This window comes from Frieseomelitta varia, unplaced genomic scaffold (genome assembly GCF_011392965.1).
Source record: "Frieseomelitta varia isolate USP_RPSP 00005682 unplaced genomic scaffold, Fvar_1.2 scaffold_636, whole genome shotgun sequence".
In the NCBI taxonomy this organism is placed as follows: Eukaryota; Metazoa; Arthropoda; class Insecta; order Hymenoptera; family Apidae; genus Frieseomelitta; species Frieseomelitta varia.
Window position 1 is genome coordinate 133,324 of NW_025110408.1, and position 144,179 is coordinate 277,502.

At 38.4% G+C, this 144,179-nt stretch overlaps 8 protein-coding genes and 1 long non-coding RNA gene across 27 annotated transcripts in view; 7 read left to right on the forward strand and 2 right to left on the reverse strand.

Annotated features, from left to right (window-relative positions):
* The first annotated feature begins 11,898 nt into the window (after window positions 1-11,898).
* Window positions 11,899-19,254, forward strand: LOC122534753 (fibroin heavy chain-like). Of its 13 annotated transcripts, none has more exons than XM_043665694.1 (6): window positions 11,899-12,094; window positions 12,498-12,752; window positions 13,016-14,050; window positions 15,262-17,146; window positions 17,228-17,307; window positions 17,990-19,254. In XM_043665694.1, exons 1-6 carry the CDS (start codon window positions 12,025-12,027, stop codon window positions 18,199-18,201), a joined length of 3,537 nt encoding a protein of 1,178 aa, XP_043521629.1. In that variant the 5' UTR covers window positions 11,899-12,024; the 3' UTR covers window positions 18,202-19,254. The 13 variants fall into 13 exon arrangements, with proteins under 13 accessions (XP_043521629.1, XP_043521626.1, XP_043521628.1 ...); XM_043665691.1 differs by having other exon boundaries at window positions 15,262-17,089; window positions 17,132-17,307; XM_043665693.1 differs by having other exon boundaries at window positions 15,262-16,635; window positions 16,708-17,307.
* A 457-nt stretch (window positions 19,255-19,711) lies between these two features.
* Window positions 19,712-25,436, reverse strand: LOC122534757. The gene is made up of 3 exons (XR_006307983.1): window positions 25,189-25,436; window positions 22,833-22,997; window positions 19,712-20,476 (listed from the first exon to the last, which is right to left on the reverse strand). It is a non-coding gene; the product is annotated as an uncharacterized LOC122534757 (long non-coding RNA).
* A 40-nt stretch (window positions 25,437-25,476) lies between these two features.
* On the forward strand, window positions 25,477-32,205 carry LOC122534755. Of its 4 annotated transcripts, XM_043665702.1 has the most exons (4): window positions 25,477-25,679; window positions 25,925-26,061; window positions 26,299-26,584; window positions 31,765-32,205. In XM_043665702.1, the coding sequence occupies exons 1-3, from the start codon at window positions 25,544-25,546 to the stop codon at window positions 26,578-26,580; spliced, it is 555 nt and encodes a 184-aa protein (XP_043521637.1). In that variant the 5' UTR covers window positions 25,477-25,543; the 3' UTR covers window positions 26,581-26,584; window positions 31,765-32,205. The 4 variants fall into 4 exon arrangements, with proteins under 4 accessions (XP_043521637.1, XP_043521639.1, XP_043521636.1 ...); XM_043665704.1 differs by lacking the exon at window positions 31,765-32,205 and having other exon boundaries at window positions 25,925-26,066; window positions 26,340-27,195; XM_043665701.1 differs by lacking the exon at window positions 31,765-32,205 and having other exon boundaries at window positions 26,299-27,195.
* Window positions 32,206-34,699: 2,494 nt separating this feature from the next.
* Window positions 34,700-36,310, forward strand: LOC122534756. Its single transcript, XM_043665705.1, has 4 exons — window positions 34,700-34,844; window positions 35,442-35,583; window positions 35,818-36,046; window positions 36,135-36,310. Exons 2-4 carry the CDS (start codon window positions 35,505-35,507, stop codon window positions 36,181-36,183), a joined length of 357 nt encoding a protein of 118 aa, XP_043521640.1. The 5' UTR covers window positions 34,700-34,844; window positions 35,442-35,504; the 3' UTR covers window positions 36,184-36,310.
* A 12,884-nt stretch (window positions 36,311-49,194) lies between these two features.
* Window positions 49,195-52,788, forward strand: LOC122534743. Its single transcript, XM_043665675.1, has 4 exons — window positions 49,195-49,448; window positions 49,706-50,166; window positions 50,626-51,050; window positions 51,528-52,788. Exons 1-4 carry the CDS (start codon window positions 49,361-49,363, stop codon window positions 51,559-51,561), a joined length of 1,008 nt encoding a protein of 335 aa, XP_043521610.1. The 5' UTR covers window positions 49,195-49,360; the 3' UTR covers window positions 51,562-52,788.
* Window positions 52,789-56,361: 3,573 nt separating this feature from the next.
* LOC122534749 (keratin-associated protein 19-2-like) lies at window positions 56,362-58,979 on the forward strand. Its single transcript, XM_043665681.1, has 3 exons — window positions 56,362-56,532; window positions 58,148-58,370; window positions 58,791-58,979. The coding sequence occupies exons 1-3, from the start codon at window positions 56,442-56,444 to the stop codon at window positions 58,810-58,812; spliced, it is 336 nt and encodes a 111-aa protein (XP_043521616.1). The 5' UTR covers window positions 56,362-56,441; the 3' UTR covers window positions 58,813-58,979.
* Window positions 58,980-59,186: 207 nt separating this feature from the next.
* Window positions 59,187-61,705, forward strand: LOC122534744. 2 transcript variants are annotated; one of them, XM_043665677.1, is made up of 6 exons: window positions 59,187-59,489; window positions 59,554-59,590; window positions 60,094-60,293; window positions 60,849-61,077; window positions 61,162-61,297; window positions 61,489-61,705. In XM_043665677.1, the coding sequence occupies exons 1-6, from the start codon at window positions 59,448-59,450 to the stop codon at window positions 61,580-61,582; spliced, it is 738 nt and encodes a 245-aa protein (XP_043521612.1). In that variant the 5' UTR covers window positions 59,187-59,447; the 3' UTR covers window positions 61,583-61,705. The 2 variants fall into 2 exon arrangements, with proteins under 2 accessions (XP_043521612.1, XP_043521611.1); XM_043665676.1 differs by having other exon boundaries at window positions 60,849-61,297.
* A 3,028-nt stretch (window positions 61,706-64,733) lies between these two features.
* On the forward strand, window positions 64,734-66,970 carry LOC122534752 (EF-hand calcium-binding domain-containing protein 1-like). Its single transcript, XM_043665686.1, has 4 exons — window positions 64,734-65,059; window positions 65,548-65,662; window positions 66,042-66,295; window positions 66,572-66,970. Exons 1-4 carry the CDS (start codon window positions 64,734-64,736, stop codon window positions 66,792-66,794), a joined length of 918 nt encoding a protein of 305 aa, XP_043521621.1. The 3' UTR covers window positions 66,795-66,970.
* Window positions 66,971-71,135: 4,165 nt separating this feature from the next.
* Window positions 71,136-144,179, reverse strand: part of LOC122534740 (solute carrier organic anion transporter family member 74D) — a 121,712-nt gene continuing 48,668 nt past the window's right edge. For 2 of the 3 annotated variants that reach the window (XM_043665667.1, XM_043665666.1), the window contains 11 exons: window positions 92,320-92,789; window positions 90,943-91,292; window positions 88,216-88,436; window positions 87,083-87,223; window positions 86,626-86,748; window positions 80,672-80,836; window positions 79,708-79,903; window positions 79,327-79,477; window positions 77,941-78,181; window positions 77,367-77,495; window positions 71,136-76,739 (listed from right to left, as the gene is read on the reverse strand). In XM_043665667.1, coding sequence (XP_043521602.1) covers window positions 76,570-76,739; window positions 77,367-77,495; window positions 77,941-78,181; window positions 79,327-79,477; window positions 79,708-79,903; window positions 80,672-80,836; window positions 86,626-86,748; window positions 87,083-87,223; window positions 88,216-88,436; window positions 90,943-91,292; window positions 92,320-92,637 — 2,205 coding nt within the window. In that variant the 5' untranslated portion in view covers window positions 92,638-92,789 and the 3' untranslated portion in view covers window positions 71,136-76,569. The remainder of the gene's footprint in view (window positions 76,740-77,366; window positions 77,496-77,940; window positions 78,182-79,326; window positions 79,478-79,707; window positions 79,904-80,671; window positions 80,837-86,625; window positions 86,749-87,082; window positions 87,224-88,215; window positions 88,437-90,942; window positions 91,293-92,319; window positions 92,790-144,179) is intronic. The other variant, XM_043665668.1, reaches the window with a different exon arrangement.

The window sequence follows — 144,179 nt, forward strand, 5'->3', positions numbered from 1 at the left end:
GTGCCACCTCCCACAACATCATATACTCCTGATACACAATACGATATTTCTGCGTGAAATTAATTCTTGTTCTCGAGATATTCCCGTTTTAGTATTTCTAGGAAGAGACTTGTATCAGGAGCATCGCTGCATGACGAGTCTCATCGTGCCACTTCCTGCAACAGCATATACTCCTGATACAGAATACTAAATTTCACTGTGGAATTAATTCTGGTTCTCGGGATATTCCCACTTTAACTTTCCAAGAGAAAGGCGAGTATCAGGAGCACCGCTGTGCAGTGAGCGTTACCGTGCCACCTCCCACAACATCATATACTCCTGATACAGAATACGATATTTCTGCATGTAATTAATTCTTGTTCTCGAGACATTCACAAGTTTTCTAGAAAAAGTCTTGTATCAGGAGCAGCGATGCATAGTGAGCCTCATCGTGCCATCTCCGACAATGGCATATACTCCTGAAAACTAATACTAAATTTCAGCGCGATATTATTTCTGGTTCTCGAGATATTCCCTCTTTAACTTTCCCAGAAAAAGGCGTGTATCAAGAACACCGCTGTGCAGTTAGCGTTACCGTTCCACCTCCTACAACATCATTTACTCCTGATAGAGAATACGATATTTCTGCGTGAAATTAATTCTTGTTCTCGAGATATTCCCGCTTTAATATTGCTAGAAAGAGTCTTGTATCAGGAGCATCGCTTAATGACAAGCCTCATCGTTCCAGCTCCTGCAATAGCATATACTCGTGATACCGAACACTAAATTTCAGGGCGCCATTAATTCTGGTGCTCGAGATATTCCCACTTTAACTTTCCAAGGAAAAGGCGAGTATCAGGAGCACCGCTCTGCAGTGAGCGTTACCGTGCCACCTCCCACAACATCATATATTCCTGATACTTCATACGATATTTCTGCGTGAAACTAATTCTTGTTCTGGAGATATTCCCACTTTAATTCTTCTAGAAAGGGTCTTGTATCAGTAGCACCGCTGCATAGCGAGCCTCATCGTGCCACCTCCTGCAACAGCATATACTCCTGGTACAGAATACTAAATTTCACTGTTAGAATTAATTCTGATTCTCGAGGTATTCCTATTTCAACTTTTCTAGAAAAAGTCATGTATCAGGTGCATCGATGCATAGTGAGCCTCATCGTGCCATCTCCGACAATGCCATATACTCCTGAAAACTAATAATAAATTTCAGCGCGATATTATTTCTGGTTCTCGGGATATTCCCACTTCAACTTTCCAAGAGAAAGGCCAGTATCTGGAGCACCGCTGCGCAGTGTGCGTTACCGTGCCACCTCCCACAAAATCATGTACTCCTGATACCTCGTACGATATTTCTGCGTGAAATTAATTCTGGTTCTCGAGATATTCACATTATAACTTTTCCTGAAAAAGTATTGTATCAGGAGCATCGCAGCATGACGAGCCTCTTCGTGCCACCTCCTGCAATGGCATATACTCCTGATACCGAATACTAAATTTCAGCGCGACATTAATTCTGGTTCTCGAGATATTCCCACTTTAACTTTCCAAGAAAAAGGCGAGTATCATGAGCACCGCTGTGCAGTTAGCGTTACCGTGCCACCTCCCACAACATCATATACTCCTGATACAGAATAAGATATTTCTGCGTGAAATTAATTGTTGTCCTCGAGATATTCCCGCATTAATGTTTCTAGAAAGAATCTTGTATCAGGAGCACCGCTGCATAGGGAGCCTCATCGTCCCACCTCCTGCAATAGCATATACTCCTGATACGGAATACTAAATTTCTGCGCGATATTATTTCTGGTTCTCGAGATATTCCCACTTCAAGTTTCCAAGAAAAAGGCGAGTATAAGGAGCACCGCTGTGCAGTTAGCGTTACCGTGCCCACTCCCACAACATCATATACTCCTGATACCTCATACGATATTTCTGCGAGAAATTAATTCTGGTTCTCGAGTTATTCGCACTTCAAATTTCCTAGAAAAAGTCTTGTATCAGGAGCATCGCTGCATGACGAGCCTCATCGTGCCATCTGCTACAATGGTATACACTCCTGATACCGAATACTAAATTTCAGCGCGATATTAGTTCTGGTTCTCGAGATATTCCCACTTCAACATTCCAAGAAAGAGGCGAGTATCAGGAGCACCGCTGTGCAGTTAGAGTTATCGTGCCACCTCCCACAACATCATATAATCCTGATACAGAATACGATATGTCTGCGTGAAATTAATTCTTGTACTCGAGATATTCCAACCTTAATTCTTCTAGAAAGAGTCTTGTATCAGGAGCATCGCAGCATGAGGAGCCTCATCGTGCCACTTCCTGCAATGGCATATACTCCTGATACCGAATACTAAATTTCAGCGCGATATTAATTCTGGTACACGAGATACTCCCACTTTAACTTTCGAAGAAAAAGGCGAGTATCAGGAGCACCGCTGTGCAGTGTGCGTTACCGTGCCACCTCCATAACATCATATATTCCTGATACTTCATACGATATTTCTGCGTGAAATTAATTCTGGTTCTCGAAATATTTCCGCTTTAATTTTTCTAGAAAGAGTCTTGTAACAGGAGCATCGCTTAACGACGAGCCTCATCGTGCCAGCTCCTGCAATAGCATATACTCCTGATACAGAACAAGAAATTTCAGCGTGAAATTAATTCTGGTTCTCGAGATATACCCACTTTAACTTTCCAAGAAAAATGCGAGTATCAGGAGCACCGCTGTGCAGTTAGCGTTACAGTGCCACCTCCCACAACATCATATACTCCTGATACAGAATACGATATTTCTGCATGAAATTATTTCTTGTTCTCGAGATATTCACATTTTGAGTTTTCTAGAAAAAGTCTTGTATCAGGAGCACCGATGCATAGCGAGCCTCATCGTGCCACCTCCCACAATAGCATATACTCCTGATACCGAATACTAAATTTCTGCGTGAAATTCATTCTTGTTCTCGAGATATTCCTACTTTAATTTTTCTAGAAAGAGTCTTGTATCAGGAGCATCGCTGCATAGCGAGCCTCATCGTGCCACCTCCTGCAATAGCACATACTTCTGATTCGGAATACTAAATTTCAGCGTGAAATTAATTCTTTTTTTCGAGATATTCCCACTTCGGCTTTTCTAGAAAAAGTCTTGTATCAGGAGCACCGTTGCAGTGAGCCTCATCGTGCCACCTCCTGCAATAGCATATACTCCTGATACAGAATACTAAATTTCTCTATGATGTTATTTCTTGTTCTCGAGGTATACCCACTTTAACTTTCCAAGAAAAAGGCGAGTATCAGGAGCACCGCTGTGCTGTGAGCGTTACCGTGCCACCTCCTACAACATGATATACTCCTGATACCTAATACGATATTTCTGCGTGAAATTAATTCTTGTTCTCGAGATATTCCCACTTATTTCTTCTAGAAAGCGTCTCGTATCAGGAGCTCCACTGCATAGCGTGTCTCATCGTGCCACCTCCTACAATGGCATATACTCCTGATACCGAATACTAAATTTCAGCGCGATATTCATTCCGGTTCTCGAGATATTCCCACTTTAACTTTCCAAGAAAAAGGCGAGTATCAGGAGCACCGCTGTGCAGTGAGCGTTACCGTGCCACCTCCCACAACATCATATACTCCTGATACAGAATACGGTATTTCTGCGTGAAATTAATTCTTATTCTCGAGATATTCCTACTTAAGTTTTTCTAGAATACTTCTTGTATCACGTGCACCGCTGTGCCCTGGTTCTCATCGTGCCTCCTCCGTGTATGTCGTATGCTCCTGACACCCATTGCGATATTTCAGCGTGGAACTACTTCTGGTTCTCGTAATATTCCCGCTCGTATTTTTCTAGAAATAGCTTTGTATATGGAGCACCGCTGTTGAATTGTCCTATTCCTGCAACCTTCTACAGTTTCATATGTTCCTGATACCGAATACGAGATTTTAGCGTGAAACTACTTGTTGTTCTTGAGATATTCACGTTTGAATTTTTCTCGAAAAAGATTTGTTTCAGGGGCACCGCTGTTCAAGTGGTTCTCGTCGTGCCACCTCGACGTTTGTCTTTATCTCCTGGTACTAAATACGTAATTCGGTCTCGTGATATTGCCTCTTGAATTTTCGTTTCGTGATAGTTACTCTCTGTAATTTCCTTTTTGCTGTCAGGAGCATATGGCATACTAAGATGTGGCACGATGAAGCCCACTGCGCAGCGGTGCTTCTGATACAAGTCTTTTTTATGAAAAATTCGTGCGGAATATCTTGAGTACCAGAAGTTCTTTATTGCTGAAATTTCGTATTTGGTGTCAGAAGCATCCGGGGAGGTGCCACAATAAGGCCCATTGCACCGTGGTGATCCTGATACAAATGTTTTTCGAGAGAGATTCTAGCGGGTATGCGAACCAAATGTAGTCACTCGCTGAAATTTCGTATTTGGTATCAGAAGCATATGATGTAGCAGGTGGCACGATGCGGCTCACTATGCCGCGGTGCACCTGATACAAGACTTTTTCTAGAAAAATTTGAGTGAGAATATCTCGCGGGAGAATTATTTGTTATGTAAACTATTAGACTCCCGAACGTGGAATCATGGGATGACTAGGTATTTCGCATGAACATCGTGGGATTCGTGCGTCTTTACTTTAACTTGCCTGGATTTAGTTTTAGTTAATCATAACATAGTTAGTATCTGTAAATTCATTTTGAGCACATTCTATAGAGTAATACGCTTATTGCCATAATATATGTGAATTTTTGTTTTTCCTTTAAATATGTAAAATATTTTAAACCAATTATTACTTAGCTATAATTATTTTCAATTTAAACTTTGATTTGTATTTTAATATATTGTGCTTTGGTTTGCTCTTCATCGGTTCTTAAAATTCCTTTTGTTCGTTTGCATAATGATAAGATAAGATATTGTGAACAGTTATCAAAAGCAATTTCTTTTTTTTGTTGTATAAATTTGTTTTAAAGTGAAAGAAGGATGGATGGGACAAAAATGGGTTTCGATACGTAACAACTTGACCAGGGCAATCATTATTATTTGTGATACAATTACCAATTGCATTACTGCAATACAATTATAAATTCTATAACAAATAAATATGACTTAGTCGACTGCGAACACGATTTAGTTTTTATATAATTAAAGATGAATTCGTTAAACTGGAATAGAGCTTTTTCTGACACACATGCATAATAAAATTCATAATAAAATGTGCAACAATTTTAAATACTAATTTCGTGTTTTGTAATCTGGAGATACAATTAAACGTTTTGCTTGTATCATTTCACTTGGTATAATTATAGACGAACCTCACATTTCAGTATTGGAAGTTTGACAACACTGTAATGAGTCTCAAAAATCATATTGTTGGCGCGTTCATTTGTTCCCCAACTCACCGTTGTTTAAACATAGAGTACGCTAAAGAAAGTGGTTACAGTGGTTTTAAAGTTCTTTTTAGTATTTCGGTATTTCAGGTCACGGGCCACGATAGTTCGTAAGATGCAATGTCTATTCACATACCTCGTCTGTGGTCCACGGACAAAAAAGAACACGCATGCAAAATTATTATCTTGTTCGATCTCCATGTAAGAACAACGCGTGCGTGATCGTCACGTAAGCGTGGCATTGGGTTTTTCTCGGCAGCCATCAAATTTCGACGCGTGTTTAGTACGACTCGCTCGCTCATCGAATGAGTCACCAAGGCGAAATGAGTGAATGAAATGTCTCGCGAGCTGGTTTCGTAAGAACGCGAGCTCCACGAGTATGCTATGTGCTCGTTTCACACGTTTGATTGTGACGCTTGACCCAAGGAACTTGCATTGCACGCCAACGAATCTCTCCTACTTGCTCGAATTCTCACGTCACGTGTAATCATAATCGACTGATTCGGTCGAAGCTGTTCATTTTTATAAATAAGGATTACTTATTAAATTTTTTTAAATTTATTTTAATCATTTCTTTCTTGTTTTAAATTAATTCTGTTATGTTATATTTATGTTGAAACTCTATCTTGTTTTCTCGTTCTTTATAATTTCTTTTCTATCATTTTTATAAATAGTGAATATGTAGATACATTTAATTTAAAAAATTATAATAATTTAGAATGAAATTTATTACTAAATAGAATAAAATAAACTGAAATTTCCTAAATTTTAGTAAATTGTTGTAATGTTCTATTATAAGATATTATTATAATACGTAATATAAACTCAATATAAATTTAATATCGATTATTATAATCATCTGTGACCATACTATTTGTGTGTTAATAAAAAGGAAAAAATAAGAATTATCGAATGATGTTACGATTTATACCAGATTTGGGCATTATTCAAGTAAAATATCTCAAAATTAATGAATTGAATAATGTATTATCTTATTTTAGTTTATTTCAACATGGAAATGAACTTTCTCCAGATTATTTAGTTATCTTATTTTAGTACTACTCTAGTACTTTCTAATGCTTGCATATCAACACCAATTGCATCATGAATGTAAATTTCAAATAATTTTACAGTAAATTATTTGTCATTTTATTTGAGCAATCGAGTTAATTCAAATAAGAAATTACATGGAAGTATCGTACTAAATGAAATTACTTTCCCTATTTTGTGTCTAGTACAGTCATACAATATTATTAACATTAATATCAATACTGTGATAAATTACTTGAAAAAAATTCGTCATTTCAATTTGCCACTTTTTATTTCATTCCAAATGAAATGTGCTCAAGCCTGATTTTATAACGGTATAACGGTATGATTTTACAGAAATAGTATCGACTGATTCACAGACACTTCACAGACAGTGTTTATAAAAGTCAAAGGATGAAGCTAATTATAAAATAACGTGTAATTAAACGTTTGCAGCTCGTAGTTATGTTAAATAGATCGTAAACATGGATAAGATCGAAATATTTTTTACATATTTGTCCAGCGTGATTCAGAGAATGGGATTTCCAGCTCGAATCTAATTGGAAGTCCCCTCATGAGATTCTGGAATTCTAACTAGTGGTTCAAGGCATATGATCGGAACGGTGATCGTTGGGAATTGTTTATTAAATCACGCTGCTTCCGGTACGTGTCTGTCTCAGGTCGTCATTAACATGACGTAGGTGGAAACCTCGGAATGTCCAATGGAAAATCTCGAAACGATCGTTCTAGATCCAATGAAAATGATCAAGCTTTTAACATGCCACAAGTTATAGAATATTTTTCAAAGCAACGTAACTTGCTAATCGCAATTTTTTCTGCACAGTTGTTGGTTATGGCGTCATAAATGCGCAATTCAAACGCAGCACTCTTCGACTTATCATTACGTTCGATTTTTAGCTTGGTGTCAATGTTGAATAACAGGATTGCTACAGATACACTTTCGCTTCAAACTCTTGGTTAAAACTCTTAGCATTTATTATGGCGATAAATTGAAAATATAAGTATAATATAACATAATAGAACATAATATAAATATACATATAAAAACAAATGAAATTATTAAATAATAATAAATAAATAAAACTGTTCAATTGCATGCACATTTTACGACACAATATCGACACTTTACAGAGTCTCCGTTGTTCAAAGTATTATTCAATTCTTTCAGTTTTGAAACAAGTACAGCCCCGAAAGTTATGAGCGGAAATGTAAATAAAAATCGCAAACACGAATCGTGAAATTGTTAATCTCGCTTTTAATATCGCTTCTTTCATTTCACGGCGGAAATGTGAATAAAAATCGCATTTATTGTACGCAAGTTATTGAGTTTTTAATAAAAGATTTAATGAAAGATTCTCCAGAAAACAAACTGAAACCGCAATTGTTCTTTCATAGAAATAAATCACTCGGAGGAGCTTCGTACCTCTGTATTTACCTGTTAGGCGTCAATGGATATATGTAATTGCAGATAATAGCACGGATGACAATCATCAAAAAGAATTATTTATCACGGCAAGATAATCTGTCGTTCGTTCCTCGAGATATTATGATGATGAAAATTATTGTTTTCACAGTTCATCTAACAATAGAAATAGTTGTCGCATTAATTTTTCTCATGGGAAAACGAGATATACCATAATCATCAGCATATTTCGTGCAGTTTGAATTACATGAAGTGATAAAGTGGACCAGTCATTCTGAAGGTTTATTTCTCGCCCCTGGATTCAATCATATCAACCGGTTTGTATTTCTGGTTTGCATGATCACGGAAACACGTTTGTCAGAGCGAAAGACAGGGTCTACGTGTTTCTTTTTTATATATATGTATACTTCTTACAATCGCTATTTCTGTTTCTTCCAAGTATCGAGACGATTTCAGAGAGATAAGATGATTGTTTGTTATTTTTAAAAATATCTTTAGAATTTTTCACGTATCTTTATTATACCTTTAAGATTCAAAATGAACGATTAGATCAATTTAAGAATGTATTTGGATTTTAATATGGATGTTAACATTTGGATTTAGATATAATGGTGACTCTCCATAAATATTCGTATTATATTTCACGTTCGCTATAACAAAAAAGGAGATCTATATGTTTCTTATACCTTATAATTTTTTCTAATTATAATTTTTATATTTTATATATAATTTATATATTTTTTATATTTATAATTATGATTTTATTATAATTTTTGTAATTTCTATTTCTGTTTCTTCCAAGTCATCTTCTAATCGAGACGATTTCAAAGATTTAAGATGATCGTTTGTCAATTTTCAAAACCTCGATATATTTTTGAAATTCAAAGTAAATTAAACAAATCCTTCTTTTCTTTGATTTGAAGATGAATTTGGATTTCAACTGGAGATAACTGCGACCAATGTCTTTCTTATCCATAAATATTCGTATTATATCTTCGATAGGTTAGTAATTGTTAAACTTGTCCTTGGAGATACGAGTTTGCAGATTCAAATGGAATCTGTAAAGCTACTTCATCTCTCGTAAAGTTTCAACAATATGCATCGACGTATTGATTTATCAATAGATTTTTATGCATTCATGAAACATTTGGAAAAGTATATAAAATATTTAAAATACAATACTCCTTATAATATTTAATAGGTAATTTAATTTTCTATGTAGATTCTATTTTTCAATTACATTTTCATAAAAATACAAAATCGTACAAATGTACAAGCGGTCGATAAAATTAAAAAAATTACGTATCAGAAACTCACGAAGGATAATGATAAATTGTTTAAATGAGAATGATAAACCTTTATGTGAGTGAATTCGAGTTTTGCAAGCTTGACTCCGACGTTCTTACGCAAAAGAATTTTGATGTCCGATAGCTCTCACCCACATATATCCTTGTCTTTAAAACTAGTGCTTACGTCAATAGCATTTCGGATTCTGAGAAAGAAAGAGAAAGAGGAGCGAGGAAGAAGACCTAGTTTGACGGAAGAAAAGAACAATCTTCCTACATATTGCAGCTCAAAAACAATTTTTAGAAAAGGAATTTGTGATATATAATGTGTCTTATTACTGTTAAATTATTTTACGATTATACGCAACAGATATATATATTTATTTATTTAAATTATTTGAATAATTAAACTGTTATATGTATCCATATTTAATACAGTGTATTATATGTACCCACATAATGCATATTATTATACATTTACAAAATATTCTAATAGTATTAAATAAAACATTACCGAAGAACTAACAGAAAATTAAATGGTAATTGTTAAATGTTAAATGACAAATTTATTGAAATGTTTAGTGTTTCAAGGAAATGAAAAACGTCTTGTAAATGTGATGAATATAAAGACGAGAAGAAAATCCAATAATTATTGGTAAAACATGTTCTCTACGACACAGAACGTAATTAAATTTATGAAAGATTTTATTTTTCAAATGGATATGAGAATTAAGAAACTGTCAACAGCAGTGTACGTATTATATTAAAATTTCGTCGCAATTGCAAATTAATTCAATTGAAGAGTTTTTAAATAATTTGTTGCTGATACTGCGCGAGCAGATACTGTCCTTGACCGAATATCGAGAGCCATTGGGCCATGATCATAAGATCACCTCGCGATTATTCGCGCGTTCGACAAACAACAGAAAATGGGAATTTCAAATCGGTGGGAATCCGTTTCTACATATCACAGTGGATTTTCCTCCGTGATTTTACAACGTTCCAATCTTTATTTTAACATCGGCTACTATAAATCTTTTCATCTAATATTTGCACAAAGAAACATTTATCGTCGTGAGAAGAAGATGTCATATTATTTTCAAATATTTTCTCATCGTCTCCTACAAAGAGATACCGCTATCAGAATTTTCCTGTATGCTAATGCTGTTACGTCAGCCATTATTTACATATAAAATTCCAATTATCGGCTATCGATAGACGTAGGAAGACACAAACAAGTTTCGCCGAACGTCACGAGATTTTATCGATCACTTCGACGAACTTTCCATGTCTTCGATCGATCAATTCTCGAGAGATATCAACGCACTTCTTCACAGCAATTCCGAAAATCAAAATTTCGACGGTAGCAACTGTCGAACAGATGTTATATGTGTTGTACTCGTTAATGACATACTTAAATACCGGATCTTTACGATTTTTTTCTAACTCTGCGACAATTTTATTACCTTCTCCCACGCACGACGCGTTACTCATAGTTATTAATTGTTTCGTTAATTCATCGACGAGACTATTGAGATTCCCAACAGTGAATTATTAAACACTGTTTCTTCAGCCAGTGTCTATAATTTTTTTTAATTTTAAATCTATCACCAGTTATATAACGATGATATAATGTCGAAGAATCTTCAATCGTATTCCTTCAGAATATTATGACATTTATGCTGAATTTTTAAAAATAATCAGCAGAAATTATCAAAATTTCATTGGCCAGATAATATTTTGCAAAATGTTTGTAGATTGTCTCTTAAAATTACTACTTTTCAGCTTAAGTTGTCGCATTAAAATTTCCTGACATGCAAAATTATTTTCAAAAAACTAAATTTAAGTACTTGTTTCAGAATATAATATCTCATTCTTCCATCAAATACACTCTTTTTTTCAAAGAAATTACTATCAATTTATGTATTTTCGAGGAATTGCCTCTTACAACATTTATTTTTGATTAGCTAGTCATATTCTGCAAAATATTTGAAGATCGTTGCCTAAAATTATCATTCTTTTTGCCCAATTTTCCGGTATCCAGAATTATTCTCAATAATTAAACACTTATTTCAGGACATAATGCCTCGTCCTTTCATCTTCTATCAAATACTTCTCAAAAAGTTATTATTGCTATACCATTTATAATACTATTGATAAGTTATTCCTTTATCTTTGACTAACTCTAGCCATACATTCTGACTAAGATTATTAATACATTTTCAGTCCGAGCCATTAAAATTTTCCAATGTTTCAAATTATTTTTATATTCGTATATTAAGACGTTCGTTCATTCACCTTTTCGAGAAAATCGTCCGAGGACCACACGTGTTAAAGGCGTCGTGTCTCCCAAATTACCAGGATTTTCCCCGCTTTCTTCGATTGTAGTAAATCTTAGTAAATCGATAAATGCACCAGCGTGAAAAAATGGGAACCGGTTCGACGAAGCGATTAGACCTCGACAGTGTCAGCCGTAGCCAGCCGGCGTAAGTTTTGTCCTCAGCCTACGAAATTATTGTCTGTCAGTGTTTTCCGACGATCGATCGATGGAATATTTGGACGATTTTCGAAAGATCCGCAGGTATCACCGACGACGTTTCGATCGAAAATTTCGATCTTATATCGTTTCGAAATAAGAAAGGAAAGAGAATGGGAAAAAGTAACGGTCAGCAGGGAATAACGATCATTTATTGACCGACGTAAAATCCCCCGGTTCATCGTATATAAGTTGTTGTCTCGTTCAACAGTTTCAGTCGTACTTGACTCTTCGACCACGGCGATTATCAATATAAAGCAGCGGCGACGGTCAGCAAGACAAGGTTTCTGTGGATTTCGTGTATTTTCTTCGCACAGTGCAGAGGAACATGCGATCTCTTAAGTGTTTTGTGCCAGTGTTGGTACTCTTGTACCTGGGAAGCTCGTCAGCAGAACCTGGTGAGTTTTTGTCGAGTATATTTGGACCTCGTGTACTTCCGGTTCTTAAAATGAAGATTAAAGGTGATGAAACAGAATCGGTCCGAGAATTAATTATCCAAAGAGTGTCTTAGAAAATACGCTCTAACGTTCTTGAACGCAATTATTCTCGTCCTTTAAGTGTCTTAATTTTGTAGTCTCTTTTCTTTCTTTCATATTTTCGCAAGGAACTTAATTGTTTATCGTACATTTAGAAAATGAATAAAAGTACACTCTAATTTTCGTTCTCTGAGTGTTACAATTTTATTTGTAATTTTTCTCGGAATGTTTTTCAAGAAAAAGGAAAGAAACTATGTTAGCATCTAATTTAATCCTTTCCTATTGGTTACTTTATTAAAACTTAGGCGTTAATTTTATTTCACAGGCGTGCTCCTAGATTTAATAAAGAATCGCAAACACGGTGTGTTGGATCCATTGGGTCTGTTATCTAAGGAACCACAGAGCTCGAGCAATTCACGTTCGTTCGGGTCCAATCTGCAATTAGGAGGACTCTCGATTTCGAGCAGCATAGCCACCTCCTCAGCAACGGCTCAAGGCAACGGTGTTGCAACTTCCAACGCGAATTCCCAGTCCACCGGGGGAGCCTCTGCGAAGGCTGACGCCAGTGCATCTGCCCAAGGTAGTTTTTAATATAAAAGAATACTATAATAATCGTTTAACAGTATTTTAAAGAACATTTCGCGGAACGAAATATTCTGTGCAGGCAGATATTTTAAATTTGACATCCTTTTATTACAAGCGAATGTCTACGTCGAGCATCTTTCTCGTAGTCGTAGGAATTCTCTTATGTCAGAAGCGAGATTCTTCAACAAGAATCGTTGTTTTGATCGCCCGAGCGTTGTCTCGATCGCGTAAAAAGCGTTGAATTTTCTTTGGGCGTAGGTTACGCCGGTTCTACAGGGCCAGATTATAATTCTAACATCGGTGGCGGCGACTACGGTCCGACGAGCTTCCAAGAATACGATAACGCCGACGACGGTTTTCAGCCGATCACGAACGCGAATCACGGTAGTAATTCTGGCGCGAACGCCGTCGCAGGCGCCGGTGCAAATGCTAATGCGTACATCAACGCAAACTCGAACGCCAACGCGAATTCGAATGCCAATGCCATCTCTAATAGCGGTGCATCACCGACCGGTTATTATTCCCCTCAATACGCTCCGGCCGACATAGTTGCCAATACGAACGCGGATGGTAAAACTGCGTTGAACAATGGCGGAGGTGGCTATTACACCCCTGGAAGTCTTCAGACTAATGCGAACGCAGACGCGAAGGCAAATTCAATCAGCGGATCGAGATCTCCCGGCGACTACTATTCTCCTCCCGGACGAATTCAGATCACTCTCCGCCCGACTGTCGATGCAAATGCGAAATCGAATAATATCGGCGGTGCAAGATCACCGAGCAGTTACTACTCTCCGGGAATCATCCCGAGCAATACAGGTGTACAGGGCAATTTGAAAACGGACAGTGGCGCGGGATTGCCGATTGGCTATTATTCTCCAGGAGGTGTTCAAAGCAACGCGGTCGCCGGCGGTAGTGTCGTTCTCGTTCCTCAAATGCAACCACCTAAACCAGTAATCGGTTCTCCATATCCTTTCGAAGGGCACGATCGTGAGATACAAGTGATCTCTCTGCCTGACATGTCACCTGTACGTCCTTATCCTCCTCCTCCTCCTCCTCCTCCTCCTCCTATGGAGCATCATCACAGACGTCCCCAAATAATCGTCCATCCGAAGCCTCCAGTTCGACAACCCCCGCAGATCCCTCGTCATCCTCCCAACAACGGAGAGGTAATACCAGTGATTGTCGCGGACGAACCACCGCGCGGTAGGCCGAGGTATCCACGACCTGGTCGTGGTCCAGAACCCGACGTCATCGTGATCGTGGTCGAGGAGTCGCCGCAGCATGGTCAAGGTGAGCTCGCTCGAACGAAAGTTGGATGGTGTACAGTTGACTCGCATCTGTTGTACCGTGTACATGTGGTTAAGGAGCACACGGTTTCACGCTGGAGAGGAGTGTCGATCGTGATCACCGTCGATTTAATTGCACTGTTGATTTAATTGTCGCCTGTAGTTTCACTGAGTGTGAAAGTGATCGATAGATCGCGATGTGTAAATGGGCGCGATGACGCATCGATGCACTGACACATCTTGTAAAAGAATATCCCTGCTTGGAAGATCGAGGAGATTGTTGTCCCTGTTTTGTACCTCGAATCCATACTAATGTCCTCGAGACACCCGTAGAGTTTGTATGAATTGTTAATAATCCAGAGGAGATGAGGTTCCGTTTTACTTGTGTCTTACGTTGATTAACATGTAGCGTTAGTATTTGTTGCAGCCTGATATGACAGTAACCTTGGAAAATTAATTACTTTTGGTGAAACTTACGTTCAAGAGAGGCAGCTCCGATGATCTTGACTTTCACAAATGTTGCCAAGAACACTTTCCTGAATAACAACAGGTCGCATGTTTATTCTCTAACAAGTTATTAATTATTAAAAAGAAATCCCAAGAGGAGATTGACTTTGCAATAAGGTTGATATTCGTCGTAATATTTAGTTATTACTAAATGAAATTTTTTTATTAAACTGATAGACATACTACCCCCCTCAACTAGGAATAATTAAAACAAACCTAATTTAATATATCTCCGGGATAATTCAGACTACTTTAATTGTTCTGAATTTAATTGATAAGTTACACGATAAGTTAGGTGAGGTTTGGATTGGTTTAATTGGGGCTAGGGTTGCAGTGGAGATTTTATATTTGAGATTTCATACAAATATTTCATATTACATATATCATTACATAATATTTCAAATATACATATATCAATCTTATAGTAAAATATTTTGTATATAGTTTATATTCTGTAAATATTGTTTGTTGATAATTTCTTAATATAAAACTAACCTCCTGAAAAATTACCTCAGGAGTATGTCTTTGACAATATACATACATACGTGAAGGTCATCGTCATCCCCTAGACGTGAGTTTTACCTTACTTTTAAATGTTGAAGCACAATAGTAACATTTATGTGTCACTTTTGCACGTATTATAAATTGTTTTCACGATTGATTCATGATAAAATCATTTTCGTTTAACTTATCGATATCTTTCTCCAGCAGGTGGGTCTGGAAAGGGTGGCTACTATCAACCAAACGGCTATCAGCCCAACTATCCGACTGGCCAGGCAGGATCCAACGCAAACGCGAATGCTAATGCCATTGCAACTGCAAACGCCAATGCCAACGCCAATGGTGGCCTCAGTGGCGGTTATTCCGGACCTTCAGCTCCTGCTCAAGGATCAGGATACTATCCAGGAAGTGCTCCGACCTCTATCGGAGCAAGCAATCCCTTCTTAAGTGGATCTTCTCAGGGAAACGCCAACGCAGCCGCTAATGCTAATGCGAATGCTAATGCAGGAGCCATTGCCAATGGAAATGCGTATCCAGGAACATCAGGGCCAGCTCATAATGGAAACTATTACCCAGGCAGTTCCCAAGCTCCCATTGGAACGTCCAATCCATTCCTGTCTGGTCACCAAACTCAAGGATCGCCAAATGCAGGCTCCATTGGCAATGCAAACGCTGGTGCGAACGCCGTTGCAAGTGCTGGCGCTAACGCTGGAGCAGTTGGAGGCTCTCAAGGACAAATCGGTGCGAATAATCCCTTCCTCAGCGGTGGAGCCCAAGACGGAGTTTCTCACGGACTTGGACATTTCGTGACACATGTAAACCCGACAAATGGCAATAGCGGAGCGACAACTGGAGTTAAAGACGTTCCTGCAACATATCCTAGTCAGGGTAGCGGGCTAGGAAATTATGGACCGGTTGCAGGATCAGCGGGTGCTGGATCTGCAGCAAATGCTGGGGCAATTGGAATTGGCGGAGGATACAATCTACCGATTGACAAAACTCCTGTAATCGGTACTCCCTCAAAGGGTGCCCCAATCTACGGACCTTCTGGACCAACTTATGGTCCTGGTGTCAGTGGAGTAAGCAAAGCTGGTGCTGGAGCTAATGCCGGCGCTAGTGCTAATGCTGGCGCTAGTGCTGGAAGTGTTGGAGGAGCTGGTGCTACTGGAAGTGGCATTGGAGGTACTGGACCTGCTCTTACTGGATACGGCAGTGGACAAGGTGGAGCTGGTGTTGGTGCTGGAAGCACTGGCGGTAACTACGGTGTTCCAATAAAAGGTGTTCCCATTTATGGAACCCCTGGACCAGCTTACGGTCCTGGAGCTAGTGGAATAAACAAAGCTAGTGCTGGAGCTAACGCTGGTGCTGGAGCTAACGCTGGTGCTGGAGCTAACGCCGGCGCTGGCGCTGGAAACACTGGATTTGGTTCTGGAAGTGCTGGAAGTGGCATCGGAGGTACTGGACCTGCTCTCACTGGATACGGTAGTGGACAAGGTGGAGCTGGTGCTGGTGCTGGTGCTGGTGCTGGAAGCTCTGGCAGTAACTACGGTGTACCAACAAAGGGTGCTCCCATTTATGGAACTTACAGTCCTGGAGCCAGTGGAGTAAGCAAAACTGGCGCTGGTACCAATGCTGGAGGTGTTGGTTTCGGAGGTTCTGGACCAGCTCTTACTGGATACGGTGGTGGACAAGGTGGTGCTTCCGCTGGAGCTAATGCCAAAGCTACCGCATCAGCCAACGCAGGAGGCACTGGTGGTTATGGACCAGCTTTTGGCAACGGTGCTACCGGAAACTCTGGAGGAAACGTTGGAGCTACTGGAACTGGAAATATTTATGGCGGTCCAAGCAACGTTGCTCCTATCTACGGAACGTCTGGACCAACTGGAGCAGGTTCGACAAGCAAATCTGATGCTTCGGCAAACGCTGGAAGTAGTGGATCGGCTGGAATCGGTGGATCTGGTGGCTTTGGAACTGGAGCTAGTGGATATGGAGGATCTGGATCTGGTGGATTTGGAGGATCTGGATCCGGTGGATTTGGAGGATCTGGATCAGGTGGATTTGGAGGATCTGGATCCGGTGGATTTGGAGGATCTGGATCTGGTGGATTTGGAGGATCTGGATCTGGTGGATTTGGAGGATCTGGATCCGGTGGATTTGGAGGATCCGGATCTGGTGGATTTGGGGGAGCTTCCGCTGGTGCCAATGCAAAAGCTGAAGCTTCCGCTACTGCTGGATCAGGAGCTGGATCCGGAGGTACATACATTTAGTTATATATTTTTTACATTCTCGCTTTATTAGATTCGAATTGCAATAGATGCTTGTACTTATTTTCATACTTAACACTAGATTTACAGACATTTCTAGTTTTACAAACATTCATCGACCTATAAAATACACATTTTCTTTTAAAAAAAATTGATTCATTCAACTTAAAAAGATCCTAATTATACAATACGTATTTATTTATTTAATGGGATAAGGATAAAAATATCATGTCACATTTGCTTTACACATTTCGTGTTTCATTCGTGATTGAGAGTCATTAGAAGGATGAAGATTAAAGTTTTCAACAATCTTGTTAGCTACATTAGAAATCCTTATATATTAACAAACACTATATTCATTCAGCAGGCACGTTCAATTTTATGCATTCAACTTTACCAGGAAATAATCTAGTGTTAATTGACATCTTCAATAATAACTTTTAACAAGGAAACAATTGCAATTCAGAAATAATCGTTGTTCCATCCTAGAGAATGATAAGCTTCCAAACTTCTTTAACCACGCATTCATAGCTTTACATGCCTAACTTGTTTATTATTTGCTATTGCTTTCATAGGCACGTCCGCCAGTGCCGAAACGACAGCATCGATTATGGTCAAGGCAGTTGAATCAGGCTTGGTCCTAATTAAATGATTACGTCTCCCTTCCTCAGGCTCCAGCGCTGTTTCGAACGCCAAGTCCAACTCGTACACCAATGGAGGCTTTGCTAGTAGCAGCTCGTCCGCTAAATCGTCCGCCTCCGGAAGCGGAAGAGCCAGCGCGAATGCACAAGCGTCTAGCCAAGCATCGGGATCCGGTGACAGTTCTGCTTCCAGCAACGCCGCCGCCAACATAGACACGAGAAGCATGCTCGTCTTCAATTAATCGTCCGATTCCACTTATTCGAACCATTTAACCATGGAAAAGACAAAAGAAAAAAAAGAAAAAAAAAGAAAAAAGTCGAACATCATGGATTGTGCCATCACTCTGAAGGTTTTAGAACATTTCTGATGCGCGAGCACGTGACTCGTACACGTGGCACAGCTTGCAAGATCTGAAACACACCAACAAGTCAAGAGTTAATGATACATCGATCAACGATGATCGACTCATCGATCGCCGATGCAAGACGATTAGAATCACGACGAGAATCGTGATATTGTAAGAGAGATTGAATATAAATTGTAATTGTAATTGTGTGTTTCGCGGTTTTGCTCGTTACGCAACGAGTTTTATTGCGCCTCGTTCTTCCTCACAAAACAAACGTGTATACCATCGGAGGTTGTCGAATCGAGCTGTTTTATTTTGTAAAAAAGGCGAATTTATTGTCACTTGTGATATCCTTCTTGCCAATATATGAAGGCGAACGTTCTCCGTTTGAACCGAACTCTTGATGTCTCTCTCGGTTTCTGTTAATGTTAATATCGCGTATTACGCTTGTGTTCATTGACATAATTGTCTCGCCGAACCTTGTAATATCAGTAGGTTTAGAAACTTTTCAGAGTGTCTTCCTCGCTTTTGTTTTAATCTTCTCGCGCAGGTGAATAATACTCTAATCATTACGTCGATGTAAAATTAGCTAGACCCGTTTTAATGTTACTATAAGTATATCCAGAGCAGATAGAACGTTATCTTTTGTGGCATTATACGCATAGTTTAGAAGATGTTTTATTTTAATTGTAAATTATGGTAGCACTGAAGTTCGAGATAACGTTTTATCTGTACTTGAACGACATTGAATTATGTTGCAGCGCTCTAATTATTATCGTTGATAATAAGAGACAATTTTTATATTAGTTCATAAGCAAATGAATGGCATTGTGACCTCCTGTGAACTCCATCGGACAAGAGTATAGTTCATTTATCGATTATTTGAAATGATACATATAACACTGTGTTTCATAGACAAAATACATATAGATCATTGGCAACGAGTAATAACTTCTGTTTATTCTTTTCTTTGCGATCGGCGAATTTTAACGAAACTCGAATTTTTTAGATTTTCTGAATCTGAATACCATGTTACTAAAAATTATGAGTCTAAAGACAACAAATGTAGAAAATCTTTCCTGTATTTCTCTAGTAAAATTTTTAAATATCTTGTCATCTGGATTCGAATATTTAAGTTCAAATTTCAGCTTGAATATGAATTTAAATATAATCGAATTGAATTTGAATTTGAATTTAATCCCTTATGTCCAAAATTAAGTTACCAGTAGTATTTTTATTAAATTTTGTAATAATAGGTGATTTTTAACATACTATAAACAAGGAAGAGGAAAATAAATTTTCTAATAAGTAGCAGATGATCTCCCAGTTACTAGCAGATACTCTGTTCGAATAGTCTAACATTCTAATATTAAGACATTGAAAAAATAGAAATTCATATAGGAGAGGCTGTATTACGTTTAAGATGATAAACTGAGAAAATCTAAAATATAGTACTATGCAAAACAACAAAATATAAACATTCTATCCCGTACCATCTTCTTTTCACTAATGTTCATTTTAAATGTCTTTTTGAGTATCACAAGGTATTGTCACATTTACATGTATAAAGCAGCATTTTCAACTATCGCCAGAATGTTAAGGGTTAAATCTGAATTTGAATACAGCTTCTATTATCTTAAATATCAGAATTTTATGATACGAAATACTTTATATTTAAATTATTATACATAAGCGATTTAAGAAGTGTTAGAAGAACGGATAGAGACGTACAAAAACGCTGAAGCAACAAACTGAGATATATCAGGATATGTCGGTGTACTTGCCTCCTCTTATTGATATCCATGAATACGAATGTTGTAATTTACGTATAATTACCGACAATCGTTTTTGCATCGGGTATCATTTACTTCGCATCTTCACGGAGTTTCCAGCTATTATCATATCTTATAATGATGCGACGTTCCCGTGGTGAGGTTGTAAATTTCAACCTCATATATCATTGGCGAATTGTCCAAGGACAATTGATTCATAAAAATAGACTAATTTCGAAGCAGTAAACTGTAAGAGTGTGGAATTGTTACTCAACCAATGAAGCTAAAGACTTTGAACAATTCTGTCAATTCTTTCAATTTTTCTTTAAACATTTTTTAATTGTTTGATGATTCTACACTTGTGAGATTTGCGCGGCGCGTACAAGCACGTTCAAATTCTGTAACAATATAGAAAAAATTAATTATTTCTAAAATGGTCAGCATCTATTATTATTTTACCTATTAACTATATATTTCATCTATCTGTATATAAGAAAATAATGAGAAAATGATAGTGTTCAATGGCTTTGTGAATTTATATTATTGCTATGGATAGAAATTTTGAGGGAATAGTAGAGAGAAAGAGATGAGACCTCAAATATAAAATTTTTAATTCGGATATTTATTAGTTCCCGAGAGATATTAATAAAAACACTTCCAATGCAATACGTTGAATTCTTCTCAGATAGAATTATTGCTTTATATAATCTTTCCTTTATCATATCTCTCAATAATCATATCTATTACTGGCATTCCAATGAAATCATTAATGCATAAATCTATTAGCATCGATCATATCTAGTTATTTTAATTTCTTTTTAATGACACTCGTGTAACAGCAATCAAAGAGGAGAAAATTTCTTATCTAGTCGCACCTTTGTACGATGTCAAATCATTATGATATCAAGAATTTATGATGTCAGAATTTATGATATCAAGAATTTCATTATCTATGTCATTTATGTCATTTAAAAAGATATTTTATCTTACCTTACATTTAACTAAATCCTTTTTAATTATATTTCTACATCGTTAAAAATTCTTCAGGGAAACTTTTTCTATCGTTAAGAGACAAATTTTTCAGAAATATTAATAAAAAATTCTCTAGAGACATTTCCAATTGAAAGAAAAGCAAGATTAAATAAATAAATCAAAGATTGTATTAGAGAAGTGTTCCCCAAACATTTTACAATCTTCTTTGTATAATATAGGTATAATTAAAAGTGAAAAGTAATGTGAGAGGATTCTTAAGAAACGTGGAGTCTAAAGTCTAACTACTGTTTTCAAAATGTAGTTTCAAATATATTCCTTAAAGGTCGGACGCTAACTGCTCGTCGGATTCTAACGTTGAGCGATACACTTTTCTTTTATTGTCAGGGCGATACACAGTGTTTGTTTCGCGCTGACGGTTGGTGACCTGACAAACACGTTAGATTCCTAATTCAACGTGTTTTCGCTTACAGTAACTACATTATTTATAACGTAGTTTCGACGTATATGTATTTTCTATAAGTAAAACACTTTCAAATACTACCATTTTCAATTTTGAAATTTTTCACTATCAAAAATTAACCACGCCTCGGGAATTATACTAGAGTCTCCTTACGATTGTCTTTTTCAAATCTCACTGTCAATAAGGAAAGATTTCTCAAGGAAATACCGTTCCCATTATTTTATTACTTCCAAACGCTGTACTTGGGTTTTAGGTACGGCTAAAAATTTCGGAAAATTTCAGGAAGGGATGAGTATTGTGTCCAGGTCAGAGGATCCAATTTAGAAGGGTCAAAACCTTCCATCTTTTGGAAACGGACAACTTTTATAAAAAGAAGCTTAGAAATCCTGATGTACTCAGTTCTGCGTTAGAATTTCGAGGATGAAGGTCCTAATATTCCTGTTATTTTTCGCTGCTGCGCGAAGTATACGACAAATGAAATTCAATACAAGTAGGTGTCTTTTATTTATAATTTACTACGACTTTTGTTAGTAACAGTGTTCAACAAATTTTAATAAGTTTAATGCAAGTGAGTGCGTGTATTTAGAACGTGTGTAAGTTTGTGTATATTTTGCGTAATATCTTCTTTCTTTTCTTTGAAACCGAAATATTTAAATATAGATAACATTTAATTATTATATCACTATACATAGTAATTGAAACGAATTTTCAATATTTATTACCTTAATTCTTAAGAATTCGAATACTTTTTAAAATATTAAGTTTCCTCATCATTTAATTTATCGCTTATGAGACGAAAACTGTATATTAATATTAAATTAGTAAAATTTATTGAGAAATTAATTTAATATTAAAAGTAATTAACAATTATATTTAGTATATAGTTATAATAACATTAATATATTATTATAATTAAATTGTATAATTACTATAATTTATATTTAATTATTTACATATTAATTATAAATAAAATTAATTAAATTTTATTGATCTGATGCATATAACTTTTTTCATAATAAATTTTATTGATCTGATGCATATAACTTTTTTCATAATAAGTGATAAATTAAATAATGGTGCAATTTAACTAAAAATAGTCTAATTGCTTCATGTTAAAATATATTTAAATTTAATAAATTTCCAGATAAAGATAAAAGAGCTGAAACGGTGGAGAGTGACAATGAGTGTGAAAAAAAGAAGATTTTACCATTTGCACACCAGGTTAAAAAAAGGCAAGTAAATTTTAACTTGCACCTCTTTTTGAACAATACTTTATTGATTTTAATTTCCTAATGACTTACCATGAATTCTTTCTCAGTGTACGTGTCAATGAATTATGCAAATTTAAATGCCATTAAATTATGTTGCGGTCAAATCCCAAACTTCTAATCATATCAATCATCGTTCACATAAATCCGTAGCTGAATATCGACACACCACAATAGATGGGCATATCAAATTATTATCTGTAAAAACAGCAAATCTTATTTACATAAATTAAATTATGTGTGCGTGTGTGTATGATTGATAATAAAAATCTACTAGAAATTTAATATCTTTAATATAAATTTTCAATTCAAATTTTTATATAATTTGTAATCAGATTAGGAAAATGAAATAATTATATAGATAAGACGAAAATTATATAAAATTGAGAAGTAAAACAAGTTGATGAACTGAAAATTTTAATTCTAACTTTTCAATTTTAACTAGTCTATACTATTATAGATTTGACTTTTATTTCTTTCATATTTACGAAGTAAGTTATATGAATAATGATTTGATGATAATATAACTATTTAAATAGAAAATATATAATGTACACATACACAGCACTGATCAAAATTTTGGTTTCAATTTTAGTACATTTGGATGTTATACTTACTTTAATAGTTACATGTTAATATTATTCGCATATTTTTTGGATCTACTATACGATAATAAATATATTCATTTCTTTATGAATATTTCTTAATATTCTAGATGAAGAAATGATATTTATTTAGAATCATAAATATAATTTGACTTTGAAATATGTTGTCGAAGGTATGATTTAGGTTCTTAATTAATTTTAGTTTAGTTTCTTAATTAATTTAGCTTCTAAGAAAACTAACTCCAATTATCAATGTAATCACTGATTTTGATGATTTTCGGAATATGTTTTCAAGACAACCAATTGTAACACATTCGTGAATTTCCTTATTACAAAAACTAAACAACCAACGTAAGATTAGGTTGAGTTGGAGTTACATTAGATTTCACGCATGAAACATGTATTTAAATATTCGACTGATAATGTACATGTATACATAAACATTCCTATTATTATTATTATTATTATTATTATCTATAATTGTCAATAATTATAATTATTATTATAGATATAGGTAAAATTTTGTACAAAGGCTTTTATTAATAATTTTGGAGAGATACAAGACTGATGTTAATGTACGACTGATTATTTTTAACTCTACTATATTTCGCTATAAACTTTGGATAAATATGTATAATATTTTAACGTAATTTTTATTTTCAATTGTCTCTACTTGTAAACAAAATTTCTATATGTATAATTTTAAGTTATTGTATATTTTATATAAGTTGTGTATAAACTCTATTGTAAGATTAATTTCGATCTTCGATTTCATCTCAATCATACACGGTTAATAAATATTGATGAAAATAATAATTGATATTAATTGACTAAAATTATTTCCGCGCAGAGAAACCTGAATCAAATTAAGTGTGCTTGTTTAATCTTGAAGTTATTGAATAACATTTCTAAAAACTACATTCTAAAAATTCATGTTGATTTTATAAAGCGTCGAACATTTAGTATAGGAACTTGAATGATGCAAATATATTTCTTAGTTTAGTAAATTGAGTAAAGAATTATGACAAAAGATAAAGAACAAACAATACAGAATACATACATACTTATTTTTAGCGCATCCATCAATTTTACATTTAAAAAATGAGCAGGTACATAAATCCTACATTATTTTAATCATAAATTTAATTTAAATAGTAAACACTTTATAAATAAATATCAGTATCTTTAATAAAATAATTTTATCTGACAAAAAAACAGGATTTTCCACAGAGATCTGTAAATTTTTAGACAGTAAGATAATCTCCTTATTACTATGATTTATGACTCGTTCGGTATATTTGTTATTATTCATTATTTTTACGGGAAAATTCGTACTATAGGGTTACAGGATTACACAAATAATATAAAGCAATATAATTATAAGACTTCAGTAATGCCAATATATTGTTTAAATTTAAATTTAGCAGAGAATTTTTAACAACAAATACTAAAGAAACATTCTTCAACGATAATTTTAGAAATACAATAAAAATATCATCTTTCTGATCTTATATCTAGTATCTGAATATTTCTAAATGGTAATTACGTTCATTAAAATAACATCATTAAAATAACATTAACGCATCAAAAATATTTTTTATTCCATCGATTTTCACTATCAGGTCGAGATGTTTACGAGCGAGAGAAATCTCGTACGAGCAAGGCAAATCATTAATTATCTAAGCGACAGATTTAACGTCGAAAATCCCCAAAGAACGCTGAATAAAACATGATCCTAAGAATCATTGACTTACACCATCCACTCTTCCAATAATAATACTTACTTCTTTATATCGTTCTCTCTTTCTCTCGTTTACTTTTTTGTTTTTTTATTCTTCTCTCTTTCCTGCTACGTATTGGTAATTCCCCGAAGCGGTTAGTTTAGGCTAATTAGCATCCCCAGAGGCGGCTAGCACTCTTTTGTAATCCACTTCTGATCGTCCTTGAATCATAAGGCCGTCAACTTGTTTAGGAAGCCAATGACAAGCGTGTCGGTGATCTCCGGGAATTACAGAACTACGAGTGTCATCTTTGAATAACGACGGTGAAGGGATTCACGTATAAAAGCACCGTGCACCAACCATTTTCTACAATTCGATTCTTCTCGCATCAGTCGACTTTTGGTCAGACCTCGCCGAAATGACGACGCGTGTTCTCTTGCTGTTCATGCTGTGCGCGGTGATGTACCAGATGTGTCTCGCGAAACCAGCGAAAGTGCTCCAAAATCCAGAATCTCTGAGTCCTGTAAAACACGAAGAAGTGATATCAATTACTGGTGAGTTATTTATTTTTTCAAAACGAGATATCTACTTTCTTAAATGCAGTCTTTCTTGATCATGAACTTCTGTTTCTCGTATATTGTGAATATCATCAGAATAGAATTTCTGCTGGTAATTAGATGATCATGTGCTACTGGTAGACATTCTATTCCAGCGGTACAACATTCGAAATTAATTAAAATACTCGAAACAACCCGACGTTCTTTGATGATTTAGCTCGTGCGATTTTACTTTGTTATAGACAAGAGAGAACAACGATCACCGCAGTTCGGACTTCTCGGCGGAGATTATGGCGAATCGGACTTAGATGTGGAGCGTACTTTCAAACAGAGGCGTTATCGCAGACCACAAGAGTGTTTAGAGTTCCCTTGCGGTCCAATAGAGTATGTGTTATATTAACGATCACACAGATTAATTTCATTTTTTTCCCTCAGATATATTTACAATTAGACGTACTAATTTTGCACTTGGATTAGCATTAATTGTACAAAATGTTTCTATGATATTATATATATATATATATATATATATATTCTGATATTAAAGACAACGAAGAATTATTTACGTGAAGTCTGTAATTATTGAAAGTTATTAGAAATATTAATTTCTCTGTTTTATTTTAGACCTGTACCACTTGGACCACTTGGACCACTTAGACCACCTGTACCATTTGGACCACCTGTGCCACCTGTATATCCACCACCACCTCTCTATCCAGAGCAGGCTGGTGGGTCTTTCGCCACAGCTTCCGCAGGATCCAACGTAGATGGATTACCAATTGGATTACCAATTGGCGAACAAAGTGAAGCGAATGCACAGAGTGCTAATTTCAACCTCGGACCATTCTCTGCGTCCTTTAGTAATGCTGGCTCCTCTTCGGATAGTGAGATATTTTAAGAGAGGTAATTATTTCTCTCCTGCGTGAAGATTTATTAATGCATTTTCATCAACAATGCGCATTAAGCAGAATTTCAATTATGTTTGTTTTAACTTGAACCTCTGGCCGAGCATCCTTCTCGGAGATTCTTTTAAAGATATCAATATTTGATGTTTACATTGAACATTGAATGTTCAATACTTCAAGACTCAATGCTCAATCATGATTAAATACGTAATATTCAGTACTCGACACTCTACTCAATGTTCTATAATTAATCAAAGCAATAGAAATTATTGTTAGATTGCGAATTTTTATACATTAAAATTGTAAGTTCAGGGCTGCAAAAAAAAGTACATATATAGTTAATATAAAAGTATATAGAAGATATGTTCGAAATTATGGTACAGCAGCTTGATGATTATGCTATGTATAGGCAAAAAATATTTTGCTTGTAGAATCACACAGTCCTTTGTGCCTGTATAAACTATATTAAATATTAAAGTATAGTTCTTCGTTCTTTTTTTTTTTTAAATTCTGTATTCTCAGAAATATGAATTCGTATAAAAGTCCATGATCTGAATGTTGTTAGAATGTATTATATATACACTAGAATCTAATTACAAAACAGTGTACTCAGCTAAGGTACAAAATGCTATCGTTTGCTTCAATTTTAAATGAATATTGAGTTTAATTCTGCTGCACCCGAGAATCACTTGTCTATTGTTATAATCTTTTAAATTAATTAAATTTTAAAATTTATCAATTTGTTTGTTAAGCTGAAAATTTTTTATATCCTTAACACATACGAGTGCATAAATAATTGAACACCAATTGTAATTTCATTAAAAGTTTAACGTTACGAACGTTACGAACGTCTCTACTGTTAATTTTATATTCTGCCAGAATTCAGATTAGATGCCTTGCTTTAACATTCACGCATCATTCAAGTTTCATAATTATCTTTGTTAAACAAAATACTTAATAAAATCTGTACAAACTTTTTCAACGTCTCTAGAAACACATTTCTAATCTTAACGATAGACACATTTAAAGTTACTCTATAGACAGTCTAATAACCTAATTATGATAATACTAACTGTTAATATTAATATTTTATATATATGTTGAGATAAAATTAAAGAGACTCGTTTGAATTGTAATTTAGAAATGTCCAAATACTCATGGTCAACGACAGTGTATGTTGTTGATTCTGAACTCTTCAACATATTCTTTTCTTTTCTTTTTTAACGCTATACTTCTGTGAACTCTTATAGAAATCAATTTTTTCTGAGTTCCTCCCACGTACTAGCGATGATCGTAACACGTGTAACCACCATGCCAGTCGACACGGCTTCCTCCCGTGTCCCATGCTCATAACCAAGAATATTAATTGACTTCACGCGCGCGCGTGTAACCGCAGCACGCGCGATGCAACTCAACGAGCATCATTATCACCAGCCGAGACGAATCAGTTTAACGTGAATCGGTTCTTCCTGTAATTCCTTCAGGCGCAGATGCCTGGGCGTACGCTTCTGTTTACGAGCGTTGAATCCTCGCCGTCGACTAATCGCCCGGTACTCGCTTTTCTCTCCTTCGATCGCGTGCTTAAATGCACCTAATCACGAACCCGAGCCATTTTTATTGCACGGAGTCAATTGATGCGTCCGGGAAGATAAATCGCGGTACTATTTCCGTGATGCAAGAGACATTAGATCGGCGCGATGAATGTTGAGTGTGGTTAGCGAGAAATCGTGATACAATCGAGCAGAAGATAATTTTGGCAGTGAGGACTCGTTTCTTTTTTAATCTTTTGGTAATTATTTGTTCTGGAACGTTTCTCATTGAGTTCATTTATTTTGAAATATATATCGTCAAGATCATTGTTTTGAACACTTACAGTACTGTGCACAAATATTTGTATACTTAATTATTGCGACATAAATTCAACTTGAATCTTTCCAATTTAATTTTGGTATATACGTTTAATAGACATTGTTCAGAAAAAGAATAATTAATATCGAAGACTCTGCACAGTGACTTTAAGTGCAGAGTATTTCTTTTATTATTCAAATTTTAAGACAATTGAGAAAAGCTCTCAATGAAATTGAAAAATGGACTGGATTTTGACAGGTGCCCAATTATTATTAGTGTATGTTATCGTCGTTTGATCTTAGATTTCAAGATTTTTAGAAAAAAATATTTTTGTCACTTTGCATCGTATCTTTAACGTTTGAAATATATTTATGATACAAACTATTGTTACCAGCCATAGACGAAAAAACAATGAAAATTTCGTCTTAGCCGAATTTAACTCAGATTTAAAATCAAAATAATGAATTTGAGAAATATTGAAAATGATTATTATTGAAAATTACTCGGCTTTTTCTCAAGTTGGACATCGATATTGATTTGACATAAATAAGTCCCAGCCAGCGAAAGCAAGTCAGAAATATTGTCATAATCAGTACAATTAATTCGACGAAAGATTGAGAGGTTTCACGTTATAAAAATAATAAAAATATGAAATTGTTTAAAAAAAAAGCGAACTAAAAGAGGAAAGAACGGGGAAAGTTTCGTTGGAGGGCATCCCGAATGATTATAACTTGTTTACGTGCAATGATAAAAAGCCGTGAAACGTACGCGCGACATACGTTTCATTGGTCAGAAGAATCTCAAGGCTCTTCTGTTCCCTTGAGAACCGGCCGTACATTCACGCGTGTCGGGTTAATGAACTTCGCCCATTAGAGATTTACATGATTTCACGAGACAGTTCCCTCCGTCTACGTAAAACGTTCTTGAACATCTGTCGATCGTAGTGAGGGAATATCGATTTCACATCTCTCGAATCACTGTTTCTATACTCCATTGAAAGGATCGCGCGAACATTACAAAGGACTATTACAAAGGATTCACGCAGGATTCTGGTAATACCCGTCCAAACATTTCGTCGAGTCTGTCCGAAACAAAAAAAAAAAAAAGAAGAAAAGGAAAAATGGAGAAACGATTCTTCTGCGTGCAATGTGAAAGAGTTACTTTCTCTCGAAGATTCGTCGACCGTTCACCCTTGGTAAAAAAAAAAAAAAGAAGGAAAAAGAAAAGAGAAAAAAGAGAAAAAGCAAGGGCCAGGTTCGCGATACAACGTTTGAAAGGGACGTACGGGCAAAGAGAAGGCCACGAAGGGCTCCCTCCGAGAAGCGAGACCGAGAGGAAGAGTTCACGAGTCGAAGGTTAACGAACTCGCGCGAATTAAAAGGAGGAAAGGAAGCCTGACGTAATCGCGACGCGTAGTCTTTTCACCTCCCGGTGGTTGTGGCGAGCGCGTGACAAAACAAACGATCTCGAGAAGAACTAAACGAGACGAACTGCGAGAGGGAAACATCTGTTCAGGTTTCGGGGTCCAGCCGGTGAAGATGCAACCAACAATCATTTCGTATCGTACGTGTGTCACTTTTGTCGTGGCTGCCTTCGAGACGTTTCTCTTTCCTTTCTTTCCATTCTCTTCTTCCCTTTCTCCCTCGCGTGCACGGCCGCCGGTTCGACAAAAGCGGGCTTGGCCTACGCGTTGATTATTCAAATGTGTGTGGGACCTGTGCGAGAAAGGAACGTCGTAAAATGCGCGACGCTGGCTGCATTGTCCCATTGAGCCGCAGCTCCTTTTGGTACGTGTGAAAAAGAATGAACAAAGGGAAAATGAATCTTCGTGGTTCTCAGGCGATCGGCAGACGGCCAGACAGACGGATTAACTCGTTTTAAAGGGATCCAATGGACGCCATGTTGCTGGAGCCCGTGGCCGGAGTGTTTGCGCCTCTCTGCTCCTGACGAACCGGTCTGTTTTCGTTCCGAAACGCGCCTACACTCGCGAAGCTTCGTAAATCCGCTCTGGCTGAACGCTCCATGCGTTCGAGCAGATACAAACAGGAGGGGGAAGTGGTTTTCGAGTTGCCTCGAACGGACGCGTCGATCCTTCTCTCTCGCGTTCGATCTTTTCGAAACTACCTGCAAATCGTTGAAAATTTCCCGCGATAAATAGGAATTCTAGATTGCTTTTCTTTGTCGCAAGAAAAGAGGAGAAGATCCAACGAGGGAAAATTGACACGACACCGAGATTCGGTAAATTCAAACGGATTACCTACGAGATGCGAATAAACGATTGTCATACGAAACGAATCGTGGCAACGAGGATTGATTACACGGCCGACAACTGCGTCATGAATTGTTAAAATCGTATCAATCACACGGACACGTACATTATCATCAGTGGTCCGACGGAGCCAATAAATCCTCGGTATGTAAATCGCCTCGGATCTCCCTTTCAAGGGTCATTCTGCAAGGGTTAAAGGTCGCAAGTGCCTCACACGCTTGTTCATGCGTACACTAACTCAAGAGCGGAGAATGCAGATCTCAGATTGCGTATCGTGAAAGTCCTGTTATTCCACATGGTAAACGTTGAGACTCGAGAAGTCGAAAATCTCGAGAAATCTTTCCCTCTCGTTCATACTCCCTCATCTATAAACGAAATCTCCGAATTTAACGAATCTTCAAGTATCCTAAAGTATTAGGATTATAATTAATTTTACGCTTAATTGATTTAACACCACAAGAAATAATTTATCGCAACGTTATAAATATTTAAACTAGAAACTTTCACGAAATTATAAAATGAAAGAATATTAACACATCGATTGTCTGGCAAAATTTATGCATCTTACTTATATTTGATTTTTATAAGACATTATGTTCATTTTTTGATGCCACTTTATTAACAACGAAAATGATCATAACACTGTGTGATTTCATAACCACAAGGAAAAATAGAATATTTGATAACTTGTGTCAATTTAAATAATTCGTGATTATTAAAAATGAGAGAACGTATACTTCTCAATCTGTCAATATTCCAAATTTAAAATCAACGATTAAAAAACGAAATTACAGCAATTCCTGATAAAATGAAAATAACAGAGCATCTACGAAATAGATTGAATCAATCTCTAATAATAATGAGACATCTTACATGCCTCTTTCAGAAAAATAAACCGTAAGGCAGGACATAAAACGAATTTACAAGAAGATTAAAAATCATTAGATCAATATGCCCAATTCCGTGTATGAACTCTAAACTGTTGGACTAAAAGTTAAAAATCGTTAACCTTGACAGAAACGTTCCACAGCGACTGGAAACGACAATCTTCATTTACTCTTCCCAGATATCCAGTTCACCGTTAAGTAGTTCAGGCATCCACCCCCAATGGACAGATCGTCGGGCAGCCTAATCCACGTCGATGGCGTCGATCCACGGTCACATCCCGACCATTGTTTACAAACATTCTACGTCACTAGGTATAAGTAAATAGAGCCGGCCAACCTAACGAAAAGGGACGAACCACCCTCCGTTCCTCCGAGATTTCCTGAGGGCCAGGTTCCCTTTGTCCGAGCGCCAGATGTTCTCGCGAATAAAACCGATAAAATATCGCAATGTGGCCTCGTCGGCGGCGAAGCGACGGAGGGACGAGGACAGCCGGTGCAAGGAACAGCGGGACGGAGGGTCGGGGATTAAACAGCACAAAGGGAGGCGAAAAAAGAGGAAGAGGGCCCCCGGTACAAAAAAAAAAAAAGAAAAAGAAAAAAAGAAAACAACGAAAACCGAAAAATCAGGATCCGTAGGGAGGCGTGCAATGACCGGGACCGGGACCGCGCGAGCATGAGCGCGTGCACACGTGATCTCGAACGCTATCTATCCGCCTCGAACTTTCTCCGTCGAAAGCCTGTTTCGTCGAAAATAAAAAGCCCTGAGAAACGATCGAAAGCGAATGGTGGCTTTTCGCTTCTCCTTTGCTTCTTCTCTCACTTCGCTTGCTTCGATACGTTTTCCATTTTATTCGTTTTATTCGTTTGAATTAGGTAATGATCAGGTCGCTCGGTCAACAGTAGACGAACAAGTTACTTTCGATCGAACGGATTGGGAGTCGTTTTCACTCGGTTTACGTGGCGTGCTTGGATAACTTTTGGTTGGATGATCGAATGGTTGGATTTTACAGATGAAAAACAATGTATTTGTAGAAGTTTCAATGATTTCTCGAAATGATTTAAAATATATAAATAAACGTTTGTGTATCTTTTACTCTAATATCTCTGATGGAAATTTTAGGCCTTGGTCGCCGTTAGTTCTAATATTAAGTCGTTCAATTAAATTATCTTGTCAACACGGTTTTCGGATTTTCATGTTCTCAGAAGAGTGATATTTATAATATGCCACTTCTTTTGTAATTTATCGTGATACGTTATTGAGTGTAACGATTCATGAAAACAATGGGTTGATTTTTGTAATATAAGTCGTCCCTTAAGGAATTAGTCGCAATCGCTAACGACATCTCGACAGAATCTCTTTGAGCGTTAATTATGATTGAGAAATAAAATACCATGCGACGTGGTGATGACATAAACTTTTTAATTAAACGATTTCAGGTCCGCCCGAAAGTTGCTGCGCCAGTTGAAAGCAAACCTTCAAGTAGTTCGAGTACAGAAACTCGAAGGGAACTTTACTTATTGTATTTTCAATTGTTGATTTTTGGATACTTTGATTGCAAGATACTCTTCTGCTTGATTGCTCTCTGTCTGGATCTTGCTAACGTATAGCGAGATGTTACCTGATGGATGGGGGCATCTAGCACAGAGATGTTCAAAAAGAGAGAGTTATATATTCTGGTCGGTTTGCTCCATAAAAAGCCACGGGCAATAAAACATTGGTACTTGTTCATTTGGAATTCGCGTAGCAAATCTCGTTGCTTTTATTCTGAGAACCCGTAACCGTTTGCGATTGGCTCGTAACACCCGGTGCAATGCAGCAGCTTCCTTTGCTTTGTGATTTCTTGATCATTCTCTCGAAGCTTCCATCGAAGTATGCGACTTCTTCAACGTACTCTAATCTTGTAATAGTTACAGTAAGAATGTCCTGTTCGAAGGATCTTAGAAACTTGATCGAAATGGGATAAAATCAATCTCTACTGAAAAAAAATCAACAATTGCAAGAATTCAATAATTACAAGAAATTTTACCAATTAATATATGGGTGAAAATAATATAAATATCAAAAATTATTATTACTATTATTGTTATTGTATTTAGTAAAATTATTATTCACATTACGAACGATACTATTCTGTATTTTTGCTGCTATTATAACTACGTATCATATATTCTATTACTGCGTTTTACCATTATTTCTTTACTATATATTTGTATCATTTGTTACAGCTTACAAAAATAATGTCAAAACATTCATGAAAATATCGTTTAATAAATTTGCAGATAAACTATAGATAGATTATATATTCTAGACTTAATAGATTGTTTGGACCATTTAATTTGTTTGTAGATGAATTATTTATTATTGTTCGGCAAGTTTACAGACAGACTGCTTCGACCATTGTACCATAACCGCGTTAATCAAACGCGTGTATTTCCAAAATTCCCTAAAAATACATGATGTTAGTGCAACCTCCCCGATAAAAATATAATCATCTCTTTACTATCTACCTTTCACAAAGCAAGGAATCTTCGAGCGAGAGTACACGCGCGTATAAAAGTATAAAAGTGTAAAAACTCACCCTTTTGCTGAAGGTAACCCGAAGAAATCGCAAAATCGACTAACCTCGTTTCCAAAAAAGTATCCAAAAACTGGCCGGGGGCTGATCGGACACACGCGACAGCCAATTTTCGGCTTCTCCGAAAATCCCCCAATTTTGCCATACGAAATCCAGGAAACGAAAAGCACCGAGGAAGATTATGGCAATTGGCGGACAGGCGGGTACCGCTTCCACCACGACGAAGCTAGAAACACGCGTGTGTTTCTGCGCAGTAGCCGAATGCAGCAAAGGTTCGTGACACCCGATGTGGATGCATTAAAGGGGCTCGTTAAAGGTCCGTCTCTCTGGTCGTTAAGCATTGTTTAGTCCGCTGCTGGACACGCAGAGGCCCGGTTCCTGAGACCAGTCCACCCGGTCGATCGGGCGGGAAGGCCGGATCCTTAGGCGAGCGAGACGGACGCACGAAAAAGGGGGGAAAAAATGAAATAGAAAGTGGTCTGTCCGGTGCATACGATGTACAGTGTGTGAACAGTCCGCGAGGCGCCTCCTTCTGGACCCTTCCTACCCCCGGCCTGTTCCTATTCACCACGTACTATAGCAAATTCGCGATGCTCTCTTCAAGCCTTCCACAGCATTGTGCTCGCATTTCTCGTGCGGTTGTCGGCTCGGAAAGTATCTTCTGGCTTAAGCTGTCGGTAAGTCGGCTGAGAAGTTCGCGTGCAATATTCCTGTTCCCTTCCTCGCTGCTTCTCGCTGTCGTCTCTCGCTGACAAATCGTAGTGCCATACGTTGCAAGTTTCTTCTGTTGAAGTTGTTCCATTTCACTTGGCATTTTTCTTTTCTTTTTTTTTTTTTTTTTTCTTTTTACACAGATGATTCTTGATTGGACGTATTATTGGGATGATATGTGTTTCCATTTTTCGATCAATTACGTAGAAGTTTGGTCCGTTGCAAAAGAGAATGTGCGTTGATAACGCCGAGAGAACGCCAAGACTTTCATATTCGTCGCTATCGACGCGCAATGGGTAACTAGTTGCTCGCAGCTCGAGAGACATTGAGCGACGTATTGTAGACGTTTCTTGTGCTCGCCGTTTCTTAGAAATTTTCCTTACTCTCGCGATCTAGTGGGAATTTATAAACATCGCGAGGCACGTACACGTGTACATATCGGCAGATTAGAAGCAGCAAATATCAGTCTGACATTTCCTAAGAAATATTCCGTAGTTATAAATTCCGTTTGATTGTAGTTTTAGTGATTCGGCAGTATCTCTTTCATTTTTATTTTCCGTAAGGTTTTAAACAAAATTTCGGATCTCGCAAAAAATTGAAGCAAACCATCTTCGGTCTTGGTAACAATGACAAATTTCCTGTCCCTTCTGGTGCTCACTCTGGCTTGCGTAATTGTCCACGCCCAACAAACATCTGATCAAAAACGTAAGTAAACGTTCCAATAGAAACATTTCCAAGAAACGAATATGACTGGCCGATAATGTATTTGCACATCGTGATTGCGCCGTGTAATCGTTAGTCACCGATGGCTAAGTTTCCATTCATTTTCCAAGAACGCCATGGAGTGTCACAATAATCAATTACAATCACTGTCCTTGATGTCATTCGCGATGTTTTATCATACGTAATTCGTCCGATTAATTTAGACTTTCTGTTTAGCTGTTTTCGGGCAAACGTTCGACGAAATTGTAGTCTCGTCGGATCTAAACGTTCGAAGGAAATCGAAAGAAAGCCGTCAGGGTAAAAGATTGACGAACATACCATCAGGAACCACCGGCCCACCAGAAAAATCCACCGTACTTGCGTCCAGATTCGTTTCCAATGACGGCAGTCGAATCACCTCGGAGAAAACCAAATCGAAACGCGACATTTCAAATTTACAGAAAAGGTAAGTGGGCATCGTGGTATTTCTTCCCTTTTTTTTTTTTTTTAACAAATCAATCGTCGAGTGTAAATGAACTTGCGCTTGTTTTCAGGTATCTGGACATGGGCGTTACAGGATACTTGCTGAACTCTCGGAAATGATGAAATTTCTATTCCGGGGACAACCGCACGATCCTCACACACCCATTCCGACCATACTTTTCGGACCACTTTCGGACCATGGCTCATGTAACAAAAAGGATAATAAAAATTTTCTGTGTCACAGCAATACTCGACGTTCTTATTCCCACCTATTTCGCTCTGTTCCTCATTTCAATTTAAACAACATTATTTAGTCTCTCCAATTAATTAAATAACAGTCTAATTAATTTAAATCAGTTGGACAGAACTAAAGGTTTGTTGGTTAATTGAAAGTCAATCGTAGAAATCAAGCTTCCGAGAAAATTCAACGACTCGATTTGAGAGAAGAGCAAGGAGAGCGCACGATCGAAAGAATGTGGTCTCGTGTCGCAACTCCCGCAACTTGCAAACGAAATCGGAAACGTAATCACTGAAAGGCGGTCAACTGCTAGCGTTCCTACGATCGGAAAGAACGAAAGGCGAAAAGCGAAAGTCGCTGAAAGATCGTACGGACGATTTCCTTGACGCGCGAGCTGGAAAAGGTGGCGGTGCGCCGGTCGTTTAAACTTTCAAATCGGCGTTGGACGTGTCGCGTCGTTTCGAATGCACCTTGCCGCGCGACTTCATGTTCGCAATACGTCCGCCGAGACGTTGCGGCGAATTGTCAAGCATTCCGTGTACGTACCGCGGGCTGGAAAAATCGGCTGGGACTGAAATATGGCAGGCCGTGCTCAAAAGGCAGCCGCCATCGCGATCTTCATGCGATGATGCGCCGCGCGGATCTACCGCGCCGCGAGTCACGTGACACGGCCCGTGGCACGTGACACGCACTTCCAAAATCTTTAGGGACTCGCTATCGGCTCTCTCCTTTATTCCTCTTTCTCCCTCTCTCCCCCCTTTCTCTCTTTTTTTGTACGTTTCTCCTTGTACTTTCTCGAGCGAAATCGTGGAATATCTCACGATTCTTTGTTTTTTCAACCCTCAACCCTTTTATCCACTTGGTGTTTCCGTTGCAAGACAAGCGCCATTTTGTCTTGAATTTCTGGAGACTATAGTGCGAGGGATTCGAATTATGCAAGTTTATATTTTTAAAAATGTAATTGAAAATACAGAACTTTGATAGAAAATTGGAGAATTATATGAAGGAGAGTAGTTTTATGCTTTCTTTCTGAAAAAGCAAATATTGTAATATTTCTTTAATCTTCTCCTTCTCGTTCTAGTAATAAAACAAATATGTGTTCTAATTCTTTTGAAATAATTTCTTCTTTTGACAGCATACAGACTCTTCTATCACTGGACTCAGCTTTATCAGCTTTATCGATTTTTCATACTGAAAATTTTGTCACTTATGTTATTGAATCCCATAATTATTAATATCTTTTAAATTTACTCAATCTCTTGTTTAATGTTCAGTCTATACTAGAGTACTGTATAATAATCTTATACCAGAGTACTCAAAAAATATAATATATTGAACAAATGGATCAAAAGACATACGGTGTACGAAACTATTAAATCTCAGTATTAAACTTTTAAATTTCTGGTAATTTCGAGCACCAAAAGAGTTGAACAATGTAGAAAAGATTGAAGCTTCGTTAGAAATACTATCATTAAGAATTACCTACACAATTATTCAAATGATAAGAAATCTTTGAAACGATAACCAATGGATATTCGCTTGGCAGTTCATAAAAAATAACCAGACCGGTGCGGCGTCGTCAAATAAGAAATTTTACTCATGCAAGGGGAAGAATCTTGTATTCTATGCGTTATGCACGCCTAGTACTATATATCTTATGGTGAATCCGTGGATGGACTTATAGGTAAGCTGACGTAACTAAGTGTTCATCATACTTTTGATTTGATGTTGTTGCCATTATCAACGTCCTGGCAGACGTTGATTTAATGCCTGAAGTTCAAACGATCGCCTGGCTGGCGCCTCCAGCAAGCTGGTAAACAAGCACTTCGTCCTAGAAACTTAATATATAACGTTATTATTAACTTCGTTGACATCGTAAATATCCGTCAAATTACTATTCATTAGATCTTTAAATAAATCTTTGTTTCCAACATCGAGAAACGTCCAATTGTAAATTCAAAATTAACTTTGGCGCCAGAACTATAGTATTGATGGCTGAGATATAGAATTTAAATACCAGGCGAAAACGAATATAAAAAATGTTTTAATTTCTCGAATTTTCTAAGCCTAAGAATATTCGAAATTTAATAAAACATTAAGGTCTTCAGGGATCAGTATGAAGTATCCTAAAACTTTTTCATGGAAAATATACATGTTATTATAAATCTATAAAATTTCTGTGATGAACTACAAGTATTAGTTCTGACTACTAATTAGTTAGTCTCCAAAATATAAATAATATTGTTCTCAAAAAATGATACTGAATTAAATAATACGAAACTAATTAAAGGTACTAAAGCTTCAGATATGGCATAAATATGGAAAATGAAACATAGGGAAAGTTAAATTGGTTTGGTATGAAAAATACAAAAAAAAAAAAAGAAAAAAATATCAAATTTTTCATTTACTGCCAAAAAAGAATTGAACAAGTTCTCTATTTAAAACTGATGTTCTTATTTTCAAAAAGTCTTCTTTATCTCTCTTCAGTGGAATCTATAATAATATAAAAACGTTTTCTAAAAAAAAGTCTTAAACTTCCATTTTACAACTTTCCCTCATTTAAAATTCATTTGTTTATAATTTTTCCACTGTTTTCCATTTTACCAATAATGTTACTGACTAATGATTAGCTTTAGCATCACTGGACTTAGTATCTCTTCGCACGATTGTGTTCGGTCGTAAACTTACTGTCAAGAGTGGCAGTTTCACGAGCAACTTTTAACATTTTATCTGCGATCAGAGGACGGAAGTGTCGTTTGCATCGAGTGAACACCGATTCCACTGATCGATTTTCATTGAATAATATCAACGTTTGAGAACAAACAGGTGCGACCGAGACAGATCTTGTTTCCCATCGGGATGCAGAATCCGTATTCGTCGTTGTGAATACTCGTGGGCGTTTATATCGACTATACACCTGCGACTATTTTATGTCTTCCCTGAAAAGGCTGGACGATAAATTCTGTCCGGTCCGTCGATCCTCTGACTGCTGATCAGAAAGATCAGTGGCCAAGCGGTAAGGTAGGGGGAAGCTTGATTATTCATCTTTCTATACCTGTGTTCGTACGAAAAGTGACGAAGTAACCGATCATTTCGAAAAACTCCCTCTTCGAGCGATATATTTTGAATTTCTAGGCTTCGTGATAGTGAAGCTGTATTTATTCGTACTCATCGCTCGTATAATTGAAGTTCTTACAATAGAAGATCATCGACTGTTTAACGACAGATAAAGGTCGATTAGAAATGAAATAAATTTGATTTCTGAAAAATAAAAAGGGGCGTGTTTGAATTTGATGCTGATATACAGGGTATTTATTTAATAAGAATTGGTATCTTTGATTTGTCTTTTGAAATGTATAAAAAGAAAAAATATTGTTAACGAAAGTTATTCAGGGGAAATTGTAATTTCACGTATATTTTTCTTCAATGGAGCAAAAGAATATTCGAGCATTACAGGTGTATTTGTTATATCATAGAAGAACTAATTAAATCACGAAGAAATTCATTCGAAAGTAAATGATCATGTTTGTGAGTCTAGCTTCTGACCGCTAGAACGTGTTACTATTGACATAAAATTTCAATATATAATTTCGAGAAGATGAAATAAATTAATTTAACAAACTCGACACTCTTCATTCGTAGGAACTTTAAAACACGAAGTCACGTGAAACGAGCGTACTATGAAAAAGTATCTCATCTTAACATTCAATTTTCTATCAAAATTCGCATTCTTTGCGTGAAAATTTCAAAACTAGTTTACACAACAGGTCTACAATCTATTTCTCTATTTACCCTATATCGGCATTCGTTCAGTAGACATCAGATCAGTTAACCAGACCCTAAACTGCCATTTAACTTCAAGAAACGTAGTGCCGCTGTAATCAGAGTCAAAGACTCTGCAACGGAGGTCCAGAAATAGCTCGTCCCTTGCGAGAATTAGAACTCGAAGACAGACGTTCGTCCTTTCTATGGAGCAGCCAAGTAAACCGTGCGTCGTTCATTATTCATTCAACGGATCGGTGATCGCATCCACGCCACGTCGACGAACAGGATACGCGGTGCGCACCACGCTCGGTGACGCGATGGCAAAACACCTGTCGCGGCCGTTTTATTCTGGAGAACTTGCAAAATGAACGCGATCCATTGGCTGAGATGTAACGCGGGTCTCTCGAACCGCCGTCCAGCCACTTGGCTGCTTGCTCTCCGTGATTCGTGTTCAAATGGGAGTTGTCGCACGCGCGCGCGGATCTATCGGGAGTCGTTGTACCTTCGCGCGAACGGTTCGACAAAAGGAAAACGGGAAGAGAAGTTTACGACGAAAAAAAGGGAAAACGAGGAAAAAGAAGCGATACCGCACCGGAAGTGGCAGGCGCAAAGTGTACATGCTGAAATCGATGGAGAACGAGCAGCCGATCGGCAGATATTTCCGTCGCGTTGCGTTTTTTTGCGCGGTTTCGCCATTTTTACGGTGAACGCCGCATCCGTCGGGCGCAGCCGTGAGGTGTAAAATTATCTGCTCGGTCTCGGAATCATTCCGAGAAGGCATCTTGAATTAAACATCGCTATCCACGTGCCTCACTGTCTCTCACCCCCTCCAGCGACGATCTCTATTGAATCGTAGATCATCCGCCGGACCCGGCCGCGAATTAGAGAATCAGTAAAGAAGCTCGTACGTGCCACCGATGGCAAGCGACCATCTAATTTCTTCCTGGTAACCGTTCGCGTGTTCGAGGCGCGCCGTTTCTTCGAACGAGAAATCAGATTTGTCGAATACTTGGCTTCCTTTCTTCCCTTTCCTGTCCATGAAGTTCCACCTGGTTTTTGTCGCAAGTTTCGACGTTCGAAACTTTAGAAATGTTAAAAATGCTGGAAAGTTTTCCGAAAGGTGTGAAAGAGTTTCAGTCGCAGTGCAAATGCAGCAAGCTCTCCGTTTTGGAGAATTTTTTCATCAATTTTTTGAAGTGAATTTTATATCGTACATAGCGATTTATCTATCGTTTCTCGTACAGTGACACTTTGCTTGAAATTTCCCGTTCCTAATCATAGAAAATGTTGCACTTATGCTTGGCAGAGTTTAAAGTTTCATCCATGTATTCAGAACTTACATTCGCAAATTCGTCAATTCAAATTCACATCATCAAATTCAAATTCAAACTGGCATTCAAATTGGAGTTTTCCTTTGGCTCTGTTCGTGTATTCAGAACTCACGTTCACTTGAAATTTCGTCAATTGAAATTCACGTCGTCAAATTCAAAGCCAAAAATCACATTTACATTGTTGTATCCTCCCCTTGATTATTTCTCATTTTTCATATTTTTCACATGTGGTGTTTTCTATTTTCTACTTTTTATTTTGTACTTGCTGTTGCATATGTGAAATATTTCCACACATAGATAAATAAATAAATATTCTTTGTCAATATAATAAGTAAATAAATATTTCCCAAAATACTATAAACATAATAATAAATAAATAGATATTTCCCAAATAAATACTATAAAAATGATCGAAAATCCTAACGTCCTTACGCCTTCTTATCCATAAAATAAATAAAATAAATATTTCCCAAAAAATTTAAAATTCTGTCCTCCTTGCTCTTCTCTGTCCACAATCTTCGTTTAAATTTCGTTCGAACCTTTCGTCGATTCCATTTCTCCCGCCGCTTCCAATTCGATGACGTTCCTTTCAAATTTCGAACGTCCACGCGAAACGAACGACGCAAATTTTTTTTTTTACTCTTACAGTCGTATGTCTTTCGCGCGTCGTTTTGCTGGCTGCGAGATAGTCAAACGCGATCGGGACGGAAAACCCACCGCAGAAACGATACGATTGTCTCACGTTTCGGCAGTTGCCGCACGTGAGCAGACGAGACGTGCTCGATTCAGTATGCCACTGCGCAGCACGTGTAATGCCCGTACGCCGCGGGTTCATCTTGATTCCGTGCGTGCGAGCTGTTCACGAAAACAGGAGTCATAGACAGGCTACGCCTCCTGAGAACCGAGAGTGCCATCGTCTGGCACGATCATTTTGCGACAAATAAGTAAACGACGGCCGGCATACTCGATTGAAAATCGGCGGCTCGCCCTGATCAATTTCGAATTAATTGGAAAGATACGGCACGTCCATCGGACCTTTCGCGGTTTTCTTTTCTTCTTTCTTTTCTTTTCTTTTTTTTTTTTTTTTGGTTTCGTTTCGTAACTTTCCTTTCTGTTCTCTTGCGCTTCTTTTTTCTTCCTGCTTGGCCGACGATGGAAGTTTTACATTCAGTTTTCATCATCTTCTTGAGAGCTTCATGCGAATGTCGTCCAGGTCCCCTTTATGCATTATTCGTCCTCGGGGACGGGTTAGCGTGATATTTTTCGTGAAAAAAGGATTAGGTATGTTGAAGGAGTTTCGGGTGGAGATAAGATTTACGGAATTAGAAAATACGATGCGTTTTAACCTATACCTACAATGAGTATAATCGTGAAAGAATGGCAACTACTTGTTACGGCGAGCATACGAAAAATGTAATTACAGCACTGAGTGCCGTTTGAATTTTTGTAAAGGTTGAAACGACTGTTTGTATGTTTCAGATGTTTTAGAATAATTTGAAGTAACAACGAGAAAGGATTCGCTCGAAATTCAGAGAAATTCACTCGGAAAAGAAACCGTAAACATAGTAAATTGGTGCATTGCGTAATACCGCAGTGCGTAACGTGTTTTAACATAGAATATTTAGAACATAAATATGCTTTTTTATTATGTATTTATATTATAATTTGTAGAAAGTGTACGAATATTTATGCCTAGTAATTGTGCAATAATTTCTTGGCAATTTTTATTATTATCAGAACAAAACAAGAACCGATTAAATTTCTGATATTTGTTTCAGTAAGAAAATTATGAACTTTTAAATTTTGTTAATAACGTCAATAATCTTGAGCAATAAGATTATTGATTTTTCGAAAAAAAAGACGCCCTTACTACTTCGTTGTAATTTAATTCAATTTTACAGCAGCTGCGTATATGCATACTATGTTTGATAAATGCGTCGTTTTATTTTTGTGACACATGTAGCGTAATGTATCATTTTTGCGATGTATCTATGTAGACGATATGAATAAAAGATAGATAGAAATCTCTTAAAATGATAGCCATCCTATTGAAGAAGAAAAGAAAATTTAAAAAGCAAATAATACGAGGCAATCTATAATTTTTTAAAATATAATTATGTTTGACAAGATCAATGAACGTCCCAGAATAAATGATATAACTGTTAATAAAAGTTAGTCATTCTTACATAGAATTTTTAATTTTATTAATTCTTAGCCTTTTGGCTGTCATTGTACGATTTATTAAACAGTCGGCGATTCATCAAGTATGAATGTTCTAATAATAATCGTCCTTCCCATTGATTTCAATGCTTCCGAGCTTCCTGCCATTGCCACTTTTTCCGCTTCGTCATCTCTGATACCAATAACCGAATATTCATACTGCGGGCTTACGTCGAAACCTACCGTCGTGTTCATTGCCATTTTGACCCAAATTGAGGCTCCTGACCAATTCTTAATTAGCCGAACGAAAAACGGTATCGTCCGGTTCCGCCCGAGAATCATTCGGAATTATTATAAGCTCGAAAGTTTACATATTTTTGTGCCATTGCGACGAATAATAAATATTATTATAAATAAAATATAAATAATAATTATTAAAAATATTTATAATAAATATTATTATAAATGAAATATAATATAATAAATAAATATTATAAATAAAATATAAATAAAAACTATTAAAAATATTTATAATAAATATTATTATAAATAAAATATAATATAACATGAATTTATCGTTATTAAAATAAAAAAATTTTAGACTATGGACATCACTAGGAAATGTTTCGTTTTCATGAGTCAGTAAAAAGATATATTTTTCATTATTTTTAGGTGTTAGTTATTAAGAACTGCATAATTCAAGAATGATTGGTAATTTTATTGAAAAAATACTGGTTAATTTTCTTGGTTTTCTTGACAATAAGAGCTCTTTCGAAAATTTTTCCTCGCTTCAGATTTTGTCATTTTAATATTTTAATATTTGTTTTAGATACAAGATCAGAACAAAAGAGATAAGAACATAAAATTGCAGAACAATTTTTCCTCAGTGTTCTCGTTTTACACTCCCTTCCCCTATACGTTTTATATTTAATCAGCGATTTTGTTTACTGAAGCAGTTTTAAAAAATTCATATCAAGAGCACCAAGTTTCTCTACAAAATTTTGAACCAAGACAAAGCTACACATGTGACAAAATTATACACTGTAAAAAATTCTAGATATACGTTTCTATCGTGTGAAGATATTTCTTAAAAATATGCATAGCTGATATTGTTCGATCATTGTCGTACCGTGATGCCACAATGATCACAGTACCATGTATCACTGCCATGAAAGTGAAATCTAATTGCAAATCTAATCTTCTTCCAATATCGAAATCTAAGTTCCTTAAGAAACGTTTCCCAACGAAAGCAATAGACTTATTTACGAGAGAAATACAATTATTTGCAATCCCAGGCTTGGAGATGCGGCGCAGTTGAAGTGCAGGCGGAAAACGATGGAAAACAATGGAAAACAGCTAAACAAAGGGAATCCTGAAGACGAATGGCTCTAAAGACTGACGCAGTAAACGGACGGACGTTGAATTTCATTATTATGGGACTTGCATATCATCGGTTTACATGCGATTTACTCGCGAGCAGATCTTCGCAATCCGAGTGACGTACAGCGATTCGACGATTGTTTACGAGTTCCACTTGATAATCTCGTCGATGCGGGATCTTGGCCAATACAATATCGATACTCGTGTTTGCTGATTTGCTGGTGCCAATCTCGGACCATCAGCCATACTTCACCAGTTTGAGCATATCCTAAAATATACGAACGAAAGCGAAACTTGAATCCCCATCAGAGAGCGATTCAAGATTTAATTTGTGAGAAAATGAAGGGAATACGTCGATGAAGAATCACAGATTCGATTTTGTAATTGGGTAACTGAAGTAATAAATAATACAGCTGCTCACGGAAGTACTTGAACACCTGTCGTAAAAAAATCCTTTACGTGTTTATTATGCAAGTATGTTGTATAAATCATTTTGATGTTTTTTTTTTTTTTTCTTAATATTACAGGGCAATTTAACTATCAAGGTTACGTTGGCCACGTTTGAAATAAATCTAAAAATATATATATAGAAATTGCAAGATATTCGATGCAAGTGTATCTATAGTTTAGAGATGTTCTGAAATTGTTTAAACAAACGTAATCCAATATATCATAAACGTCGATATTTAGTAGGACCATTATTAACAATTATTATATATTATACTTGAGATCGATTTGTGTTGTACACTAATAAATATCGTCACTTCTACATATTCATTCAATCAGTCAATTTTCACAAATTGATTTCAAATTCTGTCAATACAATCACGACTCACTGCAACGTAACGAAATTTCAAAATGTTTTATACAATATACCTACACACAATACCTATTTATTACAGAGTAATTATATTATTTTTGATGTAATTATCATATATCATTTGAATCCGATAATTGGTTGCTATATTCCACGAAATTCGAACGTTGTTGGACACTGTCGGTATCCAAACCTAACCCAAACATGGATCGACAGACACGCGTGACCATTCTGTTCAATTACAGGTAACTATCTAGGTAACCTATAGGTCTGAGACTTCAGACACGCGTCGTGAATATTAACGCGGAATAATGGACTGATTTCTGAGTTCAAGCCGTGGAAGACGATTGTACGCGAAATAGTTCCACGAGGTCGTTGAACCAAGCTTCTTTATCCTCGAAGTTGGACAAGACCGTTGCATTTTGAGAGCTCTTCAATGCGAACGATTACCATACCGAGTGATGCTCTTAACATACGTTCTGCTCACGATGTTCCCTTTCGTTTCCCATTAAAGGAAAAATAATTTAAAAGTTTATTCGTGGAAGACGAAGCGATTTGAAGCGAGCGACGAGAAGAAGATCCATTACCTTCGCGAGGAAGCTTATGTTGATGCAAGTCCGTGAGAAACGGGCGAGCTTGGTGAAAAGGCCGGAGTTTAAGACCGATGTAAATTTTTGCGGAACGAACGAATCGCGAATCCAGCTGCATCCGAGCGGAACGGTCGTTCGTTTTATCAGAAGTGGACGTGCCGCTTTGCGTCGCCTGGTCACGCTCGAAAATACGATACGCGTGACTTGGAAAACGGTGCGTTTGGAAGTTGATTCATGAAATGGTACAACCGCGTGAAGTATTCACCGCCTGATAGCGGTACAGCGGCCGAAACGATCGATCGATTGGTCAAATCGTTTCGAAAACGGAAATTGGCCTCGTCGAGCGTCCTTTACTAAAGTGAATATCTCGATCGTATCGACTGTGCACAATACACGATGCACAGTACAACAGTTGTAGCTTGAATAATAAACTTCAAAATTTTCATAAACTTTAAAAATTCAGAAATTTCGTTATTTATGTATGAAAACGTGAATTAAAAAGAGAACGGTCCTTCGTCTATTAGAACAATTTTAGTTACTTTAGGAAAAAATTACGATGCAATGTAATGCACAAATTTGAAACGTGCGAGAAACTTTCAACAATAACTCATCCTCTCTGGTTAAAGAATTAAATCTCAACTCTCTATGGATGCATTATCGATAATAGCTGAATCTCTAGTCGTCTGGTGCGAATAAACTTTAAAAGCTTTCCGATTTTCCAATCGGCGAGTTAACTTGTCGTCAAGCGTTGTATTTCAACATTCGATGAAACATTATCAATAACATTTGAATCCATAATGAATAAATTTGAGATACGATACTGCTCTTATGATTCTTGCGTACGCAAGACAAAAAAGAAGAAAAATCATATCGTAGCTACTTTTTAATCGTTCTGTCCTAATCCCACTTAATCCTCGCTCAATAAATCGAACCGACGCAACTCGAGTTTCAAATCCCGAGTCACTGAAGAGATCAGAACCCCCCCGAGTGAAAAGTTCATCCAATAAAGAAACAATGGCCCGAGACGGGGCGAACCGGGGCGAGTACCGTGTCTCGCAGAAGAGGAAAAACAGGAACGATGGGGCGCGGAATGAATAATGTACCCCGAACGGAGGAGAAATACTCTGTTAAAAGGGGTCTCGAACGAGGCTGGAGGGCTTCTGCAGAAGGCTAGCGGAGTCGATCGTAATTCCGTTGCTCTTTCGCGGCGCGGCGAACGATGGACGGTTAAAGAGAGAAAGAGAGAGAGAGAGTGGAGGAAGGTACAGTGACACGTGAAGGCGGATCTGTCTGAATTCGCTTGAAATTCAGATCACGAGCGTCGCGGCCACCGCCATTGGACTCTTACGGACTTTTGATCATCCCCGAGAATTATCGTCGCCTCTGACCAAGTCGTGTACCCCTACCGCCGTGTATGACTGACATAATATTAATATTAAGAGGTTACGTCAAAACAGACGTCATTAACCGTAGCGGGTGACGCCTCGGCCGGATCTGCTGCAGTCAGCTTCATCCTTTAGCCTTTCTACTCCGTACGAAAATAATCCTCGTGCGTGGGTTACGCGTGACTGAGATATCTTCGTATATATTAATTTGCTGCACTAATTTGGAAAGTGATGGTCGAACGTCGTCTGTTTGTACGTCTTTTCCCGTACGGACATCTCTTTTCTGGGACCGGAGTATCCAACTTTTCGTCTGACGTTCGGGCAGATTAACGAGTCCAGAGGATGCCTGGAGGACCACGTTCGTGGAAGAAGCGGGTCGTGGAATAAAAAACGGCGAGGAACGACCGAGGGAAGGGAAATTCTGGAAACGCGAATTCCCGTGAAGGTACATGCACAGGCCACAGGTTGAAGAGAATCGGCGGAAAGCGTCGTCCTGGGCTCGTTCCTTGGATCGCGCGTATTTATAGAACGATTGAAAATGTATGAACCTCCGTGTTATTCTGTCGTTAGATCCTTTCATCAAGTTCCAATCTGCTTAACTCGCCGAGAACCGAGTCCTGGAATGAGTGTTTTCATCGTGAAAAGAACACCGATCTTTTATATCGATCCGTGTTTTTCTTGATAATCGCACCTTGCCTTCTTTCATTCCGCTTAGCGAATATTTGCGGCTTTATTCGTATTTGATTTAATACGATTCGCGCGAAAGAATGGCGAGAATTAAAGTAGAATTTTCGCGAAAGATTTATCTTCGACGTTCCGCGTTTCATCCCCCGAATGAAAATTTGCAATTTGCATCCCATCTTTCCAATACCCTGTCTTATTTTGTCGTACGTTTCAGTTCTTCTTTAACCCACTGACATTTTTACTGATTGTTCTTGCGTAAAAATTCGTTGGTGAACAAATAGAAAAAATTCGAAGCACTAAATTCCCTTTTTTTTTAAATGCAGAACAATTATCGAGGGTATGAACGTACACATGATAATTTCGTTATAGTAGCCGAAATTTGTACATATTGAGAGGTGCATCGCCAATCTTCTCACCCACGTAAACGATCATAAACTATTTACCAATGCGTCCCTTGTCAACAAGAGCGATACTTGTGTAATTCGATCAAGCAAACTCAGACCGGAGATCTGCAGAGATCGCAATTAATTCGTTCGATTCAAGTTCGAAAACGATCTCGAATGACGATCACGTATCGTTGAACGATGCGCACGTTTGCGTTACGACGATCCTGTTGGGTACGAGGCAACCACCTGACGATCGATGGTGGGGGCTACAGAGAGGGTCCCATATCCCCGTCCTCGTGCGTGGATCCGACCGATCCATCCCATGGCCCACGTCGTCGTTCGCCCATCCCATCCCCCGCGTGATCCTAGCTCTTGGTATAAAAGCAATTGCGGATTCGAGTATAGCAGCATCGTGCAAAAAGTTCGCGAACCTGCCAGGACAGGTGCACAGTGCTTGTCAGCTTCCGGTGTCTCGACGAAAATCTTGGTCACCCGTAACAGCTTTGCGGAGGTTTTCATTCTCGCATCTGTACCAAATTCGCGTCAATTCTGTTCTCGAGGATGGCACAGTGGATGAGCTTCGTTTTCCTCGTCGTCGTGGCGACAACGATCGCGATGACGGAGTCCAAACCTATTCCTGCTGAACCTAGTAAGTAAAACGACACACTATTGTCCTTTTTCTTTTTGTAAAGAAAAATACTTGTTAACTGTTCGTTGCGTTGTGTCATCTTAACACTCTGCCAGTGAGACTAGATTCAGTCTCGGAGATTAGAGTATAAAATTTATAGTCCAATGATCGGGATGGAACGTAAAACTCATCCTTTCTTTCTCCTACACAAAATTACTTCTATTTCGCCTTTGAAAGATCAACATTTGAATCCAAACTATATCGATCTTTTTCGAAAGTTTCAGTGACGTTAGATTCTTACGGAAATCCCATAGTCTTCCTTCGGGAGAAGAGGACAGCCGTGCATCCGTATCCTCATAGAGCGATGATGTTCACCGGGTATTACAGACCCGTTCGACGCACGAATCACGGTGGCCAAGCGACTGGTGTTTTCGCGCAAGGAAACGCCGTGAGCGGGGAGGCGTTCTTTGGTGGCATGCAACAACAGCCACGTTTGAAGAACGGTCCGGAACCGATCGAGGAACCGGAAGTGTCGAGCGCGGAAGCGCATGCGGCACCTGAAGCCGATAACTCTTACAACGAGGACGAACGCACTGAGGTACAACAGGAGGAAGAGCCTCAAGAGCCTGAAGAGCATCATCGACAGGACGAACATGAGGAAAATTATCCTCAAGAGAACGAACATCGTCAAGACGACAACCAGAGTCATCATAAGCAACATGGCGCCTCACCTACTCAGGTACTATAATAGTTTACTAATGAAATTTTACTTTAACTTTATTCGTTATAATCAGGACAACGATTGGCGAGGAAGTAGTCTATGATTATTACATGTACCTAGATTAAAATTCTTAATGAACTCTCATTAATTGATAATAATTTATTTATAGCAAGTTCTCGATACTTTCTTTCTCTTAATAAATTTCTCTTTAAAACTCTTTAAACTTAAAAACTTTTAAATTAATAAACAGGGGGTGAAGAAAAAAAAGATACAAATCAATACCTTACTGTTAAATACCATTAATTGTAAAGTTAATAAGTCAGAGTAAATTATCATTATTCCAGTTTTAGCTTTTGGACATTTCTCTCTGATACTACGAAACAACATAAAACATACTTCTGGCTTCGAGTATCGTACGATACCAGCCAATGGTTAAGAAATCAGAAAATTCCGAAATTCAATAAATATTCCCTGCAGGGCCAACCGGAACCGGAACTGGCTCCCGCGTTCACCACCGAGGCAGCACCACGAGTTAGCCCAGCAGTCACAGAGCCAGCCTACACGAATACAGAGGTGTCCGCGAATCGTCCCAAGGTTCACAATGGGAAAAAAACCAAGAAGACCCCTGTCGTCGTCGCGGACGATGACGAAGAGGAAGATGAGGACGACGACGACGACGAACCGCTAGTCCCTTTCATTCCCTTCAATCGTCGCCGACAAAACTACCCGAACCTGAACAACTTTTTCCCCATGGTGTTCAGCTTCCCTGGTGGGTCCTCTCGAGCTGGATCTTCCGGAGGATCTCCCCCTGGAGCGGTGACCGCGATCGCTAACAGTTACTCTACTGGGAAGAGTGGTGTAGCGAGTTCGGTAGCAACTGCCTACGGTGGATCCCCTAACGGGTAAGCTTTTTACGATGTTTCACTAGCGAAATCTATTTCGGACGTTTCACTGGTGAAAATGTTCCAGATTATCGGAAATTTTCAATATTTTCAACAATTTAATATTAATAGGATAGAAAACGATAATTTCCATTGCCATTTCACTATTGCATAATTGCACGATTGTGTTGTTATTTACTATCATGTATAATTATTTAATTTATCAAGATAAAATTTTGTCTCGATAAATTAAAAAAAAGTGCCAAGAGCGGGCACAACATGCAAAATATGGAAAATCTGTAGACTTTCTCAAACCAAAAATTAGAGTGTTGAAATGCTTGTTATGGTATTTACTAGAGAAAACAAAATTACTTCGGCACTTCTTCAATTGTTTTTTCAAAAGTATAAAAACTGCATAAAAATCTGCGAACTATTAAGCTACACATTCACCATACGTGACACATTTCAATTTCTATTTCCACCGAACAATTTGCGCAGGAAAAAGCGACGTCCACCACCATCCGATGAGTAGACCCTCGAGTAAATTGATCACGATAGATCGACGAGTCAGGCGTTCGCTACTCGATACCGTTAAGATCAATATTCCATTGGACATTAACATGCAGACAGGACAGAGCTTCAACTGCGTGCTCCACTTTTCTATTCTCCATCGTGACTCCGAGGATCGTCTTTCCCTGAATGGGCATTCCTTATAGATTTAACTCTCGAACGAATCGAATCAGTCGTGTCATCCCTCAATGTCACCCCTAACAGAGAGAATTTCATCGAATTCGAACACTTTCGCTCATAAATTTTGGAGCACTCTCGGCTATTTTAAGCGGGACACATCTTTTAGTTCATTCTTCTCAGAAGTAAGAATATTCTACAATTTCTATTTTTAAACAAGTATAATTGACTTGTATTAAAAAGAAGATATTTATTTTAGTATTTCTTTCGAAAGTCTAGCGTGCTCCAAATTTTCTGGCTAACCCTTTACCGGTGGCCTTAACCCTTTGCATTCTGGATATTTTCTGATATTATTTATTACTCTAAAATTTCGTGGGAGAAATTTTGCCGTCTCCTATGATATTTGTTTCTCTTAAAACAAAGTGCAACATAATTTCTTTCTTTCAATTCTGTGAATCTTTCTAAACGTCTCACTAATAGAATATTCTACATATATCAAGTTCTTTCATTTTCGTTACGTTTTACAACTTTATAGAGAATGTTGAAAATTTAACTAAACTGCGGATTTTCATGGAAATTAATATTTTTATGAAATATTGCATTCTGAGTAATTTCGTGCTACTAAATTTTTCACAAATGCACAAATACTTACAGTATGTGTACGATACTGTATTATTTCTGGAGCTAACGGAGTGCAAAGGGTTAAAATGTCTTCCGTTTAAAATTATTATTATACTTTAACTTGTACTATTAAATTAGAAATTAGTAGAACTTAGCGCCGGTTTCGTAGTGAGTAGCGATCAAACGGACTAGTGCAATATTTACGTTGTATCACTCGAAGAGGTTAGTGAAGAATTTGCATGATCGTTCGACTAGCTAATCAGACTCGTATTATAGTTCGTAGAGCGTATAAAAAACCACGAGTTAACGAATATCTTGCGAATTTGGCGAGAAGAAATCTAACGTTCCAGTACCGTATATTGTTACTCATTGAACTGTCTCAACCTGAGAAGATCGTTTCTCGTAAATGATGCGTGAGATATCGACGAAATAAAATTATTTTCAAAACGAATTCCAGCCTTGAATTAGTAGAATCCCTGAGTCCAAATACTTCACTGAGAAAATATACAATCACTGAATTATCACTTCCAATTGTCAACATTTTACATTTAAGTATACATATATGCGTGTAATACTTTAATAATTAACAAAACTTGTAATTAGATTTTCTTCAAACCCTTCAATTTCACTAAAATGTAAAATATTGAAAATTACGAATGATGCAAATACAATGACAAGGGAGTATGTTTCATACGATTAGATAATAAGCGATTCCGACAAGACCACTGACTCATCGGTTTCCAGAAACATTACATTCAATCACAAATCACCTTTTTTTACTCGCTTTCAGAAACTGCTAATGACTCTAATTTGTTGTCATGCATCTTCGTTTTTCCGAAAAGAATTAATCCGTATCTCCATCAATTATCAATTTTCAATCACAAATCATCTTTTTTTACTCACTTTCAGAAACTGCTAACGACTCTAATTTGTTGTCATGCATCTTCGTTTTTCCGAAAAGAATTAATCCGTATCTCCATCAATTATCAATTTTCAAACAACGACTTGTGCAACTGGCTTCGAAGATATCGTTACGCATCGGAGAAGTTTCATAAGGGGATCCACGCTCCGTCCAAATGAGATATAACTCGATCCATTTAAAGTTTTCCTACGAACTCCGAGTTAGGAGCATTAGAGAGCGAAGTGTGCTAAGACAAATAGACTTTGAAAGCAAGACGGTCGAGTGTTTGAACAAAATGGACGAACGATTACCATTGACGTAATTTCGTTAGATTTTACGTATCTTAGTCTAAAAAGAACGACGATATACAGGGTGTCCGTTGAGTGTTTAATCAATACTAGAGTATCATATAGATAATCTTATAATGAACAAATAAAATAATTGGCTCGCTCGTTAAAGCTCCAAAGAAGAGAATATAATAACAATAAATACATCAAAAGATATACGTTCAAACATGAATTCTGCATTCTTAATTTGTTATCGCTATTAAACTATCAGGCTTTTGTCAAGAGGTTAATAAGAATCACTATATTTTCCTGGAGACGAAACTTTACGCGAAAAAATTTTATTCTCCCTTCTCGACTTAGTTTTATATGTAGAATTACTTCTCAGTCGATTGTTCACGATTCACTCTGTATTATAAGAGTAGACAGTGCAAACAGGGAACGCGACACGATGATCGCAGTCGAATTGGTTGGCTAAACACACGACTATGCATATAGATGGTCCCACGGAAATCGTCATGCTCTGTTCGAAACCTTGGGAATATATATATGTATATAATAGGCAATTAGTCATTATAGGATTCCTGTATAGAGACATTTGTCTGATTCATGAAATGGCAGAGTTGGTCCTAGTCGTGGAATATTTTTGCTCCACGACGATTTCAAAATTTCTTCATTAAATTCGTCTACTCGCCTACGTTCACAGATAAATTATGGATTTGACATTCGTCTGCGATCGTTCATAAGTAATTTTTCAACTTCTTCCGCGTTATTGTATCAAATGACGATCACCTTTCTCGATTCCTTGATCGTGTATTGTACGTACGTACAGCCAGTTGTCGACGACTAGACACATTTGTCGAATTTCAAATATTTAAATCAGGAAATGAGTGGGTTCGGACATCTCACGAATCATAATTAACTTTTTAGTTAAAGCTGGATCATTTCTAAAATAGTGACGATGTTTCTTACATTTGCTTAAAAAGATAGAGTAAATTCGAAACACTATGTATTAATTAACATACGTACAGTAAAGCGAATAAAATTTTTATATAAAATTATTATTGTATATAGAATAATAGCTATAATTATAACTGTAATCCTGTATATAATAATTAATTAATTAATAATTATAACAAGAAAACTAATGATTGTAATGATATTTAAAAGGACAATGATCAATGGTTCTGTTTCGACGCACTATTGCGCAATCTCAAAAATTCTAAAATAAAGTTCCGTCAAATTTGCGAACACTGTATTTCCTTGCATACTGAAATTCAGTGGTAGATGTATTATTTTCTCGATTGAAAACGTCTCTTGTTTTAAAAAAATTAATGAACGATAAAAAGAAAAAAAGACATAATAAATCCTAACCTTCGAAAGTACAGAAATTCAGCGTCCAATGATTCACTGATCAAACAGGTTTGTGAAATTTCCATAAACACTCGGATTGAAATTGACATACGATTGTCATCTCGTGTTTTATTTCTTTCTATCTTTTTCTTCCAACCATGTACGGGTCAATAATCCATGAAGCATAATATTTCAGGCGTAAGTAGGTTTTTGAAATCACCTTCCGACATAACAGCTTCAAGATAACGTGGAACGAGTCGATTATCATTTTTATGTTCAATCGAAGAACGTTTTATTCGATGATATTTAAAAAAAAGTCTTCAATGATGACACGAAGAAACGTCCCGCAACGGAAAATCCCGAGGAGTCCGCGGTCCTAATTAATACGCAATTCGTGCGAAAACCTACACGTAATAACATTACGCAGATAATTTTTGAAGGAAATCTTTCAAGACATTTCAATGTACTGTTGGTAACATACTGAGTTGTTCCATTTTCCAAATTTGATTGCTTCCAAATAAACTTGAAGTTTAAGTAAAAATTCATTCAAACCGAAAGAAAGTTTACTAAACTTTACTAAACTTATTCAATCAATTTCTTATCGCGAGAAATTTTTGGAAGTTGCTTTTAACATCGTTTCAAATTTCATTCTATGCATTTCGTTTTGAATTAAACGTTGAATTTCGTTTAGAAATATTTGTAAACGAAGCAGAATAGAATCAATCTTTCACTGTTTCGTAAGAATGAAAGTAGAAAAATAAGATGATATGAGACTTGATAATATCACGCTTGACGAAAGAAAATCGAATTCCTTCATTTATATCTAAACACGAGTAAAACTATAAACTAGAAAATGAACAATATTAGTTCTAAAAGAAAAATCAATATTTGTCTAAATAAAAATATAAAATAAAAAGTGACCGATATTAAACATGCCTGAAGACAATCGAGTTCAAACCTTCCATTTAGTCCTAAATACGAATGAAAACATAATAAAAATCTAAAAGATCAAAACGTCAAAAAGAAATCTGAAAATTCGAAGAATCAAACGAACAAAGACTCTGCTAAAATCGAGTTTGAATCTTCTATTTCCTCTTGGAATGTACGATGCAATATACGAACCACTTATAGTGGCACTAAAAATCGCGAAGATTGAAAGATCAAAGAAACAGGCATTAAAAGAACCAAAATAAAAATCGTCTGATGGAAGAAGCTGATTTCGCCAAATCTGTCACATGGCAGAATTCGAACGACACTCGCAAAAAAAAAAAAAAAAATAGAGATGCAATATTGCTGGATCATCGTTCGTTGTCGTTCGACTGGTTAAGTTCCGATAGTCGCCCCACGTTAAACTGTGTCCAATGTGTTCACACAAAGGAGGCCTGTCCGTGCTAATGAGATTCCTGGTGGAGAGGTACCTGTTTAGTACCAACGTAAACGCGGGACATCCCAAGACGTTGAGAATGCTCACGGTTACTATATAAAGACCGCCCTGTGGATTTTCTCATTGTCACTTCGCTCTCGAATCTCGAAGAAGTTGCTGGGTTCAGTACCAAATCCGGAAACATGAAGACCGTGTTAATTTTCGTGGCTGTGTTGGCTTCCACCCTCGCTTATCCTGCTTATCCTAGCAACCCTGACGATGATGGAGTACAAGGTACAGTAATTTCGGAATTTTCAAGTTACTTAAAAGTGAATTTCACAGTTCGTCAAAACAGAAACAAAAAAAAAAAGAAAAAAAAAGGAAATTAATGGGGGATTTAAATGATATGAAATAACTGAAAAATATTTTCGAAAGTGTAAAGTTAATAATTGGAATATTGTAATTATGATATTCTAATATATTATAACGTAGTATTTTTAAGTGTGTCAAATTAATCAGACAATTAATAAGACAATAACTGAGAAATTGAGATTGGAGAGTTTAAGATATTAGATGATTAAAAAGTATTTGACAATAATATCTTTTTGAGTGTAAAATTAACAATTAAAAAGATTATAATTAGAGGGCTAAAAATTTAAGTGTAAAGATAACAACAGAAAGATTAGAAGACTAAAGATATCTTTAGAAATGGAAAGTTAATAATTAGCAAATCACAATTACAGGAGTAAAAAATAATGGACAACTAGGAAATACCTTTACAACTGTAAAGTCAATAGAAAATTTTGATTAAAGTAATATTATCCAGAAAGTTCAGAATTAGAACAGATCAATCTTTAGAAATGTGAAGTATAACTGAAGTTAAAGATTCAATGAAATTAAAGAATATCCGATTGGTTGAAACGTATTGTTTCAAGTACAAACAAATGCACAGTAATGATATTTTCCTTGAGAGTCATGTGACAGCTTATGTTTTACATCTCGGCGAGTATTATTCTTAAACGAGAAATGATTAACATGCTTCGCATCACACTGACGAGATTGTAATATACCTGGGGTTGTGACTCATCGTTTAGTGTATGTCTAACAGATCTCTGAACGGAAAAAATTATTACCTTTCGACCTTAGTTCTTTTAGAAGTTGTCGCAGTCTTCAACTTCCTGAAACTCGACTTCACGTAATTTTCGTTCTTCACTTTATCTTTTTTTCTTCTTTTTTTTATACCGATACAGTTTTCTGATTCGACACGTCCAATCTGGTGCTGACTTTTATGCAATCAGATTTATTTCTTTAAATAATTTCTTCGTACGCAAGAAAAAAAGAAAAAAGAATATTATTAAAAGATCGAAAGAAGTCAATTTCAATAGCAACGGTATTTTTCATGTATTTATATACATCATTGTTTTTGAGAAACTCAGAACTATCATTTTATATCGGACTGTAGGTATTATAGTTCAGATGATGAGAATTAAGTTAACACTTTGTTTCAAGGCGCGGTGCGAAAGTTTACAATTAAGTTTATTATTTTAACAATTATGGTTATCTCCAACAACTCGTAATAAGTTTCAATTTAAGTTAAATTCATTAAATTCAAACTATCCAATAAATAAATTCACGTCCAATAAAAAGAAATTAAACTACACCACTTTCCCTCTTAACTTATCAATACATCAATACACGATGTTCTTCCTCCTGTACGATTGGCATTTTATTATAATAAATTATATTCTCATAAATTGATAATATAAAACTTTAAGCGACACACACTGACAATGTGAAATAATTGTGACCCGTTATACCAGGTTGAACATGTTAATAACACTCGAACAAGAAGTTATAAATTTGTAAAACTTGATCTACGACTACTTCTTTATGTTTGTGTAATTTTCAGTTCTGGATGTTGTACAAGTTCCGCTAGCAAGGAATGCTAGAGAGGCAAATCCAGAGCCAGTCCATTTTGGTCATTTCGGTGGATTTGGTAGATTTGGTGGAATTGGCAGATTCGGTGGTTTCGGTGGCTTTCGTCCTTATGGCTACGGGGGCGGAAGCTCCGCTCATGCCGGCTCTATTAGCTCCCCATTCGGTAGCGCATCTTTCGCGAGCGCAAAGGCTGGGTAAATATTCGTCACTTGTCGATGGACTGCGAGCTTTTGTGCATTTGTGGGAAAGAAAAAATGCACAAAATGCACATAATTCATAAAATATAACAAGAACATACAATCCAACAGATCCAAAGTATTTATTAAAATAACTACTAAACGAAGCAAATCTCTTTAGTTAAGTTAAGTTCGATTTCTTGCATAAAAACACACAATCCAATCGTCAACTTTAAATTTCAAATTTAGATTTAGTCACACGCGTTCAAGCTTAATTAGTTTTCAAATATTAGACTCTAATAATATTTGACTTTCAAATATTAAACTTTAATAAAATACCGTCAGAAAGATACATTCGGACGAGAAATTTTGTGGTCTGGTCATGTGATATCCAAACGTTGCAATATTGAATTTTATAAATTGCTATTTCTATTGCAGGGGTTACGGATATGGGAGATGAGGAGCTCCTTCTTTTGAAGACTAATGTTGGACAACGACCTAGCCTGTACTGCTCAATTTTATGATACTTCCTTGTTTGTTTAAGTGTATTTTATAAAATAAACTTTTGTATATTAAACTTGATTAGACTTTCTTCTTTTAATAGACATAAAACCAAACTACACCAAACATGGAACATTTTTTGGAACGTACCACGAACCAAACTTATTGAAAAGTTCCATAATTCCTTCAATTCCTGTCACATCGATTAAATTTCATTGCTGTCATCAACGTCAACACTAATAAACATTAACACTAAACATAATACGTGATCGATCTTGAAAGAAATATAAAGTAGAACAAAACTATCTTCCACACTCGTTCTTTTGTAAAGATGATATCAAGATTGAAATCAACTTGAATTCATCGAGTGTCAAAGAACATTCTAGCAGTGCAAACATTTCATATCCGTAACAACTCGGAACGATCTGGTGACAGAGGAGGGATGTTTGGAAAAACATGGCATAGCACAGACTGTTTAACGATGCACACGGTCGTTATAAAATCGATTGCTCTGCCAGAAGCAGTCATTAACGTAGCTCGATTGACGATCGACTTCTTTTTTCGCGAGGATCGAAACAGAGAATTAACTGGAAAATGAAGTTTCTGATAATTGCGTTACTGTTGGTCTTCCTGCAAGTGAGTAGAAGTTGAATCCTTCCTCCCGTTGGAATAATTTCAACGACGATAAATCTGTTTCTAGATACAGCATGGTCTTTTCGCTAAATTGGAATCGAAAGGTAAGAGAAAATTATCTGAGAAACGAACGAATGATCAAAGCTGTCGTTTAAAAGGCTTATAATGAATGAACTTTTATGTACATATAGTTTCACGCGAGTAATATAAATTTTACAATTTTGAAATTTCATAAAAATTGCAACGAGAGACGAGCATCATGATATTACATTGATAATATTTGAAACCAATCTGAAAATGTATAGAGAAGTTACAAGATATTTATTACAAGCATAGTATAATTTGGTAAAAAAATAATATATGGAAGCACAGCATGAATAATCATAATAAATGTTATAAATTATTTTACTTGTCTAAATGTTAATACAAAAGATAGAATCTCGCTGTAACGTTAATGAAATTTTAAACTATTTTATGTATAACATACCTAACACGTTTGTAAAATGTTTTTATAAAATATTTTAATATTTTTGCGAACGACACAAATGTAAATGGTTTCAATCTTGTTCGATTTTTTTCTTTTTTTTTTTTTTGTTCCATTGTAAAGAAAATCAAACACTGGAAGACCAACAGCGAAGCATTCGAGTCCATCGGGTCTCTGACCGGGATTTCCCCAAAACCGACTTCTCTCAGATAAAGAACTCCATAAAAGAGATCATGATCAAGCAGGCGCTTATATTAGGAGGCGAGGAATTCGAGAAACTTCTAACAGATTTCCCAAATTTAGGCAATCTCGTACGACACGAGGCAAGTTTCAGCTTTAAATCGCACAAATCGATTTTAGTTTACAGATTATCCCTTTGCGTAACGTATATGTGAAAATAAGAAACAAATATTTTATGCAGACTGCAGGCTTTTTATGCAAATTTACATAATATTTTCGAGAGTACAATTGAAAAAGTAGAGTATCAGCTTAAAGAAAGTTGTTCTACGTAGTAAATGTTACAAAAAAATTGGATATTTTACATAATATTTATATTATATTATTTTAATATTTATATTATAATTTATATTATATTATTTTATATATAAATATTTTATTTTTTCATATTCTGCAATCTTCAAACTTTAAAATTTCCCATAAAAAGTCCGCAATCTAATTACACATACATAATTTCACTACTCATCTAATTTATTGAATTTAAACTATTTAATCAATTTAAAAAAATCAAACAAATACTAGACAGAATATTTAACTAGACGTTCAATTAGATACGCGTGAAAAAAATTATCTGGAGAAATTGCGAATGTCCTTTAAAGTTTAAGAGAAAACAGTGTACAGTATCTAGTTTAATATTTCAGAGTCAGTTATTCAAAGAACTGAACGCGATTCTGATGGAACTGATTCAAGGCGGAACCGTCACGCTGAAAAATATTGATCTCGAGATCAGCGAGATGATGGACACCAGCACATCATCGGCGTCCATTAAACCGGTATCGAAGACCAACAAGAGTTTGGAGAATATTCTAAATTCGTTGGAACAGGCAGACACTTATCAACAAGATGTTCAAGAAAGCCAGGAGAACTCGAGTAATTTTATCAAAAAGAAATCCATAATGATCGTAAGGAATGTCCCTTCGTTGTCCGTTTCTAATTTTTCCACGTTTTTTCGAGGCGTTCCAACTCAGATCGAATCGATAAGCGAATTGGAATTGAAAACGATGAAGAATTTGCTAGATTTGGACAACGTGCTGATGGAGATTCAAAAACACCTAACTTTCGTTCGAAGTGTGTTTGACAGACTTTGCAGGTACGAGAGAGTGAAATTTAATTAATAAAAGTTTAACGAAGAGCGTATTTATCTTTGACACTAAAACTACCAAAGTGGTCGACATGATTTATTTATGAATTTTTGTTAGAAATTTCGTGGAATGTAAAACAGCGTATTCTTAGAGATCGAAAAGTGTATTAAGCGTCTAAAATTTAATAATAATCCTACAGGAAACATCACTCTACGTTGCCAACTCAATCGAGCCCCAACAATCTGGGAAAATTCACCCCGATGAATCAGCCCAAGAAAGTGTCGATACTTTAGATATAAACAATGAAAGAGCTGAACTAAAGCTTTTCTTTTAGATTAGTGTATCAACATTTTATTGCTCTATAAAATGATTGTATATGTGTAAAGGTTACTTGAATAAATATTCTCAAATAATCGTAGTTCCCTTCTGACATACATTTTTTAATTGGGGGCGAAACCACTCTCGTCCAGAATGTTTGATCGATTTCGTTAGGTAACTGATAGCAACAAGAAAGAAACCATCGCCAGGCGAGCATTTCCTTCTCATCGTAGGGTAAGTTTATTGTTATTGCAATTGTCGCGAGACTGCAAATACCTAACTCCCTGAACTGAATTACACATGAAAATTTAACTTTATCCCCCATCGCGTAATTCTTGAAGCTTCGAGTAGAAAATATCGACTATAGCGCAACTTTGTTTCAAGCGTTCGATGCTCTCGAGTAAACGTGCCAGTAGCTAAACAAACATATTTTTATTTCAGAATGAAACTGACCTATCAGAACATTTGCGAAGCACAGGCTGCTCGAAGTAGCAGCTAGAGAGTTATAATATATTCTTCTTTCATTTTTTTTTTTTTTTTTTTTCTCTCTAGCAGTACGATGCAATGGACGAAACTACTTGCATGACTCACAAGTCGCGTGTATGCAAAGTTCGAGGAGCTAAACCAAGAACTCGAATACGATTGTGTTCGTTATCGTGACGTGATCTAATCTGGTGTGAAATTGCACCTCTGATATCTGAATTCGAATTAGTTAATTCGATTCGCTCCGACGTAGCCGATGAATTTACATGGGCTGGTTAGATAAACCGCGAATACATACGATTACCTTCGACGATAAATCGTTGAAAAGTGAAACAATTTTCCCGCTGGATTCACGAACGTTTATAGGAATGCGATTAATGCGTGTGGAATAATGGAAACTGCACTCGCTTCAGGCGCAATATTATTATAATACACATAATTATTATAAATTGTATACGTGTATTATACTTAATCTTCGTCTGGCGAATGTTTCTCGTTTAGAGCGATCTTCGTCGATTAGAACCATCTTTTTTGAGCGATGACACGAAGAGAAATGTAATCAACATTCTAACGAATGTGTCTGTACAGAGTAAAACGAATGTGTGATATATTACCTACTGATTTACTGTTTCAAAGAAATCTAATACAAAGATATAAAGAAACATAAAGACTAGTTCAGTTACGAAAGCAACCAATTATGTTGATTCCTTACATCATAGATGACTGGACTGTTAGGACATATCCCAAGACTTAATAATGTTGATCGATAATTCTGATTAATATTTCACAGGATATTCTTTCAGTTTCATTGCGTGTTTCAGTCTTTTTAGTACCGATTCTGTTGATTTTCTTAAATAATCTCCTTCAACGTTACATCACTCTTCTCATCAATTTATTTTGCAAATTTTGTTTTATTAACGAACGAATGTTTCCTTATCCTGTTATCGAATCTATCTCATCTGAAGACCAAGGCGGTTTTACTCGAAAATAACGCAAACGCAACTTCTTTTTCATGGATCCTGATCATTCCTGATCCAAATGAACCACCCACAAGTGCAAGAACTACAATATTTCAGATCGAATTTAGCTTTAAGAATTTAGAATTAAATATTGAAGTTAAGTGAAAGTTGATTGAAGTAATATCCGGGATGTTATCATTCCTCCTGAAATTGGTTTTCGCTTGTAGTGCCAGGCACGATGTAACAAAGCATGCAAGAAAGCATGCTCGAAATAGATATTATACTCTTGCTTTGCGAACAGTTTCGTACGTGTTCGTAATCTTCTCAATTTTTTACCATCGTCGATATCTAATCATGCACGAAATACTTGCGAAGCAATCTGCAAATCAAGTGCACATACATTACCGTTTATAAATAATTGAATGCTTAATATTACAATTCTATCAAATGCTCGATAAGCTTTTTGCGATTAGCTACACTGCTAATTTCCTGTATTCTCAAGTTCCGTATTCATTTTTAACATTACCAACGATCAAAGCATGAAACTTTCATCAAAGGGATTAAAATAAAAAAAACTTTAAAATATAGAGTGCAAGCTTTCAATTATATATTTTATAAAGAATCATTTGAATCTATAAAAATACATATATAAAACTTTTCAAACAAAAATTTCCATTACTCTGATAGCGTTGATACTTTAGAAATCTACATGAATCTTCTTTTCAATGTGGTTAGAATTTCATTTAAAGTCATTTAAAGCCACTTAAGGTTTTCAATCATAGTTATTATAATATTAGCTATTCTTTTTATCAATATCTGTTAAGTATACATTTAAAAAAAAAAGATTCATTGATATTATAATAATTTAAAAGTGCCCAAATATTTATACATGACAGCGCACTTCGTTTATGTTTCTTGTCTCTTGCAAAGAGAGAGAAAGAGAACACCGACGATATTCAATAAATCATTTTTGTGCATTTTCATATAAATTGAATCGCGTGGTATTGTAATAGAATTGTAACGAAGAAAATGTTCAATTTTCCAAATTGCCGGGGATGCACATTTGACAAGCAAATTGTCCCTAAACTCATTCAATTCGAGGTAGATTACAGGTGAATCGCGTGAAGACGCGAGAGACACGCTGCACAGAAGGAAGGAAGAAATAACTGCTGAGGATTCGGTTTCCAATCGAACGAAACGATGAATCGTTGCGTGTTTATTGATCAATCGATCCGTAACCATAGCTTCTATCGTCTTGGCGCGATCAATTTACGTTCGTGCTTGCACTCGCTAAAATTAGAACCAGGGAAACACGTTCTCTAAGGACGTTTCTCAAACGATTAATCAACCAATTATCCAATTATCTCTATTCATATTCACACGTGGAAACCATCTACCGAAACTAGCCCGAACAGAACGAAAGGAACGAAAATTTCCTTCCACCTGTACTCCTCCTCAGCTCTGTTCGTTTCACGCCTGTGAAATTTTCACACTTCAAACTCACATTTTCATTCGTTGACGATTGACAGTTGCGACTTACCGGCGAATTTTCTCAAAATGTTTGCACCTCAGAGGGACGAGCCTCGACGATTTGCGAGAGAGATCGGGAGATTACTTCGTCGCGATTACGACCGAGGCACTGACCGATCGATGTATACAGCTTTCGCTCGCGGATTTCAGACGGATGTCCGGGGAACGCAGCCTCTCGTCGAGCGCGAAAGCTCGAATGGATCGCGGGAACGGCGTCGGCGTCGGCGTCGGCGTCGGCGCCGACGATCAAGGCACCGCGACGAGCCTTCATGCCGGCGCTACGCTGATGAAAAGCGTCTCGATCTTCTTGATGAGCGGCCGTAAAGCCTCCGTGAACAGCAACAGGCAGATTTCCGGTAGCCCGAAGCACCAGCCGCGAAGAAAGCATCGCAGAAGGATGCCGGTCGCCGGAACCGCAAGAACATCGGCGCACACGGTTAAATTGATGGAGTTGTTGAAGAGGAAAACGAGGTTCTCCTGGCAAGTAAAAATATGCCCGTCCGATTGTTTTATCACTAATACCCGAAGGAAAGTTTAATCTGGTTCAATAATCGTACGAGGTTGAGATCAAGGTTAAAGAACCATGTAATTTCATATTGATAGAAATTATCACCTCGGTGTTAATGAGAGTAGTTGAAGATTTACGATCAAGAATCTTTCTTTGTGTCTTGAATTCTAGACAATGGTTGATATTTCCAAATTTTTTAAGAGATTTAAAAAAGAATAATTAGAGAGAGTAGTTAAAGATTTACGATCATTTAAGCACAAACGATCAAGAATCTTTCTTTGTGTTTCGAAAATAATAATAAATGTATATGGAACAATTAAGTGCAAATTTTGATATTTCTATGCACGTAGTATTTAAAAAGTATGATGTTACGAGGAATTGGACTATGATAATCCTAACTTTATAATAAACAGATATCGTTACTGCAGTAACATTCGACCAATTTTTCTAATCGCCACAGGTCAGAATTGGACAATCTGTGCAAACAGTACAAAAACTTGATTAGTTCTGGACAGCAACAAGTTGGACAACCTGCTATTATCGGGAGGAGGACTCAGTCGAGTCAAGCCATAGAGGTAGTGACACTCGTATCGTTTCAAAATTATAGGAATTTTAACTCGCTTGCGTGAATCTGTCATTACGTCTCCCGAAGCAAACATGCAAAGCACGCGGTTCCCATTGTGTGACCATTTCAATCTCCAAATCGTTGAATATTGATAAATTTTTGGAATGAAATTAACGAAGCACAATTCGATTGGTCCAAGTTAGAAACCATCAGGTGATCCAATTTAGGAAACTGATACAAGTTCAATTTTAAAAATTACCGCAAATGTCAGATAAACGTTATGATAACAATGAAAATATGACACTTTTTTAAAAATTACCAATAAAAATTCAAAATTTACTTACTTATTTACTTGGCTTCTGTTAAAAGATAAAAAAAATATTTTTCAGGGTATTGACAGAGTGATTTTTCGCGAGTTGCTGCACAACACGTTCAAGGTAATCACCGAGGACGCGTTGATGGAGCGTATATTTTGTTGCTGGGATAGAGAAAACGAAGGGATCATTAGGTTGGAACCATGGGTCATGGGACTGGATCTGTATCTTCGCGGCAGTCTACGGGAAAAAATTGAATTTTGCTTCAAAGTTTACGATTTGAACAACGACGGGTTCATCACGAAAGATGAAATATTCCAATTATTCAAGTGCTGATTTCGTTATTTATCAATAAACTGCGGATGTTTATGTGCATTTGTCAAAAATGCACAGAGTGTCTGCAAAAGTACACGATCTGATTTCTGACGTCTTGATTTAAATTTGCTAATAAATGTTTCAGACGAAATTTAAATAGTTTCGAGTTTTACTATTTGCTATTCTTTAAATTGTGTTCGTAGAGACATCAATTTACATAAATATCCGCAGCCTGTGTTCATTAATAGCATTTAATGACGTACTGACCATAAATTCGTTCAATGGTTCAGAAATTGCTTACTGAAGCAACCAGGAGAGGAGGATCCCGACGAGGCAGTGAAAGATCTGTCTGAACTGGCGTTAAAGAAGCTGGACGTGGATAGAGACGGGAAGATATCTTTTCAGGATTACAAGGTAGCTGTGACGGAGGAACCTTTGCTGCTAGAAGCTTTCGGCCAGTGTCTGTCCACGGATGAGAACTGCGCAGCTATACTAGCCTCGTTACGATCGTGAAACAATACGATCCGCTGATCATCAAGAGCGTTTCGATCACGTGTTTCGCTCGCAGCTCTGCTGAAAAAGATAACAAGAACAGCAATTAATCGCAGCGAAAAGTGAAAATACACCGAGAGGATTCGTAATCATGGCACCTGCCGTTTATTAAAAACAAATTCGATAGTAATCGTAAATTACAAACAATAATAATATTAATAATAATAATATAATATAATAATATAATATAATAATCATATAATATAATAATAATAATAATAATAGCATAATTACAATCGATCTGGTTTTCTTATAGCGTGTTTGCTAAATCAGTCTTAACCCTCGGATTACCAAGCATCGAAATATCAAAATCTTCGATATTCTCTCCCACTTTTCATATTCTCTTCCCCTCCTCCCTTTTCTTTTTCTTTTTCCTTTTCTCGTTACTTCTCGCCGATCTCGCGAAGTTTGAAAAATATTCGCGCCGAACGCGCTCACCGATCATCGATCGATAACCCGAAGGCTAATTTAAACTATGAAACGTTCTAGAGGTATGTTTACAGTGATGCAAAGGGGTTTCTTCTTTATTTTGTAATCGACAAAAATTGACTTTTGCACGCGCAACAAAATATTCGGCTCTCGTCGTCGCGGTACTTCCGGTTTCAGGGACCCGTGCCGCGACCTCAAGGTTCCATCTATCTTCATTTCATTTTCTTTTTCTCTTTTTTCTTTTTTTTTTCTTCTTCTTTTCTTTCGCGGATACACTCGTGTATACCTTTGTGTGTATATATATTCTTTTCTTCATTTATTTTATATATATACTCTGTTATATATATATTCTGTAATAATTAATATACACGCACGCGCTCGCGCGTTCACAGGTTGCATCGCGAATCGATCTATCGGCTTCTTTGTACGACATAATCACTGGAACAGGGGAGAGGGAGGAGTTGAAACATTCAATTGTACCGGAGGCGATCGGATTTTTAACGAACAATCGTGTTTCTTCTCTAAGGAAAGGAAAAAAAAAGAAAAAGAGGAAAGAGAGGGACAGCTATTCGTATATTGAAGTTCGAGAACAGAGAAAACGAAGAAATTCTTTGAATTTAGCTTCAGAACGCGTATTTGTACATTGATTCTTTGTGCTCTAGAGTTCGTATATGTTACACCGTGCGAACTTCCATCACCACCGAGAGCGACAGGAAGTTTGCACGTGCGTGTACATTCATTCGAAAAAAAATCCGACTCTCGCCCAGAATGTGATACAACGTTTTTGAACGCGTGAACCTTACGTATTACAGTCGTGTGTGTCCCGATTTCCGATGTACCCTGTGAACACCGGTGTTCGTAAACGCGCTCCACGGAAACGAGCGGGACTTTTTTATGCGCGAATAAAAAATAAACGATCCACGTTCGTTTCGTCAGAGTGCTGAGATCTGCTGAGGGTGTGTCAAACGACATTCGTTCACTGTGACGTGAAATTAGCAGTCAGATAAAATACTATTTCGTCTTTTTTTTACGTACATATGTATAACATATATATTTATATATTTATGTATGTATAATCAATATATTCATATATTATACGTATATTAATTCATCAGAGTGGGAATGACGATTGTTTGTCTACTTGTTCTTTCTTCATCGTCACTACGGTTTTGCATTATAATCTTTGTTTAAACGTTTCCTATCGGTTCGAACTCCTTTCTCCTTTTTTTTTTTTTTTTTGTTCTTTTTCTTAAACACCGATGTCTCGCAAATATACTCTCTTTTCCATTTTTTGCTTTTTTTTTTTTGCTTTACCTGTTTTCCTACGTTTCTTCATTGATACACTACTGATAGCGTTTACTATTATTTAGTGTTTCAAAACTCCGGAGATTCTATGACGAGGAGAAAATGTACGTGTGTGTGTGTGTGTTGCAGCACTCTTGAAACGGTATGTGTTAGCCCTTTGAAAGTTACATTAACTCGCGGTGGTATCCAGCCAGTCAAAATAGTATCTTACCCACTTCTAGAAACTAGACAACGAAGATTCGAGGAGGATAGACACGTTTTTTATTCCGGTTTTCATTTCATTTCTTTTCTTTCTTTTTTTTTCTTTTTCTTTGTTTTTAGGCACTTAAACATCGGGAGTAGTGTGGGAACCTTAAGGTGGAGGTCCATCGAACGCCTGCTATTTGCTATTTACAGTCTTGATTGAGACGCGTGTTACATCTTCCAGAAGGAATTATGTTGTCGACGAACGGCATATCGTACATCGTTCATGCGAAATATTGATCTGAGAATCAAAAAATTCTGACAGTGAAATGAATTGTCTCTTATTAATTGTCTTTCAAGCGGACTTTCAATTTTAATGTAATACTCGGAATATATGATTCATTTATGTCGAATTGACAAATAGAAATAGAAGTTTCCTTCGCAACATTAAAAATATAATGAGACAATAGTGGATTACGTGAATTTTCAAATAATGATAATTATTACATGATAATTAGATTAAAATTATGATGGGGCTACAGCGACCCTAATCATCCATTTAAAATTAAAAAATTATACAATGAAAAATTTAAAAGTCTGTCATTGTTGAGTTTAATCCATTGAGGATCAACGCAGCATTTTACTTACAATTCTTTTCGATCAATTTACGTTATTAAATTCTATTTTTTAATATTAGGAAGCAAAAGGAAATTCCAAGGATTTGTTTAATATTTTTCTTTTCATCTACATGTCTTCTATACCTGGATTCTATAATTTTTCGAAATTTACAGGAATTGAAGTACTTCTAAGATCATGATTCGACTGCGAATGTTTATACATTTTTGTGAAATTCGTGCAAAAATATACAGACTATGTATTATATGCAAAAATAGAATATTTAGTCTAACATTTACTAATCGAAATAAATTTCTACTGGAGCTTCATTTCTTTAGTTTTCATAATCATCGGACACTTAATAAAATTGAGATATGTTTACGATTTACGTTAGAAATGAACTGTTCGCGATTGCAAAGTTCATATTGTAATCCTTTAAATAATTTGTAGTGTGTTTCGGATCTATTGTCCTACATAGATCTACTCTCATTATATTAATCTACTGCCACACTATACTGCGTGAATGCAAAATATTGTTCTTTTTTTTTTTTAGATTTGTTCAATTCCCATGTTCCATAACTGGCACGATGCAATCAAACGTTAATTTGATTTTCTCCGTATATAAATTCGTATTCTGTATTTACGACTTCAAATTTTAATTCGACGAACATTAATTTGAATTGCATGCGTACACATATTACTAATTTCGCGTCAAAATATTGCTGCGGACAAGATAAATATAATGAAATTAAACAACAAACCCAGCAAAAGAAATGTTGCGACAATCATTTAAATTGCATAAACATTGACAGCATAATTATGATAAATCGTAAGCTTGATCTTCAATGGATCTTCAAAAATAAACTTCTCTTTTCACAATTCGGTAACCTTGTCGCGTTTAGACGATGCACGACCGCCATTCGTCTCGATGGTAGAAGTAACTGCCTGTACGATATCTAGGTAAAAAAAAAACAAGCGCGGGGGAAAAAAAAATAAAAAATAAAAGAAATAAAAATTAAGACAGACGTATCGACAACTCAACGACATTTACAAATTACGTGAAATTCGTTCTGCATATGCCCGGCGATTTAAATCGGACACACGTAGAATTACTTCTGTTATATTTACACACATACACAGACGCATACGTATACACGCACCCATGCAAACACGGTATCGTGCACTATATCAAAATACACTTACGTCTCCTACAGAGTAATCGATTCTTTCTATATATATGTATATATATGTATAATATATATATATATATATATATATATATATATATATATATTATGTATAAAAATCAAAGCGCATATTAGAACGGTGATCCGCGACCGCGCGAATGATCAATTAATAGCAATTACTTTATAAACAAGAATCAATATCCGACGACAGTAAACCATAGTAATAGTAAGAATAATATTAATAAAACAAAAAAAATTTATAATAATCATTAGTACAATATATGTATACATAAAAATGGCATTATATTCTTTTTTTTTTTTAATCATCTTCTTCGTTTATCGTATTCCCTGCTCTTCGTTATCTTTATTCATCGATTTAGTCGTTTCTTACGCCTGATACACACGCATATACGTTAAGTGAATATAGTTAGAACGTTGGACACAACTTCAGCATTTTGCAACGTGTTCATCTTACGCTCTTAATTTATTCGTAAGAAACTACCAAAAAAAAAAAAAAAAAAAAAAAAAAAAAAAAAACACGTAGAAATGTAACATTTGGGGAAAGTCCAAATTTCCCTTTTCATTTTCTTTCTTTTTCCAAATTTTCGTAAAAATACAGAGATCAGCCTTAACAATGAGATTCAATGATTCGTCGAATTCGCGGAGACGATACTTTTGCAAAGTAATATTGAGGACTCGGATGGAAATTCTTATTCAGAGCGTGTAACGAAAATTTTGTTCGACAGCTTGTTGAATTAAATCGCAATCTTAGAAGATTAAAAATATATAAAAATTGATCGCAGAATGATGAAGTTGCTCCAATCGAAGGATTCATAAAACATCCAGTATATATTCCGTCGAGACGTGCGAGTACACGTGAGCACGTCGCAAATTAAAGACTAGCAATTATGGTTCTCTTACAGAACTACGTCGTAATTAGATAAAATCGTGGTGTCCGCTTGCGCGAATGATTATCCTACAAGTATATTAATGATAAATTCTTTTTTTTACTAAAATATAATTATTATGGTATTCTGTGTTCCGCCAGTGATCGGTTCCTCTTTTACCTTTTTTTTTTCTGTTTCTTTTTTCTTTTTTTAATAATGTTTGATCGACGATACTGTGAGACTTCAGACAACGATGACGCATCAAAAGATATGGCTAGTGAACGTTAAATGCTGAATGAATGTAAGTGGCTAATGTAAAAAAATGAATATTTTCTTATCTTTTAGATTGTCGACGTTGTATATAAATGTTAATGCATTTGGTAAAAAAAAAACTCGTTCGAATTACGCGAGAAGTATCAAATGCAAAGGAAAGTATTGCTATATAAAAGCAAACTGCTTATATTGGGCCAAAGAATCTTGTAAATGGACAGTTCGCAAAGGACACTGGTAAAAGTGATTCGATAATATCTGGCAGTAGTTTAATTGGCTGACGAGCTTTCACACGAAACAAGTCTTTTCGTTGACTGGCAGTATCAGTAAGAGGGCAGTGTTTTGAACGTTATCGCGTCATCACTGCGTCGATTCTCCTGGCGATGCGATTAAGCATATTTTATTTTAATGAACGATGGACAAATGAACCGAGACAGGCGACTAAATCGAACAGTCAATCGTATTACATTTCAAAATCCTCGTCAAAGTCCAAGATATCTCGGATAAAATTCACGTTCGCGCAAGTGCCCCTCCCTTTGTGGGTAAAATTCATAAAAGATTCGACGTCGAAGACGTCATTTGTCCATCTTAGATACACCGACTGGCGCAACACACGGAATAAAGACTGAGTCGCTCCACGCCATGATTATTTTGGCAATTATTGTACTTTCCTATATGTACAATTCTATCGTACATGTAATATACAGTTAACGTATAATCGAGCACTGAAAGGCAAACGCACAAGTACACATCATTCATCGAGGTTTACCTCCCCCTTTCGAAGAAAGGAAATTAAAATAAAATAAAATCAAATGGAACTCGCTCGCGAAGATTCGCTTCACCCTTGTCCGTTCGTAGGTTCGAGGAATCTCTGGTTCACTGGTATTACGTACTTTCATCAACGAACCGAGGAACGCGTTTCAAAACAAGATGCTAGAACCTAAAGGGCGTCTCGTCGAGACCCGTCGAACTCTGGTTCGCGACTTTCTTGGAAAATAAACGCATGTGTCGCCGTTACGCTTCCCAATTCAGATTCGTTTCTTCAAGAAAAATATCTTTGTGACGGACACATGGGACGACGACGGCCTCTCTCTCTCTCTCTCTCTCTCTCTCTCTCTCTCTCTCTTCGAATCCTCTAGCCGTTCCGTCGATGGGAAAAGAATTGAAAAACGCGGTTAAAAATAAATCGAACCGTAGAGAAGAGCGCGTAGTGTTTGTACATCACGGCTTCGACCGTCGAAAATAGTTCTGTTCATCGTTATTTGACGACCAAGTCCGTTTAAAATCTTGTTCGATTGATACAATGCGTCCGACAATGCATCGACAGAGAGAAAAACCTGTGAGAAATTTCGTTCGACAGTCGCAACGACGGAGATGTCGGTTTTGACTCCTCGTTTGGCAATGTTGCTCCAGGCAACCAGTGCGTGAATTTTGCTCATAAAACGGCATGCAAAACACTCTAAAATCTACATAACGTCTATCGCGTATGTAATCGCGTTTCGTGGGATAAAACTCCTTGAAACTCCTAAAAACGGCTTCGTAATGCTAAGAGACACGAAAATTCACCTGCCAACGCGCGAAGGTTAAAACGCATCATCTCTCGGACCGACTCTCAAGCGAAACAACGATTATTCTGAGATTGCGATACCACAGGTCATATCTCTTCTCTCTTCTCCAAAATTATAAACCCTTTCTTCGATCATATCGTGCACGTGATAAATCTTTTAGTAAATATCAGCGTATCTAGTCTCTCCTTGCGAAAATATTGTCGTCTCTCGTTTCAAATGCGTTTCGTTTAATTTTAAGGACAAACAATCGATCAGAACATACTGTGTAGATCGTAGATTATTCCATTACCGATCGCGAAAACGGTATCATATCGACACGATACGTGACGATTAATTTATCACGTGACGTTCTTGATACCAAGAAAGAGGAAAACGAAGAAGCACCCTTCGAATCGTTCGTTCCCCCTCCCCCCTTTTCTCGTTCCACCATTTGACAGTGGACAAACGAAAAACGGAGAGAATTGTCGCAGTGAATTGAACCAACATTGAACGGCGAACGTTCAAACGTTCCAAGAAACGAATCGCGTCAAAGGATGAAATTGGCTTCCAAGTTATTACATGCTGTTCTATATACGACTCGTGATCGATTAAAATATAGATTATGTGTCACTTCGAATACAAAAATACAATTCTCGATGGAGATCAACAGGCGCACGGAAGGCCGTATCCGCCCCTGTGCAATCCATTCTCAATTGCATCGTCAACGATTCACTGGTACGACTGTACACAAACGCACATGCACACACGATACGTATAATGTCTATATGCAACACGTTCAACCCTTTCGGTTGGTTTCGTTTGTCCTATTGCAGAATACGGGCAACTATCTTCAATATCGAAAGGGTTAAAGTATACGGTCTACCGTAGTCCAGAAGAAATTCTAGAGAATCGCCTGTCTCAATTGGAAGTAACACGTTTCATAAAGAAAAATTACGTTTTCAGTAATCACTCTCTTCGCTTTTGAAGTAGCTATTGGCTTCTGGACTAACGGAAGATCGTCTGCCACTCTGAAAGCTTGTTCAGAGTTAATGCAATGTTATATGTATGATATATATTTTCTTCACTTGGAATTTCGAAGAAACAATTGGCCGTCGTTATTACGATTCATTTACAGTTAATGGCTTCGAGATAAACAGAATAGAATAAACAGAAAATAAAACAAACATGAAAAATAATGCTAAACATAAAGTACAAAGTCAGAGAAAATAATTCTGTGAATTATTAGTGATTCCATTTTAGTGTCTTCCTTTTTTTAAGCAATAGTTTTCCGATTGCGGGGATGAACGAAGCAATACAGAATTGATCAAAATTAAAATTCTCCAAAAATGTTCCTTGTTCCTCTGTTCATTTCTTTGGAAAATTATTGGAAAATTACCTGATTTTTTCCTTACTTCTCTCTTCACAATCTAATTCTGATGGATTTCAGTTTTCAGCCAAATGTTCTTCGAAGAAAACACAAAACGTTATAATATATTAGCAATGCCCCTGAATCGAATAATTCGCGAACTTCATAACGGCTAATGCGTACCCTAAATGCGCGTTTCTAATTTCTTTCTTTCTTCCTTCTGGAACCGTTCTCTCCTTTCTTTCTCGTTTCCCCATCTAATGCAAGACATACAACTATCCAATACACTGACCGTCCACCTAACCCTTTGATTATAAAATTCCACCAGCAATTACTCTAACAATTTACTAATTTAAAAATATAATATATAAAACGATATATAATGCATAAAGTACTTTTTGTTTCAATTTGATTGATTATCCATTCGAGTTTTATATTACATATGTATTAATTTGAATTTATTATTGGATTCTTGGAACTGAGGAATTACGATCAATCTTCATCGAAATCTAAAGAGAGTCTACAAAGGGTTAATAAACGACCAGGTCAACCATCTAACAGGACTCAAAAACGATGAACGCCAAAAGCACTAAAAGCACAGGCGGCAGATGCGCATACATCGACGAGTGTCTCACGAGTGTGTAAAATGTATCATATTAAAATACAGCTCTTAATTCTCAGCTTTTCCCCTCCCACCCCTTTTAATTTCAGTTTTCTCTCATACTTCTTGCGTCTTAATTTATTTTTGCTTTTCGTTTGCGTCGTCGCTCTTCTCCCTGCGTATCGTATCCGCTAACGCTTTAATAATTAGTAATCAACGTTACTTTTTATCTTTATCGTCCGGATTTTCATCGTCAAATCATCTAAAAAATATGTCCTATGTATTTTTCTTATTTTCCTCATTCGCTCCCAGATTCATTCTCTCTCTCTCTCTTTCTCTCTCTCTCTCTCGCTCTCTCTCTCTCTCTTGTTTTTTATCTGTCCCTGTTATATCCTTCTGATCTTTCGTTTATTGTTCCTTATTCCCTAGCAAAAACAACGACATATATATCGCGCATTTCGTCCCAGATAAATATTATCGACACACATACACACATCGTAAATCGCTTGTACGTACAGTTTGCCTACGCCTAGTTGTATTTGCAGAGTGGAACACGGACGGTAGTGCCTAAGAGAAGCTCGTCCAAAATCCGAGAACTTCGCGTGCCAAAGAACCATGCGTTTCGTCGTCCGTATCGATCGTTATATCGCAATTTCTTTCATCTTTCTTTCCTTTTTACGAAATTTTATATATTACCTGACGTTTCTGCTCGATATTTCTCTCACTCACTCTCTCTCGCTCTCCTCTGGATGTACCTCGTACCGCTTTATCTCTAATTTCAAATCGTTGTTCTTCGTTATCTTCACGTCTTCAAGAATTCTCTAAGAACCTCAAGAACAATCACGTCGTTGATTATCGAACTCTTTCGTCTCTCTCTTTTCTGTCTTCATCCCCCGACGCGCTTCTTTGAAACCTCAGCACAGCCTCTTCGGAAACTACAGGTATTTCCTGTGGCCTAGCACCGCCTTCTTCGACAGTTCGTTCATCGTCCGATCTCGTCTTCACTCAACTTTCGAGTTTCGAAAGGCGATCGATGCGAGCACCAACGTCGTCGTTCCCTCTTGGATCCTTCGCTTCGTCGCTTTGAACAGGCAACAGAGAGGTCCGGGTCTCGAAAGGGAAAAACAAAAAGAAAAAAAAAAAAGAACGAAACTCAGCGAAAAGGAAACGGCCGACGAACGTGACACACGAAGATCGACACCGATCGCCCGGTCTTGAACCTCCAGCGTGCTACTGGCACCGAGTTCTCGTCAGTTAGGAACGGCTCGTCACGCTTTGTCCCGGTTTACGACGCTAGATTCAGGCCTGTGCTTGATGAGATACCATCGAAGTCGACCGGGACCCTTTCATAAATAGTCGTTGTCCACTGCCTGCGCGTCCTGCGACTTCAGGGTGGCCATTTCTTCCACGGTGCCCTCCTCCGCTTCCTGCTCCTCCACGAAGCTAATGCTTCCCGCCTTGTACCACACCACTATGTCGACTACGAACGCGAGAATCAGGATTCCACCTGTGGTACCTGGTGATTTACGAAGAGACTCGTTAAAGAGACAGATCGTTTGTCAATGAATTGATAATTAAACGTACGAGGAGGGCCAATTTCTATGTGCAAACAGCTTGCCTTTGGTTAGATTAGATTTTTACACCTTGCCTTGTGATGTCATTCGTCTTCAAACGAAGCACAAAGTCATCGACGCGATGGAACAAATCAGCATCTATGGTTGATGCGCTTGATCGATCGTGCGGATTTAATTAATTTCTTTATAAATACAGTTAGTCATAAAATTGGCCACTGGATGAAAAATTTTCTGTTTAGCATGTGCTTTACGACAGAAGAAACAGTATAATAGAAAAATGGAACTTTTGAAGGCAAATGTAACACTTGAACCACAAATTCGATGGTTTTTCAAGTTTAGCATGTGATTCTCGTTGGTTTTCATATTTATTGAAAATTCGAATCACGAATCACGACATTACAAGGCAAGGGGTTGAGAGAAATTCGTATCTCGCTCGACGTGATGAGGCGAAGGATCAACAGAAATTTAAACGCCGGTATATAATAACGAGCAGTAGCCAGTCAGAGAATCAAGGTGAAGATATTTCCGACTGCTGTTCGCCGCAGATTTCTTCCTAACCGCGTACGTACCATGATAGAACATTCTAAAGACATTCGAGTCGTAAAGCCAGCAGGCACCACGCTCGCCGCAAGCGTATTCCCATACGAGACAAGCGGAGTCCACCACAGCACCATAAACGATTGGACACGGGACGTTACCTGGAACCGACCAGCGGATCATTTAGTTGACAGATTCATTTCTGAAATCATCTTGGCGAAAATCTGTCATTTTAATTTTCATGTTTCTTTTTTTTTTCATTTACACGAGATAAAAACCGTTCAACGTAAAAACGTAGAATATAAGAAAGTATGTAAAAAAAAAACCAAATTCTTCATTGTAGAGAGTACAATCAACAATAAACAGATTATACAAAATCATGAATGTAAATATGAAGAATGCAGCAGTATAGGAAATTAATACTAAATTAATAATTAATTAAATAGCCACAATAAATAACGAATAGTTGAGTGGACCAAACATGTTATTCTTGGAAGATTTAAAAAGTCCTTGGATTTTCACTTTTTAAATCTTCTGTTACAATTAAGTAATAAAAAAAATAATAAGTAATAAAAAAAGTGTTACAGCTGAAGGTTAATGAATTACCAAACAGGCCGATGGCGAATTGTATGAGCCCCAAAGCCATCGCCTTGTCCCGTGGATCCACGCACCGTAGGATCAACAGCATGGAGCCAACTTCGCTGGTCGAATGGATGAAAACGAACACCGAGAACAGGACCATGTAAACCCAAAAGTTACTGCACTCGAGCTCGCAGTAACCGATCGTCGCGGTACTGGCTATTTCCGGTGAAGTTAGATTCGACCCGATGCACTGGCAGTTGTAAAACTGAAAATGTCACGGAATCGGCGCGGTTAACACATGCAAAGTATATTTTAAGCAGGTATTTTTATATCTAAAGTTTGCAAGTCTGTTGCTTTTTCCAACGATAAAACAAGAAAGAAAAATGCAAGTGATTCATATAGATAATTAATGGAATCGGTTTTTCTACGATTTCCCTTCCTATAAAATCGTAAATGACCATCCGATCGATGGCCATTCGCGCGCAGCTACGTCCAACTGGAGCGTCCAGATCACTTTACATTTCCGTGCGACGATTAAGAAGCATGTGTGCAAGACACACCGAGCCGAGACTAATTTCAGAATGGACGCTCGTCTGCGTCTCTGCCTCTTAATTGAGAGAACAATCGGCACGGCCGGCGCGAAATCCGAACAACTGGAAATGAAATGCTCGCGGCGAAAGCACGTTTCAGTTGCGAAAGTAATGACTTGCGCAGTTGCGTAATCAATGAAGCATTGTTTCACCCGGGCGAATAATGCGATTTCGCCCGTAAATGGTGGAACAACGAAACATCTCTAGCCTAGTTGCACGCCACTGTCACCGACAATTATACGACCGCGCGACTATTTTCCCGATGCGTCAAGTTATATTATCAATATTCTCCCAAGATGATGTCACCGGCTCCGCACAATCGGGAGAATGCAATCGGTGCGCAGACTGACGAAGAAGTTATTCGATTTGAATCGCGACGAGACGACGAAATCGGTGTCGAAATCTTACGTACTAAATCATTTATCCTTCAACAATTGCAATGAAATTTCACTATAATATTAATTTAGTTCTCAAAGACTTGACAAACAGATCAATATTGTTTCAATTTATCAGAAGATTGGAATTTAGTTTGCTAGAAAATTATTATTTAGAAGTGAAAGATTTAGAGAAAGATATAAAGAAATTGAGAAATTCTAAAAGGCTTAATAAAATTGATATTATTTTAAATTTTCTGATATTTAATTCTCTTAACAAAGCTGTCTTATAACACTCCTTCTTTCTTTCATTTACTCTTCGTATTGGCATCATTATAATAAATTGGTAACTACAATAGCTATCGGGAAAGACAGAAATTACCATGGATAGATTCATAATAACTCTCTGAAACTGATCGATGATGATGAACTTTCGTGGTACTCACCGAAGCTACCTTGCCATCGACTATCGTATAATTAGAGCAGCCCGCGTGGCACGCGGAAAAATACGTTTTCCCATCGACGCCACAAATCGGGCTGAACTTGTTTCGAACGCAGTCGCAGGTGGCCTCGCAGGTCGGCTCGAAGCTGGACAATCTGGAAACATTTTGTCATTTATTTACAACGTTGATTGCTCTTTCGACAAAATCTGTGCAAAAGATCGTAATTAATAGATCGCTTGTCTCTTTATTTCAGTTTAAACGTCCAAACGTTCCAACGATCGAAATTACAAAAGCTCCTATGTAGGGTAATTGATGCAAACGACGTGGTAAAAAGTAAATACACTTCACTATGGAGAGAAGAGAAAGAGAGAAACAAAATCTTACCCATCCGAATGTGAAATGAGACCAGCGAAATCATCCATCGGGCAACCGACGAACATCAGCACACCCATGCCGACCGCGTAAACTACCGCTGTGAAGGCGATCCAGGCTGCGACGAACCTGGCGTTAGGCTTTATCCTCAGGATAAACACTCCGCTAATTATAATACCCAGACCCATTACTAAAATACCACCGACACCTGCGAAAAAAAAATGCAAAATAATCTGGGATCAATACGCGGCTCTCACTGTCACTCTGTTTTAGAGCTAGGACTACATGAACGATTTATATCGACTGAGAATCAAGAAATTCACTACAGAAAATAGATTTTACACAGTTCTAACAGCCTTGCTATGCGTGATATTGTTGGATATAAAAATTAATTGACCCTCATTCGTCTCTGATTTTTCCAATATAATTTATCCCTTGGTTACAGTGGTAAAAAATTGATATTTACAAGATGGAAAGATAAATAGTAAAATATTTCTATCAACGGTGAATGAACTGAATTTTTGTTCAATTGCGTATAACCTACTCTTAGATGTAGATGTTCAATTTTTATATCATGATCTTATGCACATTTTATTATCAAATTGACGAATGAGAATTAATTCCTGACAATTAGTCAACTGTAACATTATTATGTCAAATTCTTCAAAGACTCTAGATAAAATCCAAAGCAGAATAGTTTCGATTTTGTCCCTTTATCATCCATCTGTTTCTTTTACAGTATCCTTTCATCTTCTCCAATATACAGTGCAGGTCATTTTTCGACACTTCGTCTGCCTTAAATAGTTTTTAATCGTGTCTTTACTTTTCTACAGAGTCAAATACTGTATCGTTTATCGAAGGCTTGAAAAATTCAACAGAAGTACCCACTCGTATCGAAGAAAGTTAACGAGAACAGGAGGATTCGGAGGAAGGGAGGGCCAGAAACTCCCCTCGCGTGTCTATTCGCGAAAATTACCTGAGATCATGTTCGCATGATGAGCTGGCATGCGAAATTGGCTCTCGAGGTACTTTGGCAGGAAGGTGTAGAGGCCGGCGATCGGTAGGATGTGCAGCACGCTGCTGGCCGTCCGGAACATAAGAATGTCGTTCTTCAACAGCCTCTTCACCGCTTTAGGGAAGTCTGCAACAGGTAGAGAGAAGGTGAGGTGTAGCGAGTGTACCGAGTCGTGCAGGCGACGTGAGTCGAGCACCGCAACCTGCAGCCAAACCATTTACATGAAATTTATTCATCGTCTTTCTCGCCTCTCTCGCCCTTTGTTCCGGGACCTTTCATTTGCCACTCCTGATTTTTCGTCGAAAAATTACGCAGGTAAATCGCACCGCGACGTACAAGAAAAAAATTTAGTCTTAATCGCGCGGTTGAGGGGTCGGGGAAATTTCGGGCCGAAGCTTTCTTCGTGTTCCAAAAAGATAGGAGGGAAAAATTTCATAGTAACGCAAACTATTACTCGTACATTTCGTGGCAAATCGTTCAAATCTCTGAAATTACATCGTGGTGAACGTATTCTAAATTTCATCTTGACAAATGACAAATATTCGTATGTTTGGGAAGAAAAAATCCTTCAAAGAGTCGTAAAATGCAGATTTCTACGATGAATTGGTTTGACCAGTATAGTAGTGTCAGTGTTAATAAACAGCTTTCCAAGGTCCAGAAACTGGGTCCAGGGGCGAGGGATTCGTACGCAGGCCGTCGATTCCCCGTTATTTATGAACTCAATTACGAACAACGAGCTAATTAGACGACGATCGAGTTTCCCATCGTTCTATTTTCGATGGGACACGACAGCGGCATGGCGGCGCGTGTACGAGCGAGATCACGCACCTCGGCGTGGAGAAGAGGGCAGCAGCCAGCGATCGCCCGAAGCTCGAAAAACGAGAAACAGAGACGAGAAAAAGAAAGCGTAACGTCCGATACTTGCACCGGCACCGGGAAAAACGAGGATCGATCATCGGGCAGGGAGAGGGAGCGATAAAGATTTCGCGAGACGCACGACATCTTTTCGAAAGATCCCGATAAGAGATGACGGCGATCGATTTTTCTCCTATCTAGTTTCTTCTACTTCTTATCACGAGTCGACGTCCTTTGACGTATCAGTCTCAAACGGACTCTTACCTTTCCCAGTTTACCGATAATCGGATCGAACAAGACCAGTCTTCGCAAACGAGCTCGTATATTCATTAGAATCACTCGTATTAAGGGACTCGGCGTCCTTTTTCTCTCGCGAGTGTTATCAAACGTTGCCGAGGGAACAGAAACGAACACCTACTCGTTTACGCGGCGATCTAACGACTTCGAATTAAGGTTCTTCCCGATCGAGAAAGAATGAAAGAATCGCGGTAAAAACTGGATGAAAAACGTCCGAAGGAGAGACGTGGCCGAGCAAGAAGCGATCGGATGAAGCATCGATTTTCTAGCAATCGTAAAAAAAACGCGAATTCCTGCATGGAGCGGAGAGGAGGGGCGAGAGAGAGGGGTGGGAGGAGAGAGAGAGAGAGAGAGAGAGAGTGGAAAAAGAAGCGGAGAGAACGATGCAGCGATCCACCTTCGTGCGAGGTTTCCGTTCGAGAAACCCTCGGTGGAAACTGACATTAAGGATGCCTAGGACTGCTCTAGGCTTCCAGGAAGGCCGGGCTAGAGTCGTGGCAACCCCGCATAGAGAAGACTCCTGCAGACCATGAGTAGACAAACGTGACTAACATTGCGCTCCGTGTATTATCGCGACAACCCTGCACCAAGCGGTGCATACAGGGTGGCCGTTCGCGAACAGTCCGCCAGAATTCTCAAAAGGACTGGCAGTTTGACGAAGAGAGAGAGAGAGAAACTTTTATCACCGACAGAGGTGCCCCATAGACGATAACGGACGACAACCAGAAATAAGCAGAGTTGATCTCCAAAGACATTGGTCAACGATTTTCAAAAAGACGACACGCACAGGTATCATCGAATGAAGTCTTCAAACGGACGAGCATTAACGAGTCGAGTAATACGCGAATCGCGTGCATCCACTGGATACGATGGCCTCCGCTTGTCCTCCGTGGCGATCCTCTGGCATTCCACGATCTGTTCCACACAGTACTGGTACCACACACGGAAGTTTCCACTAGAGAACCATAGCCACGTTCCACGACATTCCAGCTTCTTTACTCCCAATATCGAACCTCCGAAGAATTGCTTCGAACTTCGCTGTTTACGCGGGTTGCTCTTTGAGATCAGAGTTACACACACACACACGCACGCACGCACGCACGATCAGAGATCGATAGAAACGCAAGCCGATCTGGTTTCTGGATACTGGCCAGCAAAGAAGGGAATCGAAAGGAACCGAAACGTATCCGGATTTCTCGTCTCTCCGGTGTGCCATGTGCACGTAGGAGTAAAGGATCGGCGATAGTGCGTGTGTGTGCGAACGCGACCAGGGCCGTGTGTGCGTTAATAATGATGACTGACCGACTGGTGCACTAGGTGGGGCAAGTTCACGGTCATGCGTCGTGCATAGGCGCTTGGTAGGCACGCGCGCGAGCGCGTGCATTTCTGCGTGCATTTCTGCGTGCATATACGGCCCTGTTCTTCTCTCTGGCCGCGTGTGGATCCATTCCTCGCTGGGGAGAGGACTTATCTCAGCTGTCTCGTGCACCTCGGCCGACATAACACGCGCGACGTAACGCACCAGAAATGCGCCAAGCGGCACAACACACACCGACCGCCCCGCCGATGCATTTTCATTCTCTTCTCTTCTCTTCTCCGTTAAATCTCTTCCTTGCGTGATCCACGGCTACGCGGGAAAATTACCCTGGGTCTTGGCCGGATGCAAGGCTCAGTTTTTGGTCGGGCCGTTGTTCCCCTCCGAAAATACGAGCAATTTGCTACCGTCGTCCCGCAGTTCCTGCCTTCCACTCCAAAACTGGATTTCGAGAGAACGTTTCGCGATCGCGTTTTCTCTCCGTGATTAAAGATTACACACAGAGAAAGGTGTAGGAAAGCGAGGTACAATCGGATTAGGGATGACTCTAAGAATCGTTGTAAGTTATTCGAGGCTTCGTTTTTCGAGAGAGTTAAGTTTGGAAATTGGTAATAACAATAATAATAATATTGATTAACGAGTATAGTCTACTAAAATAGAATAGATAGAATAAATAAAAGAGACTAAAGACAATGTAGTGGAAGATGTCACAGTGTTGGAAATATACACTGAATAACTTCAAAATCTTTTTTATGTCGCATAATTTAAAAGTTCTTTTAAGGTGCGCAAGTTACGTGAATCATCCTGTATAAGTGTCAATGCACTAATTTAGTAATCTAATTTAGCATGTTGTAAAAATTCGAAATGCATAAATTTATTTGTCCTAAGAGAAATATGAGGGATGGATTATATAATAATTTTAAATAGAAATGAAATTTCTATTGCAATTCGTGACTGTCGATACTTGATTTAGATAATTCTAGAGAGGAACGAATAATCGACAGGAGATTATTCCGCGTAAGAAAATAAGTGAGAAATAGAACTTACTTTTCTGTTTAAGATTTCGTTTTTGAATTTCGACAGATTTTTTTAAAGAATTAGCTTGATACAGATATACTAAGCATTAATTGTCAAGTGTAGACAGATTTACAATCGGTAGTCAAAGTTATTTTTAAGTACCGTGTAACTGCAACAGAGAAATGCACGTGCTGCACCAGAACGTACAAGTTTCATTATCGATGCGACTCGTGCTGCATTTTGAGCAGTTGCCTCTTTCAGGAACAACATTCCGAAACATTGTTAGTTGAGGGTAAAAAGAACATAGACAAGATATAGAAGGTGCGTTACTAGAATTTTCGATCTCCTCGTCGACTCTCATAATTTTGCGCTACTTTTACAATCTGTAACATTTTGTAACTAAAAAGAGTGAAATATCTTTTCATAGATTGCTTTACTCTGACCGTTTGTCGCAACTATTAGATTTTAAATTGAAGCAAGTAGTTGCAATTAGCTCTTCCATAGACAACCAAAATGCTGGACCGGAATTAAGAACTTTCGTATAATCCTGTATAATTACATTGTAAAATTTCCACTCATAATTCGTGTAACAATGAATATAATTCGCTTTATTTATCGTGTCAACGAGGTTCTAAATTAAATCTGAAGCTTAACATAAGCTTATAAACACTTCGATTTCTTTAAATTTCATGAAATCCAAGTGATGAAAGATGAAAAGATGTAAATCCTGGAAATATTTCTTTTGCAGGGAATATTAAAAATTTATTGAAACGTGCAAATTCTTAAATGAAATATAGAAATGAATACCATCCGGATTCTCTGGACTCCCTGGACAGATTGTTTGTATAAGTATCAATTAATAATCTTCTTCTTTTATAGACAGTTATTATACATTGAAGACGATCTCATTCTGTGTAGTCGAATCGACTTTTCTATTGTTCACCTTTTCGAGGAACAAATGTTCGGCCTTTCGATCGAAAGTTTTAACGAAGCGGATCAAGAATAAACTCGCGAAGGGTCGCCCCGCTGTCCCAAGCAGAAAAGGGCTTTCGCCCGTGTTTCACTAAGCGTTAGACTGCGTGCTCACGATCGAACGAGCAGACACGCCGGCTCTGCAAACCTAAATTCGTCATTGACCTTGACTGCCAGGTTCATGGTTCGAAGATCATCTTATTGGCTCGTCCTTTCGTCTCGATAAACGCCCACGGAATGCATAATGCCATCGCTATCTCGTCTCGTCAAAAGACCGAGACGTAGATAATATTTGTACTGAATTAATGATCCATCGCGGATTAACGCGTCCAATGATGCAGGCAGCACGTGTTGCCACTGCAACAGTCGAGCTCTGCTCTGCAATTGGTGTACAAACGTAAATAAACAATCCGAACATGTAAATAAACAATTCCAAAAGGCGAATAAACAAATCAATAACGCAAATAATAAGACCACGACACGCGTTAATCAGACTGCAGATTTATCGCGTGTAATTTCAGAATTTTACGAACCAAGCGGAAGCAGAAATTCTTTTTTTTTTTTCTTTTTTTTTTTTACGTATCGAATTTTTACGCATTTATCGCGAAATTTAAAACGGTGAAAATACATAAAATACACATAATATGTGAATGTATAAAATAAATATGTATAAAATATCCAAAGAGGAGTACTCGTCACAATTTTTAAAAGAATCAAATATCTTACGTAGGTCCCACGTTTTTCTCCTTTTCAGTTCTCCTTTTCTGTTCAAAAAAAAAGTATGAAACTGCATAGAAATTCACGGATTTTACCAAACACTTTACTTTCGACATTTTATGCATTTCAGCACTGTTGCACGCAGCAACTCGGCATCTGTTCGCATCTTTAAATTTCTCATAAACACGTACAGTGAACCTGCAGTTTCGATAATGACTCGAAAATGAAACCTGTTCCGCGTGATATTTAAAGTTTCAACGGCTGGTTTCCCGTTGGTCCGTCGACAGCCTCACCGGAGTTTACAGTTGTAAGAAAAAATCTTATTCCCTAGTTCCTTATTTCTCTTTATCGGTGAAAGTATATCAATGCCGGTGAGATACGTCGATGTTATTCAAAAATTATAACGGACGTGGATGATTTGCGTTACACGAAAAGGCCATTTGTTGCTGCGTGGCCGTCGATGAAATTGATCTATCGACCGGATACACCGCGTACGCGGATGGGGCCTATGATTAATAGATAGTTTCGGGTCGTCCGATGATACTTTTATCTTCCCCGTCGAATCTTCGCCGGGCAATTTTGTGGGACGGCTACCAAACACGTTGGGGTTGGGAGGGCTCGCGCAGAAACGGCTCACGGGAAGCCATAAAATCAAATTAAACCGCTCTGATCCGATAGCCGGAGCTTAAACACCAGCCTCTCTGACGAACAATTCGCGTCGCTACGATAAATCAGGGCTTACCTCGGAGACTAGGCTTTTTCGCATCTGCCCGTTTCGGCGGTGTTCTACTCGCGGGCAGTCGCGTCGGGAACGCGAACATTCCTATGCTGACCAGCATCAGCATGGCAGATATTAGCACCAAACCTGAAATACACGATGATACTTCTGTAAACTTCTTCCGTCGTTCTCCTTTCGTTTCCTGCTTTTTGTAATTTTGCAATTTTTTAACTGGGGATGACGAGTTAACTCGTCGTTGGAAAGTTAAAAAAAGGAAGGAACTCTGATCAGTTTACGCACTGGAGATGTATTTTCCAACAACGAGTTGACTCATCGTCCCCGCTCAAAGAGATTTCGAGAAAGATATATACAGATGAGAAAGATCTTACAATATAGAAATCGAAGGAAACAGCGATTAATCATTAAACAAAGGTTGAAAAGCTTGCTGTGGTAAGGAAGTACGTAAGAAATTTCAATTTACCAAGCCACCATGCTCCGACCCATCTCGGGTCCGTCGGCGTGATTTGCGGATTCGCCGACAAATCCGCGTAAATCATCGTGCACAATGAGCCGAGAATGAAGCCTAGGGCCGGTCCGAGGATCCTCACTCCGATCGTAATCGCTGCAACAAAATCCATCGGGGCCGTGTTCCGTGAGTATGCAAATCCTCGATAACTTTGAAATTCTGACGATAACGCAACAACGAGATGCTCGAAATCAAAAGCTTCTTCGAAACGATAACGTTCTGCTTTCGAACTCTCGGTGGTTCTGCCCGGAACACGGTTCCTTCTCTTTCACCTCTTTTCTTCCAAATATGTATTAGATCTTTGTACGTGAAATGATCGATTTTATAAAACACGTCAAACCACGCAGGAAATATTATTGATTAAAATATAATATCATTGACAAATGTTACCTCAATTGAAATATTATTGATTAAAATATAATATCATTGACAAATGTTATCTCAATTGAAATATTATTGATTAAAATATAATATCATTGACAAATGTTATCAATTGAAATTTTATTGATTTGGAAAGTTAAATTTGTTAAATATCTAACATTTATTTAACTTATTAAATATTTATGAATTTTACTGCCATGATTCTTTTGTACCAGGTAATTTAAAAATCAATACACCGTACATGTCTGAAGTACATGTTTTTCGGCTACAATAGTACGAGAAAAAAAAATATGTTATCATTATTAAAAAAAAAAAAAAGATCATACTTACTTCTTAATTTCAATGGTTCAAAACATTGTAAAGTTATTTATATTAAAAAGAAATTAAGCAATCCAACAGCTAGAAGGATTATAGTATTCTTAAATATCGAAATAAACTGCAAATTTTCTTGATATGCATTTGAATATACTAAAAATATTGTTCTATTATCGGAAAATTTCATTGACAGACTACTTTTATCTCTTTATTAATTCGTGAGTGAAAAACTCTATCTACTGTATGTCGAATCATGATGAATCGAAATCAAAATTTGGTTAATATTAAGTTACAAAGTTAATTAAGAAATTAATTGTAAGATTTCGTCCATTTCAACGGTAACAACCTAATGTAACAAAGTATAATAAAAACGCAAGCGATTGCATTCTTACCGAAATAGAGCGGACTTTCTCTGCTGGCCACATTATCATCGATGTAAGGGATACCAAGGGTGTAGACTGCCGTCTGACCCATTCCAACGCCTAACAAGGAGACGAAAAATATAGCCAGGACCATTGTGATTATTTTGCTCTGTATTCTCTGCTCTGTCAACGAGTCACCCTTGCAGTAGTTCATCGCGTTCACTTGAGCCGGCGTCGTAGATGAGATCCAGCTTTGAGAAAAAGAAACATTGTCAGTAACGTCGGTTCGAATAAATCAGAAAACGGAAAAATGCGTGGTAAAACATATTTCATATCGCAAAGCAAACACTACGGTTCGCTCGCAGAAAAATCCCAACAGAGAATTTATATCCAAAATATAAATATCAAGTCAGAACCCATTATTATAATTTAGCAGCCTTCTTCTTTCGCGCAACCACCGTAAGATATAAATGCAACCATGAAACCGAAGAGTTAAATCATCGTTTTATGGCAGTGCAATTTCCATGGTTCTCGGAGAGTTAAATTTATTAAACATTTATGCAAATAAAAGTTATAATAATTTCCAATGCATTCATATTTCTTTTGGAAAGAATGTAATCTTAGAATAGAATATTCATCAACTATTAGGTGTACATTAGAGATGTGCGAGAACCCGAAATAGTCGAGCCGAGTCGAGAACACGAAATTTTTTCGGGATTCTCGAAAGAGTTGGGATTTGGGAACGGATTGGGAACAAGCTTAAATAATTCGTTAAAGCCGACGCCTTCAACTGTATCGAATGGTCGCAGATCTAGAACCATCATTCGAGCAATTCCTTCTGTTATATCTTTTGGTTTAACAATCTTTCGCGTATCATTTTGTACATGCGACAAATTTTATATCGATTCAGTTTCTTTTCTAGTACATGTACGTATGTTTGGATGTATATACTTCAAATGGAGTAATAAACCAGTAGTATTTGCATACTTAATTTTAAAACTCACGGTGACAATGTGTGCATTCCGCCTTTGTATCATTTTTTTTTTTCTGAAAATGTTTCCAAACAGAGCTTCTCTTTACCTTCTTCCTTTGCACGATATCTTCTGCACTACTTCCTGCTACCACAATTTCACTCTCACTATCACTCGACATTTTTTTTTTAAAAGATTTTTAATCTTTATTAAATTCACAGAGATTTTGAAATGTACGTCTGAGCTTCCCGAGTTTCTCAGCGATACTGATCAACAGCGTACATAATGTCCAAGTACTAAGCACGCAGTCACACGTTCGTTTACATCAGGTCACACGATTCTTAGAATCCGTGTTTCCAATAACTTCACTGGCAGAAGAAATTGAATTGTGTATTTACAAATTTTGTCGGCTGCTATATAATATTGTAGAGTTGTTCGAGAAACGGCAGCCGGGTTCTCGAAATTTTCGGGAATCTCGACTTTCACGGGAAACTCGATTCCTTCGGGAATCTCGAAATTTTCGGGAACCCGACTCGACCTTTTCCTGACTCGTCCCGACCATCAAGTTCCCCATATATTCGGGTTCTCGCACACCCCTAGTATTCATGAATTTCAATTCAACAATAGCCAAAAATCTAATTCTATATTGTGCTGTTATCATTTGTGCGACAGAGATTTGATTGAAATAAATCTCGTTTGAGCATAATAAAAAATATCGTACGGTTTGGAGAACGTCTGTTTAATTGTTCAAATGTTCGCAGCACGATAAATATGACTTGGTTAATTGCTCCTTTTATTTATACACGCAAAGAGCAGGTGGACAGGTACCGAGACCTAACCCGTTTAAAAAAAGATACTATCGATTATAGTATCTTCAACAAGACAGGTAGGAAAAAATAGGGAGGGCGGAAATTGCATAATTTCGAAAGCATGCAACGGTATCTAGAGTTTTAAAATATGCAAACGATAAATATGTGACGTTTGAATAATTGAATAATTTCGAGTATTTTTGTACAACCCTTTGTATGAATTTAGATCTCGATCTCTCGTCTCAAAATTGTTTGGTTCTATTTTATGACTTTTGATTATATTTAATTTAATCTCGAATTATTCTCACTTTAGATACGTAAAAAAAATACCGATTTTAGAAAATTCTAAAATAAAAATTGGAACTCGTATGTTTATGTGTAACAAGTTAGATACTGTCCACATATTTTTCTTGCGAACCATTTGACAAGAATGATCAGAGAATGCTTGACTCTGATTAAATACAACTCTATGTATTTATTTTAAAGAATGGTAATTTATGTTATATTTAATTCAGAATTGTCACTGCATTATAGAATGTTATTTCAAAACTTTGTTTGAAATGTATATCATTCACTGGGCCTGAAACGGTTAATTATAACAAGATAAATTATGCGAATTTACACTTTTTAAAAAAACTTTTTGGAGAGTATGTTAATCAAAATGACAAACTTCTGCATTCTAATCTGTCGCTCGTTTAAAAAACTGCGTGCTTTAAATAAACAAAACCTAAATTTCTTCTGAAAATAATTACTGTATTACTATATTAAAAGTTAATTCAACAAGATTATTACAAACAAATATAAAGAAAAATAATCTTTTGAACGACAGTAGTATCGAAATATTGATCTCTCTATATGATTCACTAATACTGGAAGGATTAAGTTTCTTACAAAATTCAATCAAACGACAAGAAATTAATTAATTAAAATTAATCGTTGAAACGAAAGATTAAAAAAAGATAAGAGATCCTGCTCACCTATCCAAAGTAGCGTTCCCAGATTGATCCTGCAGTTTGCAAAGATTCGTGGAGTCACCACCCTCGATACCGCTGAAAAACATCTCGTTCTGATGGATCAGCTGTTTACCAAAGATGAAATGGGGCATCGAGCAGGTGAACGAGCTCACCGCGAACAGGATCATGCCCCAAGCGATCCACTTAGGCCGGTGACCTTGACCCCCGTAGTACGTAAGCAGGAGAGAGGAACCGATCTGGCCGATCTCCGTCGCTGACATTATGATACCGGTGGTCTTCGACTGAATCTGGAACAGCTTCTCGATCGTCGTGATCACCGAGACGAAGTACGTGTAGTACATTCCCTGGAGGACCTGTAAACCCAGACGCGGTTTGAATTGAAAACCAACCAAGAGTTTCAACTTCGCTGCGGTCTTTGAATTTTTATATTCCAACCTCGTTCTCGTTTCGACGAACAAACAAACTTCGAACGTTTCCAGGGAGGGAAGATTCCCGCGCGAAATTTAAACAAACAATCGCGGAAAGTTTCTTTCGGTCTTTTCCCCCCGTATCGGTGATAAGAAAATACAATTGTTTGATCGTTCTCGCGATAATTATTATTCGTCGAAGTAAGTTCCATTGCACTCGATGACGTTCTTGCGTCGTACAATCAGTGCACAAATCGTTTTGGTACATTTATTAACCAGGAGAAATTTCGAAGATGAACTGAATCTGTGTAATTTAACATTAAATCGATACAATTTCATGTCATAGACTGATCGCAAAATGGGAGAAGATCATCGAGTGTAATGAGGTCTACTTTGATGAATAAAAATAATCGTACAATTGTGTTTGTTTTGTGATAAAATTTTTCGCAAAACCTACGAACAAATACTGTTTCACATTTTCTTCCAACGTAAAAAATTTTATGACTAACATGATTTAAAGAACGCAGCGAACTTAAATTACTACGGACCTCTAATTTCTCACGTTCTTTCATAAAAAAGAAAAAACCAGTATTATTATTATTTACTTATATATAATTCTTGCCTAGGCGGCTTAGGATGGCTTCCGGTTTACAATGGGTCTGCATTTTTCTTATTTCTACTCTTATAACTAATCCTTATCGTCTACGTTTTATGAATCTAATTTGCCTTTTGCTCATCTACTTGTAGGAACTATAAGTGATAGTAAAAGTAAGGATGTAGAAGTAAAGCAAAAGGTAACAGGTACAACAGTGTGAAAAATAAAAAGAGCTTTCTACTGTCTCCTACTATTGCATTTTCTTTGGTATGAAAAAAACCAGTAAAGTTTAAAATAGAAATTTCAAAAGCGTCTTTTCTCTTCAGAGAGTTTTCAAAAGCGGCGATTTTCAAAATCATCTTTAAGCTAAAAACCAACCCAAGTGATGCAGAAGGTGGCCAGGAAGGCCTGCTTCGTGGCGAAATACTGCAGCCAGTGTGGCCTGCACGGGCCCCAGCCGCACGACACGTCAGCGTCGTCGAACTCCGTGTGAAGGCTGCTCGATTTCTCGTCGGACATGATCAGCTTCCCGTTCTCCGTCGCGGAGATCTCGTGTAGTTGCCCGTTTGGTATCGAGCCATTGTTGTTGTGCTGCTTCTCGCAGATCAGACCGTTCCCGTTCGCCATCTTCGGCGGGATTATCGTCAGTGCCTCGACATTTCCGTTCGCCAGAATCTGAGTGTCCTCGCCCGCCATTGTCTATCACGACGATCGATCGACTTCGCTTCACCTCTTCCTTTCCCTCTTTCTCTTCTCTCCTAACAGCCTTTTCGCACCCTTTAGCCAGGATTCTTCTTCGTCGGAGGACCCTCACGACCGTTCAAACGATTTTCATTCGAACGGTCAATCTGCGCTCACAGAAAAAGAAATCTTTCGTTAGTTTACGTTTTTGTTTTTTCCATGCACGGACGTAAAAGAATTGTACACCATTGTACATTAACCCTCAAGTGATATCAAGTGGAATCACAAATGATTATGGTAATTAACAATGATGTTACAGAAACTTGTATTTCAATTTTAATATTTTGATGAAAATTTAAAATATTTTCGTTCTACTTTGTGCATTTTATATATTAGTAATGGAATTCAAATCAACGTAAAACAGTAACAGTAAAGGGTTAAACGCGTCAAACAATTATTTCTGACAGGAATTTATAATCTTATTAAACTGTTAAAAAATTAATAAATAATCAACCAACGTCATCCATGTTTGTTCGCGATTCTCTGTAGACTAATTTCTACCGAGGATTTTCCCGCCGAGGGAAAAAATACGGTTGCAAGGTATATCCAGGAATAAATCGTCAAAACTCGCGGTTGTGATTTATCATCCCGCCTTCAAGATACACTTCGTATTTTTGACCACCTAACTTACGCGCGTCACGGCATTATTTATAACGTCGGTCTCTCCAGTCATCCACCACGTTTCTGCGAAATCGCGATTGGCTTTGTTTCACGGTGAACGAGATTCCACCTTGGCTCCAAAAATTACCTCAAAGCACGAAAAAAAGGAAAAAGAACGAGCTAAAAATCTCTATAGACTTTCTACGGAACGATTGAAAAGTTCTCTCGCGATTGTTTTAGAAAGTAATCTGAGTTAGACACGCGATCGCGTACGGGATTTGGTTGCAAATAAAAGGGACAAGAGCACGGCGACAGATATCCTTTCTCCGTGTGACTGACAGGAAGGAAGCCACTCTGACTGAAACCGCCTGTAGCCGGTGTCCTCTCACTTTCATCGGTGCCCGACTTTTCTCATTTCCCTCGCGTTCCATTGCACCGACTATCCTACCGATGTGGTTTTCACTGACAGTGAGTAGGAGTCTGCAGACTAGAACGCGCATCTGGCTACACAACGGGTGCTCCAAAACTACTCTTTCCCCATTTCTGCACTCTCTCGCTTCCACTTGTGCAATTTTCTTAAACGAATTAATAATACAAATCAATTCGTATATATAAGATTAATATCGTGTATGTGTAACTATACATTAACAATGCAAAATTGTGTAAATATATGAGTAAATATAACGAAAATTATGCAAATATAGTAATATAGAATTATACAACCCTTTGCAATCGTATTTAATTTTTGGACAGAAGTGATGCTGACTGGACATAATTCTAATTCATTTCGTTTCACGAACGCCAATATGATATAAGATAATATAAACAATGAACTAAATCTATTATTTCTTTTTTCAATTTTGGATAAAATTTCGTGTAAGAAGAAAATGTAGATTTTATGTACATCAACGATTTGCGTTGCCGTCCTTTTTAAATTTGAAGCTCGCGATTTTTTTTTTTTTTTTTTCACCGAAAAACATTTGAAACAACAATACGGAGGAACGAAGAAGCAAATCAGCCTGCGGCGTGTCAATCGAGACACAAGTACAAAGCCGAGAAACTTCCTGTCGAAGTGGCTCGCGCATGATAATAAAACGGCGAGGAACGGCGCACGAGCGGATTTTATTTCGACGTTAATTGGTCGAGCACGGTAACCGACCTCCAAAAAACACTGTCCAAGAATACGAACGTGTTTACGGCGAAGTGTCGTTTTCGCCGCGCCATTGACCCGTTAATGTTCAAACGTCGTCCAACCTCCCCCTTCCCCCTCGTGTATTTTACACGTGTTGAGGAAACCTTCAGCAAATTTATTTATTCGATCGGCACTTGAATTTCGAGGGAGTTCCCAACATTCCCGTCGGGGGAAGCTTTCCGCGTATGAAGTTCAACTTAATTTCCAATTCTTTCCAATCGATTTACACCACCTCGTATCCCGTCTCTCGACATTACGAGTATGAATTACTTTGACAATAATTACGAATTGCTACGACAATACTAATAATAATATTATTACATTATTATTATAATTATTACATTATTATTATTATTATTAATATTATAGACTGAATTATTATGATGATAATGAATATATTTATTGTTTCTCCAGATTAAACGACGATTTGTGAATGCTAATTTTTTTCTTTTTTTAACAGACACGCAATTGAGCAGTGTTCGTTTATTGAACAGGTCGTCCTATTTCCGACATTTCCTTGAATTCGAGGTGCCTTCCTCAGTCGTTCCAGGGTCAAAAAGAATTTCTTCCGTTCGATGAAATCTATCCTTGATGTCTAATCTCATCCAGGAAGTTCCCCAACGATAAATCATTTACGAGCCAACCCGTGTTTTTCGAAGGAAATAAAAAGATTTAATTGCTCATTAATTAATCATTAACGTTTGTTTTGACGTGGACCTGTTTCTGGTCAGGTCGACGTGTTCCGGGAACGAGACCTTCGTACTATTTCACGCCGGAATTGTTCTAATCTCCCTCCCAGATCCTTCGTCGTTAATTTCTTCGGAGAGATTATCTCCAACTTTGAACTCTGCTATACATCGCGAGCGAGATAAAAGAAAGGAAAAGGAAATAAATTTCGTAAAGTGTTAGTCATTCGTTAAAGATAAACATCATACGTACATTCGTTGCGTTATATTAGATTGACGTATGCGTTACCTGTTCCAGTTTAAATTTAGCAGAGTATTTAACGGCCAGTTATGGCAAAGAGATAAAGTTAGGGTTTAAACTTTACGACTAGACGGGGCTTATTGAAGTTTGAACTTTGTGATTAAATTGTATTACACGTTCAAATACATATCTATGAACGATGATAGAAGAAGATAATGAGAACAAGGGTTCTTCGTTTTTTAATTTTTGAAAAAATCAATTTCTTTTTAATTAATTTCTTAATTAAAAAAATATAATTGACCCTTTCTTTTTATATATTGTGAGGGAAACATCGAAGCAGAAACATGTAAAATAAGTTGGACAATGTTCGTTTAATTCAATTATTCCACTGCGAAACTAGTTAACGTATATACGTAAAATATTTTGATATGATTACGGATTTTTATGCATTTGTAAAGAACTTAAAGTGAAAACATATAAAATATCGAAAATATAATAAATATCTGCTGTAATATTTAACATATGAAACGAACCTTTATCTGAACTATGAATTTACATAAAAGTCCGCAGTCTATTAATAAATATTTTTATTTATATTATATTTATATTATTATTATAATTATTATAAATTATTATAATAATATTTATATTATTATATTATTATCGAATTTATATACTTTCAGCCATGGTTATAATACAATTGTAATTCAATATTTAATAATCGTAATATGTAAGCATTGAATCCACTTTGCATAACAAGAAACCATATACCGTATCAACCTACACTACAGACATTATGCAATATAATTCCCATAAAAATTTCGGAGCGTATATACGAAACGTAATTACTTTACCTTCTCGACAATGACTCGGTGAAAAGCCGAACTGATCCAGCGTATCGAGTTTTATACAGTACATTCAGACAGATTAAAAAGTTGATATGAATAAATTCCTCTATAAAATCACAAATGATTGAATAACGAGTATTAACGAGTCAGGTTTATACAGACGTATGTATGTACATTGTAATAAATCAAGCTACATACTGTATAATAATTAATTTTCCTTCTTGTATAATAATTTTTATTTCCTTCTTGTATTTTGTTGTTCTATATAATTCGAAATAAATAAAAATAATTTTATTCCATCAACTCGTCTCTGTTCATCAATTTATTTCAAAAGGATACTTCATCTTTCCCTTGTTATTTATTTTCTCACATACCTTCAATTTATATTTTTTTTTTTTTCGTTTTTTGAGTCTAACGCCAATACTACTAACCGAAAATCCACAGTGAGACACGCGAGCCGAAAGACAGGGGACAAGAAGTGGGAACCGGTCGAAGATTAAGAAGTTCAATTAGCCGGTGGAACTTTCGCCAGCTAAGGAGGGCAATGTCGACACACATCCTCGGCTGCAATCGGAACGAAATCGAAAGGGCCGCGAGAGAAGAGCGTCTCGACTCCTTCGTTCTCAATGGCGAAACACCCGCGTTTAGTTGCCTCTTTTTGCCAATCGTAAATCTTTTTCGGACAACATTTGGCCGTGAAGCGAAAATCTTCGCAACAATACCGGATTCCGTATGCCGATGTTCGGAATGCTTCGTCGATGAATCACGGTGTCTCGAAGTGAACCATTTTCATCGTTTCTCCAGACGTCTTTCTCCCGAGGAACTCTGCCATTTTTTCACGCACACAAATGGTCGGAAGGTTTTTCATCTGCGCGAGAAGATTCGTTTCGGGATGTTATTTCAAACGGAACGATCATTCACGGTGGAACGAAGATAATTTTAGACCGGTTACTCTGGTCACTCTTTGGATTCTATTCGCGAGAGATTTACCGCGCGATATAATTCATTATTTTTAAGGAGAAACGGTCGTTGTTATTTGTAGAATACGTAGCTAAATCCTTGGTTTTACAATTGTTCGCGAAAAGTTAGTTTGACAGTGACTATAACATTCAGACATTAAATACTAAATCTAGTCGTTTTATTTATGTCTCTGCAGATATGTAGCAGATAGCAAAATGAAGACACTCTTTTTCTCGAAAATGCTATAAATTTTAACGGCATAAACTATTGAAAAAACTTTCTTCGAGACTGAATCTACAATGAATTTGAAAATTGAAGCCTTTTACGACGACCCTCATTTAATTTCGAATATCAAGCGAAAATGAGTATGTTACAATTGCTTCAATTTTCGTCATTTGAGTCTAATATTCACTGAAATCGCAAGAAAGAAATCACGTATCAAGTTTTCAGTTTCAATCTTCAAGTTCACTGTAGACGGAAATAATTTTTCAACGTTTTCATACATTTTCGAAAAGAAAAGTATCCTCGCTCGATACGCGACGTAAAAACATTTTAGAATAAAACGAACAACGCATTTTAAAAGTGAAAGTTTCAAGCTCACATTTATTGTTGTACATTCTCTTTCTTCCTTTTTTTTTTTTTTTTTTTTTCTTTGTTTGAAAAATTATGACAGTTCGGATATTCAATGTCTGAACATTGGCAAACCGTAATTCGGAGACGCAAGTGGATTAAGACAAGTTCTGATGCCGATTATAACATTCCAGAGGATCTGTCGGTACGATTTCTCACACTGCTAATTAGGAATTCCACTCGTATTGTGATTTCATTTGGATTTCATAGGCTTCCGTGGAACCAGGTGTGATGCAACGAGAAAAGAAATTTCCGGTAATAAATTGCGGTGGTATGTCGCCGTAGGCTTGAATGGGAGACTCAAATATCTCGTAAGAGTTCTTGCTACGAGCCCACGTGCGTGTTTCGCTGGGATAAAACCTGACAGCTATTATTATTCTTATTATTCGGTCACCGATCTGTCGATGCTATACGTATGTTTCCATTTATTTAATCAAAAACAAAACAAACAAGAAATTCGTTTAATAATGCTGCTCTTTTCGTTCGTTCAAATTTACAACGTTGAATTGTTCTCGAAATTAGAGGAAAGTTGCCTAATTTCGATCCAAAACTGAACCATCTTTTTTATTCGCGTTTCAAATTAACTTACGCAACGTCTCTCAACGTGAGGTCATAGTCCATGCGTTTCTCAGTGTTAGTATGAAAATAAAAGACTATAAATGATTACATAGCGATGATATTTTTTTGGTACCGGCTGATGTAATTTTGCCTCCAATTTATGTAAGTGTCGTGGCTTTCGATTGATGGATAAATTTTGAAACTTCTACAGGTGTAATTTTTAAAGAGGTGACACACACGGTATTCTATTTTTATATACTTGCATTGAATTAATAACAGAAATCTTATTTATTTAACGCATGAGATTCATTTTTCAGCATAAGGCGCAATAACATAAATAATAATGTAGTTTAAGATCGTAAAATGCTCGGACAACATTAATTTCACATAAAGTAAAATGTGTAAAATTATTATAGATTTACTCGTTATTAATTCAACGAATATATTCATTATTCGAAATTGTTCGCCGCTTTAAATTTCGTCATTATTTAATTAAACGAAAAACTATGCAAATTAAATGAACAAAATGTACATTGAAAAACAATCAATTCAATAAGATTATTAATAATAAATATGTATATCAATAGTCTTTCGAATACTGTTTCGAATATTAATAATAATCACTGTTTAATTTTTAATGTTATCGTACAATTTATCTAATACCTGCAGTAGTTTTTCTTTATTATACCTAAAATTTAAAATTGCATTAGTGTCTTAAATTATACTAATAGTTAAGCTGAAATTATCTCGAGAACTTATTTTGTTCAGATCATATTAAACTTGTAGCACAGTCACTAAACGAACTATTCTTGAGCTAAAAATCTTAAAATATTAAGAAGGTATAATATAAACCGCAAGCTCTTTAGAATTCCAGTCTGACAGCGAATGAGTATTTTTAATCATACATGTTCAAATATATATTTAAACTTTCTCAGTATGCCGTAAAATGTTCCATAGAAATATGTTTGTATAATTTGAATATAAAAATTCGTATATAAAATAATGAAAACTACATGTTTAGGGCATCTCTACTCCAAAATCAGTCTCTGTAGATCAATTTAAAAGTATCAGCCACATTTCATTACATTTATTAATTAACAATCTCAAATATTTTTTTACCGAAAATTACCAGACACTTGCCATTTTCTCAAACTACTTTTCATCTACTCAAAGGTCAAACTGTTCTCGAAACAGCGGCGACGATCGAGAAGACTCGAAATCCGCGAGATCGGTTCAGGGCTGACAATTGTCGCAACCTGTCCCGATTTCGTCGGTATCGGGTCGGAAAGATCGGCTCGCCACCGGAGATGCAATGCACGAACACCTGGATACACCGTGACGGCACGTATGTACGTGCGCACAAAATCAGCGGCGTTCCTCGTCAAGTTCCAGCAGCGTTACGCCGGAGAGACTTGGTCTAGGTCGCCTTTCACTGTCCTACTGACGTCTCGTGGTTAGTTGGTTAGTTGCTCTATTCTACTACGACTACAACTCAATGCCAGCGTGCACGTTGCTCTACAGAGCGACCCAAAAGAAACTACCGGCTCGTAAGGCCGAACCACGTGACTGGATTGAGAGAAGAAGAAGAAGAAAATCTTCCATTCGAATCGGAAGATCCGAGTGCCGACGTTTCACGGGCTGTCGAGAACATCGTTTCCTGTCGGTGATTCCTTGTACTCGTACAATCTTTCCTCGACGAAAGGGAGTTAATGATAAGAATACCAAGGAGTGAAATAAAAACAAAAAGAAAAGAAAAAAACAGCAATTTCTTTTTAGTCGAGCGACGGTCTTCGTTATAACATTTTCATAAATTACAAGAAGTGATTCGACTCGTAGCCGATGAAGAACCGCAAGAAGGTCTGACAGGAGATTGAAGGAAGATAATACGTCAATCACGCGAAGAACGTCCTTCCGCGTACGAATCATCGTGTCCAGACAATGCCACGTGTCTTGTATCCATATACACTTTTTACCACTCTTTCACGGTCGATTGCTCTTTTCGAAGCAATTTTCTTACCACGCTGCTCGACGCTATCCTAACTACAAAGCTATCCTAACCGATCGCAGATCGATCTTCAGTTCAACTGTTAAGATATTTAAAAAAGCAGAGGTTCACACAAATGGTAGGAAATTTGAGACGACGAACCGGAAAAAAATAATTTCCCAGCGCTTGTTTAATGTTTAATACACCCTATGGGGAATCATTGTTAAATTAAAGTGACATAAACGTTCACATGAGGCAATACTTTTAATATGCAACCATTAGAATACAAAGTGTCCAACCAACTTTGAAGACTACTGTTAAACTAATCAAATTTAGTTCTTTATTGTAATCAGGGTAATTTAGCATCAATTTCTTACTTTTTCTTCTGATTTTATACACCTGCTAACTGTTGTTTTTTTCTTTTTCTTTTTTTTTCGTTCACTTTTTGACTTTCTCTGTTAATTTTGCTCTGTACGTTGTGCCAAATAGTTCTCACTCCAAGCGAACGAACAACTGAATGAAAATGAAACCAGAAGATCGGACGAGAAACGCGGACGAAAGCGCCGAGCGCGGTTTCCCACTTCTCGGGCGATTCACTTTCGATCGGCAGCCCCGATCACGGTGAACGCGTGTCGCAAATCTTTGCAAATGCCCCCAAGAAAGTAAGTGGAAAGCAGCGAGATTTATATTCTACATTGATGTTCCCAGCAAACTTGCTGAACCTGATCTTGAATCTGGTTTATACGTTCTGGTGATACGTTCACATGCACGTGGAGCGGCGTGCTAGAACGCTCAAGAATAATTCGAGCCACTTCTACGGAACAATAAATAATAAACGCCGTTGAAAACTCGACCGCGGACGGGTGAGAGACGATTTTCATGTTTTGCTAATTTCGTATATATTCATACTGGCTTACTCCCTAACTCGCGTGTCGATGTCCTTATCTTTCCACGATCATCGATTAATCACGTCCGATCTCAAATTCTCCTTTTCACGAATCATTTTCTCTTCCTCGCGAACGTTACGTTTCTCATTCCTTTTTCTAATTCCCTGAGGTGCAAATTTTTAACCATTATCGATAATCTGAATTTTATTTTTGTTACCGACAAAAGAAGAAAATTTCTCTTTTTTTTTTTTTGTTTCTCTTGGATACTAGTAATAGTAACCAAAAAATTTTGCCATCGATAATTATTAGTAAACCAAAGAAAAAAAAAATATATATTACGATCATTTATACTGACTACCAGTAACAAAATAATACATGAATTCCAATCGAAAAAATTTAATTAATTGTAATATCAGTACAATAAAATATTAATTTCAATCGTTACACTTTTCTGAAACATTCTCTTGAGATTTGCTGATAATTCTTTCATTGTAGAAAAAAGAAATTAATTTTTACTCAATGACCTGTCATAAAAAAAAATAATTCCACCACGCAAGGTATCGGCGGTTTTTTAACCTACGACACACCAACAGCATTCATATCAGCTTACATTGTCTCTTCGCGAAACATCGTGAAGTCAGAGACGAGCCAAAGGTAATTGCACAGGCGAGAAACGAACGGGGAACAATTGAATCACCGGCGTTTGCTTCCAGTTTCTCGTCGAGGAGAGACATAAAGCCGCGAGCAAGCAGAAGTCAGAATTACACGGACATCGGGATTCCACTCTCTGAAACTATCCACCACGGCTCTAATTCTAATTCAAGTCGAAATAATCGTGCATCATGTGGAAGACGGGGCCATAATCAAGCGAGGATGAAAGTCGTGCACCGGCGAACCTGTCTCCGTTAAATCACAGCCGCGTGAAAATCGAAAGCAGCGAAAGTAATTCCCGCGGCTGGGAACAATAGGGGGGAATCCCCTCGATTTCGATCTCGTTCTGGAAAGCAATAAACGCCGCGGTAAAAATAAAGACGGCAGCCTGTGCTCTGCCGGTGCAATAGGCCTCAATCAATTTTCTATCTGACGATGTTTTCCTCCGCGAAATTATAATACATTTGTCTCAGAATGGCCGATCTCCTTATAGACAGAAAATACTAATTAACAGAAGCACCATTCTGTTCAAATTTTGTAACATTCTGATTATTATACTTTGCGAAATTATAATACATTTGTCTCAGAATGGCCGATCTCCTTAGAGACAGAAAATACTAATTAACAGAAGCACCTTTCTGTTCAAATTTTGTAACATTCTGATTATTAGGAATTGAGTTATAAGCTCGAGTCGATGTTTCAAACTGGTACAACTTGATAGTTTAAAATTCTTGAAAATCTTGATCAGCCAGTTAAGTCATGACTGGTGTCGAAGATCACGTCTGGAGGCGTTTTTACTTTTTCATTTCTTGAGAGTACAATACGTAGTATAAAAACGTACAACGTTTCCGTAACTGAAACTTTTCTGATATGATTAGATTTTTTTCTCGTACGTTATTATATCAATAATACTGTGCTTGGGACGTAGGATTAAAAATACTTGTAAAATATTGAATTCCAAATAGTCAATATCTGTCGAAATCTTTGAGACGTTCAAAATTGAAGGCTAAGCAAGACTTTCGAGATTATTGGATCATATTTTTTGTCATTTTGTTATTAGATCATTCATAATGTATGTATGGAAATGTATGTATGGAGTAAAATGTTGCACCATTTGCCATACTTTCCAGATTTGGATTTTTGCAAAATAGCTACATATCAGACATTCGAAAGATAGTGACGAATAGATATTTCCAACAGAAGAATATGAAAAAGCTCTTAGCTGATCATACGAATCATTGTATCTCCCTGTTTTTCGAATAAAATATCTTTTGCAAAAAACCATTTACATTCTGTTATTTAAAAAAAAAAAAGATCACGATAATTATTGGGAATAGGATCGACGTCACTGATTTCACTGATCTTAAATTACAAATATTTCTTTCTCTCTTTCTTTTCTGTGCACGTAATCGCCACTCGATCTCAAAACTCAGAGAATATGCAGAGATTAAGTTTAATCTGATCGTAAAACGGTTGAATTAAATACCAGAGATCGCAATTTCGAACGTGTACTAAAATACACATGGCACGTAAAACGTGTATTAAGCAATTGAAGATGTTCACCTTATATAGTCGAGACGATGTGACTGTAAAATCGAGATTTCTTGTAAATGTCAGCGTCTCGGCTTTCGTGTCAGATATTTTTGACTGGACAAAGCGTGCTCCTGTTCTTCTACACGAGACTATTAATCGTCATTAGACGCAATCGCAATGTTTGAAATTGCATATAGGAAAAGAGGAACAACGTTTATTGTGTTTAACCATATTGTACGTATTACATTTATTGTAAATGTAATAATTTACACTGTACATTGCATATTCTATGCGTATATGATTTGTACTTGTTACAAATATCGTATTTGCTGTATATAATAATTTATACTTATTGTACTGTTTTTATTACAATAAGTATAAGTAACTGTTTAAAAGTATAACTTACTTAACTTAAATAGGTATAAGTTACTTAACTTAAATAAGTATAAGTTACTTAACTTAAATAAGTATAAATGTTTTTATTACAATAAGTATAAGTAACTGTTTATTATACAAATGTAGTACTTGTCCTAAACAAAGGGCGTGTGGCGATTACATGTAAGGGAAAAAATACTCAGAACATACCTCGAGATCATTGAAATCGTTCCTACTGCCAATAATTACCAAGTTACCAAGTTATTTTCTAAATAGACGACTTGCAACTGGCATAATCTAGACAGGAGCGGATCAGGGACCATTCACAGTGTGCAAGTACGCGAATATCGCGGAATTGAATTCGCATCGATTATAAAATCATAATCAAAGGGTCTCCCGTTTTTCGAGACCCCTGTCATTAATTAAAATCGAAGCAGAGCCTATCGGGATCATGTAGGCATACGTAAACGTAAGCTTAAACGGTGAGATTAAGTCCAACTGGGCAACAAAAGTTTAATGAAGAACTTAATCCGCCGGAAGGCAGCCGAGTGAATCGAACGAAAATAAAAGTGAAAGATGAACTCGCAGTGTGTCTCGTCTTGCGACGTCTCAAAAGAAAGCAAGAGTTTCAATGGAAAACTAGAACGTGAAAATCATGTTAGAGCGACAGAAACTCCCTTTCTTTTCCCTTTCGCGGCCTTTTTAATTCGACACGCGATAAACGCCACTTCCCAGTCCTGGGTTCTTTTATTATTTTTCGTACGAACCATCGATCAACAGTGGCGCGGAGCACCTCGAGAGAAAGAGAGTGCATTATATATCGATCGGTCAATCCTGGAAAATCGCGGCCAGTCCAAATCGATACGGCTTGTAATCATAGATAAACGTCCCTAGATTAATAACAGTCGGTACTCGGCAATAAACTTCCACGGAAATTACAGGTAATAAAGGTTCAAAGGTTCGCTTTTTACCGCGGCGTTTTACACGAGTCGAGGATCTCGTTGTAACTCGTGAAACGAGCCTGTGGATAAGCGAGTCGCCTAAGAAACGCGAAAACACGGTCGAATTAGCGAGAATCCGGCCGATTCTGATATCCGAGTATGTCCATCGTCCTTCATATTCCACCACCCTCTACACCGTGTACTTTGCTCCCTATATTTCTTCTTTCGGACAAACAGGCTCGATCGAACGAGAGGCATCGAAATGCCTGGTTTGTTGGTTCTTCGGGAATTACTTACGCGTACGCGTTGATTTCTGGTTGATAGTAATTTACCACCACCATACACGCCATATATGTACATACGTGGAGTTCCTGAGTATTCGTACGATGCGCACGAAGAGAAATTTACGAACTGCTCCAATCACCAAAAAGCGCATTATACAAACAAGAATTATACGAGGGGACTTTTTCCTCGCGCAAAATTACCCGAGGCAACTTTGATCACGTGACAAAAATCCCCGGCCCAGCGAGACCAACTCCAATTACAAAACCACAATAAACATCGTCCGCACGAAATGACACCAGGCTCGATTAACCACTTAATCGTGGAGACGAGACGCAATCCAATCTTTACAAACTGCCTCTATAAAGCCACGCCTACCATAACACTTGGCCAAAAAGGACACGCACGACAATTCGATTCTCGCGGTAAAATCCCTCTTTGGAAAATAAACGCGATAAAACGCTCGAAGACCAGCGTCTGCCTGTTTCCAATCCCTTACGATCGTTGATTCGAACCTGCAAAATTACCCAAGGAAACTTTTACCCCGCCGATCGCGAAGGCCACGTGTAACTGTCTGGCGCTACGTCGCGTCGCGAAGTTCGCCATAGGATCAAGTTCGAACTAGGTCTCGGCTACCGTGTATCGATCACGTTTAATTTCAGTCCGAGTCGGATCGGATCTAGTTGGATCAAAGTTATCCACTTGTTGTAGGTCTTAACTGTAGATTCGACTTGGTCTTGTCTAGGTGTTATACCTAAATCCAACGTCCCGTTTAGATTCTTACGTTCGCGGAAACTCCGAGCGACTTGAAAATTCTTCAAGGACGAAGGCAGAAAAATTTCGGCCGAAAATGAATTTCAATTTTCAAACTGTCAAATTTTTTTCTCTCTGAGATGGTTCAATATGCGAATAATGGACTAATGTATCAACATTTTCTTTTGTCATTAATACAGAAGTGCTATGATTTGTCAGAATTTGGGACGTTTTTCGTAGCGCAGATTTCGTAACTTTAAAGTTTTTTGACACTGTAACTACACGTTCTGAAAAATTTCTCGGATTAACATGTTGCGTATATTCGACGATTCTGAATCTTCTTGCGATTATTCGTAATTGAACATGACGTATTAATGACGGTTTTTTTATGACTTTTGTTTCAAAGTGAGACAAACGCGGTACTTTTTCAAACATTCTTGTAATTAGAAGTACCATGTTTTCTCCTTTTTGTCTTTGAAGAATCTTTTCGATCGAAACGCAAAGTGACTCGGGCGGTAACATTGAAAACTATATTGTAATTACTTTGGTAATATGTTAGTTTTTATTGTTACAAATTAAATTCAGCAAATTCCTTTCTGCTCGAAGTATTCACAAGTAATTAAGCGCTGCAGTAAAATGTTTTCGAATCTCGATTGCAAATTTACTGCAAGATTGCAGATCATCATCGACTGAGTCGATCTCTGACGATAATTATACGTTACCTGTTACAATTTATTACTGTGAATTATATGCTACATTATTATTACACACCATATAATATAATCGATTATACTACATAAATGTATAACATATGTGTACATATGTAAATGCAGTGGAACTTCCGTATTCACGGATTCAATATCCGCGGTTTCACCTACCAGCGATTAACTACGAAGAATCTACAAATTTAATAATCACAGAGAGGCAACATAAATAATCGTGATTTTCAAAAGTGTTATTCATAATTGTAATCTTTCTTCTACGTTGCAATTTACGAAATTGACCATAATGATGAATCGTACAGTATATAAAGCATAAAGTCCCTAACATTAAACGTAACGATTGCTGGAAGCGTTATAGCTAGTGAGAGCTTTAAAACACATTCATGCCAAAGAATAATACCCACGAGTGTATAATGGACTAATAATGTCATGTTGTAATTAAGAAAATACAAGAGAGCTATTATCTGCAGATTTTTTACTTGAAACTGATCTCTTGCGATATAATTATTATAGTATACAATTGTGTATAATAATTAAATAGTACTATAATAATAGTAATAATATACAATAATTATATAGTTTGTAATATCTTACTATACGTATTATCATTACTATATTTTGTTGAAAAATAGTAATATGTAGTACCACAATAATTAAGTAATATAAAAATAATAGCATATAATAATTATATAGTTTATAATATATTGCTATATGTATATATTATTATTATTATTGTTATCATTGCTAAAAAAAAAAAAACAGACAACTGTGCGGTATGACGAATTAAAAATTCTCGATGAAGAAGATCGAACAGTCTATGGGAAAAGGAAAAAGCGTCGGTGTATCCGGTATAAATGGCATACTAGCACGACCAGAAAGTGCAGAATATTACTGCGGACATAGATAACAACGTGAAGCCGCAGCGCATTATGGTGGACACTGCGCGATGTAATAATAGATCGTATTCACGATTGCGGTGGCCCTTCGCCGCAAATTACCAACAATCATATCCAACGCTATCGGTAGCATCTTTTTTGGCAAATAACATGCTAACTCGCGCTTGCATCCTGATCGCGTCAAGGCCGAACAATTTGTACAACACGCATCCACTAGACAAGTTAAAAATTGACAGAGGAAAAATCTTTTTTTTTCTCTATTCTCTCATTTTCGTTCAAACATTACGTTTATTTAATTCGTATCATTAATCGTACACATTACATATTTCACTTTATATACAATACTATGCAATTACATAACGTTATGTAACTATAATAAATGTTACATAAGATTGTATAATTTAGGAGATATTTTAATTTTAATTTTGCAGAATCTGGTGCATGAAAGACGATTCTTTTCTCCTTGTCTTTCATACCATAAAAGTTAAAATATCTAATAATTTTCATAATGGATTCATACTTGATATATTATATAATATTAAAGTATTGTAATATTAATAATATTAATATATTATATAATATTAAAGTATTGTAATATTCTTACTTTAATATTATATAATATTCTTGATATATCATTGTAATATTGTAATATTAATAATATTAAAATATTGTATATAATTGTAAAATATTGTAAATAATATTAAAATATTAATAATCATCCATAGACCAATACTGCAAAGCGTAGAACATATGAAGATAATCTTGAAAAAAAAAAATTATTACCGTCATGTTATACGGTCCAACACTATTGTACGAACAACTTTTATTAATAAAGTTTACTCGCAGCTGCAAAAATAACGGAGAAATTCAAATGCTAATTACCAGTGGACCGAACGCGCCGAATGCATTAAGATTAAATAGAAATTAAAGATCGAATTTTATTTTACATCGCGAAAACTGAAAACTGTGCCTCACATGTAGATCTCGCCAAACTTGTGCATTCCCGTCTGAAGATTACCGGCTGAAAATTCAATTTTAATTAACCGCTAACGAACTAACCGCACGGTTCATTCCCGGTATTTAATATTTGCACGCGCCAGGTATCGATGTTAACGCCATCCATCATTCTGCAAGATTACGACACGAATTAGTATATCCAATGAGACGGCAGACAGCCGTGCACACTAGGAAACGAGAGGCGCGAAAAGATCGGCGGACGATCGGCACACGATTGCCACTTCTGGTGTCCGCGTTTTCCCAGAGTGGATTGCGGCTCGCGTGGACGGCCACGTGTGTCCGACTTCGCGGTTCTCCGACACCGAAACGACACGACAAAACGCACAACGCGGCGCTGGATATTGCACGTGGAGTACCGTGCGCGATGCCAAGCGATACGAATCGATTCGAAGCTTTCACGCTTCTCGGCTGATCACTTCAACATTCGATACGCGATCCCATGGCGAAGAAAACACGTGACTTATAATTAGTCGTGTCGTTCAACTTCGTTCGTTTATGTACGTTTCTATCGCCGGTGTCCCAGGTGTCAGCGACTCCCGTGAAATTGTTTTCTACGTTATGAGCTCTCTCGTCGAAGGAATATTTTTAACTATAGCGTCGGATAGCAGCAACATACACCAGAGATCGACAACATTGAGAGCATTGTGAATGATCAACTCACTTCGCTTTAATTTTAATGGAGATAGATAGTTTCGGGGTTAAAATGCGTTTAATATTTATTCATTTTAAATGAATTTACTAGTATAACATTCCACTTACAATAAGAGGAAACGAGATTAACGCGGCACTTGAAAATGTAGGTCTTCAGCTAATTAATCATAGTTTGGCACGAAGGTGAAATTTCTGTATTTAAATGAAGATCGTTGACTTCATTTGGACTTGATAGGCAAAATATCGCATTAATGTCTCCTTCTTTCCTTTTCAATGTATACTAATGTTTGTAAGGAGAATTTTGTCGAAATACAGCAGAAACGTTATTTTCCCAACTCATTTGCATCATGAATTTCAGAACGAACTCGTATCATCGAAATCTATACCACTGGATCGTGTATAATTTATCAAATCATTCGCAATTTATTCCGATGGAAATATTTATTACTTTCGTTAATATCAATTGATTCTAATTACATTGCGAATTTTTATGCACTTGTACGAAGTTTCAAAGCAGCATATAATTACATGTAAATATAAATACAAGAAGATGTATAAAAACATCTAAAACATAAAATATATAAAATATTTAAAGTGCTTTCTATTACGTTTCCCACGTGAAACAACCTTTTCACGGAGCCTTTTCTATTTTCTTGACTACATTTGCATAAAATTACGAACCTGCATAAAAATTCACAATCTAATCACAATGAAGTATCACAGTAAAATATATAATATAATACATTTGAAAATCTATTATATCTCAAATATGGTATTAATTTATATTATATCAAATATTTAATATGACTGTTAATAATATTGTTAAAATATTATTTCATAATATTATCATTACTACTAAAATATACAATTTTTACCAAATTGCTATCCGCGGATTATCACGCGTATTCGATGATGTAGCGCGGACGTTACTCGCGAAATATCCGCTTCGCGATGCAAATGAGTCAATAAGGGATAGCTAGTTTTATCAATATTTTACATTTAAATTTTCCAATTTCCGAGTCGCCGTCACTGCTAATTGCATAAAGCACAGCCAACGCGGGAACCTTAAAAATGCTTCTAAATGCTCGTACCCAACGTGTACGTCTCCTGCTAGTCACACTTAGTAATCAGAGATTATGTTTTATCGAGGTGGAGGACCATCTTCCATTATGCGCGCGGACTTCTTCCACAATTAATTTTACCCGTATCCCGATGCGTAATCGAATTATACTGTAAGACGCTGACAACACCGACAGCCAAGCTGTTCAGAATTTTTTCTTCCACGCGGAGGCGGCAAATCTTCGGTCTCTCGATGTAGCGTGCGAGTCTCGATGGAGCCGTACCGTTTCGCTGTTCCGTCCCACGATTGGCCGGACAGAGTGAGCACATGAGCTTGCTAGATCCGAGCACATTCTAGCCGGCGGATTATGCGAGTCAGGTGTGCCGACACTAGAGATGGGATCAAACGAGTGATTCGTTGGATTGTGAACAATGCACGGCTGATAACGTTTCATTGCTATACACGGTGATAACGAGTTATTCGAGAACCGGTGACAACACGTTTCACAGCTGTCGATGAATTTGCCGATCTTATCACGATTTCTCCGGTATTTTGCACAATTTAATCGTTGAATCGTAAACGGAACGGCAAGAGAGACTGTTAACAGATTTATGAGAAACGCTTCGTCGATGTTGTTCGATACATAGCACGGAGTGTTCAATGCTTATCAAAGCTAATTCGCTGTAGGCTAATATCTGTGATCTGTTTCAAATCGTTTGAAAACTGATTCAACTACTTTTCAGAGAGACACGACATTATCTCCATCGAGAGGAATTTTAAAATACCGTCACGAACTATAATTAGATTACCATTCGATTGCCTTGACAATCATAAAATCTCAGGGCACTTTTCGGTATTTGTTGCAGGTTATAAAATTTTTGTATTACGTTGTACTATGTTTATATATTAACATTTTATAGATTCTTTATTGTTATAATACTGCTGAACTGACTCTGATCTGTTGTTTAATTTTTTCAATTCTGAAACAAATGTACCATTTGTCCTAAGATTCTTGAGTGATGTGCCCATTTATTGTAAGAAACATTAAATTAAAATTGAACGGTTAAATTTATAAAAATTAACTGATTAAGAAAATTAGAATTCCACGTTCTTACATCTTGAATTCAACTTCTGTACAACAAAATCTTCTAATCACGATGATTCTACAGCTACAAAACAAAAGTATACTCTGTCATTTTTCTTTTCCCTGATGAATATAATTACACTTTCTTCGAAAAAGAAACTTGTTCCTCAATATGATATATTTATGCCACAGATGAATATATTAAATTTTTCGAATTTAAAAAGTTGATAAAATTCTATTCCATTTCAGGAGTCCGAAAACTACACACATAATATATAAAAACACAAAGTATCCATCACTGTGACATACAATAGAAGAAACAAGTTTTACACGCCTATTACGGAAAAGTACGGAAATTGAAAATTCAATCAAGATACTTTAAGAACTGTGTACGTCATTAAACCATCCGCCGTTTACTCGTTACATAAACATATGTACGTAAAAATTGACGACTTTCAAGATGACTACTTGTAGCAACTCTGTAACATGGACTATACGTGTGTTGTCGCGGCGAACAGCTCATAGCGAAATACTCAATAACCAAGATTATTATCGAGGACGAAGAATCAGGCAGAACGTGCGACGTGAATGAACTGGTCAAGAGATCAGATCGCGGAACAACGTGTGAGCGCGGTTTGATCCCATCTCTAGCCGGCCCACAACACGCACCGATGCACGCGCGCAGCTGTTTGCCCGCTCGCAAAGTTTTATACACGCATTTATTTTCAAGCGTTCAGCGTCTATGTAACCGGGCAGCGCGAGGCCTACCGAGGCGGTATCCTTAATGAATTCGCGGAAATCTCATTCCCCGCGAATTCTTCGCCGCGCGCGTATAAGGCCGTATGCGAAACGAATCGTTCCGCAGGCTCGTTACCACCGTCCGGAAATATTCACGGAATATATCCGCGGAAACTGGATGGCTCGATCCTACTCGGCAGGTTTCGTTCGACCCTCCTCTCCAAGGGGAGACACCTTGAGAAATTGCCCCTTTGCGTCAACGATCTGTCAACGATACGAATCGAAACGCTATCGTTTCTCGGCTCCAGTGGATCTTGATCGATCGCGTTCACGTTTGATGATCGATGCTTCGATCACACGATCGAATCGTTTGATTAACTGAGCGTTTGATTAATTGAACTTTGGCGCAGCAGAGATTATGCGACGCGTAATTGCGTTATTGTTGCAAATCACCGTTTCGCTGAAGTTCGTTGGATTTATTTATTTATTTATTTGTTTATTTTGTCCAAAGTATAATGTGCGGACAAGAGAAGTTATTGTAAAAAAGAGACTCGGCTCTATCGCAATAAAATGAAAATGGAAAATTGTACAAATAAATAGAGAAAAATGATGGATTTCTAATTGGTTTATACAGTAGAAATATGTAACCCATTTCGAATCTCTGTTTCATCGTTTTCACCTATTATCGGAGTTTATCTGAAACGAAACTTGACCGAACGGATCCAAATATCTAATTTCAGTTTTATGATGGGAATTTCCGTCATACTCGAAGGCAAAGCAATAATATGATAATTACTAATTAGCTTCGAGGTTAAGTCTCCGTTATTTAATGATATACAATTAATAGGTCTTCATTGCATGCACAATACACAGTTATTTATGAAAATAATTACCAATATTTACCATTTTGAAGTTATTAATTAATTACTGTTATCAAATGTAATTCTGTCTTCTAAAAGTATGTATTTAGACTTTCTTTCGTCCACCGTTGTGTACACGGGGAATTCTTCCACAAGTATAATTGAAAACGAAACAACATTATCAGTTGGTAAAAGAAACAAAAATGTACTAAAATTACATCGAAAAATGTAATATTTTCTACTACCTTATCTAGCCAACAACCTGATTAGTAAAGATACAAATTTATTAACAGAACTGAACTAATAATTGACGTAATTACAATGCTGTTGTATATCATGATGCAAAAAAAGATTCGGAAATATGACAAAATAAGTTAGATTAATTGAAACAATAATAAAAGTTAGTTGCACTAATAAACTCAACACGCATTAAATTTTATAAGAATATCGACAAATATTTAAACGTTTTAGAACGACAATTGTTCGAGATTGCTGAACTTAAATCTCTCTTCTTCCTAGCAGAAGATCAGGAAGCCTGAAATTCTTATTCTATTCCTGATGTTATCTGAGATGTGATTCGTTTCGTTCAGATTTGTAGGATAATTTTTTTGACACTTTTGACTGAGCTCACTCTTTGGAAGGAGATTTCTGTCCGATCAAGAGCTTCAAAATTTTTATTCCCAATGTTATCTCAGACTATATATAGTAGCATTTTTAGTGGTGACAATTTTGTCAAAAATTATTCTGAATTTAATTCTTTTCTCGCCGGAAAGAAATCTGTGAAGAAAACAATGCTGAGCGAGTCAAGTAGAGCTGTTGCTAATAAATCAGCCGGCAACGGAAACAACCATCTGCAACTCAATTTCGTCGACAATTCTGCCAATGAAACTTTGATACGTCGTTCTAAAAACTCCTCGATAAAACTTTGTCTCATCGGATCACGAAAAACTGAACTTTCATAAATAATTACAAAGCTAACACGCTCTAACTTTCTATTCATAGAATTTAAACCTATCTTTCCTAATTCTTTTACTACAAAAACTTTATTTGTCCATAGAAAGTATTAAAAATACTTTTCCTGTGCCAGTTGTAATACATATAAACTCCCAGCGTGTAATAAATAAATTTTTCCTTACACGTTATATAAGCACAGACGTTCGATTTACAATTTTTTTTTAAATTAATAGAAAATTTTTTTTACAGAAAGTGTTAAACTGATCGATCGATGAAACGAAAAATGAATCATAAAAAAAAGAAAAACTGGAGGTGTTGACTTCGTATCTCGACAAAGAACATTTTTGCAACATATTGTCGTATTTTCAACATTAAAGAAACGATAGTTTCGTCACCAATGGGGCCAATAATAAAGATCAGATGAAACAGCACGTCCCACTTTCAAACCTTTCACCTAATCTTTATACACCGGTGAATATAATTACATAATTTAATACACCGGTGAATATAATTACAGTACGAATTATTATATAATTGTGCCGATTGTCGAGAAAACAAAAAGAAAGGGTCCATCTCGAAGGAGTCAACGGGAAAATTCAGGATCGTTCTCGCGATCGAGCGACCGCAGTAACGACGTGGCGGGGAGAGTGAAAGAAAGTGAAAAAGCCGGGACGACAGGGGAGAGAGAAAGAGAAAAAGAGAGGCGAAACTGGCCGGATGACCTCGGTCGTGGAGTTGCAGTTGCAGTGCGACAGGTTCGCAGCTGCGGCCTGTCCCAGATGTCGAGGCTGACATTAGCGTAGGTGTGAGAGATCTGTGTACACGTGGCGTTTCGTTCGAACGGGCCGGCCGATCTGTGTCACGGCGCCTTTCAGCCGATTTAAAAGTAAAAGTAATTGATAGACCGCGTCTCTGGCTAGCGAGGATCATCCTCTGTCGCCGCTCTCTTCCAGAATCTCTTCCAGAATGCGGGGATTATTGGAAACGTTTCAGGACAACTCGAGGGGGGATTACATCGCGATCTGTCAAGCTTAGTTAGTCAATTTTTTCCATCCTTTCTTTTTGATGCTGGCGTTAGCCGATACCAGCTATCGTATCAAAGAAAACGTAACTGTTGTTAATTGTGCAATAATTTTCATTTTCAATCATTTTTACACAAGATAAGGTTCATTACACTCAATGACTTTCCAAGCTAGATACCTTTGACACAAAATTGTATCGATTTTTTTTTGCTGAATAGTGTTTGCACGAAAAGAGTGATAATACGTTGAGAGAATCTGACGAATGGAACAAAAGTTTATTCAACAATTTGCGTTTGTGCGCGGCCGACTGTTCTTCGTGCGGATATTCACACGCTTTCGTAAAAAATCGAAAATTGCAAAACAGAACGAATATAATAAATATAAAAATATACGAAACGTAACAGTCGCTGTAATATTTAGCGAGTGAAAGTTCGATCTCTGTTTACGTTCTATTTGTCTAATCGCGCTTATAAAATTATTTCAATTTGCATAAACGTAAGAAGGGTCTGTTTTTGCTGGGAAGGCTTGGCCGCATTGTTGCAAATTTTTATGTGTTATCTCGCGTAAATCGTAAAAAAGATGCGCAGTAACGAAAAAAAGCTTTATTAACAGAAGAGCTGTCCGAAGGTGATCTACATGCATATTTTAATGTTAAATCGACACAATTTCATACCACATGATCACGCTAATTATACGACGCAAGGAGGTCACTGATTGTAAGTGTAATGGAGCTTGATGAGAACTGACAAATAGAACATTATTCTACAATTAAAAACGTGTCCACGGGATCAATTATTTTCAAATTGATTAATATCAATTAAACGTATCATTTTACTAATAGGATTTCACCAATTACTCACGCGTACGAGGATTGAGAAGATTCGCTTCGTTGTCTGAACTTACCTGAAACAGAGAAAGAGAGAGACAGAGTCAGAGATATGAAGCGGCGAGACGCAACGTTTCCTCGTCTGCATCTTGTTTATCACGACTGGGATAAAAATTAGTGCCCAGATCCGACGAACATTAGATGCAAGCAGGTGCGCATCTGTGACCTACTCTCTAAATCGATGGTAAGCACTGGTGACGTAGGCGTAAAACTGCATCGGATCGTTAACACGTGACGCGGCTGTGTGCACAAACCGCGCGGTGTATCCAATCGGACTATTTTCGAGCGTGATTCAATCGTTTTCGTGAATGAAAACGCGCGAAGGATGAGGAGAGAGGTTGACTGCGCCGATTCCTGCGCTTGAAACCCTGACTGAAATGAATAAGCCAGTGAAAAAACGGAGCGACGCGAAACGATTCGATCGCGGACGATCGTTGCAAAACGGCAATTCTGCAGTGTCGATGGCCAGATGGTTCAGTTTATTAGCGTGGAAAGATTAGGAAGATTGGCACGGCCGGATTTGAAACTCGAACCGCTCAATTGAGCGACGGGTGAGCGACGTCTTCCACCTAATTCCAGTATCGAAACGACTATCACCTAGATTATTAATTGGAAAATAGCTTCAAGTGTCTTTCTACGAGCTGTTCGGCCAATTTCGTCGGTCCCTCAGTGTAGTTTGTGTCAGCTCAAAGCGAGCCACGGCAATCGGACGCTGCATTGAAACCCCCTCCCCCCCCCCCTCCCACGCAAGACGTCACATCGCGTTTCAAACGCTCGCGTTCAACCAAGGGTTTAGAAACGCTAGAGAGTTTAGGGAGAGCGGGAATAAAAAATCAGAGAGCCTGGCGAAAATCTATCGCCGAACGATGAAACGATCGTTTCCACTGCAATTTGTACGGAGGCTCGATAATACGGTGGCGCGTATAAATAAACGCGGGGATAGAAATAATTAAACCAAAAGAAAAAAAGAGAGAGAGAGAGAGAGAGAGAGGGGTGGGGGGGGGGCGGAGGTCAACAACGAGGGAACAAAACGAGTAGTGGGTAAGAGGAGGAGGCAAGCGAGAGATGCAGAATCTCTCCCGGATGACCTGAGAGCCTCGAAGCTACAGAGCGCAGCAGGTACGCAGCTGGGGAATGTCCCATATTCCCATGGTGAACTCGGACGCTCGATAATCGAGATATCGAGCACGTAGGTGCGAGCCTGGAGCGCGAACGACACGATGCCGGCTTCCACGCGCTTGCATCATACGCATTACACACACTTTGCTTGATGAAACAAATTGGTATGACCTGGTCTAGCCGGCGTTGCTTCTCATCGACACCCTCCGGCTAGTGCCCTCTTCTGCCCCCCTACCCGCGGCCCGCTTCTTTCTTCTTCGTTTCATTCGTAGGAAGTCGTTTAAAAGAGAGCCGTGGCGATTCTTCGGCTGGAGGGCAATTTCCGTGTGGCAACCGTCAGGCCGGTTTCCTCTACCTCTGCTTCTTCTATTTCGCTCCTCCCGGCCAATTTCCAATTGATTCCGATTACGCGGCGTGACGCGTCGTGGTACGCGTCGTGGAACACGTTGTTTCGTTGCGGTTTAGGTCAGAGCTCGCCTCTCGCATTTCCCGTCTTTCTCTCGAGTGTCTGCTGTTCGCGGATTGCTTGCTGTAGGGCCGATTGCCTCCTTCAAATCGGCCCGACCATCCGTGCCAGAAAAGGCTATTCGAACACGCCGGTGACCCGGTCGAGGCGACGAGAAAAAAAAGAGGAAACTGGAGCGAGCGGATCTCCCGGAAACGGTTCGTTTTCGTACGGAGCTGCGAGGTTGCGGATTCGTCCCGGCGATCGGGCGAAAATCACGGTAAGTTGGGAGGAGGTCTCGAGCCTGGCCCGGAAAAAGGAAGGAAGAACGAAACCGTCCGGAGATGGAAAAGGACAGAGCAGGCGGAGGAAGAGGCAGTGAAAGAGAAGAGAAACGCGGCGAAGCAGGAAAAAGGGTTCCGAAGCGGGCGACGACGTTCGGCGCGCATAGTTCAAAGATAGAAGAGCGCAGCAACAGCAGCAGCAGCAGCAGCAGCACGTTGCACCGACGGATTGCATGTGCATTGGCTGGCTGTGTGCGCATGTACGTAGAGACACAGGCTGCTCTGCGGCACCGCCATTGAGACCTGACCTACTTCGGGACACACGGTTCGCCGACATCGCGCTTCGCCCCGAGTAAAAGCACCAAGCGAAGCACACTTCTCGCTCTCTATGCTCGAGCGTTGGCGGCCAATCTTCCCTCCTCGCTCCCATTCCCTCTTTTTCTTTTCCACTCTCTTGTCCCATCTGTCTCATTTTTTGCTCCACTCGCATTTTTTTCAACCGTTCTTCCACCCTCCACCCTTTTCCTTTCGTTCTTCCTCCCTCCTCCTTTCGCGTTCCCTTTCTCTTTGCTACCCCACGTTCGCTCTTTCGTTCGTCTCCTCTTCGTTCTGCTCCCTTTCTCGTTGTCTCTTTGGTCTTTCTCCTCCCTTTTTACACCGCCCTTCTCCCACGACGGGTGTCTCCTTTTCCCTTTTTCCATCAACGACTCCGCCATCTCAACCCCCCGGCTACCGCGAACCTTCCCCTTCTCGTTTCTCCCTTGATCTCTGCATCTCATTTTTGCTCTGTTCACGACCCTCTGCCCGTTCGTTCGCCTCTTTTTCGTCGTTTCTCTCTCTCTCTCTCTTTCGCGCGCACACTCTCATCACCGTTGGTGCTTTTTATCTCCGTTTCACACCCTCTCTATCGCTTTTTCCGCCATCTCCTCGACTCACCAACCCTTCGTGCTCCCACCCCTCCGTCGCAGGTATAATACACCGGTTTTTGGTGCAGCCGGGCCGCCGCCGCCATGTATCGAGAGATTTCGAGTGCATTGGCCTAGATACTCTGCAACAAGGCGCGCACCGTTTGATATGAATTTCCCCGGTAAACGCGGACTTTTCTCTCGGATATACACCCAACCCAGAGACTCCCCGAAATTCCCCGCAGAAAAAAAAAGAAGAAGAAAGAGAGAGGACAGACCGAGCGTAATAAAGGCCGCCTGGCAGACCAAGCCGAACAATGTTCCCCGATTGAATCCACTTCTCGCCTTCCCGCCGAGGCGAATGACTTCATCCGCGAAATGCTGGCAAATGAAACGCTTCCTCTTCCTCCACGGCCGGGGAAAAGCCGGGGAAAATGGGCCACGGGGATCCAGGGAACGAATTACAGGCTCGCGTTCGCAATCTCCGAGTGGTGCTCCGCGTGCGAAATTATTCCGTGATCTTACGAAATTCGTTGTCGAGAAATCTCGGCCGGAGATTTGCGTTTTACGGGTAAATCGATTTGCACAGAGTTTTATTTATTTGAGGGAAATTTCGGTCGTTAAATCCGATTAATCCTTTGCAGATTGCTGCTTGCGTTAATATTTATTATTATTTATTCATATTGTACTTGTGTCAATATATATTGCATAGACCGACATGTTGTTTTATTTTTTGTTGTGATCGTTCTTACTATTTTTATTTATGTAATGTTGGTACTTCGATATTGCATATCTGCGCATGTATTATACATGTATATATAAGATCGTTGCAGGTATTGTAATTTAGCAAATGACTTATGGCAAGTATAAGCAAACTTCCAACAAGTACGAGTAAAGTCTAGACACATTATTAAAAAAATGTGACACGATTTCTGAAAAATCGTCATATTAGAACTCAAAAGAGATGGATTTTCTATCTCTGAGGATTAAATTTAAAATAATCCAAAAGTGTCCAAATACCCAAGCACGATAATAGCGTGCATTAAAATTGATTTGATTAATTAATTAATTAATATCTTATGCTTCCATTCAGCCTAATTAACTTTGAGCTTCGAGTTGTTAAGACGAGAAACAATCATTTCATACCACTTAGTATACTCTTCTGTTGCGTAGAGTTCACGATCGTTGCAACGAGACGTAGAATTACCTAGTTTGCAAGAGCAAACAGTCTCAAAAGTCTGTATCGGACTGGGCCAAGAATACGGCCCGTGTAGCAGCAAAAAGAAAAAAAAACAGAAAACAGAAAAGATAAAAACCAAGACGAAAAAGAAGCATTAAAAAAAAAAAATCGTAGAAGGAGGAACGAAAGTTCAGAGAAGAGTCCCCGAGACTCGTTCAAGGTAACCGTTCATTAGCTCAGGATGAACGATTCAATTAACACGGCAAAGCAAGGAAGAGACAAAGACGCGAGGCGAGAGAACATACGAGCGGCTCGTAATTGCTGAATTATCGATGATCATTAAGGTGTACGGGCCGCGTTTACGATCGTGCGCCACTGCCTTTACGATCGCGGCAACAGAACCAATAAAGATTTTCGACGCATAAACTGTTATCAGTGCACGTGCAGCAGCGAGGTCAGCACGCGAAGGAGAAACCACGGCCAGCACCAGAGGATAAAAAGCGAAACGAGAGAGAGAGAGAGACGTTTTTCGTTTCGCGACGATCGATTCGGGTTCAAGTTCTCGGTTGGAGTGTTACGGATCGTCGAGCTTAGAAGCGAGAATATATCTAAGACGAGCGTAATCGGTCTCACGTTACGCGAAAAAAAATCAGAGGACGTAGGAGCCGAACGCACCTCGCCTCGGGGCGAATGGATATTTGGCCGATTATCTCAACGAAACGCCTATCGGGATCCTTTCACCTATATAACGTATTCAAACATTGTCGCTTTATGGCTCAAATGTAAAAAAAAAAAAAAAAAGAGAAACCCAAAGGGGAAAGCAGTGGCGTTCGAACGATCAATTTGCATTAACGAAGAATTCGTTTCGACCGCCGAAACTCGCCGCTGCCTACTTTCTCGCTGTTCCGGTCGCCTCGATCCTCGCCACCTCAACACGTGGAGAACACGGTTCTCTGGTTGTTAGGCTCTTAGGTCGCGGGCCATCGTGAACGACGAATTTGAAACCTGTTTCGCTTAGCTCGCGTCTCAGTTGCGGAAGTTCCCCGTCTTCGAATCTGGCTGGAACTGCGGAAGAGTCTTCGAAACAAAGAGACGAACGCAAACGCGACGTGGTGAAAAAACTCCGCTGGTTTCGGAGGTTTGCTTGTCAACTTAAACAAACCGCGCGAATGCCTCGCGCGTTTCCCTCCCCGAGAAACGGATCCGCAAATAATCCGGCCTGGTCTTCTATAAATTCACCTTGAAACGGTTATCCACCCGCGCGCTCTCTCTCGCGCAGTCAGATGCACGCGCGTGCAACCAGCTCCGAACTTATTAAGAAAACACGCATGGAGGAACGTTTGTTGCTAGTCTGTAGCGGCAGTCCGGATGCCTCGGTGAAGAGAAAAAAGAAAAGAAAAATTCGAAACAGTGACGTACAAATGCGAGCGTACAAAGGCCAATTAATAATTAGAAGCAGCAGCTACTAACGTTACTTTCTTGCGTAATCAGCGGATTGTGAATTGGCTCACTTGACAACATTGTATTTTGCATATTGTAGATGTCATTGTACCTTACATTTTCATCAGTTTCAAAAAGAACGTGCAGCCTTAATTTGACTTACAAGTTAAGAATTGCATGAATAAGATCTTGACCGATGTTTTGTTGCGTAGAATTTAATTCGTTAATGTGTAACAATTAAAAATAATGATACGCTAATGAATATAACGGAAAAAATCATTAAAATAATTTATACGTTGCAATTGAATCTTGTAAAAAGATAAGCAAATGCCCGGATATTATACACGTATGTATAAATCGTAAGATTCTTGCGATAAATCCACGATTTCTCTAGATTCAAAAGTTTTTCTTCGATTGTCTACTTTCGGGACGACGTGACGTTCGATTTGTCCACTTGTTCTATTCCCAGTGAACCTTAAATTCAAGTTAAAATGGAACGTCTCTTGATCGAAGCATCCTTTATTTCTTCGAAAGAAATTCCTTGATGATTGACATTCAAAATTCACTTGGATTCTTCGCCCATGTTCTGTTCTACACTCTCAAAGTCCACGTTCGAACGCTGACACTTATAAAATTAGAGAATTATTTCACGTGTACTACCGTTCGACTAACTTTGGATAGAATCGTGCGTCTTTGGCAGACAAGCGCTATGAAAGGTACTGATGTTCATTTATAATTTGTTATTCAACTCCTAAACGAATCATTGTGAACATTACGGCATTTAATTATTTAATTTTAAATTGACAACGTGTCGGTACAATTTTTATCATTATTTGAAAACGAACGTTTGAAATTCATTAAACTCCAACTATTAAACTAAAATCTCACCGATGAGTACAGAATGTCCCAAGTGTGATCCAAATTAATTTCTATTTATTAATTCGGCATAAATAAAACATACACTCCAACTATTAAACTAAAATCTCACCGAAGAGTACAGAATGTCATCTCAAATGTGATCCAAATATAGTAATGTGACCTCGTAATTTTTCTATCGAATTCAACGTCTATCGAATCGACCGATTAATCGTCTCGCTCGTATCAGCGAACAATTCAACTGTATACGTTTAATGTCCGAGATTGTTGGTCGAACGACAAGCGTGTTTGTGGACTGACGGGTCTGTGGGCGAACACGCGAGTACGATCGACTGTCGCAAGTGCAGAAATCGCTGCACCGAAGGGAAAAGAGAGCTTGCAGCCCCCGTCAACTGGGTCAACGTGACATCGCGACGCTCTCGACGCACGTGCAAACATCTCGAAACGGCGCACGCATGTGCAGCGAGAAGAGTTTGCCTGGATTTCGCCGTCGACGATCAATGACGTCTGGAAAATGTTTCGCTGCCACTTTCCTGCGGTCTTCGTGGAAAACTTTTGCGCGTAGCATGTACGTACGTACGTACGTACGTACGTACGAACCGATCCGAATCGGCACATTTCTCATTAGATTCAGATTAAATCACGTTTAAGTCGCGATGATTTTATAACAGACTTCATTGATAATTTCTCTGCTTCCAAGAACAGCGGGAAATGCTTGGATCAGTGAATTAATTCAGCTTGATTATTCGTAGCAATTATAGCGACGACTCGGTAGGTATTAATTGCTCCTTATTCTTCGTATTTCATTCCAACTTACCGATTTTCTATATCCGCTGATTTTTATTTCAGTGCCTTTTCATTGTGTTTCCTGCAGTTCTTACTCCATGTATTCTTATCATTTATTGATGACAATTAGTTCCGCGGTACAATAAAATGAAAGAGAGGAAAGCAACGGTATTGGAGAACCGTTCAATCGTTAAATAAATTCAATCTCTTGGCTGTGGTGCCGATTTTTAAAACTGTGTATCTACATCAAACACAGAGTACGTGCAGTTGTACATTGAATTAAATTATAAGGAAATGACGCTAGTTATTTTTTTAAATCGATAATTCTATTGTTTAACTTAATTAATATTAACAGCAAGAAAATATTTAAACGATGTAAAAAGTGCTAGTCAAGTCTAGTTTAAAAATATTCCAAAATGTCCAAAATTTACAAATATGTTTTCCACGGGAAGTTTAATTTAAGTTTAACAAATTCTCATCTTCTCACACGACGAGAATACTCGTCATTCACAGCTAAGGCGTTATTAACACGCCCCTAACATTACACGTTTTCGTACGAAAGAATTTCCGTGCAAAAAACGGAAAGTAAGGTGTCTCAGTTCGAAAGTAAAGACTTCGACCAATAATTAAGCACGAGTTTCTCGATTATGGGAAGAAAGAAACGTAGGTTCACTCTCTCTCTCTCTCTCTCTCTCTCTCAAAAAAAAAAAAAGAAATCCAACGTGTCCCGAAATAGAAAGTGTTGTTACCTCTTCCCAAAAGTCCGTTCGCCTAACAGCGCCGTGCCCAAATCCGAGTATCCCACAGACTGTACGCGGGGTAAAGCACCGAGAGGCACTCGATATTCCGCGTCGCGCTCGCGCATTCCCAAATCGGACGTGTGTCGTTGAGCCGCGCGCGTGGTCCTCGACAGAGAGAGAGAGAGAGAGAGAAAAAGAAGGACGAACCGAGAGAAGAGGCAAAAAAACGAAGGAACGAACCGAGTGAAAGTGCGAGCCGTCTCGAATTTGTGATTAGAGAGGCCGAGTGGAGGAGCGGCCGAGGTGGGCCAGGAGGAGAGCGCGCGCCAGGCCCCGAAAAAGGCGAATCACCTTTCGTTGAAAGTTGGTTCTTCTGAAGTCGCGTGTGCTGCGGCTTGACGAGAGGGCCACGAGGCAGAGGAGGATCGCGTACGAAATAACAGGCGGCCCGGCACTGCGCAAATGTTTGCGAAATGACGTCAAAAAAACCTCAGCAGGTTCGCCGATTACTCGCGCACGGTCGTTGAACGCACGCGGAATCCACACGGAGACAAAGGGGTGGATATACCCGAATCACCGTTTCGGAGAAAACAGTTACGATCTTGGAATATGGTTCGACAGTTTAATACACCAGGAACTGTCAGAGCGGCCAATTTGCTATTTCTCACGGAAAATTTTGTAGACTAGCGACGGTACGGAAATTCGAAATGAACGCTTCAGTTTCTGACACGTAAATTAAAAGCAATATTTCATTGTATCACCAAATTTTCGCTCTCGCGTCTGAATTTGAATTTTCTCACGTATAAGTTTTACATATATTACTAGCTCGATAGTTTTAGTGTTAAAACTTACGAAAGTGTTGGTTTGCTACAATTAATAAAATTTACTTTCCTTCTTCCTACATTTACGAAAATTTGATTAAAAAGTCACGTGCAAACTTAATTCTGAATTGACTAATAGACTTCGCCGTAAACCACCGACCAGTATGTTAGAAAAAAGTGACCAACTGACAAAAATTTTAGTTGGCTTGAACATCGATTTAGTACAAATGGATTTCATGATAAAACCAGAAAAAAAAAAAAACGGGAAAAGAGGAACACTAACAAGTAGATGGATCTGGCCCATCAGCCACGTCCAAATGTCAAAACATCAACGCAAAAGTTCGTCGATACAATATCTCCAAAGTGCTAGTAACTCCCAATGGAAACTACCTTCTCGAAAAAAGAAAAAAAGTTCAAAAACGACTGCGTGAAACGATCGGATGGGAAACCGGGCCGGTTTCGAAGACGCTTGGAGAGAAGAAGGAGAAAAAGAAAAAAAGAGGCACGCCGTTGGTGGAAAGCTGAGCGAGGAAACATCGCGTCGTTGAACGCGCTGAGAAATAATGCATGGCCGCGGAGGAAGGAAGACAGAGGGAAGATGTACGGCGTTTCACCTGGCTGCGATACACACGAATGCACTTGCAACCCCCTATTCATTCGCGCCACGACGGTGGCTGCTCTGACCCACTTCCGTCTCCGGCAATGAACGGCACACCACCCACGCACAGGATCCTCATCGAGTTTTATTCGAACACGAAGAAGACCATTGACTTGCCGCGTCGTTGTATCAACGGTGAAGTGTCTCTCTCGTTGTTGACTGTCGAGAAAAAACTTGAGAGAACACGGTCGCAGATATATATATATATATATATATATATGTATCTCTCTCTCGTAAATATGTAATTCTTCTAAAGACTGAAAGATTTAGATGAAAAATCCCTGAGCGAAGACATCGCGTGCGGAACGACGAACCGAGTGGTTACGTAGTCGATACCGAGAGCAGTATCGATAACATTCCAAGGAGTTTGAAGCGAGTATATCGTGGATGCCAGGCATTGGCCGAAGCACGAGAAGAAAGCAAGCCGTGGAAAAGCACGGGTAAAAGCAGAAAGTGGAACACAGCGGATTGAAAGCCTCGTTCGGGAACTAACAGACGTTTATGAGACACTGGAATCCGAGGAACGGCCGGTATCTCGTCGTCGAGAGCTCGGTATCGGAGCGACCGTGTACCACCCACGCTCTCACGAAGCGATCGCAGGCAAATTGAAGGAACTGGATAGGGTAAACTGTCGCGATCGCGCTCTCCTTCCGTCATTTAGAAATAAATTGGAAAATACCTCTCGTTCGAGGCGTCTCATTTACCTTTTCAACATTTCCAATACGTCCTCTGCAAATACGAGTAATATTCGTATGAATGAACGGTTCGATCGATCGAATCGTCGTGTTCTATTCTCGATCTGTTATTTCCCGATCTGCATCTCGCTGTCGTTGAATTTCAATAAAGAATAATATTAAGTTTCGTTTGGAATTGCGTAAATTCCAGTGAAAATTAAATCTCAATAAGATCAACAAATTAATAGACATTTTTATTTTATTTTTCTACTGACTTCTATTACGGAAAACACCGTGAATATGTTAATAATCAATAAAAATCAATTTAGAGTATCAATACACTCGAACGTTTAAATATTATTAAATCACAAATATCAATTTGAAGGTCTAACATGACTGGGCAACCATTTTATTTCAATATACAGTATTTATCTCTGTCCGACGACGAGTCAACAACAAAATATCGCCAATTATTATCCTCTCATTCCCATTAAAAGAAAAATGGAGACAAACATTTTTATTTTTCCCTAAACTCGCCGAGTAATTACTCCAAATAATTACCGGACGGCGAAGAATTGAGAGAAAATTTGGGTTTCGCGAGGCGAAACCACGAAGGTGTTACACGTCGCACGAGCGAGGCTGGAACGTCGAGTCCGCGGCCGAATCGGCTGAGTTTGCCGGATGCCCGAACCTGTCTCCTCGACCGGCACGGCGCTTCATCGAGACTCCGTCACGCGTGGAAGTCGTTTACCCCTCGGAGTTATTTGGCCCCTTCGTAGCGAGCAACGCTCCTCCGGCCAACACGCACCAACCGGACGACGAAGAGTGACACAACACGGCGGCGACCGGGCGACGGCAGCAGCATCGGAGCGAAAGAGAAATCGACTGTTTACCGCCAGGCAGACGAGCCGCCCGGGAGAGGAAGTCGCGAGGGGAGGATAGAAATTTGTCGGTGGACGATAAGAATATCGTTCCCCCTCGTCGGGGTGTGCAATTGCCCGTTCCTTGCTCCGCTTTCAGCCGTTCGAATTTCACCAATTACATCATCAACACGTTGACTTTTGACCACGCGGCATTTACATGTTACACACGTTTCACGTGTACGGATAAAAAAAAGACAGAAAATGAAATATTCGCACGCTCGATGAAACACATTTCATCGAGCACTCTAAGCTGTTCCAACTTTGCGAGATAGAATCGTACAACACAATCCAATCCAGGCCTCTTTACTTTAGACCTATATTTTACTAAGCTCGAGTTCTTTTCCTCGAAAGATAAAAGGTTCGATAAAATGGCGGGGAAAAAAATCGTACGGCAAGTATTAAGGGGTCGATGGGAAGGGAAGATTTCAATCTTCAAGACCATCGTTGACTTAGTCACGGAAGAGATTCTTTAACGTTTTTCAAAGGCGGTTCTGCCTGTTCTCTAAGATGTAACTTTTCGAAAACATGCAAAGTACGAACAACTTTTACTTTGCTTTAGGTTTTATAAGAAATTCGTGCGTCTTTTTATATTCTTTATAATAATACTATTGACCTGATTCTTTATAATAAAATGCCGGTCATGTTGAATTCGACAAGCCTCGAAACTTCAACATCGACAAATATTCATACACTCTGGCACTCTCATTCACAAAATTCTGGCCTTACGTTTACAAAGCACGCCACTTCATGGGTGAAAATTTAATATTTGTTTCGTTTGTTCATATTTCGATCACTGTACGATGACGTTGCAAGGAATATTGATAAAAATAGAAACGCCGGTAATCGGTGACCATCGGTGGCCGCGAGATGTGCCACTAAAAACAAAAATCTGAACGTTTTTTTTGTACTTTCACTTCCAACATTTGTGTCGTTTCGAAATATCCACCGTGAAAAATTTGAGATTAAAAAAAGACTGTGTTTCGAGGGCATAGGGCACAGCTGATGCCCAACGCGCGTGTATCTACACGCACGATCGAATGGAAAAGCAGGGAAGGAAGCATGTGAGATGGGTAAATCAGCCGAAGGAGGGAAAAACAGCAGTGAGAAGGAGGAAGGAAAGAGAGAACGAGAGAAAAACGAGGCGAAAGAACAGCCACGAAAAAAAAAAAAAGAAACCAGGCGACAGGCGAACAGAGACGGAGCAGGGTGAACGACGTAGAGATGCGACACGCGTGCCAGGGACACGCGTGCGTGTGTAGCCAGACAGAGGGAAAGACCGAGAGAGAGAGAGAGAGAGAGAGAAAGAAAGAGAAGGGAAGAGAAAGGAACCGAGAAAAGGAGGCGCAAAGAGCGAGACAGAAACAGGAACAAGTGGAGGGGAAACGAACGACGAGTGGGAGAAGAACAGAAAAACCGAGTTGACGATAAGGAGAAAAAACCAAGGTAAAGGAGGAGCACGTGGATGACCGACAGAAAAACTACGGCCTGAAAAAGTGGAAAATCGAGAAGAGAGAGAGAGAGAGAGAGAGAGAGAAGAAAAAACAATAGGAAACCGAGGTGGAAAGAATGTAACAAAGAAAAAAAGGAAAAAAAGAAGGTTGAAGAGCGTAGAAGGTGGAAAATCGAGTAAAAGAGAGAGAGAGAAGAAAAAACAATGGGAAACCGAGGTGGAAAGAATGTAACAAAAAGAAAAAAAGAAGGTTGGCGAGCGTGGAAGGTGGAAAATCGAGTAAGAGAGAGAGAAAGAGGGAGAAAAGGAGAAAACGAGACATTCAGATTTCTCTTTCTTCGACGCACGGAGTAAGCACGAGCTCGTTGTGCAAGACTACTACACACAACCACACGATTTTAGGCGTTCTACACGCTCACTCCTACGTCGCGCCGCTTCACGAAGGTCCCCCTTACGACTGCCGAAAACGACGTCGAGGAGACCTTCGTATGGCAACTCGCCCGCCGACGGCAACGCCGAGACGTATTCCGCATACGTAAACCGGCGTTTCCACTCTCGGTGAACGACGAATCCGCTGGCGTCTCACGAAATTTCGACGAATCCTCGATCCTCGAAATCAAACAACCCCGCAGACGTTGTGTTCAAGTTCGACACACGTCTCTGGAAACTATAATAATTGTACGACTCGTCGCTCGTTTCTTTTCTTTTTTTTCTTCTTTTCCAAATTTCCGCTATTCCAGAAAAAAAATGTACTAGATATACTTGGGAAATGTTTATCGAAGAAGAGTCGTACGATTTCGGTTTAAAATTCCCAGATGGGAAAACGACCGAGTGGCAGCAGGACAGTTTCCATCCTAAAGGGTGCACGTATGTATGTATTTTCAGCGACGAAAGTTCCGTTTTGGAAAGACAACTTTGCTCGTTGAACTTCTGCGCGGCAACACTCTCCTCGGTTCTCGGTGGAACCTTATTTTTTTTTTTTTAAACTGCGTGGGATGGAATCACGTGGGAACTGTTTCGCGCGATGTGCGTGTTTGCACGGTGAAATTTGTGTGGGCTATTTTTTTTCCTTTTTTTTTTTTCCGTCGGCGAATTCCGAGCCGCCCCTCTCAATTTCACTTTCCTCGCGGGATTCTCAAGCGGGCAAACTTTCTGTCCAAGCGGACGGCCGAAATCGTCGATATCGACGCTGTGCTACTCCGCACAGCGTTCCAAAAGTAGGCCAATTTCCTCGTCGTCGTTTATTTTCGTCTCTCATTGTACGTCGGATCCTTGCCGGATGCTTTCTGATGGACATGACGAACGTGTAACGTTCGTACGTAAATAAATGACCTGCCGCTTCGAAGGAGAAAAACTTTCGGCTCGTAAAAATATCGCGTGGAAACGCGAGCGTTGAATCGCTTTTTCTCGTCGACAGAATTTTCCGGCCGCCTCGTTTCCCAAACGCTTGAAATAGCTGCAACGATTAAAAAATGCCGAAACAAAAAAAGACACCGAGTCAAAGATATTCCCTCCGACGTTTCGCGGTTTCGCCAACAATAAAAAACGCAGGCAGTAATAAATAACACAGGCGAGATTCGCCACGTCGACGAAATGCCTTTCGAGATCTTTCGACTCTATTTTAAAATCGTTATGCTGCTTCTTCGATGACGCTTCTTCTCCCGCGAGCGTTGCACGTCCTTTTGCAAACCGCAATAGAGCTCGGTTTATTACTTAATTGCTGTTGCTTCTAGAACACTCTCGAAGGGTTTTCTTTCCACGTCACTTCGGTAAGTGGCTAGATCAAAAGTATTTAACTCGTCCGCGTTTGCAAGCGTGTCGCCAGGCTGTTTCGACCGTGGCCTTAATCGCAATGTGTACCGATATGCATGCATCACCTTTTTCTGTCTTTGCTCTGAGGCATCGCGGTGAATCGACGCGCCACGTTATCGTTCGCCACGACGCGACGTCGCGCGCATTTTCTCGTCCCGGCCGATTCTATGAATTGACAATAAAAAAAAAAAAAAAAGAAAAAACGGAAAAAAATTGCATTTACCACAGAGATTCTAACCGACAGGTCTTTAGATTTCCATGCGTTGTTTTGGCAAACGGCGATCATAAATCTCTCTTATCGATCCCTTATCGCTTCTCGTGTCGCGAGCCTCAGGAACTTTTTTCCTCCTTCTCCTTTTTCTTTCCTCTCTTTTTTCGCCAGTACCATGCGATCGCCGGAGCGAATCAGGCCACGTTTAACTGGCAATCGACGATGACGATGGCAAAGGAGCTTGGTAAGCGATTTGCCCTGGCCGTTTAACAGCTGGGAGTTAAAGGTCTCCGCAGAAGGAAAATCGCGAGTGCAAAATACGCGCTTGACCTTAGCCAGTCATCGTCAGCCCGCGAGGTCGCCGGATCAATCAGTGGAAGACGAAGAAAACAAGAATCAGCTTCGCCACTTTGCATCACCGAACAACAGCCTTATCTTCGTGCCACGCCGAGAAATAAGAAAGTTTCCATACGCGGATGATTACACGTTTAACGATTCAGTCGAAAGTCGTTTGTTTGCCAGACCGAGAATGACCAAAATAATGTTTGACACTCGAGAAGTGTATCAAGAATGGACCGAATGGACCTCCACATCATTTCTTTTCTTACTTCTAAAATTAACGAAATCCAGACCAGAGATCAATCCGCTGTTACGACACAACAATATATATCTAATTACTCGTCGATCGGCGACGAAGGAACAAAAATAACCACGGATCCGATAGAAACGTCCGAGTTTAGTCTGGGTCAAGAAGTTCGAAAGAAGATTACCAGGGCGCAGATCGCACGGCTGCTACCGAGATACCGATACTTCCACTAATTTGGAGTACGAGATTTTCATCGATCGTTTCCCTCTCCTCGTTCTTCCAATATTTCCTGATCCTACAAGCTGTGAGAATTATGCGCGACGAGCGGATTCAGGCTTCCTCGCGCCTCCGAGCCCCGCGAACGAGCAATAACGATGTCAAAGCGAAGGCAATTGAACGATGTGCTAAAAAATATTGACCTAAATCGGGCGGAGCATCGATTCGCGAGAGACAGTGCCCTATCGTGCAATGCACTTCCCAACCAACGTCGCCTTCGTTCCCCGGGACGAAATAATCATCGAGATAACGAGCACTTCAAATACGTCGATTTCTTTTTTCTTTTTTTTTTTTTTTTTACACCTTCGTACTTGATTGCCCTGATAAGATAAAACGATTCTGAAACGTTGATGGATGCAGCGTCGATGGAACGGTGTCGCGACACCGTGCGCCAATGTTGTTAGTCATGAAACCTTCGGTTCTCCCCTTTTCCATTCGTTATCTTTCATTCGGTCGACATTTCGCCAGACTCGCCGATATTTCGCGAGGAACAAAAGATTTTTTGCAAATCGTTTTAACGACAGAACCACCGGCGACTGAAGCAGAAAATCTGCACAAGCAACGGAAGAGAAAAAAAGAAATGTCGATGTATTAAAAAAATAAGTAAAAGTGAATGAACAGATTATGTATTTCTATGCATTCAGATATAGGAAATTTTAAGATTGCAACAGAATGCATGCATCACAGTATGAAAAGGTATATAAAATGTTTGAAGTATAATGCTTCCTACGATACTTGATAAAAACGATCTTTTATCAAGTTTCTTTTTTTTTTATCATATTCTCAAAAATATGAATTTTCATAAAAACAAAGCTATTCACATATTTTACAAAATGCATCGTTGAAATTTTTAACACTAAGTTTACTATTTCTACCTATTACTATTAAAATACTAATAAATTACTTCTTCCAACTATTACTACTAAAAAAAAAGACGATTAATTTAATTTAAAAACAATTTGATTATGCTGGTTATTAACATGGGTTTATTTGAAATAAAATGTTTAAACCATCAAAGAGGTGATCGTGCTCGCATTAAACCCGTACGATAGCAGAAACACTTAGGTGACAGATCTGTTTTGTCTGCCTTGCTCCGACGAACCGCAGCGTGTTGATATTGGGTTCAATGCAGTCGAAAGATATCATCGTGGAATTATGATTTTTATTTAGTATCTACTTTCTGATTACTTTTACATTTATTGCCGGATAAATAAATTCACGAATAAATCTGGTTTATTACGATTAACTACGAAGTTAGCCGTCCCGTCAATTTCACATCATACAGAATTTTGAAAGTACAGCGCCTACTTTATACATTTGTATCAATAAAAGTTTGCGAAAATTGCAAGGAAATAATAGTAGTGATTTTGTTCGTGAAGTGTAAATTCCGTAAACCTAGCGTTAAAGACGCAAAATTTCAATGAAAAATTACAAATCACGATCATTTTGAATCACGATGGATGCCAATATATATTTAATTCCGCGAATAATCGCGTTTCGATCGATCGATTAAAATTTGTACGATCGATGCACCGTGGGAAGCAAAAATGGACGTCACAATGTAGACGTGCCCTCGATTGCTGCATCGCCTCGAACGACGACAAGAAGGATGAACACCCTTCCCACCCTTTCCACCAGAAAGCCGCAGAACAACCTGACCGCAGAGAAACACTGGAAAAACGCAAAACTGAAACCGATACTACGCCGAGGAGATTTTCTGACTTTTAAACTCGTCGGAAGGATCGGAAGGATCGGAAGGTGAGACGTCAAAGTGTCAGCCTCGGTGCTCCGATTCGGCCGATCGAACGAAACAAAACACTCTGTTAGAAGGAACAGGACCCACTGGTGTGTTGCATCTCCGTGCAACATCGACACGTTACGCGGTCGTTTAAATAGGAGCACGCTAAGATCGCGAGCGAGCCCGCTGGCAGCTAGAACGACGACTATCAAGGTAGTTAGCCTGGACAGAGACGTGACGTTGCCCGTTGCCTGTCGGAGTACTTTCATTGCTGTTATACAACCGCGGATCGAGCGACCGACCGACCGCTGAAAGGAGAAATGGGAACACGCAGTGGTTCTCACGCGAATCGCTCCGGAACGCGATCGATCGCCGCACCGCGCGGACAATCGTTCCCGATTGATCCCCCGCGAACGCTCCAATTTTCCAGAATTACGGTCTAATCGACCGTTCCTCCAGCCGAAACCAGTTACCAAACCGTGGCCGTAACGTCCCTCTTGTCCCTCGTTCGTGTTTCTCCTCGGAGGAAAACTAAACCAGAAAAGATGGAAGTTTTCAAGGTGAAGTGAAATTGGACTCTCGACTAGTTTCGTGTCGAGAAAAATTCGTCGGAAATCGCGAGTGGAAGTTACAATGCCAGAAGTTTCGAAGGATCTTCATCGGAGGTGGAAGCAGTTGAATTTTTGTAAACGAGAAAGAGGCGCCCGGGATGAATAGCGAAAACCGATGGGTCCTTTCGCGAGTGTCTTATCGCGAAATTAAATCTTCGGCGCGAACAGATAGATAGAGGAACGCGGCGAAGCGGCTCGTGTAACAATGTTGCATTGCGAAAGAACGAATCGGTAGGTAAACGCGGTCGAGGCTGCGCCGAGTACGACGGGGGCTCAAACGTTCCACACGTGAAACCGTCGGCGGGTCGACGACTTTATTTCACTTCGGCGCGCCGCGAGCACGTGTATCTCCTGTGCCACGTGGACCGATCGTTGACGATCCCGAACTGGGGAAAACCCGACTCGCAATTTGTCGTTTCGCAACGTCCCCTGCGCGATTTATGGCCGAGGAAGAATTTTAATCGGGCAAACCGATCGGTCGACAAGGTAGAAGGCCTCTACCGATTGAGTACCGCGCGCAAGAGCAGAACGAAGGTGAGTTTTATCTCGCCGGTGTTCTACCCAAGGCTTCGTGTAATCTCGGCCGCGGAGAAAGTGGAAAAGTGTATCACTGGCTTCGTTCCCTACATACACGGTGTCCCGACGCGACGTCTCGCGACATTTCGAGGTTTTCGCTGCGAGAAATTCTCAGCTCGTCCGATCGGCGCGAATCGGAACGGTTTTTCTTCATCCGTCGGATGAAAAGTCGCGCAGCTGCTCCTCTTCTCTCACACCGGCGGCTCGCGATTCTTTAGACGAAGACGAAGGAAAGAATCAGGTCCACTGCCGGGGAGATCGATATTTTTAAAAGACACGACCGAGCGGCCTCGGGGAGTGGATTCCGCTCTCGTCGATAACGAACGCGGCAATAGCATTGCAGCGTGCACGTTCACCTATTTTCAGAATGCGGTCTAATATTAATCTCGGCGATACCGGCCACTAAAATCGATATCCTCTGGCCGCTGAACTGGGTCAAACGGAGTTGCGCGTATTCCGACGTTATTTTTAATATCGCAAAATCCACCCGCCTCTCCCTCGCGATCCACGCCGTGGATCGTCCGCTTTTCAAGGCGACTCGCTTACCCCGTCCAGCGTATCTCTCGAAAGAAACATACCAAGACAGATACAAACCGATTACTCACTGTGAATACTCGAATACTTTTCTTTGGAAAGAAATTACGTCACGTTTGGATCTGTAAGATTTGAACTTTGATTGTTTGTTTGTTTGTTCGTCGATAACTTCGTCAAACATTTTCAAACTTTTACCAAACGCTTCGCGCTGACAGATTCGAGTGAATTTGATACCAAATGATAGCTCGTGGAAGATCGGCTCGCGCCTCATACGCCTCGAGGCAACATTGCATTTCGTTTAAACGCATTATCGCCACGAGACTGCCCTGTCTCGGCGAAATCAGCGGCGAGGCATGGTTTCGCAGCTTGTGACGATACGTGATTACCGAGAGAGGAGAGAAACGAGGGGAAATAAAGCAACGACACGTCGTTAGAACGAAGAAGAGCTCTCTCTCTCGGCTGGCTCGAGTTCGGTCGAGCAACGCGGAGGAACAGGCGATAAGAGACGAGCGGCGTTCGTATCCCCGGTATATTTGTTATTCTCGATGCGCCGCGTCTTTCGCAGGCGTGAGGCCTTTAATTCTCATTCATAAGTTGCACCGTGATCTTGTCGCATGATGCGGGACAAAAGTCAACCGGCTGATTTACGCTTTTGTTCGTCGTTCGCGCTCGCCATGTCCACGCGAGGATTTTCCAACATTACCTCCAAACGGCTGGTGAAATTTAGGGAGAAAATGGGAGGCATCACCAGACGCGATCCATCTCGAGACTGTTCAAACCCTTTCGACGCTTCGAACGCGAATATGTATCGTACATCTGCGCCTCAGTCTGTAATTGCTCGTCGCTCAGCTTCGTGGGCACACTTTGATGCCAGGCTGTTCGTACTTTATGAAGACGAGTCCACCGTAACTCTGTTCTATAACGCTGCGCACCATGCAATGCCATTTGAATCAATTGCACCGTACCAATTGCCGTTCAAGAGCATATGGGGAGAGTCAATCGTGACACTTTCTGCATTTCGACGCGCGGGCGGTGGGCTCGCGTATCTCCGTGAAGCGTTGTCCCGTGCATTAAGCAGCTTCCATATCGAGAGTTTTCTAACATTGGCGAGCCTCTGTCACGAGCTCTTGACGACTTTATTAACGACACGCGGTTCTCCCTTCTTTCGTTTCACGCTCTCTCGTGGATCTCTTTCAATCCCGGTCAACGCTGCGAGAGAAAGAGAGAGAGTAAACACGGATTTTCCTACGTCGCTTAAGCCTATTTATAACGCGATGTCATTGTATTCTATTCAAGCGTAACTCCGCGCGATGGGACAGTTTCGAATGAGATTTTATTAAACGGCACCCCCAGCCGAAGGCACGTTGAATTCTCGAAGCGAACGTTCGAGCTGACGCGAAGGTGGCAATCCTGAAAAATATACGAAATCTTTCGTCTTCCCTTCATCTACGATGTCTTTCTCATTTTCACATCCTCCAAACCTAACCCAAATCCAGGGTCGTTCTGTTAGCTCAACGACGAGATCTTTTATCGCGATTACGCGTGATTTGCACAAATGAAACCGAGTCACTTCGAATGAAAGTTCGGCCATCGATCGCATTTTCATTTTGCGAGTTGCGTTTCATCGCGTTCATGACGTAACACGTTCTGACTTAGCAGGTTAAACTGTCGGACCGTTGTCCTCGTGTATTTTCATACATAATAGCACGCACGAGCAACGCGATCTTTCGCCATTCTGTCGTGTTATTTTCTCCATTTCGCCATTCCGTTCCCTTCGCGAGGAAACGAGGCATTTCGCGAGGAAAATTATGATACTCCGCCGATACGCTACGTTACAATTACGAGGCTATAGAACGATGTCGGTTCGTGACATCGGTTTCTGCGGGAATTTGTTTATCTGCTTTTGCACTTTCATTAGCAGCCGGATGTTTGCGCATTTTTGGGAAATTTGCAAAATCCGTATCACGCGCACGCATAATGTGCAAAAATATATGAAATGTATACACAATACTCGTTATAATATCTAGCAGTTATTATAAAGTCTCTCATATTACCCAGAGTATGTATTTACATTATCTTATATTAAATTATTATTATATGTTTTGCACACATTTTGCAATGAAAACTTAGTAAAATGTATCTATATTTTACTAAAAAAAAAAAAAAAACTAATATCGATAGTTAATTTCACGATAAATTAACGTTTCGTCTATGAATAACAAAATGTAGATTTTTCCATAAACTAAAACAGTAAACTAGACCGGGGATATTATGCGGATCTATTCGTGCTTTCGAAGATACAACTTAATAAATAGAACTTTAATAAAAAATTGCTTGCCATTACAATTAAATTTTATAGATTATACTTTGAATATTTTATACATCTTTTTTCATTCATCGTGTGCGTTCTACGTAATGTTGCATTTTAAACATTTCGAAACATTCAGAGCAATTTAGAAAAGGATTTCTATCTGGTTTGAAGCACAAAAACATCATTTCATAGACTTACGTATGCTGAGAAAACTGAGTAAATAAATATGTGGTATTTTTAGTTCAGACATATGCAAAAGAGTCTACTGTATATTACAGAATCACAATATTCAGTAAATAAATTTTCATTAAAGTTTCTTTTATCCAGTTACGTCAACAGGTATACAAAATTTCCTAAATCCGTCTATTCATTGAAATCAACGTTAACTGACCATTTAATTTCCAAAAAAACATTCTGACACTCCTCCTTGAATAATTCGCTGCAGAGAAAATGTAACGTGTCATAGTTTCTGCGAAGAGTATATAATATTTCTGCTGGAAAATGGACCTTAACATTAGAGATAAATTAATTTAATCTGGCAGTTGTTCAGATTGACTCGTTTAAAGGTACAAAATTACCCTCAACGGACAAGATCACGCACGATTGAAGAGCGGCAAAGTCCATGGAGCAAGGAAAGCACGTCGATGCGTATCCTGCAGCTCCATCCTCGCGAATCATCGGTTACATATTTTTCTTTAAAAGCCGAGGCAAACGAACGCATCGCGTTCCCGAGGCCACGGGTCGAGTCAGATAAGATATAATTATTCGTGTCGCAAAAATGGCTGAATCCAGTCCGCCTCCCTCTCGCCTCTGCGTCTTCCTTTTCTTCTTTTTTCTTTTTCTTTTTCTTTGCGCATTTTCTTTCTTTCCGACGATTCCGTTTCTTCGCTTCACCACGGTGTTCCATCGTTACGGCGTGTTTATTGGATCGTCGTGTCCACTTTGAATATTAATCGACTGTCTGCCTGCGTAGATAGCATCTCGAAAGAATCCTCTCGAATCGAAAGTTCCTCTGGAATCGGGAATTTTTTTTTTTTTCGTTTTGTTTTTATACGCTTAGGCAAAGTTTTCTGGCAGAGCAGAATCGCCAACTTTGAAGGCGAGCGCTGAATATTCTCCGGCGGATAAGTCTTCTGCGATTGTTCGGCGATAATTAAACGACGAGGATGAGAACGAAGAGTGGAGAAAGAATCCCGGCATCCACGAGAGGAATGTTTCCCAACGACGTCAATTCCCGTGGGCAAACTTTGCCTCGACGACCCAACTTATCGTACCACAAATAAAAAGCCAGATAGATCGCGATATCGTTCCGCGACAAGATTAAAAACGAGAGAGCCGGCAAACAGTGTTCTCCTACCAGGGCAAGAAGAAAAACGAACAGAACCGTTCACGGATCTGTTAAGGATGTTTAAATAACGAGAACTTTTGCCTTTATATGGACCTTAATTCGTTGGACACGTCGTCCTTTGGACAGAAACTTCTACACGGTGTAGCACGTACCGTGGAAATCTTCGCTTTTCAGGGAATTCAATTTCAAGTACACGTCTGCCAAGCCAATTCCTAAGCAAATATGTACCTTCAAAGTCTATCTTCGGGGTTTCAAGGGGAAAAAATTTTTCATTTACTTTCCTGGTACGATGGGTTGTATAATTTCCTGCCGATTGTTTCTTATCCAAGTCTAAGTGTAGAGAAACTTTCAAGCTTCAATCGCTCGAATACGAAGCCCTCGAGCGAAAAGATTTTATTCTTTCCTTTCGAATTCATTTTTCATTTCACATCGAAATAAAGAATCAATTGGCGAAAAACGGATCGATTGCAAATCTCACAGATCCATACGCGATGTAATTGATTTCCAAATGAAACGGCAACTGCAACAACGAGCTAATTCGTCGTAACGAATTAATTAATTGAGGTTAGGGGTCAAAATGTTGGAGACACGCTCGGTGCTTGATCCCCCGATCTACTGACAGAGGAGAGCTAGGCACGATGATTTCGCGGAAATTCGTATAATAATAGACGATGCGTCAACAGTGGCCATCGAAGGTGGTACCGCTTGACTATTTATTCATTACGGAGCTAGGGTTGCCGTTGCTGCCGACGCTATTGCCGCGTGCTCGGCCACGTTCCGTTTCAAAGGCGTTATAAATAACCACTCAGCCCTGCGTGCATCCGTGATTACGATCACGGAAGATAGCAGAATGCATGGCGGTCACGTTGCCTTTGGTCCATCCACGCACCGCGAGATTTTTCCCCGACTGGCTACGCTTTCCGACACCCGATCGTGCCGCTTTTCTTCTCCTTTTTCACTGTCGTTCCACGTCTTTTCCAGCCGTTCCATTCGCGCGCGCACACCACGAACACCGAGCAATTCGGGACAATGAACGGTGTTGATTGACCCTTAACTGCTACTCGGAAGTTCTGCCGTGTTCCAGTTGTTACAAACATTGTCGGAATGTTCTTTTCTCTCGAGCAACCTGGAGCGAATTCACATTTTCGATGGAATAATTGAAACGAAAGAAAATGAAAGCTTGTCGAATGATAAGATTGTTGAACGTCGAGACTGAATAATCTTTGTAAAATTTTTAGCAAGACATTTCAGAACCTCATTAATTAATTATTTATGCTGGAAATCGTGGAATAATTTAGTTTGAAATTGCCTTCTCTAAATATTCTATTATAAATTTGCTATATTTCACATGTAATGTAAAATATTAAATAAAATTCCTCGACAGAATCTAATCAGTGTCAGTTACTTTTCATTGAAACGATTCGTACCGTGCGAACATTTTTTTGATCAATAATATGAGCCACGCTACGAAGAGAGCTGACCATTTCAATGATCTAAAATTTAGTAAATTTGGTTTGATGATTTTTATGTAAAAAAAAAAGAAAAGAGATTCATTTCTTGCTTTTGTTCTGTGAACTTTTTAAACGATTCAACGTTTAACAGCAAGTAATAAAACATAGATTATACGAGTTTAGAGTGGAACTTGATACTTTCGAAAACTGTATAATGAAAAAGTTGTTCTTTTTGAGCTGGTAACTTTCTTTCGAAATAATGATCACAGAATTATGGGATCGTCGCAGGTTTCGTAGGTCGTTCGTATCGACTAGCGTTAATTTTAATTCCGAGTCCTCCAAACGATTATCCCAATACAATAATAATTTTACTATTCGTTGTAACAGTTCAAATAAGGAAAATTCAAAGATATACTCTGTGCAAGCACTTAACTGGGACATTGTCTACGAGAGTGACGATTAATTCTGACGTAATTAACCAATTGAACGATGAACATCTCAAAGTTGCCAGTTTCTGATGCACGGTGTGCATACCAGCGTTAATCAAGACGAAAGTGCCAGTGCAGAAAGAAAAGCGTACGAAATCGGTTTTCCTTGGTACCATCAGCTGATCGGGAGTAATCGCATAGTTTTTGCCCACTTGCAAGAGAGACGTACACTTTTCACAGTATGCGTATAAAATTCCAGGGAACGCCCCTTCCTCCGAAAGAAAAACAATATATAATTTCGAGATTTACGAACGATACTTGACGAACACGAGCAAGAGAAAAGAGAAGCAAAGAGAGAGAGAGAGAGAGAGAGAGAGAGAGAGAATGGAAGCCATGGCCACGGTGAATGGCACTTTTGCAATTTATAATCCGAGCATTACGGCTGATTACGTCGAGAGCCCCGTGGCGATTGAATCTTAAATAATTACATTCCGAACTTACCGCGGTCGTCTGTGCAACAATATGCACCAACGTATAAAAAAAAACCCGCCGGCCTCCTTCCTGAAAGGAAGCACTAATTTTCTCGCGATCGTCTTTTTTCTTCCCCTTCTCTTCCTATCTTTCCTTTCCACCTCCTTCACTTTCGTGCCAACCCTTTCTACGAATCTGCCTCCTATTCAATACGTCCTCTCTCTCTTTCTCTCTCTCTTTCTTTCTCTTTCTCTCTTGTCTCCTCTGCTCCTTTACAAATGTTTCCTTGGCCAGTCACAGGTTACGCCGCGATTTCACACCGCATACAAATCCATCGGGTAGCGAGTAATAATAAAAGCAAACGCACGCAGCAGGCCGACGTAGTTATTTAACTAATGACGTGGAGCAAACGCGGAGAGGCCGAAACGGCGACGACGACGACGACGACGACGATTCTTAAGAACCTGCCACAACGAGGCGGTCGAAAATTTCGCCAGGGCCGCGACCACCGGCACGCGAACATTCGTGAGAGAACAACAGGCGAGTTTCGCACGCGAGGCGAAAACTTGGCTCCGATGTTAACTTTCGGACTCTCTCCGGGGTCTCGGTTTTTCGAGCACGGTGTTTTGTACGCCAGCCACACACGATAATCACTTCTCGGAGGCCCGGGTCTGTTTGTCGCAGCGGCATTTCGCGCCTATGTTCTGGCCAAATTAACTCCTGCCTTTTAGCGGGGCCTTATTTCTGACTCTGATTGTTTGCCTTGCTTCTTTCTGTCGGGCTGCACACTCGACGCACCGTGTCCGTTTACGCACAGTATCTGCGCGCGTGTTGAGTTCCGTTAAATTTTAATTAGACTTCGTCAAGTTTTTCTTAAAAATTATTTATTTCAATTCGTTCGTTCAGAGGCGATGGAAGATGTTTTACTACGAAGATTTACAACATATGGGACGAGAATTTATAGAACAGAAGATGGACGGAATAAAAGTTCGTAGATGTAGAACTGTGACGAATGGAGAGTAAGTAATTAGCATTAAATTGCTCTAATTGTGACTGAAACCGAACTAGTTTAGAGCAGTCTAAGCACATAAGTTCTTGAAATTTAGGCATCAGGAATTTAAATAAATTTTCGATGATCGAATTGGAGAAAAATCTGCGTAACGAAGACAAATAATAATGGGATTTTCAATCAAGATGTTAACAAAATTACAAGATTGAAATAAATGAAAAAAAATCTCTGCTTACGTTTCCTTTGGTTTTGATTGTATTTATGGAGACATGAGCATACATACATAGCTAAAGAGTTAAATTCTACGTGAAATCCATAATTTAAAATTCTGTCAAAACTATTTTCAAGTACCGTTCCGGAATTTGAAAAATTCTGTTCAATATATTTCTCTATTAAAAATTTATTGATAAACTGAATTAAAGTTTTCGACTGCCACTCTTGCTTTATTATTATCATCATCATCTTTTCTTACACAACATTTTAAAACATATAACTTTGTCCAGTTCTGTCAATGTTATTTAATTTAATTAAAATTTGCTGAATCAATGTTTTCAGTTGCTGTATTATTATTATTTTTATTATTATCATCATCCTTTTCACAATAATTTTAACGTAAATATTCCTGATTCAAACAGTGAGTTACTGTCGTCGCGAAAGCTTCTCAAAAGCTTACTTCAAAAATCCAAAATTGAACAGCAACAGCAGAGAACGGACAGCTGGGGGAACAATGCGACTTTGTTAGGTGGGTAAAAAATAGCTCGTTAAAAATCGATGGTGAAAAAAAGGCCGGAACTTGCGAAACCGTCTAATATATGGGATCGTGACACGACTGTGCAGGTGTATAATTTCGTTGCCATTAAAAGGCCCGATAAATGGCAGGCATCGTGTGAAAGCCGCTTAATCGAAAAACAGGAAGGGGTACCACGAAAAGAAGCAGGTCGATTTTATGGGGGCTCATTATCAGCTCCACTCGTTCCCCGCCTCAATCTCGTCTTATTGTTGACCGTACTAAACGGAGTCGGGCTTTCGTCGGCGTTTCTCCCCCCCGACTAATAAATTCAGCATATTCACCAAATCGACGCAATCGTCTCGAATCGACGATATTCACGACTCCCTTATCGCTCGAGATTGACAAACCGTAATTTCTTCTGTTCAGTTTAGGTATTCCTTTGCACTCGACTGTCCCATCTGAGATCGTATTTAAATCTAGCCAGCTCGGAATTCCTCGTTTTAATAATTTGCTGATAATTATAACAAACATATACATTTAGACGCGATGTATAATACCATATATATCTGAACAGACGCCTAGAGTGAAAGCTATAACAACGACATAAGAACAAAATTATTTCAGAAGAAGAGAGCCTCGAGTCAATTGACACTCAATAATTCCCATAATTCGGAATATTTCGCATAAACTAGACTTCTCATTGCCTCTTACGAAAGTTTAAAAGATGACGGATTTTCGCAGAGATTGAAATTATGTATCATTAACTCTTGTACGTTATACTCGCTCTAGCAAACCTTAAACCAATGGCACGCTGATGATTGCTTTAAATTTAAACGATGGAAAGATATAATTAATAAAATTTCGTATTAAATACCGTCTGAATGATTATTTCTAATGCTGTATCATTTTACTTGAAGTTTGTCGAGGTTAGAAACAGTTAAAACTGACTCTTTGCGAGTCGACGAAAATCATAAAAAGTGACCAGACAAGAATACTTGATATACACGAGGCGAATTATCCTTTTCAATTTCTTCGTTATGAGAATCGAAAGATCTATCGAAGGAACGATCGCCTAATTGGCTAGTAGTACGATACGCGTTCGTGGATCAGCCACGTGTTACTCGAGTGCCTAATTAGCGGACACTTGGGTCGTGGAAGGGTTAGACGAGTTAGCTGCGTTCCGTAGAAAAGGAAAGAGGCCTAGAGAGGCCGAGAAGAAAAGCAGAAGTATACACGATGATGGTAGGAACGCGCGGTCAAGAGGTCGCGAATGGCACGCACGATTCTCGATGACCATTGCTTGTACAACTCGCCGATGTGTATCTCGTAATTATTTTTCATTTCTCTCGAGTTTGAGAAACAAGGAACGAAACTTTTCACCACCGCATTTAAATTTAACTCTCTGTAACTTGATATCGTGTGCAGCTTGAAAATTTTGTCCCCTCTGCTTATCGCTTTGTCATTATATTATAGTAATGTCTGCGATTTAAATGTTGTAAACCGAAGAATGGAGGATTTGCCCCATTTTGAAGAAAATCGCAAAAAAGAAATGGAACAAGAGAAGGTTTACGTTTCTTCAAAAAGTGTTACAATTCGAAAGACCGAATCTCGTCTCTACGGTGCATCAAATATCAGCAGAGGAATGTCTAGCTGCAATTAGAGCGATCGATCTTATGAATCTCTGTGTAGATGACAGATTACGAAATAAAACCTTCAGTTTAATTTTGGACCAGCAAGTCCAAAATTAATAAGGAAACTAGTAAGGAAAGTTCGTTATTATATAGACTATACACGGTCCAGTAGACAAGCATGTGAAACGCCTAAACTTTGCTCGTGCACTTAGAGTGGAACGTTGCCAATGAGAATTAAGAGCGGCGATCGAACATGCGGCGTTTCGATCATCGAAATTCGAAATCGACCTGTGTCACGTGACCGTGCAGATTATTGGCAAACGACCGGCAGTGACAGCGTGATAATGACTATTAGCAATTGCTGCGCAATGACGTTTACGCGGCGTGCTCACGATCATCGATCATACGCGGTCTTGAAATTGAATGAAACACCGCGCCGTCAACTGCGTCAATCGGGGCTGG

Bases quoted from the DNA above. Each gene is read 5' to 3' on its own strand.
- LOC122534753 (XM_043665687.1), top strand. From the start codon at position 12,025: ATGCGATCTCTTAAGTGTTTTGTGCCAGTGTTGGTACTCTTGTACCTG. The intron at 14,051-15,261 runs GTGAGCTCGCTC...ATCTTTCTCCAG, and splicing joins GTCGCCGCAGCATGGTCAAG to CAGGTGGGTCTGGAAAGGGT. The intron at 17,308-17,989 runs GTACATACATTT...TCCCTTCCTCAG, and splicing joins ATCAGGAGCTGGATCCGGAG to GCTCCAGCGCTGTTTCGAAC.
- LOC122534755 (XM_043665702.1), top strand. From the start codon at position 25,544: ATGACGACGCGTGTTCTCTTGCTGTTCATGCTGTGCGCGGTGATGTAC. The intron at 25,680-25,924 runs GTGAGTTATTTA...ACTTTGTTATAG, and splicing joins AGAAGTGATATCAATTACTG to ACAAGAGAGAACAACGATCA. The intron at 26,062-26,298 runs ATAGAGTATGTG...ATTTCTCTGTTT, and splicing joins TAGAGTTCCCTTGCGGTCCA to TATTTTAGACCTGTACCACT.
- LOC122534756 (XM_043665705.1), top strand. From the start codon at position 35,505: ATGACAAATTTCCTGTCCCTTCTGGTGCTCACTCTGGCTTGCGTAATT. The intron at 35,584-35,817 runs GTAAGTAAACGT...CTTTCTGTTTAG, and splicing joins ACAAACATCTGATCAAAAAC to CTGTTTTCGGGCAAACGTTC. The intron at 36,047-36,134 runs GTAAGTGGGCAT...GCTTGTTTTCAG, and splicing joins ATTTCAAATTTACAGAAAAG to GTATCTGGACATGGGCGTTA.
- LOC122534743 (XM_043665675.1), top strand. From the start codon at position 49,361: ATGGCACAGTGGATGAGCTTCGTTTTCCTCGTCGTCGTGGCGACAACG. The intron at 49,449-49,705 runs GTAAGTAAAACG...CTTTTTCGAAAG, and splicing joins ACCTATTCCTGCTGAACCTA to TTTCAGTGACGTTAGATTCT. The intron at 51,051-51,527 runs GTAAGCTTTTTA...CAATTTGCGCAG, and splicing joins TACGGTGGATCCCCTAACGG to GAAAAAGCGACGTCCACCAC.
- LOC122534749 (XM_043665681.1), top strand. From the start codon at position 56,442: ATGAAGACCGTGTTAATTTTCGTGGCTGTGTTGGCTTCCACCCTCGCT. The intron at 56,533-58,147 runs GTACAGTAATTT...TGTAATTTTCAG, and splicing joins TGACGATGATGGAGTACAAG to TTCTGGATGTTGTACAAGTT. The intron at 58,371-58,790 runs GTAAATATTCGT...TTTCTATTGCAG, and splicing joins TTCGCGAGCGCAAAGGCTGG to GGGTTACGGATATGGGAGAT.
- LOC122534744 (XM_043665676.1), top strand. From the start codon at position 59,448: ATGAAGTTTCTGATAATTGCGTTACTGTTGGTCTTCCTGCAA. The intron at 59,591-60,093 runs GTAAGAGAAAAT...TCCATTGTAAAG, and splicing joins CGCTAAATTGGAATCGAAAG to AAAATCAAACACTGGAAGAC. The intron at 60,294-60,848 runs GCAAGTTTCAGC...TTAATATTTCAG, and splicing joins GCAATCTCGTACGACACGAG to AGTCAGTTATTCAAAGAACT.
- LOC122534752 (XM_043665686.1), top strand. From the start codon at position 64,734: ATGTCCGGGGAACGCAGCCTCTCGTCGAGCGCGAAAGCTCGAATGGAT. The intron at 65,060-65,547 runs GCAAGTAAAAAT...TAATCGCCACAG, and splicing joins AGGAAAACGAGGTTCTCCTG to GTCAGAATTGGACAATCTGT. The intron at 65,663-66,041 runs GTAGTGACACTC...AATATTTTTCAG, and splicing joins AGTCGAGTCAAGCCATAGAG to GGTATTGACAGAGTGATTTT.